The sequence below is a fragment of the Vulpes lagopus genome, chromosome 7 (assembly GCF_018345385.1).
Source record: "Vulpes lagopus strain Blue_001 chromosome 7, ASM1834538v1, whole genome shotgun sequence".
NCBI lineage: Eukaryota > Metazoa > Chordata > Mammalia > Carnivora > Canidae > Vulpes > Vulpes lagopus.
This window is the reverse complement of record NC_054830.1, coordinates 13,240,666-13,376,659: the sequence shown is the minus strand read 5'-3', so window position 1 is coordinate 13,376,659 and position 135,994 is coordinate 13,240,666. Positions and strand designations below refer to the sequence as shown.

Sequence of the window (135,994 nt, the reverse complement as noted above, 5' to 3'; positions counted from 1 at the left end):
TCGCCTTTAGGACTGTGGCTCAGAGTCAATACCCACTTTTGCCAGGCCCATATGGGGATCCCAAGGGACCTTGGGCCCAGTTCTGCTCTAAGGATGGCCCATCCTCAGAGCCAGATACAGATACCCACCTGGCCTTTTAGGATGTGAACCAGAGTATAAGAGCTGTGCCTCCTTTGCTCTAGACCCTCTCGGGGCTCCCCGGAGCCTTCCTGATAAAACCCAAACTCTCATACTCCTGAGGTCCTCCCAATTCAGTATTCTACCTCCTGGCCCTCTTCTCCTGCCTCCAACCACCTCAGCCCCCGTGTTCCCTAATCATGCCCATCCTGTTCCCACCTTGGGCCATGTGGTGCCCTTCCCCCAGCTCTCCTAAGATTACTCCTTCGCCTCCTGCACCTCCTGCGGGACTCAGCCCATCCACCCCCTTTGATTCCTTCCTAGGAGTTTCACACCCCCAAATTATTTGAGCTGTGTCGCTAGGCAAAGTTAGGTGTTCCTCAGAGGCACCTGGAGGGCTCACTTGGTGGAGCATGTGACTGGATCTCGGGGTTGTTTGGTGTAGAGATTACTTAAAATATATTTTTTAAAGATTTTATTTATTCATGAGAGACAGAGACAGAGAGAGAGAGGGAGGAGACGGAGGCAGAGGCAGAGGCAGAGGCAGAGGGGGAGAGGCAGGCTCTCTGTGGAGCAGGGAGCCTGATGGGGAACTTGATCCAGGACCCTGGGATCATGACCTGAGCTGAAAGCAGATGCTGAATCGACTGAGCCACCCAGGTGCCCTTAAAAATAAAATCTTAAAAACAAAAACAAAATGTTAGGTGTTCAACAAATGCCCAAGGTATGTGAGACTGAATTTGCCTTGAGACACATGTAGGGGAAGAATTTGAGGCCCCCTCTACTCAGAGCCCTAGTTTTCTATTCAGGACAGGCAGGTAGTATGTAGCAACCACCAAGACCCTTAGTCTGATCTAGGGCTTGCCCCCAACACTGGGTCTGCCTTCTATTTTTTTTTTTTTTAAGATTTTATTTATTTATCCATGAGAGACACAGAGAGAGGCAGAGACATAGGCAGAGGGAGAAGCAGGCTTCCTGCAGGGAGACTGATGGGGGACTGAATCCCAGGACCCCGGGATCATGACCTAAGCCGAAGGCAGACGCTCAACCACTGAGCCACCCAGGCATCCCTGGGTTAGCCTTCTAGAACTCTCTTCCCCCAGGAGCTGGTGGGGATTGGCTAGAACTTGGCCGTGAGTCACAAAGCCATTGTGGCACCAGGGCCCCAAGGCTGGCCATTCGGGCTGGTGGGTTCAGCTTCAGGGGCAGGTGAGTGGGGCTGGTGGAGGGTTTGGTGGGGGGTTACACGGAGGCTGGGTTGTTCTCCCCTGGCCCCCAGCATCCTCAGAGTCCCCTTGGGCCCTCCAGGCCACTTTAAAAAGTGGTTCAGCTTCTCAGCCCCTCAAAACAGGGGCACTTGGGACCCCCGTAAAAACTGATGGTGGGTTTGTCTGCCTGAGGTCCTAGCCTGGAGAGCCTACCATGTTTCCCTGGGAGGCTGGGAAAGTGGTTTTAGCTTGTATAAGGAAACTGAGACTCAGAGGGGTTTACTCAAAATCGCCAAGCCAGCCATTCGGCTTACATGTCTGGGGGCCCCTAATCCTTTTTCCTGTCCCCTATAATCACATTCCTCTCACTTTGTTGTCTATTTGTTCACTCATTCTGGTTGAGTTCACTGAAAGGACTAAACCATGTGGCTGGTGAACCCGCAGACTCTAGGATAGGTCAGTTCAGATCCTAAAGCTGTTCTCCCTAAATTCTTCAGAACTTAGCTTGAGTGGTTCTCATCCATCCATCCATCCATCCATCCATCCATCCATCCATCCATCCTTTCAACCATCCATCTATCCATCTATCCATCCATGTATCTATCCATAAACATATCGAGCACCTCTTGTGTACACTGTTCTAGGCATTGGGGATTCAACAGCAAATAAGAGACAGACATCCCTACCCATGGGCAGCTCATAGTTCAATGGGGGAGGCAAATCAGAAATAACATAAAGAAGTATGAAATATAGTACATTGGCTTCCCTGGGCCTCAAGGCTCCTCCTCTGTGAAGTGGAGACGATGACTGTGCCCGCCTCCTGGAGAACCAGTCTCAGGCCCATTACACTGATGCTTGTTCTGAATGGGCCCAGCCCATTTGCGGCTGGGATGAAGACTGGGAAGGGGCAGGGCACTCAGGCCATCAAATAAGTGAAGCTAGAATGTTCACCATGAAAGGAGGCAGCACAGGGGTCTTTGAAAACAAATCTATTTTGATCATCTTTGTCTTGAAGTTTTTAATCTATTATCATGTCAATTACTAATATGGTTGAATTTAAGTCTTCTGTTGATGGGCATTTTTAGATGGTTTCTGGTTTGGGGTGAGTATGAACACTTGTACCTCTTAAATGTAAATGTTAGGGTGGAATTGACAAGTTACCTTCAAGACTGACAGTTTCCCCATTTGGTCATGATGTGTCCACCCTTTCAATTTTAGCCATTTTTGTGGATCTTGACACCATTTCTAATGGCCGGATAGCATACAACTGTATGAATGTCCTGTTTAATTTAAGCCACCTCCTAAGTTATTTTTAGTTTTTACTCTTCATAAATAATACAGTGATGAACATCCTTGAACACTCTCCTTTATGCACTTGTAACTGACTCTCTAGCAATCACCTTTTTGGTTATTTCTAGTTGATCTGCTTTTACATATAAAAGAACACTAGTGTAAAATTCCTTTTGCATTCATATTTGTGGACTTAAAAGTTTTTGGCTTTTGTTTTGAAATGTTAGGGTTTTTTATTTTTGTTTTTCTTTTAATATCTCTCCTCACATTGGGCTTGAAAACAGAGCCAGCCCAGGGCAGTGTTGCTGTACGTTGCATGGGATGAAAGGCTGAATGAAGGCTGCTTCCTCTTACAAGCTGGCTTCTGAGATTGCACCTTCTTCTCCTGTTCCTCCTCCAACTCTATGGCCTTCCAAGGTATGAAGATGGCTGGGAAAGGGGAATCGGCTGTTTCAGCCAAAAGTTGGGGGTGGGTTTCTGCCCAACAAACATGTTATGCTCCAGGTGACATATCAAGGATGCTTGGCAGTATCCATCCCAATTCCCTCTGAGCTAAGGTGCTTTTGGAAGCCATAGTGATCCCCTCATTCTTCTACCCACCCATCTGCCAGTGATCTACCCATTACCTGTTAATCATTCACCATCTATGCACTGATCCATCCAGCCATTCATCAGTTCACCTCTTATTCATTGATCTCTTCACCAATTCCTTCAGCTCTCTCCATCCACACACTCGTTTATCTACTCAGGTCTTGTCCATCCTCTACTCACTCGTCTGTCCATCCATCCATTCCACCCTTCTTTCCCCTCATGCTTATTCATCCATCCACTCGTTCATCCATTTAACCACTCATCCATCCATCCATCCATCCATCCATCCATCCATCCACCTACCCATCTGTCCATCCATCCATGTGTCCATTTCCTTATTTATTGACCTATTCATCAATTCATTCATCTACTTCATTTACCTATTTATTCTTCCACACAACCCTTTATCCATCTTTCTAACCCATCCACCATTCATTTATCCAGATATATCCATTCAGTATCTATCTACCCAACTTCCAATCCCCTCCATCTTTCATTTATGAATATAGCCACCCACCCAACACTCACCTGTCCACAGCCTGGAACCCAGGCCCTTTGACTGAGATGAGGACACAGAAATGACTCAGACCTGGTTCCTACCCTCTATGAATTCACAGTAAACAGGGAGAGGCAAATAACACACACACACACACACACACACACACACACACACACAGGAAATTTCCCAAATAGTCTGATCAGAGCTATATTCACAGTATGTTCCAGATATAAAGGAAGTTCAAAAAGCAAGAAGGTGATTGGGCTTTCAGCTGAGAATGTGCATTGTTGCCAGCACTGAAGTAGCCACAGGATGATGAGGGAGATGTAGATATCAAAGGCCACCTGGGCAGGTAGCTGGGAGAGAGGGGGGCCTACAGAGGAGAGGAGAAAGATTGCAAGGTGTCAGAAACAAGAAGATGTAGGTACTGGAGCGCTTGCTCCAGCCAGGAGACCTCTCATCTCTATGGTCCCACTCTCTGACCACCTCTCTGGCCCCCTCCACAGGCACAGCTGACCCACCCAGGAACCAAGACAATGCAGGAAGCAACACAGCTACAGTTGTCACCTGATGGGCAGAGCTTCTACCAGCCCCAGTCTGTCTCTAATATCCAAGACAGAGCAAGGACACTGAGTCCACAGCCTCAGCACGAGCCACTTGTGTCCAGGGAGACCCTTCTGCAACAGCATGACAAGGACAAGATGGTGTCTCGTCACATCCCACACCTACGGGCTGTGGTTGAGAGCCAGGCCTTCAAGAACGTCCTGGTGGATGAGATGGACATGATGCTCTCCCGTGCAGCCACCCTCATCCAAGCCAACTGGAGAGGCTACCAGCTCCGGCAAAAGCTGATCTCCCAGATGATGGCAGCAAAGGCCATCCAGGAGGCCTGGCGACGCTTCAACACTAGGCGTCTCCTCCGGTCTGGGAAGTTGGTGGAAAAAAAAGTGAGCATGGAAGAGGGGGACATCCCTTACCATGCCCCCCAGCAGGTGCGGTTCCAGCATCCTGGAGAGGGCAAGCCCCCTCTGACCCAGCCTGTCATGGTGAGCAAAGAGACCCAGTTCCCTTCTTCTGACAGCCTGGCTGCCTACACCCACCAGCTGGCCCTGCTCCAGAGCCAGAGTACTCTACAGCCTGGCATGCAGGCTCCTTGTGCCACTGGGGGCCCCAGCGTCACCTTCCTGCCACACCAGACCGTTGCCATCAGACTTCCATGTCCAGTGAGTCTAGACACAAAGTGCCACCCATGCCTGCTGACCAGACCTGTCAGAAATTCCTGCCTTGTCCATGTAGAAGGGGACACGGTGAAGGCCAAGCAAGTAACTGCCAGAGTCAACAAGGCAGGAGCCCCAGGGCCTCCACCATGTGGAAGGTATGCTCAGGCCATTCATGGATCACTCAAGACCCAGACTCAGGCCCACATGGAAGCAGAGGTCCTCAAAGCCCCACCCCAAACAGGCCCAGCACCTGTGATGAACAAGACCCCACCTCAGATGTATCCGGTGGCCGCAGTGACCAAGACCCCACCCCAGCCATGTCCAGTGCCCACGGTAACAATAGCCAAGACCCCACCCCAGATATACCCAGTGTCCCGGATAACCAAGACCCCAACCCAGATGTACCCAGCAGCTGCAATGACCAAGACCCCACTCCAGTCATGCCTGGCAGCCATGATGAACAAGACTCCACCCCAGCCGTGCTCAGTGCCCCTGGTAACAATAACCAAGGCCCCACCCCAGACGTACCCCGTAGCCCCAGTGGCCAAGATCCCACCCCAGACATGCCCAGTGGCTACAATGGCCAAGACCTCACCTCAGGCATCCCAGCCAGTCACAATGATCAAGAGCCCACTTCAGTCATGCCTGGCGGCCATGGTGAACAAGATCCCACCCCAGCCATGCCCAGCAGCCCCAATGTCCAAGACCCCAATCCAGATGCGACCAACAGCCTCAACAACTAACACTGCACCCCAGACACGACCGGCAGCCATGATGGCCAAGATCTCACCACAGATATGCCTGTTGGCCTCTATGATCAAGCCCACAACACAGGCAAGGCCTGTGGCCGCGACGACCAAGACTCCTCCCCAGACGTGCCCAGTGCCTGCTGTGGCCAGGACTCCAACTCAGGTGCGCCCAGCAGCCCCAATGACCAAGACCCCACTGCAGACGTGTCCAGGAGCTGGTGTGGCCAAGACTCCATCTCAGACACTCCCAGGGGCCACAGTGACCAAGACCCCTCCTCAGACGCGTCTGGCAGCCATGGTCACCAAAACCCCAGCCCAATTTCGCTCAATGGCTGCCATCCTCAGGACCCTCTGCCTGCCACCTGCAGCAGCTGGAAATCTGAAGTCTTCGCCTCCAGCAGTGGCAGCAGCTGGAATTCCCAACACCTCATCCCACACGTATCTAAATGGACCAAAGGCCAAGGCTGTGGTGAGCACAAAGCAGACAGCAGGCATGGTCAAGATCTCTTCTCACTCATACCTGGCTAATGGAAAGGTCAAATACTTTTCCTCACATCTGGGAGCTGGGGCCCCCAAGGCTCCAGCCAGACCACCTTTGGAAGCTGAAAAACTCAAGGCCGTCTCCCAGAAGCAGGTGAAAACAGGAACAATGTCTAATACCACCATAGCCATTGAAATGCCCCGGGATTCACCCTGGGCAAAAGTGGCTGAGGACAGGAGCAAGTCCTCATTACAGACACACCTGAGGACGGATGTCGTGAAGGTTCAGTCGCAGGTGTATATGCCCATAGAGACAGCCGTGGTCCTGCCCCAGGCACAGTTGGCCACATGTCCAGTCAAGGCCCTGCCCCAGGCACATCTGGATACATGTCTGGCCAAAGCTCTGCCCCAGGAACGGCTGGCCACCTGTTCAACCGCAGCCTCGTCCCAGGGACAGCTGCTTGCGGAACTGACTGCGGCCTTGCCTCAGGCACATCTGGGCACCTGTCTGGCCAAGACCCTGTCCCAGGCACATCCATCGGCCAAGCTGGCCAAGGCCCTGTCCCAGGGACATCCACCTGCTGAGCTGACCACATCTCAGGCTCAGGCACACCTGGGCTCCTGTCTGTCCAAGGCCCTGTCCCAGGCACATTCGCCCGCCAAGCTGACCAAGGCTCCGTCCTTCGCACATCTAGGCACGTGTCTGACCAAGGCACAGTCTCAGGCTCATCTGGCTACAGGAGTGATGAAGGTCCAATCTCAGGCACATCTGCCCACTGGGCTGACCAAGGTGCAATCCCAGGCCCAGCTGGTCACAGAAACAGCCAAGTGCCTCTACGCAGCCCACCAACCTGCTGAGCTCAGCAACAAGACCCAGTCGCAGCCGTTCCTGGCTGGGTTCAAGGCCTCCACCCAGCCCTGCCAGCACGTTGGTGCTCTTGGCCCTCTGCCCCGACCCACACCAGAGGACAGACTGACCCAGATCCAGCCCCATGACTGTGCGCAAGGCAAAGCCACACAGGGCCCACGCCAGGGGGTCTCTGAGGCCCAGAGCATGCTAGTGCCTCTGCTGGCGTCTGCCGGACACCCCGCATGTAACGTGGAATCCTGGGGCGATAGCGGGGCTACCCGGACCCAGTCATCGATGGCCAGCCCTGCCACACCCTGCCAGGAAGACCTGGCGACCTCCCAGCTGGCCTCCCTGTGCGCGGAGCTGGCTGCCGAGCTGGGCTCCCAGGAGGACCTCCGTGCCCTCTTGGCAAAAGCCCTTTCCCAGGGGCAAGTGAGGGCAGCCCTGAACCAGGCTCTGTCCAAGAAAGTTCTGGGCGCCACGATGGCCAAGGCCCTGCCCCAGGGCATGCTGGGCGCAGCGCTGATGAAAGTGCTGTCCTGGGGCGAGCTGGGCCTAGCCCTGTCGCGCACCCTGTCCCCCTGGCGAGCTGCGGGCAGAACTCACTAAAGCCAAGCAGGGTAAACTGGCGGACGTGCTCAGCAAGGCCCTGACAGAGGAAGAGTGGGCTGCTCTGAGCCAAGCCCTATGTCAGGGGGAGCTGGGCGCTGTCCTGAGCCAGTCTCTGTCTCAGGCAGCCCTGAGGACTGGAGTCTTCCCCAAGGCCGCCTCGAAAACAGCAGGAAGCAGGATGACTATGGTCCCCACCCCGGTGGAGGTGGACTACAGGGGGAGCCCATCGGCTGCGTGGGTGCCCAACCTAGGCCTCGTGAGACCACAGCCCAGCAAGGTCAGGGTTCCCCAGGACGGGGCCTGGGAGGGCTTCGTCACAGGCTGGCCTGCCGGGTTCTTGGAAGAGATGGGGGATGGGGCCATGCTCGGGAGGTCACCCTGCTCATCGGTGGTCTTTATGGGTGCCTCCCTGGCTAGTAGAGTGATCACCACGATTCATCAGTATCCCCTGATTGCTGCCCTGGACCCCACTCTGTTATGGGAGGTGGAGCCCAGCAGGGCCTCCCCAAACCTTTATTTGAGCCCTGAGGTCAGTAGGGAAAATGCGTGCCTGGCCCCAGGCACCAGTGAATTGGCATCAGATCTCAACCCCATGGAGAGTGACTTGGGCCCTAATTTGCCCAAACCACCCCACCTGCAGCTGCCCCCCAGTCTGTGGCAGCTGCTCATTGCCAATGGCGTGGGCCCAAGCACCAGCCAGCCATCGGTGGCTGGTGGCACAGCCCCAAGCGCCCATAAGCCACACATGGTCAGCAGGGTGGCCTCACGTCGGTGGGCGTCGACCGGGGAGGGCAAGGGGGCCTCAGGTACACTTCCCTGCGCCGCGGGTGGTGGGAGGGCTGCCCATTCCCAGCAGTGTACCGTTACCTACGGGAGATCTGTTTGCTGGGGTCAGTCCTCCGGGATCAACAGGGTGCCCCCCGGTGTGTATCGATCCTCAGCTGCCAAGGTGTCACAACAGCCCTCTGTGGCCCGTGAGGAGACCACACAGAAAACCCCGTCCCCAAATCACAAACGGGCCTCCGCAGCTACCAGGGAGAGAACTAACAAGTCGACCCCAGGTCCACTGAGGGCTGCCAGTATGAGCAAAATGTCTCTGACTCAACCACAGATCCCCAAGGCCTGTGACATCACCCTGGGTCTCTTGCCTGGCTCCACGGTTCCTGGTCATCGCTGGGCCTTCAAGACTCAGGCTGATCCCAGTGTGTTCCCAGCACCCCCAGGCAATAAGTTGGCACATACTCTTTCCCGTTCGGCCGTCCCTAGGCAGGAGAGGAATCGAACCCAGGGCACCGTTGCCAGTACGTACTGCCCACAGGAGCGAGTGACTGGCCATATACTCACTGAACTGGTGGCCAGTTTGCCCCAGGGTCCAGACAATGACCTGCCTGGAAGGCTCTCTCAAGGCTCCACAGACTATGGCCTGAATGTGAGTAATTCCCAGAGCTCCCTGCCTAGCTGCAGCTCGCTCAGCCTCTCTAGCATGTCTGTGGCCAGTCTGACTGCTGTCGACCTGGTAGAGGAGGAGTCCTGGGAGGCCAACTTGGATGGGGAAATTAATCTAGATACCCTCCTCTCTGGAGAGGCTGTGGGGAGGCTCCAGAAGCCTAGAGATAGGGAAGAAACTAAGAAAGTGGACCGGGGCCACACAACCCCACGCCTCTACCACCAGCCCTCTGCAGGCTCAAAGCTGATCCCCATTCTGCACCAGAGCTCAGTGTCCGGTCGCGTGACCCTGAGTGTCCACTGGGGCTCAGATGATCAGGATGATGGGGATGTGTCCTCAGGTCAAAGCTCCATGGGTCTGAAGGAAAGCTTATCTCAGAAATCCTACAGGACAGGACTGACCAGAAGTCTGTCTTTGGATAATGTCCCTACCACACATGAGCAGACATCCATGGCCACTCGGTTGACCTCAAGCCTGTCCCAGCCATCGGTAGTCAGTAAGGTGGCTCCAAACCCAGGCCAGCCACTTACGGTCAGTGGGGTTGCCCCCAGCCCATCTGAATTACCTGTGTCTGGTAAGGTCACCCCTAGTCTAACTGAGCCATCTATGGCTAGTAAGGTGACCCTCAGCCTAGGCCAAACATCTATGACCGGTGGGGTGGTCCCCAGCCTAGCCCGGCCATCTGTGACCAGTGGGATCGCCCCTAGCTTAACCCAGCCATCTATATCTGGTGGGGTGGTCCCTAGCTTAGCTCAGGCATCTGTGACTGGAAGGGTGGCCCCCAATCTATCTCAGGCATCTGTGACTGGAAGGGTGGCCCCCAGGCTATCTCAGGCATCTGTGACTGGAAGGGTGGCCCCCAACCTCACCTGGCCATCTGTGACCCGTGCGGTGGCCCCTAGCCTCGCCTGGCCATCTGTGACCCGTGGGGTGGCTCCCAGCCTCACCCAGGCATCTGTGACCAAGGGGGTATCCCCCAGCCTAGCCCGGCCATCTGTGACCGGTGGGGTGGCCCCCAGCCTAGCTCAGGGATCTATGACTGGTGGGGTGACCCCCAGGCTCGCCCAGCCATCTATGACTGGTGGGGTGACCCCCAGCCTTGCCCGGCCATCTGTGACCAGTGGGGTGGCTCCCAGCCTTGCCCAGGCATTTATGACTGGTGGGGTGGCCCCCAGCCTTGCCCAGGCATCTATGACTGGTGGGGTGACCCCGAGCCTTGCCCAGGCATCTATGACTGGTGGGGTGACCCCCAGCCTCACCCAGCTATCTGTGACCAGTGGGGTGACCCCCAGCCTTGCCCAAGCATCTATGACTGGTGGGGTGGCCCCCAGCCTTGCCCAGGCATCTATGACTGGTGGGGTGACCCCCAGCCTCGCCCAGGCATCTGTGACTGGTGGGGTGACCCCCAGCCTCACCCAGCTATCTGTGACCAGTGGGGTGACCCCCAGCCTTGCCCAAGCATCTATGACTGGTGGGGTGACCCCCAGCCTTGCCCGGCCATCTGTGACCAGTGGGGTGGCTCCCAGTCTTGCCCAGGCATCTGTGACCAGTGGGGTTGTTCCCAGCCTAGTCCAGGCATCTGTGACCAGTGGGGTGGCCCCCAGCCCAGCTCAGGCATCTATGGCCAGTGGGGTTACTCCTAGCCTCGCCCAGCCATCTGTGACCAGTGGGGTGGCCCCCAGCCTTGCCCAGGCATCTATGACTGGTGGGGTGGCCCCCAGCCTAGTCCAGGCATCTGTGACTGGTGGGGTGGCCCCCAGCCCAGCTCAGGCATCTACGACCGGTGGGGTGACCCTCAGCCCGGCACAGCCATCTGTGAGTGGCGGGGTGGCCCCCAGCCTAGTCCAGGCATCTGTGACTGGTGGGGTGGCCCCCAGCCTAGTCCAGGCATCTGTGACTGGTGGGGTGGCCCCCAGCCTATCTCAGGCATCTGTGACCAGTGGGTTGGCCCCCAGCCAGGCTAAGTCATCTGTAACTAAGCTGTCTATGACAAGTGGTGTAACTAGCCTAGCTAAACCATCTATAACTAAGCCATCTGTGACCAGTGGGGTAACCCCCAGTCTGGTTAAGCCATCTATGACTGATGGGGTGGCCCCCACCGTAGCCCAGCCACCAGTGACTGGTGCAGTGGCTCCCAGCCCAGCTCAGGCATCCATGGCCTGTGTGGTGGCCTCCAGCCTAAGCCAGCCAGCAGTGACCAGTGGAGTGGCTCCCAGCCTAGCACAGCCATCTATGATTGGTGGGATAGCCCCCAGCCTAGGCCAGCCAGCAATGGCCTGTGTGGTGGCCCCCAGCCTAGGCCAGCCATCAGTGGCCTGTGTGGTGGTCTCCACCCTAGCCCAGCCATTTGTGGCCAATAGGGGGCCCCTCAGCCTATTCCAGCCATCTGTAATTGGTGGTGCTGGTTGCACTGTTGGCCAGTCAAATTGGATGCCTAAGGTGGGTTCAAATGTACCATCAAGGGTGGATGCAGTGGCCTCTAGCCTGCATCATCCATCATTTGTGACTGAAATCCCTGCGGGTACATCATATCCCCCTACAACTAGCAGCATGGGCCAAGATCTGAACCAGTCATCTGTGGCCACTGAGATGGCCCTATGTCAAGAGCCTGTAATGGTTGATGGGGTGGCCTCAAACCCCCAGGCCCCTGAGTTCAAGGAGGTGCCCCTGGCATTTCATCAGCCACTAAGTGTCAGTGGGGGGCACCCAAACATAACCGAACATTCTGCTGTCACTCTCTCCGCCCCAAATATCTACCAGACATCCGGGGCTAGTGGAGAGGACTCTTGTCTAGACCGAGTTACCAGTATATCTCCGGGGGCTCTGTTCAGGGGCATGGCTGCAAGCATCTCCCCCGGCACTATGGCTGCTAGCATGTTCCCAAATATGTCTAGGGGGACCCTGGCTGCTGGTATGTTCCTCAGTATGTCTCCAGGACCTATGTCTCCGGGCATGACAGGGAGTGTGTGCCAGGGGAGTGTGGCGACTGGTATGGGCCAATTTCAAGTAGTCAGCGGCATGGCTCCCATTGCATTCCCAGCCTCCGTGGCAGGGGCCCCTTTGATTCATGAACAAGCCACAGAGGTGGGTCCTGGTTTCTCTCAGGCTTCAGTGCCCAACAGACTGGGTATGAGGCCATTCAGGTTTTCTCAAGCCAATGCAGACCCCACCATGTCTCAGGTCAATGTTGATCTACCAGTATCTTTGAACAACCAGCATCCTCCTGTGTCCACAGTTGTGGCATCTGGTTACCAACAAGCTGATGCTTTCAGCCAGGAGCCCCTGATGGGCACAGCTAGTGGCCTGGTGCCAGGTTCTGTAGCCACCAGGATGCCCGCAGCCCTGGCCCCGGGTACTGCGGCCAGTGGTGTGGCCCCCAGCCTTCCCCCAGAGTCTGTGATCAGGGGCGTGGGCCAGAGCCTGCCTCCAGGGCCGGTGATCAGTGGTGTGCCTCCCCACCTTCCACCCAGTTACGTGATCAGTGGTGTGGCTCCAACCTTTCCCGTAGGGTCTGTGATCTGTAGTATCAGCCACAGCCTTCCCCCCGGATCTGTGATTAGCGGCATGGGCCAGGGTCTTCCTCCAGAACCCATGGCCAGTGCTGTGGCCCCGAGCTTTCCTCCAGGTTCTGTGGCTAGTAGGGAGTCCCCTAGTCTGACGGCAGCATCTGGGGGTGGTGGGAAGAGACAAACCCTCTCCATGAGACCCTCAGTTAGTTTTACTGCTCCAAGCCTAATCCCAGGTTCAGTGTCAAACGAGACAGACACAAATGTCTCTCCTGAGTCTGTGGCTTCTAGTGTGTTTCCAACATCTGTGGCTGGAGAACTGAATCAGGGACTGGTTCTGGGGTCCACAGCTAATGCAGCCGGTGTGCCCTCCACAGTCGGAAATGTGGCCCAGAGCCTTCCCCAGGGGTCCATGCTGGTTGGGATCACTCCCCGTCCTTACCATGGAGCCCTGGCTGGAGAAGGGTCTATAGCCCCCTTCCAGGCATCCCATACCACTAGCCTGGCTCAGCTTCATCCCCAGGGCTTGGAAGCTAGTGACACAACCAGGAGAGGACACCAAGTGCCCACAGTTCTACAAAGAGCCTCACAGTTGAACCACACCCTTGAGATGATGCCATTTGAGGCCACAGATGACCAGGCCGTGATGAAGCCAGAGGGCCTGGACAAGGGTCTGTCCCAGGTGTCCATATCCAGTGGGGACTCCATGGTCCTTGATGCAACCCCATGGATGTTCCATAGTCCCCTGTCAGGTGACATTAACGACAGCCACGAATTCCTTCCCGACAGTCAAAGACCACTGTTGGAGAAGGTAGCTCCCAACCAGACTGAATCTCTGACCAGTGGCATGGCTCCTGTCCCTCCCCAGCCCCTGAATGTTGCCAACCACTCCATGGCTGGTAGTGCCACCCCAACTCTGCAGCAGAGGTCAGCAACCAGTTGGCGGCCCCCCAGCTCCCACTTTGTGACTGCTAGCAGGGTCCCCAGTGTGCTCATGGAGTCTGTCAGGGCTCCTGGGGCCCTCTTGGCTCAACAGGCATCGATGGCTCACATCATACCCCAGAGCCCCTCAGTGGCTCACATCATACCCCAGAGCCCCTCAGTGGCTCACATCATACCCCAGAGTCCCTCGGTGGCTCACATCATACCTCAGAGCCCCTCGGTGGCTCACATCATACCCCAGAGCCCCTCAGTGGTTCATATCATACCCCAGAGCCCCCCGGCGCCTCACATCATACCCCAGAGCCCCTCGGTGGCTCACATCATACCCCAGAGCCCCACAGTGACTCACATCATGTCCCAGGACCCCCCAGTGACTCAGGTGCCCCAGAGCCCTGCCTATAATATGGGGGCTTCTACTAGAGTTTCAGGGTCACCCAAGCTGGCCCATAGCAGTCCTACGGCATTCAGCTTGCACCCAGGATCTATAACTGGGATGGGGACCCCAAGCACTTCCCAGAGGTCAGCAACCACCCACAAGGCCTCCCATGTGTCGCTTTGTCCATCCAGCACTAGTGGGATGGCATCTGATGGGTTCCAGGTAGCAGCTGTCCCCAGGGCACACCAGAAGCCAGTGTCTGGGGACCTGGCTCAGAACAACCACAAGTTTCTTGGCTCTAGAAAATCCTATAGGTCCATACATGGTTATTCCGTCCCAGACATGCTAGACAGTAACATAGCCAAGGTTGTGCCCTTGCATGAAGTGCAGGAGCACACCTACAGGTCCTCACAGGAAAGTCCCAAACACTCCAAGAGTGCGCCACCCGTCATAACACCAATCATCCGCACCACTGAGGTGGCACACAACACGGCCACCTCTAGGCTGCACCCAGGGCTTCGGAGGGTGTCTCTGGGCTATGAGTCCTCACCTGACGGCTCCCGGAGGCCCCTTTTAGCCCAGGAGTCGATGGAGGGGTCTCTGGATTTCCGTAGCGCCGGGGCTCCTGTAGACAGTGACAGGGCATCCCTGACTCCCACTGTACTCCAGGGCCCCGTGGATGCTGGCATAGCTGGTGGCCAAGCATGGAACTCTGCCGTCCCCAGTGTAGCGGTCGGGCCCATGAGCAGCGCAGTGGCCCCTGGTGGCGCGTGGGATCTGGCCAGGGCTTCTGTGCCATGGGACACCGTGGGCAGAGAGGCAGCGGCGGATCCCAGACAGTCGGGGAAGCTGGTGGCATCGATGCAGGCTGTGGAGAAGATAATCATCCATGCTGTGGTCACTATCCAGGCATGCGCACGTGGCTACCTGGTGCGCCGTACCGTCAAGGTGTGGCACCAGTGGGCCATCATCATCCAGGCTGCCTGGCGCGGCTACCGTGTGCGGCGGGACTTGGCCCGGCTCTCTCGAGCCGCCACCACCATCCAGGCTGTGTGGCGAGGCTTCCTCACTCGCCGGCCCGAGACTCAGCAAACCATGCTCCCGGCCATGTGGTGCAAAATGGGCAGCAGGACCAGGTCAGCATCCGACCACCGCTGCTTCCAGTCGTGCCAGCCACACATCTGCGCCCTCTGCCAGTCACTGAGTCCCAGGCTGGGGAGCCCGCCCAGCGTGGTGATGCTCGTGGGTTCCAGCCCCCGCACGTGCCACATGTGTGGCCACACGCTGCCCACTCGGGTGGTGCATGGCATGGGCCGGGGCTCCATAGTCCAGGCTGGCTTGCCGTGGGGCTGCGCCACCCAGATGAATTCCCGGAGCCCCCGGCTGTCCCGTCGCCGGATTAAGGCGGCCACGGCCATCCAGTCGGCCTGGAGAGGCTTCAGTGTACGCCGCCGTCTGAAGCAGCAGCAGATGGCAGCCAAGATGCTTCAAGCCACCTGGCGCGGCCATCGCACCCGGGCCTCCCTCACTACGGACGCGCTCTTGGGGCCGGCAGCGTGGGACAGCTCGCAGCACATGCAGTGGCCAGGTGTCTAGAACATCGGCTGACTAGTGGGGGGGGACACCAGGGGAGGGACAGTGTGGCTCTCTGGGTCTAATGAATAAAGCCCTCCACAGCCTGGGTCTTGGTCCACCTGTGTTCATGAAGGTGTCTTGGGCATGGTTGGCGGGATGGGGGGTAGGAGAATTGGGAGGGTCTGGAGCATCCTGGATGGATGAGGCCCTAAATTTTCCCTCCAGCCATGCAGTTAGTACATGGGGTCTGTGGCTGGGATCGGAACCCTCAGCCTCTTCCAGAGCTCAGAGCCAACCATGTGGCCCCACATATATTACTGTGTCTATTGGGGCCTAATGGGGTGGAGTCCAGTCAGTTACAGATGAAAGCTGTCCCCAGTACATTCCAGAAGCCAGTGTTGGGAAAGCTGGCCTAAAATGGCTGCCATGAGATTGTTGGCCCTAGAAAAATCCTACAGGTGCATGAGTGGGTGCCTCGTTCAAGAAATGCTAGGCGGGGGATCCCTGGGTGGCGCAGCGGTTTGGTGCCTGCCTTTGGCCCAGGGCGCAATCCTGGAGACCCGGGATCGAATCCCACGTCGGGCTCCCGGTGCATGGAGCCTGCTTCTCCCTCTGCCTGTGTCTCTGCCTCTCTCTCTCTCTCTCTGTGACTATCATAAATAAATAAAAATTAAAAAAAAAAAAAAAAGAAATGCTAGGCGGATCCAGCCACTTCCTGATTCGGGACACACATATAACGGGGCACAGAGAGAGGGAGGGGGCGACTCCAGAGGGGGCAGCCTGGGCGGAGGAGGGGCAGAGGAGGGTGGTGGCATGGATTTGGGGCAGCTGCGGAGGGAGCCACAGAGTGAAGGGGCAGGGGAGCAGGTGGGGCAGGAGGGTCTTGAGGGGATAGGGAGAGTTTGAGGGCTTCAGGGTGGACTGTGGTCCCGGAGCGGTTTCTAGGAGAGGTAGGGGGTCCAGGTGGAGAGCTGGCGGGGAGTGGCATCCCATGCAACAGTAGCAGCACCCAGAGGCCCCACATCCCCAGGCCCCACATGTGCACAGCCCCACATGCCGCGAGCAGCGTGCGTGTGCACCTGCAGCTGTAAAGAGCACCTGGCCCCACACCTGCGAAGAACCCGCCTTTTGTCCTTCCCACACAGGAATGGCAGGCTCCCAGCTGCCCCGCCACTTCTGCTGCTGGCTCTGGTGCTGCTGCTGGGGAATTTCTCTTCACAGACACCTCCAGAGGTAAGAACAGGGAAGGAGGTGGCCTGGCTTCCAGGAAGCTGGAGCAGACTTGGGGCCCAGCTGCACACCTGGCTTCTGGAGCCCTCCTTCAGGCCACACTGGGCAGCCTGCCCCGCCCCCCCACATCCCCCCAAAACTTGAAGGGCCGGATTTCAAAAGTCCGTTTCTTTTAGCCAGACCCCCCCTCCCAGAGAAAGGAGTGAGGACCCCAGGGCAATGGTGGGGGGGTGGACACGAGAGCTCACTTCCCGGCCGCAAAGCATTTATGGCTCCCAGGAGACTTTCTTGGCACCTGACTTAATTTCCATCTGCTGCTCCCTAAGATGGTTCCCAGAGTGCAGGATGGTTTAGCTCAGATCCTCCTCCCCCCGCCCTCCATCTCCCACCAGGCCATTGCTCTCTCTGACCCCATGCCCCAGCCCCAAATCTGGAATATCCAGTGGACACCACCACGCATGGCACTCTTCCTGCAGGCAAGGGCTTTGCTCAGAAGGCACATTTACCCTCATTGCGGAGCCCAGGAAACCGAGGCGGAGGCAAGCCGAGTCTCCCAGCTGTGCCAGGCCCAGGTTAGAACCAGATGACTTGGCTCTTGCCAGCCTCTGGGTCTAGGACTCTCTGGGCAAAGCAAACTCCTGGTACAGTGCGTGGGAAGAGCCCCCCTTCACCTTCCGGTCAGGTCTCCCGCAGCTCATGTGCACCTGCCAGCTCTGTGCTAGGTGCTCAGCAGAGCTTGTGTCCTCCTCCGCCTCCTCTTTCAAGTCCCACTGCTATTCTCCCGTTCACGTGAAAAGTTTGGCTCTCTAGGGTCCTGGCATGGCTGGGGGTTCACTGTGGCCCTGAGTAATCTTCTGATTTCAGCAGAAATTCCTCAGTGATGGGAAGCAGTCTGGGGAAGCTGGCCTCTTGGTCCTTGACTCCTTGGAGGTCATTAAGGGGCCCTCTTACCATCTTCCCAGTCACCTGAGGCCAGACTCGTACCATTCTGAGCCTCTGTTCCCCATGTGTGAAATGGGAATGCCATCAGGCCAGTGCATGGTGCCTCTTCTAGATTTCTCTGTCATTCCCCACAGAGCTTGGGAGACTGGACAGAGAACTGGCGGCGGCGGTGGTGGTGGTGGTGAGGTGTCTGTGTGTAGACCCAGCTCCCTCCTGGGGCCAGCACTGGATGTTACTTCTGCATTTTTGATGCCTGGGGTGAGGCAAAAGAGGAAGCATACAGACTCACCCAGGGCAGAGTGGATGGGGTGGGGCAGGGAGCCGTTGATGGATGAACTGGCAAGCTGCTAAAATGCCTAGGAGCCCAGAACTGGGAAGTAAAACATTTACCCACCCTCAGTCTAGCTCCTGGGCTCAGTGCCTGGGATGGGGTAGGAGCCAGGGAGTGGCTGGAACAAAGCAGGGTAGATTTCCAGAGACCCAATCCTCTGATTCTTCCCAGAGCCCAGACTTCTAAGCCAGGCCCTCATTAAGGACTCTGAGTTTAGCCTTGGGGACCTTCCAGGTATCTGGTGAAGAAGATTAGGGCTGATTCCTACCCCCACCCCACCCCTGAGAGCTCGGAGGTGGATCCGTGCAGATGAGCACCACTGAATACCTACTAGGTGCCAAACCTATGTGAGCATTCAGAGGCTCTGCCTCATGATGATATCCATTCGACAGACAAAGAAACTGAGTCCCAGAAAGTTTAAGAGAGTTCCCCAGGGGGACCTGGCTGGCTCAGTTGGTGGAGTGTGCAACTCCTAATCTCAGCGTCATGCGTTCAAGCCCCACATTGGGAGGGTGGGGTTTACTTAAAGAAAGAGTTCCCCAGCAGGCTGCCTGGGTTCAGAGGACCTCTAGAGCCCTGAAACAAGAATAGGGGCTGGGAGGGCCTGACCTGGCCTGGAACCCTGGCTGTGGGACTTCGGACAAGGGTGCTTTGTTTTCCACTGAGCACTTGCATGGTGCACTAAATCCCTCAGGTCTTGCTGAGAGGCAGGTGTTTGCTATCTGGGATAATAAGGAAGTTGACATCCAGAGAAGGGCTGGGGCCAGGGCTGGGGCTGGAGCTGGGGCTGCACACCCTCATTCCCGACCATCTCCTCCTCACACCCTCCATGGTGGTTTCCTTCCCTGGGTTATTTTTGCTGGTGCTCTTGGAGAGCGGGGTGGAGAAGCCAACTTCCAAGCTCCTCCAGTTCAGTGGAAACCTCCACCAACCACTTCAGCACCCCCGAGTTCAGAGATAGGCTCGACCATCCATCCCAGAACCCCAAGTTTGGAGACAGGCTTGTTAAAACAGAAAATTCAATGGAGTAAAATGTGAAGATCTAAATGACTGTACTGATGATTCATGAATTGGGTAGCATCCCATCTTAGCAGATACAAAGGAGTTCTGAGGAGCTGTACAGAATAGAAGCCTCTTATAGACTCTTATAGGAAGAGAAGGGAAGTTTCTAGCAAAGGCAATTTTACCTTCCTTTGGGGGAAAGCAGAGGAGAGGCATCTGTTGGGCAGATTATCTCCCACGGGCTGACCAGATCAATCCAGATCGATGGGGCAAAGGTCATACTTTGGTGGGAGGTGTGGAAACCCCAATTCGATCAGGTATTAAGTCTTGGTTTGCTGATGTGGAGCTTAGCACAAGTGACTCCATTTTGGACCTGTTTCTTTTTTAGCAGACTCAATGGAGCGGCGCCCCTAGTTCAGGGGAAGACTCCATGATCTCCCATAGGTCTTCAAGTTCAGAGGCAAACCCCACCATCCAGCCCAGCTCCAGCTCCACAAGTCCAGGGTTGGCGCTCACCTTCCCACAACCAGAAACAGTCACCCCCTCCCAGTTCTGGCTCCCCCGGTTCAGAGCTCACCGCTACCTCCCACTCCCCAAATTCCACCACCCTGACCCTGCATTGGAGCTCCTCTTCTCCCAGCCCCAGAACAGAGCCCCCCTCCATGACGTCCAACACCACTGATGGGACCTCTGTGGCCACTGGCCCTGGTGAGTGCTGAGAGGTTTGGGGGTTGGGGGAGTGGTTGGGGGTACCAGGCTGCAGTTCTGCGATCGGCCACCAGGGAGAGACACAGACCTGCGAATATGTGGAAGAAGGGCTTCTCCCCACCCTCCGCCAGGTGTCACCTAAAGCCCTCAGGCCTTCATGCTATGCACATTTATTGAGCACCTAGTGTGTATCAGATCCTGGAGACACAGCTTTGTTGGGAGACAGATTATGAGTAAATTATAGACTTATTTCTAGGGGATCCCTGGGTGGCTCAGCGGTTTAGTGCCTGCCTTTGGCCCAGGGCCTGATCCTGGAGTCCTGGGATGGAGTCCCACGTCGGGCTCCCTGCATGGAGCCTGCTTCTCCCTCTGCCTGTGTCTCTGCCTCTGTGTGTGTGTGTGTGTGTCTCACGAATAAATAAATAAAATCTTTAAAAAAAATCTTTTTAAAAATGGGGGGGAAAACCATTCAATCAGCTTGTATTTGCATTCTGATTCCTTATCCTGTTTATTTTGTTCTTTTAGAAACAAGTCTATAATTTAAAGATATATATATATATATATATATATATATATATATATATATATATAGAGAGAGAGAGAGAGAGAGAGAGAGAGGCAGAGACACAGGCAGAGGGAGAAGCAGGCTCCATGCAGGGAGCCTGATGTGGGACTCGATCCCGGGTCTCCAGGATCAGACCCTGGGCTGAAGGCAGGGCTAAACCGCTGAGCCACCCGGGCTGCCCTAAAAAGATTTTTTTTTAAGATTTTATTTATTTATTCATGATAGTCACAGAGAGTGGAGGGGGGCAGAGACATAGGCAGAGGGAGAAGCAGGCTCCATGCAGGGAGCTCGACGTGGGATTCGATCCCGGGTCTCCAGGATCACGCCCTGGGCCAAAGGCAGGCGCTAAACCATTGCGCCACCCAGGGATCCCTAAAAAGATTTTTTAAAAAAATATTTTATTCGTTTATTCATGAGAAACCGAGACATAGGCTGAGGAAGAAGCAGGTACCCCATAGGGAGCCCAATGCAGCAGGACTTGATCCCAAGACCCCAAGATCACCCCCTGAGCCGGAGGCAGCCGACACTCAACCTCTGAGCCACCCAGGTGTCCCTAAAAACTTCTATTTATTAAGTAGCCTCTACCCACACATAGGGCTCGGACTCACAACCCCGAGATCAAGAGTTGCATGCTAGGATTGAAAGTTTTAAAGAGCGGTCAACAAATGTCTCAGTTTGAAGGAGGTGAAGGAGGGAGTCACATAGACATCTAAAGGGAGAGCAGCCCACGTAGGAGGCACAGCCTGCAGCAAGGTCCAGAGGTTACACTGTGCCTGGTCCATCTGAGAATGAGGTGAGTGGGGCGACTGAGTGGGGTACTGGTGCGGGGCAACGAGGGCAGGGTATTGCAGAGTGAGACCACACAGGGCCCCGGGGATTCAGCGGAAGCCAAGCACTGCTAAGGAGTTTAGGAAAATTTGTTATTCAAAATAATATGTTGTCTCCTTTTTTAAAAAAATATTTTATTTATTCATGAGAGACAGAGAGAGAGAGAGGCAGAGACACAGGCAGAGGGAGAAGAAGCAGGCTCCATGACAGGAGCCCGATGTGGGACTCGATCCCGGGTCTCCAGGATCACACCCTGGGCCGAAGGCAGGGCTAAATCACTGAGCCACCCGGGCTGCCCCATATGTTGTCTTCTAAATGTCCAAAGGGTGATGACATGCTTGAGGTCGCAGAGTATGAACCATCTTCAGAAAAGCATTGACTTTTGCATGTGTCCTCAGCTTGTTTGCTGCATTTGGGTACAGAATTCTAGACTAGATTTTTCTCACTTTGCAAGAACACCTGAGAGTGGCCAACGAGGGCAGCAAAAACACAGAGAATGGAACGAATGCCTTATTGGCAAATAATACTCAAAATGAAAAGGACAAAAATGTGCTTTAAAAAAGTGACAGCTGCAACAGGAGAGGGAAATGAGCACGGCTTCCTGGGAAGGAGGCTCTGAAAAACTCTGGGCCCTGGTGGGTGTTTTGGCCTTGGGAGGACTGGGGACTGGGGCTGATTCGCCTCCTCCCTCAGCTCCAGGTGACACCGGGGCCCCTGAATTGCACAGGAACCCAGGCGTGGTGGTGGCTGTGTGTCTGCTGGTGTCTGTTTTGCTCCTTGGGGCTGTGCTAATGGCTGTGAGGTGCCACCACTGGGGTGTGTCTAAGTCCTAGAAGCGGCATGAGATAGCGTGGTGAGGTGGGGCTGGGCTACAGGGATGGCCCTCCCAAGGCCCTGAATGTCCTCGTGTGTGCATTCCTCCTCCAGGGAGCTGGGAGCCAAAGGTCATATTTTGCCCATCACCCACCAGAGTGATCTCCATGGGGCTGAGAAGGAGGGGGGCTTGGATGGGGCAAGAGTACCTGGGAGGGGCTAGCCTTGCCAGAGTAAAGCCCTTACTGTTCCTCTGTGGCCTCCTGAGTCATGGACTCCTGTGACAAACATTTCTGGGTGCCTACTATGTGCTGGGGTCAGAGTGGGGACCATTTCTCTACCCTCATGGGGCCCATAGTCTCAAAGGTGGGAACAGACGATAGCCAGGGGCTCAAATGACATCATTTCAAATGGCACAGAGGGTCATGGAGTCACAGATTGGGGCTGTGGCCGCATCCCAAGGGCCTATGTGTGCAGGTTTTTTGAGAGGGTGGAGAGGGCTTGATATTTCAACCAAGACCTGAGAGGTGGGAAGAACCCTCCTTGGAGAAAGCTGAGAGAACAGGCGTCCAGGAAGCAGGCACAGCAAGCGCAAAGGCCCTGTGGTAGGAAGAACTTGAAATATTTGGGAAACGACAAAGAAGTGAGTGGAGTCAAAGTAGGGTGAGAGAGGGGTGAGTGGGGCGCTGCACTGGCTAGGGGTTTTGGCCCAAACATCACCAGCCAGTAAGTTCCACAATCTGGTAAGTCTTCCTTCAAGTCTTTGGGAGGGCAGATCGGCAGGGGGAGAAGGCTTTCCTGGGGCAGGAACAACCTGTGCAAAGGCTTGGAGGCAGGAAAGCACCAGAAGCAGGCTGAGAACGGGGAGTCCAAATGGCTCCCCCACCTGATTGTCTCAGTTCTGTTTCCTTGGGTCTGAGCCCGGGGCCCCCACTTTCTCCCCTCCCATTGCATAGGAGGGAAAATAGTGCAAGGAGGGGCAGGCCTGGGCCTAGGGACTTTTGGTGGGTTAGTGGGTTCCTCCTGCTTCCCACCGACCCTGTCCCCAGGACCTTCCAGGCTTCTCTACCAGAGTGGGGACGAGGAGGCTCCAGGTTGTGCCTTGGCTGGGACTCTGGCAGGAGCTGCCCCCCCCCTCAAGGCTGGGCTTATCCTTCTATGAAATGGGTGGTGACAGAGGTGGGGGGTCAAGGTCACACAGCACATGGGGATGAAGCCTCCCATGGGGAGGGTCATGCTTTAATGATTTTTGGGGGCAGACGGACCACGGGGCCTTCCGGGCAGGCAGCCATTCTGGTGAAACATTAACTTGTTGTAGCTCAGGAGGTGGCTATGCCACACAAGGCCCTTTCCTTGGGCCACAGCATCCACCCCCCGCCAGCCCCTCCTGGGGACTCTGGTTCCACTATGGTTCCAGTCCCTGCTGTTTGTGAAGAGTGCATTGGCCAGAGAGGGTCATCTATCTGCCTGGGGTGGCACAGCATGTTGATCAACTTTCCTGGAGCCTCCAGGGACCCCAGAAGGCCACCCCTAAACTCCTGAGGCCACACCTCATGGGCTGTCCTATGAAGCACCGTGTCCCAGCCCCGGAACTGGCAAAATCTTTCCATTTTTACCTTAAATCTGCACTTGCCTCTGTCTCTGTCTCTCTGTCCCCTTATCTCTCTCCTTTTGTCTCTGAGTCTCTCCATTTCTTTCTTTTTTCTCTCTTTGGCTCTTCATTTTTCCATCTCTCTCCCTCTTTTACAAGCACAGGAACAATTAGACTTAACACCCGCCCACCCTGAGCCTACCTCCCCCTTCACACACACACATACACTTGGTCACACTCCTGGCCACTCTCACACCCATGTTGGGGACACTCTCACACATTTCCCCATCAGTCACTTGGCCTGCCACCTCCTGGCTCCATCCCAAGGGTGGTATGTGGGTGTGTCCTGTCTGAACCTGGCACTCAGATAGTTAAGGGGCTCCACGGATGGGGGGAAGGGGGGGACCCTGGGCCGCCCATTTGGGCAGGTCCAGTCCTCCCCACCTCTGCTCCTCAGCGAGGTCATGAGGTCATGGGACTCAGACAGGACTCAGCGGTGGCAGTGAGTACCAGGTCTGCCTGAGCCTAGCGGAGCTTGTGTGAGTTTGGGGTGGGCAGGGCGGTTCTCAGAGAGTGGACTTGGGTCCCAGAACCCATCAGGACTGGGCTAGGAGCTGAATGGATCCCCCGTGGGGCCTGGGGCCACAGGATTTCTTCCTGAAGGTCCTGATGCTCCAAGGCTGCTGACCCTGACGCAGCGCGGCAGGAGGCTTGGGGAGTGTGTGAAGGCACCAGGGTGCCCCTGCAAGGTTCTGGGTGGGCGTCCCACACTGGTGTCTGCGGTACAGCCCAGGCTACCCTGACTGAGCAGCTGCAGCTCTAGGAAGGGCGCAGGGTGTGGGATGAGCTCCCCGTCGAGGGGGAATCTTATTGGGGTATCGCTGGGCTCTTAGGGCCTCAGGGGTCTCACATCTATCTCCCGGGGCTCAGAGATGCCTGCAGCATGAGGCGCAGCGGAACAGCGCTCTCCTTCCTGCTGAGTGAGGTGAGTGGGGGTGTGGGGGGAGGGCGGGCTGGGCTGTCCAGGCCATCGGGAGGGGCTCACAGTACCACCCTTAATGGAAACACCCAGAGCTGCCTGGGGACCTACTTACAGATAGGGAAACTGAGGCACAGAGCAGTTACCAGGAGTCTGGGGCTCAACCCTGCTGTCCAGCTCCGGGGCTGCAGCCACTGCTTTCGGGATCACGCGAGCAGCAGAGGAGGGAGCAGCAGGGTCCCTTTGGGTCTGGGTGTAAGGTTTTGACTGCCCAAGGAGAGGGGGCTTGGGTGCCTTCTCCAGGGAGGGCATGACGTCACACCTTTGGGGCAGGGCCAGTGACCTCATTCCAGGAAACTGAGGTAGTAAGCAGAGAGAAGCCAGCAGGAGCTGACTTTGAATCCCAGGCTGACTGACTGATCCTGTTTGCTTGTATAAAGAAAAGGGCTAATGTCGTGCGGTTTGAGGGAGGGCAGGATGAGCTGGTCCCCTGCAGCCGGCAGGGTCCCACATGTGCGTGGACTCATTTATCCACACCCCAGCTCTGAGAGTGCCGGATCCTTACCCAAGGCCTGTGGGTGGAGAATAAGGATGAGGGTAGTCCCAGTTTACAGGTGAGGAAACTGAAGCACAGAGAGGCTAGTCCTCCCTCAAAGTGAGTGGCCAACTGAGGTTTGAACCTGGGCCTCCAGGACCCTTGTCTGTGCTCTGAACCCCACTGCTGAGTCCCCCATACCACTGCAGCCACCCAAGATCCTCCTTTTTAACATGATGTGCTAGGAGGCCTGGGTCAGCGGCCCCAATGAACCCCCGCAGCCATCTCCCTCTCTGAGCCTCACCTCTGTAAAATGAGGATCCCCTAGAGCTCCCCCTAAACACTCGATTTACAGCATCAGTCATTCTACTTGTACATGGAACGCCTATTGCATTTGGGGCCTGACTTTGGAAATGGGGGACATAGAGGCTCACGGGTTCAGAAGACTGATGTTCAACTAAGAAAAAAGATAAAATTTGGGGAGGGGTGAGTAGGAATGAGACTGCCCACAGTTTGGCAGGAAGGACTTCTCTGAGGGGGTGACATTTAAGCTGAAGAGTAGATGAAAACAAGCAGCCAGTGATGGAGGAGGGCTGGGGGAAGGGCTTTCCCCACCAGAGGACACAGCTCATGCAAAGGCCCTGAGGCAGGTTGGGGGGGGGGGCTGAGGCAGGTTGAGATAAGGGAGAGAGATGGAGGAAGGTGAGAGGTGAGAGGCAGCTGTGGGGAGGGCCTAGGGGCATGTAGGGTCTCAGCAGCTGCTATGAGGGATGTGGATTTTGTTCTAGGGATGCTGGGAACCACGGGACAGGTAGGAGCAGGCAAGGGACCCATTTAGGGTTTGTCTTAGAGGCAGGAATTGCCGTAGCAGCCAGGGCTAGCACATCTTGAGATCTTGGGGACAGGCGAGATGGACAAATCAGAAAGCAGCTTCTCAGCCTCCCTCCAAGCCCTTCCCCCTCCTCCCCGCCTGCCCCCCTTCTTCCCCTCCTACTCTCCCAGGGCTTTCTGTCCCCACTCCAGCCTCTCAACAGGGAAAGCAATTAGTCTGGAGTGGCAGATTGATTAATGCTGCAGCTGAGAGGCGGAGAGGACCCTCCCCTCTCCCGAGGGCAGCTCTGAGAGTGTCGGATCCTTACCCAAGGCCTGGTCCAGATTGGGGGGGCAACCACCCCCCAAAAACTGTCTTGTCTGTTTCACCCTAAAATCTGCCTGCCTCGGCACAAGCCGAGACCCAAACATCCAGCTGCCTCCACTGGCGCCCGTTGGGGGTCGGGTGATGTTTAAACTTAGCCCTATTTATCTTGGTGCTTCCCCCCAAATCCTCCTCACCCAGGTGGCCTCACCCACCCAGGTAACTACATGGCTACTGGTTATCTGGTGAACAACTAATCACTCATCATAACCGTGGCTTATCCTTGAATCCCCTTGAACATCCATGGCCATGGCCCATCTGTCAGCCCCCAAAACACTTCCCAAATCGACCCGTGGGGCCCCACCACAATCTATGACCTACCCAGATGCTGCCCCTCCCCCCAAACAGCCCCTCTGCTGAGACAGATGCAGGAGGCTTCCTAAAACTATAAAACAAATCACATCTCTCAAAAGATCTCAGTCCATTCCCGTAATCAACTCCTAGCTCCTTATTGAACCCCCGAAGCCCTGCATCAACTCCCCACCCACTCGTCTCCCACACTCCACTCCAGCCCCTCTGCTATTTCTCAAACCCACCTACTCAGTCCCACGTCGGGGCCTTTGCACATGCTGTTCCCTCTGCCTAGTATGCTCTTTTTCTAGCTCTCTCCTGGCTAGCTCCTTCGCTTTCAGGTCTCAGTCCCAAGTTACCTCTTCAGAAAGGGTCCTATCTAGGCCTGGACAACATTAGCAGGGTGACCTCTCGACCCCCACTCCCATCACCCTCCATGCTCCTACATGGTTTAATTTTTCTTTATCGCACTATGTGCTGGAACTATCTTTTTGTATTTGTGGAATGAATAAACGAGTGAGTATGAATGTGGGCAAGTGGTTTCTCCATCTGGAACTCAGCTTCCCCAAGAAGACAGTGGGCAGGTGACATCTCAGTGGGCCTCCTGTTCTGGGAGGGGCCCACTGCACCCACACACCCCACTCTCTGCTTTCCCTGCACATCCTCCCAGCCACCAGGAACCCTCCCAGGGGATGCCTAGTGTTGAACACTTAGATTTCTACATTAGAACTCAGGCACTCTTGGGAGGTTAGGGGCGGGAGTGGGAGTGAGGACCGGTTAAGTATCCTGGGTCCTAGAAGGATCAGATCTGTGCACAGAGCTAAGTGGGGATGGGGGACACCGAGCAGCCCCCTCGCTGTGTGACTCTCAGCCAGTCATTTCCTCTTCTTCTGTGAAGAAATGGCCTGTAGAGGCTCAAATGATGTGTGTTTCTCATACCTTCTTCCCTGCACCCCCTTGCCCTAGGTCTGGCCCTAATTAGCCATATTTTCTTAGACCTCGGTTTTCCCATCTGACTGTTTTGTCTGTTTGCTGAGATAGATTAATTTGTGAGGCTCAGTGGCATAGCAGGAGAAGGGTGGGCTGCCCCTCTGAGATCCACCTTTTCCACATCCCATTTGCTCCTTTGACCTCCCCCCAGCACCCCTCCCCCCACAATGCCATGAATTCTAAGTCCTGGGGTTAGTACCACTGACAGCTCTCAGCCTGTGACCAGAAAATGTGGGTCTGTCCTTTTATGATTAGTAAGTAATTGGTACCATTTTCATCCCATTTCACAGATAGAAAGACTGAGGCATGCTTTTCCTACACCCCATGGCATGGAGTAAACCCAGTTCTGTTGAGCTGGAAAGACTCAAGTTCTGTTGAGTTGCTGACTCATCAACTCATCCTGATTCTGTCTGATTTTCAAACATCTCAAGTGCTTACTCCGTGCATGATTGCCAACACCATCTCATTTAATTTCTCCTGTTTAGTGCTTCCTTCAAGAAATGAGGCAGCAGGGGAGTGCCTGAGTGACTCAGTCAGTTAAGCATCTGCCTTGGGCTCAGGTCATGATCCCAGGGTCCTGAAATCAAGCCCGGAGTCTATCCCATTCAGCAGGGGAGTCTGCTTCTCCCTCTACCTCTGCCCCTGCTTGTGTTCTCTCTCTTGCTCATTCTCTCTCTCAAATAAATAAATAAAATCTTTATTTAAAAAATGAGATCCGGGACTCCTGGGTGGCTCAGCGGTTTAGTGCCTGCTTTCGTCCCAGGGCATGATCCGGAGTCCCAGGATTGAGTCCCGCATCGGGCTCCCTGCATGGAGCCTGCTTCTCCCTCTGCCTGTGTCTCTGCCTCTCTCTCTCTGTCTGTCTCTCATGAATAAATAAATGAAATCTTTTAAATTAAAAAAAAATGAGATCCCAAAGCTCAGAATTCAGGATGTATTTACCAATAGCAAACTTGGGCAATATCCTAGCCTCTGAATCTCAGTTTTCTCGTTTCTTTTTTTTTTTTTAATTTTATTTATTTATGATAGTCACAGAGAGAGAGAGAGAGAGAGAGGCAGAGACACAGGCAGAGGGAGAAGCAGGCTCCATGCACCGGGAGCCCGACGTGGGATTCGATCCCGGCTCTCCAGGATCGTGCCCTGGGCCAAAGGCAGGCGCCAAACCGCTGCGCCACCCAGGGATCCAGTTTTCTTGTTTATAAAATGAGAACAATGGTGGGTGTCTTGCTGGTTCAGTTGGTAGATTATGTGACTCTTGACCTTGGGGTTGTGAGTTCGAGCTCCACTTTGGGTATAGAGATTACTTTTAAAAATAAAATATCAAAAAAAAATTTTAATAAAATGAAGATAGTGGTATAAAATAGCCTTGTGGTTGGGATGCCTGGGTGGCTCGGCGGTTGAGCGTCTGCCTTCAGCTCAAGGCATGATCCTGGAGTCCCAGGATCAAGTCCCACTTCAGGCTCCCTGCATGGAGCTTGCTTCTCCCTCTGCCTGTGTCTCTGCCTCTCTCTTTCTCTGTGTCTCTCATGAATAAATAAAATCTTTTAAAAAAATAGCCTTATTGTGCCCTTGTGAGCTAATCTATGAGGGATTCTTAGGAGAGCCCATACATGGATTGAGTGTACAAGAAAGGGGAGCTATTGGTGCTGTTGTTATTAATCATTTGTTTACTTACTGAATGTTTCATTTTTATACATTAATAAAAATATAATATGATAGAATACCTTTAGAGGGCATATTATTGCAATAAATAGCAGTATACATTATACAACATTATACATAATAAGTATACTATGTATTAATTGATTAATAAATATTTCTGCAATGCCTACTGTGGACCAGGCACTATTCATATCCTGCAAGTTTGAGATCCATATACCCATTTCGTAGATAAGGAAGCTGAGACTCAGAGAGGTAAATCCATTCAGGGAGAAAGCAGGACTCACAGGTGCCTAAGTGGATCAGTCGGTTAAGCATCTGCCTTTGGCTCAGGTCATGATCTCAAGGGTCCTGGGATCAAGCCCTACGTTGGCTCCTTGCTCAGCCAAGAGACTGCTTCTGCCCCACCCCTCCACTGCTTGCACTCTCTCTCTCAAATAAACAAAATTTTAAAAGAAAAGAAAGAAAGAAAAAGAAAGAGAGAGAGAGAGAGAGAGAGAGAGAGAGAGAGAGAGAGAAAGAAAGAAAGAAAGAAAGAAAGAAAGAAAGAAAGAAAGAAAAAGACAGACTCAGTTACAGCTCTCTGGTCCAGACCAGGAATATGGGTGAGGGCATCTCAGAGCCTCCTCAAGGTTCCCTGTGTCCCAGGGAGGCTCCCCGCCTGGGAACTTGCTTATGTATCACCACTGTCTCCCCAGAGAGTCCGGGAGTCAGTGGATTCTGGTGTGGTCCCCATGAGCCCACTTGGCAGTGGTGTCATCCGGAGAAGGTTCTCAGGGACCCCACTGCTGCCACCGCTGTCAAGCCGCCTTGGAACCCCTGGAGAGGTTGAGCCCAGTGCCTGCGTCGTGTTCACCATCGAGGCTCGAGGGACAGAGCCAAGCCACCATCCAGCCCCAGGAAGGTGAGGAGGCAGATGGGGAACAAGGGGGCCAGTCTCAGGAGACAGAGAGTGCCTCATCTAGATGAACCTTTCTCTAACTTGTTCAGAAAACATTTATTAAGCACCTACTGTGTGCTAGGACTTGCACTAGGAACATAGCCATGGGCAAGCAGGTGTTCAATGGCTGATGATGGAGAGAGACTTATACCAGGTGGAGAGATCAGGGTGCCATGGGAATCCAGAGGAGGCTTCTGACCCAGCATTGGGGGTTACAAACAAGGTGAGGAAAGGACTACTTGGAAGAGGTGGCATCTAAGGTTAGCATGAAGGATGAAAAGGAGTCAGCCACAGAAGCACAGAGAAACATATGCCAATTAGAAGGAAGAGATTGTACAAAGCCTTGGACTCAAGAAGATCAGGTGTATGAGGAACTGAACACAGACTGGAGGGGAGCCTGAGGATGTGGGCAGGGGCTGGACCACACAAGACCTTATGGGGAGCATGGGTGGGGGCATGGGTGGGTTTTCAAGAGAGTGGGTTGATCAGATTGGCATTTAAAAAAATTCTCTGGGACTAGTGTGAGTAGAATTGTCAGGTCTTGGGTAGTTCTGGGCAGGAGATGGTGGTAGCTGGACCAAGGTGGAACCATGGGCTGGAGAAAAGTAGGTAGATTCAGAAGTTATGAGGTAGACACACCAGGCATTGGTAAACACCAGCAGGAAGTAAAAGAGAGGGGCCACTTGTGTGGACAGCTCCTGGCCTTTGACCTTTCACATGTGACATCCCTTTTCATCTTTCCAACAATGCCAAGATGTGGGGACACCATCGTTATTTCCATTTTTCAGAATAGAAAACAGGCTTGGAAAGAAGGAGTGACAGCCAGCCAGTGGCACAAATCATGTCCCTCACCAGTGGACCAAGTTGTCTTCCCCTGTCATTTTTGGAGGGGAGGGATCTAAGAGGAAGCGCAGTGACTGAGCAGCAAAAAGAAAGGAGAGAGAAGAGTCATTTGTTTTCCACTATCCATCAAGACAGCAGTACTGGGCCTTGAGCTCAGTCTGTCTGACCCAAACGTTTCCAATTTTTCCAACCTGGGGACACAACTAAGGTAAAGGGTGGATAGTCTCCATGATAATTAGCCTTGAAATATCCTTCTGAGATCATGGCTCTTCCTACCCCCAAACCTACTGCACCAAGTGGCCCCAAATGCCTCCCTGCCCCAACCCAGAGCCCACATCCACCCACCCAGCCCTGCTCCTGTGTATGTCTACTTCTGTTAACCATAATAGAAAATGTTCTCATCCTCCCTTTGCCACTTACCAGGAAATTACCCCTGAGATTAGGATGCCTGGTGGGCAGGGCCTTGAGTTTCTAGAACTGGGAAAAGGAGGGGCAGGCCTGGGATTTGAGGGCAGGAATCTTGGCTGTGAGGTGGGGCCCAAGGCAGAGCGGGACGAATGAGATCCCATCATTTCTGTTGAGGGTCTGGGCGTTGGCGTGGCTATAAAAGGGTGCCCCTCTTTACCCACCCCCACTGTTGGCAGCCCCGACTAGACGCAGCTTCTGTGTCCCCATCCTAGGGATGGGAAGGCCCTGCTACAACGCTCCCCTCCAGGATCCTTGCCCTTTGTGAGTGGGGGTTTCAGGACTCCAAAGAGACCCCATCTGAGGCTGAACCGCTAAGCCTACTTTCCTGAGCTTGGCAGAGAAACACCATCGGTGCCTACCTCTGAAGACCAGAGCCCTTGGCTCTGCTTCCAGACTCCTTGCTACGGTCATTGGGGAGGGTTGAGGACCCGCCGCTGCTCAGCTTTCAGCACCTCCTGGGTGGACGACGCCCTGGTGTGGAGGTGCTTCTGAACCCCAGTCTCTCTGCGCTTCCTGCAGCTAGCTCCTAGCGTTTCATCCACCCGGAGCCCCTGAATCTACTACCTTCTTCCCTTTCAGCGCCAAGAGAAGGAACAGAGCCTTAGCGCTGGCGGGTGGGGGAGTGGGGGGGGGTCCTCCAGAGCCCCTGTCTCCCTGTTCTCCCTTCGGCAGCGAAAGGGAGGACAATTTCTGTCTTCTCCAGTCCGAGCTCACGGCTTGACCCTCTTTCATTCAGCACTAGAGGGGACAGCAAACCATTCTCTGCTCTGGGGGTGTCCCCAATCCCTGTTCCAACCCCCTCCCCAAGTTCTTCCTCGCTGTCCTTCAGCACCACCGGGCACGGACAGCTCCTCGGCGTCAGCCCCACCTTGAGCCCCTGCTTCTACCTTCTCCCGCCTCAGCACCTCCAGCGCGGACAGCTCCTCGCTGTCGCCTCCACCCCCGGCCCTGGCCCGACCCGGCGCAGACACTCCTCGTTCCCAGGGACGGCTCCCGCGCCTTGCTCTCTCTGCTCCCCGCTCTCCCCGCTCCCTTCTTCTGGCGCATGGAGACCCCAGGGGTCCAAGAAGGCGCGGAGGCATCCAGCGAGCTGAGTCGCGCTCGCAGCCGCCAAGGCGTAGCCAGACCCCCGAAGCACTTGTGGCGTCAGCCCCGGCGCCCCATCCGCATCCAGCAACGCTTCTACTCGGACCCGGACAAGTCCGTGGGCCGCAGCGAGACAGACCGCAGCCCGCGGCCGGGGCTCGAGAAGTCGCGGCGCTCCTGGCCCACCTCCTACAGGCGGTAGGTGGGCGGGGGCAGGGCACTTCCCGAGGCGTGGGGGAGGGGCGCGCGGGGCCTGGCGGGAGTGGGGGAGGGTCCTGGCTTCTCCAGGGGCGGGGGTCTCTGCTGCTTGGCTTGAGGCCAGTTGTTTGGAGGGAAAAGCTGTTTTTATGTGGGGTAGAGCTGGAGGGTGGTAGTGTCATGATTGCTTGTGGGGCTCTGATGGGTGTGCTAAGGTGCGATCGCATCTGAGTGTGTGTATGAGTCTGAGCAGCTGCGACCCGTGTGTGAGTGTCCACAGTCGTGTCTCTGTGGGGGACTGGATATGTTTGGGTGTGTGTACACCAGTTGTGTACGTGCCTATGTGTTTCCCCTTGTGGTGCCCATGGGTGTGTGACTGGGCATGACTTCACTCTGACCCAGCTGGGTGTCTGAGGGTCCTCCAGATCTTGGAATGTCCTGGGATGTTTGTGGGGTTTGTGGCCACCGTGAGTATCTGAGGGCAGCTTGGGGAGGATGTATAAGAGCAGCAGGACGGGCTGTCCACAGCACTGGGGAAGCAGCCTTCTCTGTGGTCTGTCCAGCCTGCTGTAACCCGGGAAGGAGTGGAAGCCTCTCGGGGAGCCTGAGCACAGGATGTTTTTTCCACACCAGAAGAGATGGAATGGAGAAGTGGGGAGTAAAGCCGGGATGGCTACTCCTCCTTTTTCGTATAAACCAAGGGGAGGACTGGCAGGGGAATAGGACAGAGACAGAAAAGAAACACAGAGAGGAAACAGGGGCCTTAGAGGGACCAGAGGTGGCGGTCTCAGGGCTGGAAGGCTGAGGAGCTAGAGGACTGAGGAGCAAGATGTAGGAGCCCCAGGCCCTCCTGGATAGGAGGGGGGGCCACCTGACTCTAGGCCAGATCTAGAGGCTGGGGTTTGCGGCTCGGCTGTGTGGCGTCTGGTGAGTTGCTTTCCTCTCTGGATCTTGGTTTTCATTTTCTCCCACTTTGGGCCATGGACCTCCTGGGGCCACTGACTTCTTACTTAATCAACAAGCCAGGCCTAACGTTCTCAGCCTGGTCCTCCAGCAGCTCTGGGATATATCTGTGGCAGATGGGCCCCATGGCCCAGAGGGTTTGGAGCCATTCCCAGGTGACCCAGCAGGCCCCTTGCCCCCACCAACATCCACATCCCTCAGCTCCTCCTTCCCCCACTCCCAGTGACTCATGATTTTCCATCTTCAAGAAAGAACAAACAGACGGGTTTGCGCCTGTCTTAGGGGGGAGACCCCAAGTGGCTCTGGAAGGCAGGAGATTGTGTTCCTGTGAGTGTGCATACATGTGCGTGTGTGGGGAGGGACTCAGCCCTTGGGGAAGCTGGGTTTAAGGACAACCTACTGTGTGGTCCCGAAAAAGTGGCAGTGCTTCTCTGACCTCAGTGTTGACAGAGATGCAAACATGAATCCGTACTTTCTACATTTTTGTCTTAAACTTTCTGTTTAGGAGCCTGGTTCCCAGATCTGGCTGTCCTCCCCACTGCCCCACGCAGATCATGTGGTCTGGGAGGATCCTAGAATCTTGTTCTGCAAGTATTTATTAAGCACCTACTGTGTGCTGTACAGGTCCTGTACTGGAGACACAGCAATGGGCAAGCAGGTGTGGACAGGCTGATAGTGCAGACAGTTACACCAGATGGAGATAGTACAGGGTGATCTGTGTTGTGATGGGGAGAGGTTGGGGTGCCAGGGGAGCCCAGAGGAGGCTTTCTGAGAAAGAATAGCTTGAAAGATGTGGCATCTAAGCTTAAATTGGAGGTTGAAGAAAATTTAGCCAGAGAGACTGAAAGGAAGGACGTGCCAAGCAGAATGAACAGAATGTGCAGAGCCTCAGACTCAGGAGGATCAGGTATATGAAGAGCTGAACACAGATTACTGTGGCTGAAGGGTGGAAGGAGGAGACTTTCTCTTTATTTCCAAGCATTTATTGAGCACCTACTGAGTGCCAGACACTGAGGGCACAGCTGTGAGCAAAGGGAGGTACTGCCTTTGAGGGCCTAGTGGGCAAGGCAGATCCAGATCAAGTAATCATGACAAGGAAATGTGAAATTGTACCCATGAGAGAAGGGAGGGCTAGTCAGGGAGGGCTTCCTGGAGAGGTCATGCTCCAGCTGTGACCTGCAGCATGAAAAGTCAGCAGAAGAAGAGCATCTGGGCAAGGGCATGGGGTGGGAGTGAATCTGGCTGGTTCAAGGAAAAGTAAGGAGGGGGATGAGGCTGGAGCAGAGTGAGCCAAGAGGAGGGGGGTAGAGAGGCTCAGACCTCAAAAGGGTCAGACCACACAAGGCCTTCAGAGAGGTATAGCTTAAGTTGGAAAGGCAATAGGGAGCCATGGGAGGGTCTGGAGCAGAGGATGGTGAGATCTGACCCATGTGAGCATCTATACACTTGACTTAGCCCCTACTCTCCTCTCTTTGTCTAGATTCTCCATAGAGACTTGGGCAAGTCATAGCTCCTCTCCAGACCTCAGTTTACTTGTCTGTAAAATGGGCATAACAGCACCTGCCTCCCATCCCACTGGTGCCACCTGGTGGTAGAGGAGAAAAGTGTCTGTCAAGGAAAGAATAGCTTCAATGGGGGAATTCAAGACAGTTATATACTAAGGGCACTGGAGTTCTGGGCACTTCCTCAGGTTATGCAGGACACAGGACAAAGTCAGAACAGGGGTCCTCATGTCCACCCTTCTTTCATCCTTAGTTCCTTACCCAGCTAGGTTGGGACCTCCCAGAGTCAAACAGACCAGGCTTCAAATGCTGAGTCTTGGCTCTGTGGCTCATTTTCCCCATCCAAAAAGCTATTAATAGAGCATTGCTGTTAAAACTGTTAATAAAATATTTAAAGTTGAATCTATTAATGTTTCAAACCACTAAACTATTAAAACTCTTGATAAAAATTAATGTCAGAGTAGCCTCTGGGACTTCAGAGGGGATGGAGTCAGTTAAGCATTAAGTGGGAGAGGGCACAGGCTAGGGAGCCCTGCAGCCTAGGGCCGAATGACCCTGGCTCTGCCGCTCAGGGCTGTGTGACCCTGAGCAAGTGAATACCACCTCCCTGTGCCTCAATTTCCCCATCCACAAAATGAGCCTGATAGTCCTCACTTTGCAGAGTTGCTCTGAAAATCAAATGACTTTTACATGTGCCACCCTTGGCCCAGCTCCAGGCAAGTAGGAAGCAGTTTGTATTGATGCACTCTAAGCTTTCCATTGCATGTCTGTGACTTCTGGGGAGGGACTGAATCCTTCCGTGCCTCAGTTTCTCCTTGGGGACCTAGGACTCTTACAGACCCCTCCCATGGGGCTGAGGTAGTATCAGGGCTCTCTGACCCTGTCCCCAGTGTCTCCACCCAGCTGATCCTGGCAGCCTCTACCCCCTGGGGACTGGCTATAATTAGGTCCAGCCACAGCAACTACAGATGGTATTTTTGACTTTGGGACAACAAGTCTGGTTCCCACCAGGTGTCCGGTTGCAGGGCCACGAGGGCAGGAGGGAGTTCCCAGCCAGGTCCTTGAGACTCTGCACTCCTGGGCCCCAGAGTGCCCCTTCTCTGAGCCTCCGTTTTCTCATCTGTACAATGGGGACAATAAGATGGTTGGGAGTCAGAAGAGAGTCAGAGTCTCCTCCCTGTGGCACCTGAGGTTCCCCCATGGAAGCTCTAATCGCCCCCTTTGTACATCAGATTCCCCTAGGAGTGTCAGAAATGTAGATGTCATTTGCCTAGGGACCCCCAAAATGCACGAAGTCTCCTGGGACAAAGACAGGGGAGGGGGTGTCACCCCACAGCAGGGACACAGTGTGATTTAGAGCTTCTGTGTGGCCTCAGCTGCCTCTGCCTCTCCCATGGGTACTCAAGGTCCTGCCTCCAAGTCTGTCACCCTGAGACTTGGTTTCCTTTTCTGTGGAACAGGGCACAGCCATCCTAGCACCAGCATTCAGAGGATAGTGCACCTGCTACATACCCCTGACAACCCCCAGAATCTCCCTTTCCAGGCCCCTGGTCCTTTCTGGGGCAGGGGAGAGGCAGCTGATGCTTCACAGACGGAAGACCTGGCGGGAGTGGAGTGCGGATGTTTGTCCAGTAGAGACAACAAGAGAGGGGAAAGGATCCAGAGACAGGGCCTGGGGAATGTCAGAGCAGGTGGGGGTCATGTGGGGACTTTGTGGAGGGGGACTAGGAGAGGGGGAGCTGGGTTCGAACCCCACTGGCTTGCAGCAAAGCCATGCACCCGTTACTACGTTTCTCCAAGCCTCAGTCTACCCACCCGGCAAAGGGTGAAGGGTTTGTAGTTTCTGGGCAGCCACTGATGGCTTCAGGCCTCATTTTCTCCATATGGAAAATGGGCAGAGGGGTATTGGAAACACTGTGTGGGATCTGGGCAGCCCCTCAGCAAACTCCATGCCTTGGTGACCCGGACACTTCCCTTTCTGGCTTCCGCATTTCACTCTTTTTCAGCCAAGTTGTCAACCCAAAGCTGCCCTAATTGGGGACATGTTGACATGTTGACAAAGGGAAATGGCTGAGGTCAGGGTTCTGGGGCCCAAGGGGCCACCCCCAAAGGGAGGGAGCAGAGAGTCGCGGTCAGCTCAGTGCCTCAGTTTCCCCATTTGTCGCGTCGGGGCATCAAGGAGAGGTCGAGCGGCGAGGCGGAGCCCTGGAGCCCTCTGCCCCCTCCCCGCCGGGCCCCGCCCCCGCGGCTGTCCAGAAAAGGTCCCGCGCAGCCCGCGCTGGGTTCAGCCTCCCTGCGGTCTTGGCGATGCAGGGACCCCCCGCGCCCGCCCCGGCCCCTGGGCCCAGCTCCCCTCGGGGCTCCCCGCGCGGCTCCCCCGGGCTCTTCAGGAAACTCCTGGTGAACCAGAGCATCCGCCTGCAGCGGCGCTTCACTGTGGCCCATCCGCTGTGGTGAGGCGAGGCCGAGGGCCTGGCGGGGGTCACCAGAACCGCTAGGCTGGAGGTGGGACGGGCAAAGTCAGGGATAGGGGGAGCCGGGTGGGGGATCAGGGTAGGGACGCTCTGCTCCTCCCTCTCTTTCTCGGTATCTCTCTCCCCCTGCCCTCTCTACTTGGAGGCTCCGTCCTTCTCCATCTCTGTCTCCCTTCACCCGCTGCCTGTGTAAAGCCCGGGGGACCAGCGTCTGTCCTTTTGCAGCCGTGTGGCCCAGAGCAGGACGGGCTGAGGCTCACGTCTCCTCCTGACCCTAGCCTGTCGGGGGCAGGCGGGCCGAACGCCCTGGGAGTGAGGGGAGGAGGAAGTGACTCCTCCCCTTGATCTCGCTCCCCCAGTCAGTCCCGGAGCCAGCAATGAGATGGCTGGGGGGGCGGGGAGGGGAGCAAACACTAAGCCTTCGGTGTGTACAGAGGAAGACCCGATTTGACGTGGGCCTTCGAGGCAGGGTGTTCGCAGAGTAAGGGGGCGAGTTGTGTGTCCCACGGAGAAAGCGGACCCACGTTGGCCGAGCGCCGGTTCCTCGCAGTCGCACTCGGTTGCGTCCTACAAAGAGTCCATCCAGCGATCTGAGTTCGAATTCCGACCCCTCAGGAAGCTGTGATCTCGTGGGGCTCGGGGACGGCGAATGTGTTTGGCACCTTGCGCTAGATTGCTGCCACATTAGCGCTCACTTGATAATTTGGCACCTGCCGGCTCAGGGACTGAAGGTCCCTTCATCAAGGTCACACAGCCAGTGACAGCTGGCAGGGTGGAGGCAGTCGTGACTGTGGTCCTTGGTGGCACCCTTTCAGTCCGGGAGGGGCGGGGTGTCCCAGGTGCGGGAGAGCGCCGCCAGGGCACCAGACCCCTGCGCAGAGGGGTCCCTGCGGAGGGTTCCGGAGAGAGCTCAGGGGCGTGGAGGGAGAGCCCTCGGTCCCAGAAGGTGGGGCTGGAGGAGGGTGGGTGGGTACCTCTGAGGCCCCCTTGCCTCAGTTTACTTATCTAAACGATGGACAGACGCACGGTTCTCACAGTCCAGGCGACCTCGCCCCGCGCCTCTCGCGTCATGGAACCACAGTCTGACCCCACCGCTCCTGGCTAAGTTTAGAGCAGAAAGAAAAACAGCTTTTCTGCGCGGCGCGAAAATCCCCGCCCAGCCCTTAACCCTCTGCACCCATTATTTAGATTCGAATCCAGCACCTTGTTGCCTCTTCTGGCCTCAATTTCCTTGTGATCCATACGCTTGCTCTTCCAGAACCTTTGGGGAGGGGTAAAGGGGGCAGGGGGTCGCCACGCCCAGGGCTCCCCCTCCGAGGGCAGGTTTGGGTCTCCGCGGCCGCTAGCTCTCCTAAGCGTCTCTTTGCCTGCCTCGGAGCCCCGGCCAGGGCAGGGTAGGGTTAAGAAGCCCCGCCCCTCGTGGTGACGTCACGAAGCCGGAGCTTGGACACCCCAGCTGTCTGGGGATTCTCTTAGAACCGCCGAATTCGAAAAGGCCGAGGGCGGCCGGACGTAGCCGAATATGTCCGAATTTACCCGAGTGAGGCCGGACTGGGCCGAATTTGCCCGACTCGGGCCGAGGGCCACTGGGACTTGCTCGGAAACGTAGCGCTGCTGGATTTAGGCGAACGTGCTCGTGCGCATCCTACCCTGCCTGAAAGCGGTCGGCGGTAGCCGGATCTTAGCCAGTTCACGCGACTGAACTTACCTGGGGCAGGCCCAAACCTGTGCGATCAGACCCAATTCAAGTCAAACCTGGCTGTACCTGACCGAGCCGGACCGAATCCAGCTGAACTGGACAGAATGTTGTTGAACCCCCACCCTCACCGCAGTCTAAGCCGAAACCCCTGCTCAGAGTCTTCTGGCAGGTGCTGATCCTGGCCCGTGGGCTGGGCTGGGGTCACTTGGCAGGAGACCAGGTGGACCCTGGCCCTTGGCCAGGAGCCCTGTGTCTTGGATGTCCCCCCCCGCACCCCCCCCCCCCCGTGTCGTCCTGGCTTCTCCTCTCCTATCCCCTTCTCAAAAGCCCATGACTCCCCTCTCCCAAGTTGCTAACTCCTCTCTCTCTAACTCCTCTCCAGAACTTGTATTTCCTCCACCCCTCCCACTTTTTCTCTCATCAGTAATCCCAAGGGATAGGGGTATAGTCCCCCTTATCCAGGCCGGGTGTGGCCTGAGGAGGTATTGGGGATTATCGGAACAAGGGACACTGGGGGGAGGATGGTGCTGTGGGCAGAGGGCACAGCCTGTGCAAAGACCCGGAGGTGGAAGAGAACAGGCAAAGCGTTTGGGCCTAAAATGAAACAGAAGAGGGGAAACTGAGGACAAGGCCAAATGAGCTGGGAACATGGTCGACAAGATTGGGGCAGGGCCATATAGAATGAACATCGAGCCTGGGAGCTGGGGAAGAGGACAGGTGATTCAGACCATGACCAAAGCTGACTGGGGGAGACTTGGAACACATCTAAGCTGGACCCAGGCCCCCTCTAGAAAGGAAAGCCCAGGAAGTCATTTCTAGTGCCAGTGAACTCACCATGCAACACAGACCTTAGTTTACTCCTTAGTAGTACGGGCACACAGCAGCAGTCCGCACATGCGCTGTTGTAACTCCCTAAAAGTCAGGGAAGGCATATACCACACGCATGTTAGAGAACAGGTGGATGATATCCAGAGAAAGGCCGAAACCTACCCATGGTCACACAGCCACTTGGGGACAGATCTGAAACTCATGTCCTAGAGTCCAGACTGATCCCAGTGGGAAGGGCTCTGGCGTATGAATGTGGAGACAGAGGGATGAGGAGCATGGGGTCCCAGAGTAGGGGTGCGACTATGGGGCATGTGGACAAACTGGAACCTACTTCTGCCCAACCCACTGAGGCCCCTGGGAGAATGTGACACAACAGGTGTGGCCCACAGCCAGGCATCACACGCCAGGACCCTCGTCTCTGACCAAGCCCAATCTACCTTCAGCTTTGACCTGGAAAATGGACTCTCATGCGGAAGGAGCACCCTGGACCCTCAGGCTGGGCCTGGCCTTGGCCGGGTCATCCAGGCTTCTGCTCAGCACAGCCAGAGGCGAGAATCTTTCCTGTACCGCTCTGACAGCGACTACGAACTCTCGCCCAAGGCCATGTCTCGGAACTCCTCTGTGGCTAGCGATCTGTGAGTCCAAGGCTGGTGGGATGACACCTCCCTGTTCCTCCCCCCTTCCTTAATTCCTCCAGTCCGCACACCTCCTTCAAGTGGTCATTTGAGCTGGGCTTTGAGGTTTAAGTAGGTGTTTGCCAGGCAGCTTACTTATGGGGTGGAGCATGCTGAGAATGATATCCGGTAATTCTCTGTACTTTAGTCTGGGATTGGGTGGCAATCGGGAAACATTAAGTGCGATTAGCAGCAACCGCACAAACACCTAGAGTTAGGATAGCCCTGGTAGCCACAATGAAAAGAGAAATAAAGTAATTTCCACCCTGCCTCTGTTAAGACTTCTGCCACCCCTGGTATCCGATTTATGAGATGGGGATCGATCAGAGGAGCTGTGGTGGCTTTCAGAGAAGAGTCAGGTGAGGGGAGCTCAGGGATCAGGGCACCCAAAGGAGGAGTCATGGGGGGAGGACGCGCTCAGCTGAGGACATCGAATGGGTAAAAGCTGGAAGATGGGAACCAGCGTGAGGGCTTCTCCTGGCCGCCCTTCCTGATGTTCATCTCCCGGCAGACACGGAGAAGACATGATTGTGACGCCCTTCGCCCAGGTGGGTGCCCATCCTTTGTCCCTCCTCCCGTGAGCCCAGCAGGCGGAGCCGAGCTCCGCTTTCCAACGCCGATCACGCCCCTTCCCACAGGTCCTAGCCAGTTTGAGGACCGTTCGGAGCAATGTCGCAGCCCTGGCGCACCTGCAAGGCCGCGGGGCAGCCAAGTACGCGGAGGGCGGGGCGGGGGCGGGGCCTGGCGGAGAGAGGCGGGGCCGACAAGCGCAGGCATGGGGCGGGGCCTGCGGGAGAGGGCAGGACTGGCGGGGGCGGGACCAGGCCTGGGGGCGGGGCCTGACAAGGCGGGCGAGGCTGAGGCAGGGCTGGACAGGAGAGAATGTGGCCAGCAACCTGCGGACAAGGGGTGGGGGCGCTGGATGGAGGCGGGGCCTGGAAGACTTGGTGGGGCGGTATGAGTGAGGGAGGCCATCTGCACCGCAGGCAGGCATCGGTGGAGAACCCCCTATTTGGCAGTCAGCCCCCTCCACCTACAGGTAATATGCCTGCTCCTACTCCCTCCTCCCACTGCTGGACAGCTGTGAACTTCCTCTCCATGGTGACCTACTCTGCCCACGAGTCCTTAGGCTTTGCTAACTGTAATCCCCAAAACACCCTTGGGGATGGAGTCTTCCACGCCCATATCACAGATAGGGAGGCCGAGGCCCAGGGAGGGCAGAGACCTGCTCATGGTCACACAGCTACCTGGGGACAGATCTATCACTCAGATCCTGGGGTCCTTAATGGCCTTATTGGGAAGGGCTCCAGGGCCCAGATGCAGAGATAGAGGCACGAGGGGCACAGGGTCCCCCAGGGGGGTTGAGGCAGGCCCCTGACCAGCTCGGCCCCCAGAGGACACTGGGCAGAAGCTGGCTTTGGAGACACTGGACGAGCTGGACTGGTGTCTGGATCAGCTGGAGACACTGCAGACACGGCACTCAGTGGGGGAAATGGCCTCTAACAAGGTGAGGAGGACCAGATAGCCGAGATCATTTGCCTCTGCCCACAGTGCCCGCATCATCACTGCCCTCACCTTCCCTTGCAGTTCAAGCGGATGCTGAACCGGGAGTTAACTCACCTGTCTGAAACCAGCCGGTCTGGGAACCAGGTGTCTGAGTACATCTCCCAAACCTTCCTGGGTGAGCTGTGGTGGGTCACTGCTTGGGCAACATCATAGAGGTAGGAAGAAGGAAGAAAAAGAGAGATTTGTATTACAGACCTCAATCTGGGGAAGACAGCCAGACACAGATACCTCTGACCTGATGGGTCAGAGCTGGACCACGGGGAAGAACAGAAGGAACTTTGCAGGGGAGAAGGACGTTAAAGCTAGGGTTTTGAAGGATGAGTGGAAGTTTTCCAAGGGATACATGGAGTGAACATGGAGACAGCTAGGTCTCCAGCTTGGGACATGGAAAGGACATTTGGCTGTTTGGGGAAAATTACTGAACCCCAGGTACCCAAAGGCAATGTCAAAAAGAAGGGGTCACTAAGATCAGCCATGAACAGAGAAGAAGGGTAGCTACAGGCCAGATAGGGACTTTACTCCAAGCTTACTTTGATCCAGGTAAAAAGGAAATAGGTTGATCCTGAGGCTTGGCAAGGTCCAGGACCTGAAGCTAGGCAGGATGACCCCAACAGGTCTGAATCGGTTTGCCTGAGCCCCACCCTGCTCCGTCTACAGACCAGCAGACTGAGATGGAGTTGCCCAGGGTGACCCCCATGGAGACCCCAAGGCCCATGTCCCAGATCAGCGGCCTGCGTGGGCTCCCCCACAGTGCCAGCCTTTCTGCAGCCACCGTCCCACGCTTTGGGGTCCAGACTGACCAGGAGGGGCAGCTGGCCAAGGTGGGTCCCCAGCTGGAATCCTGAGACTTGAGTCTGAGTCCTGGCTCTGTTTGGATGCCCTGTCTTGGACCTCGGTCTGCCCACTTGTATACTGGGCAGGTGGGGCTTAGTGTAGGACCTGGGGCCTGGTTGGGGGTGTCAAGGATCCAGGGTCTGAGGAAGTTGAGCTGGAGTTAAGCCCTAGTTCTTCATATTCTAGGAACTGGAAGATACCAACAAGTGGGGCCTTGATGTGTTCAAGGTGGCAGAGCTAAGTGGGAACCGGCCCCTCACAACCATCATATTCAGCATCTTTCAGGTACCTCCCTACCTTTGGTTTCTGATACCACTGGGGTTTCTTTCCTTCACATCTTCCAACCCCAAGACCTCAGGGGACATTCATTTTCAAATCCTCCCTGATACCCCTGAATGGCATACTTTGAGCTGCATATGGAAGGATGAATGGGAGTTCACTGGGTTAAAAAATTCATTGCCAACAAGCCTCAGCCCTGAGCCCGGCCCTGAAAAGACCCAGTCTTGGAAGGAACAGCTGGAGGAAGATACCCCCTGCTTTGGGACGTCAGGGATAGACCAGAGGGGAAGGACAATGACCAAGGGAGTTTAGAGGGACAGAAGAATGGGAACAGTGTGTGCTGCTGGCCAGAGCCAAGGCCTTGACTGGAGGCCTGTGATGGACCAGGAACGGGACCTGCTCAAGACATTTCAGATCCCAGCAGACACACTTGCCACCTACCTTCTGATGTTGGAGAGTCACTATCATGCGGATGTGGCCTACCACAACAGCCTACACGCCGCTGATGTGGCTCAGTCCACGCATGTGCTGCTGGCCACACCTGCCCTCGAGGTACTACCCTGAGGCTAGGGGCAGCCCCGGGAAGGGGGGGGTGCAAGGTGCAGAGAACCCACCCCTGACCTCCTACACCTCCTGCCTGCTCAGGCCGTTTTCACAGACCTGGAAGTCCTGGCTGCCGTCTTTGCAAGTGCCATCCATGATGTGGACCATCCTGGGGTCTCCAACCAGTTTCTCATCAACACCAGTGAGTCGGAGACAGGGCCGACCTCCACCTGTCAGTCATGTAACCTCAGGCCCACCCATTCCTGCTCTGAGCCTAGCTTCCCTGTTTGTGAAATGACTGGGACAATCCCTCCCTTAGGTGCTCAGAGCAGTTCCAGGTACACAGTAGGTGCTCAATAGATGAGAAAATAACACATGTGGCAGAACTGACCTGGAGCCACAAAGATTTTAAAGTTCAGGGTCCTCTGAGGTTTCTGAAGAGCTCAGTCAAATAGTTATGCGGTGCCTCTTGTGTACATCCTTGGAGAGCTGGAGATAAGAGTGGAGCCTTCTTCCTCAATGATCCCAAAGTCTAATAAAATGACGACTCAGTTGTTCAGTCAACCAACTCTGAGTAGTCTCCTGTCATGCCAAGTCCTCGAGGAGTCCCCAAGTCTCAAGGAGGCAGAGCCAAACACAGATGCCCCCAGCCGTGCAGTCAGGGCAGGACTAAGGGAAAAGAGAGAATTCTAGAAGGCTTCCTGGAGTAGGAGGCATTAGAGTCGGGGCCTCCACGGATGAGTAGGATTTTGCCAAGGGCTTGCGAAACCTGCTTTTGGGTGAAGTGGGCCGGGGGACAGGACTTGGGGCTCTCTGCCTCCCCTGCAGACTCAGAGCTTGCACTAATGTACAATGATGCCTCTGTGCTGGAGAACCACCACCTGGCCGTGGGCTTCAAGCTGCTGCAGGCAGAGAACTGCGACATCTTCCAGAACCTCAGTGCCAAGCAGCGGCAGAGTCTGCGCAGGATGGTCATCGACATGGTGAGGCCACAGCTAGGAATGGGATGGGGTGATCTTGGCCTGGCTGGGGCTTCAGTTGGACCTGGCCATGTCTCCACTCTGAACCTGAGCTTCCTCCTCTTAAAATGGGGCAATGACCATCCAAGCCCTGGTCGGGCGAATTAGGTGCTGGCTGCACATCACACACTGAGTTTCTGAGGTTTCAGGTACAGTTTTTTTCTGAGCCATAAGTCTGTCTATTTGATATTTTTCAGACTGGAAGACAACAGTAAGTCTCGTGCCTCAATTCATTAATCTATTATTATTTATTAATTTATCATATCATTCTCATTAATTTTTTTTTAATTTTTTTTTATTTATGATAGTCACATAGAGAGAGAGAGAGAGAGAGAGGCAGAGATACAGGCAGAGGGAGAAGCAGGCTCCATGCACCGGGAGCCTGATGTGGGATTCGATCCCGGGTCTCCAGGATCGCGCCCTGGGCCAAGCAGGCGCCAAACCGCTGCGCCACCCAGGGATCCCTTCATTAATTTATTATCATCTTAATTAAGTAGGCTCCATGCCCAGCGTGGGGCTTGAACTCATGACCTTGAGATCAAGAGTCACGTGTTCTGCCAACTGAACCAGCCAGGTGCCCCTTATTCATTAATTTAACAAGCATTTATTGGACACCTATTGTGTGCTTGCCCTGTGCCAATGACCAATAGAGTTCTGGCCTTTATCAGACTCACAGTCTGTGAGGCAGATGGACCCATAGGTGGAGCCACGTTGGGAGACCTGGAGAGAGAACTGTGGGATGAGGTGGGATACTCAAGGTTGAGGAGGGCTTCCCCCGGAGGGAACACTAAAGCTGGTGGGGCTTGCAGGGTGTGGAGGGCCAGGAGCAGGGGAGGAGTGTTCTCAGCAGAGGGAACAGCATGTGAGGACAGCTCAGAGAAACCAAGGCTCTGACTGAAGAGGTATTAAAAGTTTGATGGGGTGGAGCTGGGGCCTTGGGCAACAGGTACCCCCAGTGGGCGGATCATTTCAGGCAGATGGAAAATTTGGGGAGAGTTTTTGAGATTTTTATCTGATTCTCAGAGAAGCCCATGCATTACATATGGATCACCCCTGGGTTAGCTGGGTCCAGTTAAGTTGATGGGTTTTTTTTTTTCAGTTAACTTTTAAACAGCTGTGCTCAGAGTTGAACCTCCTTCTAAATGGCTGAAAAGAGCCCTTTTGGCCACATGGTGGCCACAGGAGGGTGGTCGGGAGCATCAAGGCGGGTCCTTCCTGGTTTGAGATCCCCTGCAGCTCCCATGGCTCTCTGGATAAATTCCCCATTCTTCCCCGAGACCCACTGCACTCCCCACCCTCCATTGCTACTGCACTCACTTGCTCCTCTATGTTCCTCAGCTCATCCAGTCCCAGGGCCTTTGCACAGGCCATGCCCTCTGCTGGGCCTCACCACTGCCCTCAGGCACAGCTCACCTCAGCCCCAAGTTTAATCTCCCTCCCCCTTGCCCTGTCCCATATGTGAGATGCTCCTTGTAAACCTAACAACCTTGGAGAAGGGACCATTGACTCAGCTCCTCTTGTGAACTGGGTTTGCAGTGAATCTTGTTACATCCCGCCGTTTTATACATGAGGAATCTGAGGCTCAAGGGCTGGGAGTCAGAGTGGGTGTGGGAGTTGGGGAATGAGGGGTGGAGCAGGTGCAGTCCTTCATACTTGTCATCCTCCCTTGTCTGCCCCCAGGTACTGGCCACAGACATGTCCAAACACATGAACCTCCTGGCCGACCTCAAAACCATGGTGGAGACCAAGAAGGTGACTAGCCTTGGAGTCCTGCTGTTGGACAACTACTCTGACCGCATCCAGGTGTGTGGCTGGGTGGGCCCTGGGGCCCTGGTGTCCACGGCTCTCATTTAGCTTTATTTATGAAGCATTGACTGTGCACCAAACTTGAAGAAATGGAGGCACCAGAGTCACAACACACCTATGCCTTAGCCAGTCTTTCCCAGCCTCAGTTTCCCCACCTATAAGATGGGTGTGTTCATGGCACCAGCCTCTTATGGGGGGATACCAGGCCTGAGGGTGGCCGGGCCAGAGCCCTCCTGAGCCTTCGTCTCCCCAGGTCTTGCAGAACCTGGTGCACTGTGCAGACCTCAGCAACCCCACCAAGCCGCTGGAGCTGTACCGCCGGTGGACGGACCGCATCATGGCCGAGTTCTTCCAGCAGGGTGACCGGGAGCGTGAATCAGGCTTGGATATCAGCCCCATGTGCGATAAGCACACCGCCTCGGTAGAGAAGTCCCAGGTCTGAGGGCCCCTGGGCTGAGCCACCAGCAGACACTGAGGGGAGGGAGGGGAAACAGTGGGTGAGCTGAGCCCAGGAGTCCTGGCTTGACCACAGTGGGCCAGTGACGGGGAGGGGCCTACGGGTGAGGTCTGCACTGGGTTGTGTGGAGTCAGGCCTGGGACGCGTTCTCTCTGGGCTGCAGAGAAAGGGATCTGCACTCGTGGAGTTTGGAAATGTCTGTTTTGGGTGACATGGGGCACCCTGGAGGGGCTCCCAGTCTGGGGGACACATACATCCAGCCCTGAGGGGTCAAGGCTGGAGTAGAGGGAAAGACTTAGTGGTTGCAGGACTCCAGAAGGGACAGGGGAGGTTCCCTAGAGAAAGGGTTGTTTGAAAAGGGTTTTGAAGGTTGAGTAGGAGTCGGGAAATGGCATTCCAGACAGAGGGAGAAAGCTGGGCAAAGGCCTGGAGGCTGGACTAGGTCTAGGTTCCATGGTGACTCATTGCGTAGCTACATCCCCCACCCCCACCCCCATATCAACCCACAGGTGGGTTTCATTGACTACATTGCACACCCACTGTGGGAGACGTGGGCTGATCTGGTGCACCCAGATGCCCAGGACCTGCTGGACACACTGGAGGACAACCGTGAGTGGTACCAGAGCAAGATTCCCCGTAGTCCTGTGGATCTCACCAGTCCCCAGCAGGACAGCCCTGACAGGTTCCACTTTGAGCTGACCTTGGAGGAGGCGGAAGAAGAGGAGGAGGAAGAAGGAGCTTTGGACACAGAGGTCTCGGAGTCACCTGACACTGAGCTCTTGGCCCCTGAAGCCAGCCCAGATCCTGGGGCCCCACTCCTGGACAACCAGAGGACTGGGGGCAAGCCCTGTGTGGACCATGAGGCCAATGTGATGGCTGAGCCCTTTGGCACCTAATGGCTTTCAGTGGGTGGGTGGGTCTTCCAGAAGGAGGTTCTGGTGGCCTTTGCCTTGCCTCCCCCCACCCCCTTCCTCCTCATTGAGGGAGACAAACAAGCTTTTAGTTATAGGCAGACCGTGGGGTCAAATTGGAGGCACTTGGCCAGGGTCCAGTCTGACCCTGGGCTTTTCCAAGAAAGCTCTCCAAGGGGCTGGGCTGGGGGTAGCCTCGTCCAGCGCCCTTGGGATCTCCCTCCTGGGTTTCCACCCCTGGTGTGGAAAGAGGATGTCTCCCAGACCCCTTGCCCGCCTTCTCCAGTGCTCATCCTGGAGGCACATCCATCACTTTATTTTTATTCTTTCACTCTTGATCACATATTTATTGGGCACCCACTATGTGCCAGGCTCGTACCTGCTGTGTGCTTCTAGGGTAGCCCCACGCAAGGGGGTGGCGAGTCAGCCCCCAGGAGACATGCCCCCTGCAGGTGCCTCTCTTTCATCTGCCAGGCAGCTCCATGCAAGAGAAGGGAAACTCTAATGGGAGAATTTTTAGCATCAAAACTTCCAGACCCAATTCTGGCTCAGGAGCTGCAGTGAGGAGCAATAAGACACAGGAAAGACACTGTGTCGGCACCTGTTTCTGAAGACTGACTTAGCTTCTGGCCTCCTGTGCACTTGCTGCTTTAAGTCACTGTAGTTTCAGTCTTGGGGTCTCTGGGTTCTCTTCTCCTTAGCCCCAGGACCCCCCTGCTGGGTCCCACCCCCCACTTTCTCCCTCTTACAGACCAGCAACAGAAGCACAGCATTCTTGCCTCTCCCCTCATCTGTTTCTAAGGCTCCAAATAGGGGGAAGGAGGCTCTGAGGCTTTCTTTCCAGTTCTAGCCCCTTCTGGGCCTCAGTGTCTCCTCTACGGCCTGATCCTAGTACTTGGGTCAACTTTGGTTGGAGGGTGACCTTTCTGAAATATCTTAGAAATGTGAGGGCATTGAACATGTCTCTGGGGTTAAATAAACCCTATTACCGAAATTAATACCATCCCCACCTCAGGGATGGGGAAACTGAGATGCAAATAGGTCCTGTTGCCTGCTCCAGGCTATGCCCCTGGGAGCAGGAGGTTAGCCAGCGGCGCCCCCTGGCGGAGAGAGGCGGACTGAACCCGAGGATTCTCCTTGACTTCCCGACTGTTTCTCAGGCTCCTGGCCTGGTGGAGCTCTTGCTGAAGGGGCCTGTCTCCATGGCAGCAAAAGAGGCGTCTCTGCTTAAGTATTAGGTTTTATTCCAGTCTCCAGAAGCCTCAGTCTCCCGCGCCCCCGCCTCTGAAGAATTATAACAGGACACAAGTCATCCAGAGGCCTCTGGCTTCAAGAACAGCTGGCTTCATTCCTGAATAATTCCATTGATAATTCCATTCCACTGATAATTCATGATCATCACAAGTAACAATCAAATTCCACAGAAGGAGAATTAAAATTCGTCTGGGTCACAAACTTGGTGCCTTTCCTTCCAGACGTTTAAAAGGCAGAGATTTACGGGCGCCTGGGTGGCTCCATGGGCTAAGCATCTACTCTTGATTTTGGTTCAGGTCATGATCTCAGGGTCCTGGGATCAAGCCCCCAGTTGGGCTCAGCCTCAGTGTGGAGTCTGCTTGAGATTCTTTTTCTCCTTGTCCCTTTGCCCCTCCTCCCCCTCCTCTCTCTCAAAACAAACAAACAAAAAATCTTAAAAAATAAATAAATGAAAAGCAGAGATTTAGGGGATTTTTATGTATATTTTTTCTCCTTCCCCCTTTACTTACAAGTAATATGTGTTTTATGTGGAGAATTTGGAAATACTGCAAAGTGATACAAAAGGGAATAAAATTTTGCTATAACCTCCCTGTAGATCATCTGCCTTTAGCATTTCCCTTCTCTGTTTTTTTTCTCCACCTCCCCTTCAGTTTGGGCCAGAGACATCTCTCCATTTCCCTCTTAGTGAGTGCGCTCCACTACTCATCTGGCTTTCCATACTCCAAGCTATGTCCCCACCTCAGGGCCATTGCACACACTGTGCCCACCACCTGGATTGCTCCTCCTCCATCCTCATCCTCACCCATTGTGTCTCAGCTCAGCATCTCTTTCCCCTGCAAAGTCTTCCCTGACTCCCACACCCCCAGGCTGGCACTGGTGGAAGTTCTTGGGCATTCTGATACATGTCCGCCACCCTCTCTACACCCCAAACCCTGTAAGTCTGGGCCAGGTCCACGACACTATCCTTATTATCCCCTAGAGATGGATATTGACTACTTCATGTCTCTTAACCTCTCCGAGGTTTTATTGTTTCATGGGTAAAATGGGCTATTTATGAGGATCACATAATTGCAACAGGTAACATTTGAGAAGAGTGTGTCCTGAGCCAGGAACTGAGCTGCCTGCTTGAAGTGCATGTTAACTTTGCCTTTCTCCTCTCATTCCACAGATGTAGAAACTGAGGCCCAGAGAGGGGCAAGTGAAGTCACTTGTATGTTCCAGGTCCCCCACTTTCTCCTGTTTAGGGTCCTTACTAAGGGGCACAGTTTTCGCCTTTGTGGCCCACTCTACACCTGCCGAGGAGGATTGGAGAAGGTCTTCAGGGTCCCTTGGAACTTTCAGCCCTTGCAAACTCCTAGGGTGACACTTGGGGCCTCATTCTGCCCTTTCTGTTAAGGAAACAAAAGTTGTCGGGCCTATCTCATTCACAGAGCTGGAAAGAGGCTGTCCTTTGAGTTTGTTTAGTGAATTCCAGCCTCAGGGCCTTTGCACTCATTGTCCCTCCTTTCTGGAGCATTGTTCCCTCACCTCTCAATCTGGCCAGCTCTTTCTCCTTCAGGTTCCTGCTCAAATGCCACTTCTCCAGGGAAGTCTTCCCTAACCTCTCTGGCCAAAGTCACCCTCTCTTCAATCATTCATTCATACATGTCATCCCATCACAGGGCACTTACTGTGTTCACAGGTCTAGGTGCTGGGGATACTAATCTGTGTCTCTAAGTGTAGAGCCCAATGCAAGGCTTAAACTCACGACCCTGAGATCAAGACCTAAGCTGAGATCAAGAGTCGGATGCTTAACTGACTCAGCCACTCAGGCACCCCTCAAATAATTATTTCTGATAGCGGATGTGGCAGGAGGGAGAAATATGGTGATGTGATAAGGAGGTGACATGAAATTGGAACCTCTGAAAGGAGGCGGGTGCCCATCAGAGATCTGAAGAGAATGAGAGAGCCAGGCTTAGAAGGAAGTTGGGGAACAGTACTCCAGGCAGAGGGAACAGTGGGCACAAAGGCCTTGAGGCAGGATTGCACCTGGAGCCAGAAGGAGCACCTGACCACCTGACCTGAGGAGAAAGATGAGATGAGGAAGTAGCTGGTGGGTGGTGGGTGGCTAGAGGGCCTGGGCTGTGAGGTGGAGTCTGGACTTGACTCTGAGTGGGGTGGGACTTGGAAGGGTTTAAGGCCTCTTTCTCACTAGCTCTGGTGTCCCAGGCTGTGCAGCAGTTCCCCATCCAACCACCTCTAATTCCAGAGTGGAATGCTGATTCTCTCTCTCTCTCTCTTTTTAAAAAAGATTTTATTTATTTATCCATGAGAGACACAGAAAGAGAGGCAGAGACATAGGCAGTGGGAGAAGCACCCTGCAAGGAGCCGACTGGGGACTCCATCCCGGACCCTGGAATAACGCCTTGAGCCAAAGTGATGCTCAACGGCTCAGCCACCCAGGCCTCCCTATTTTTACTTTGAAATACAAATTCCTCTGTGCAGTAGCTGATGCCCATTGTTGGGGGGGGGGGGCTTCCCTCCTTTGGAAAAACAAAACACTAAAAATGACAACAGGTATTTCTCAGTGCCATCCATGTCCAAAGCCCAAAGCATGCTTTTGGGAAGCTTTACAGGTCCTCACCTCCACCGGGGTGTGTGTGGGCCGGTTGGGGGGGGGGGCACCGACTGCCAGCCTCCCTGCAGGGGGAGGTTGGAGATGAATTTATTTTTATTTATTTATTTTTTTATGTTTTTCTCAATCTTCCAATTCTCCGCAGTAGGTTCGTAATACTCTTATAGTCCGAGTGGAGGAGAGGAACAAAAATGCTACCCTTAATAAAAATAGATTTCTCAACGCAAGGGACGTCCGGCTCTTCCAGGGGGCGGGGGGCGGGGGGCGGGCTCCAGGCGCTAAGTTATTCTGGTCTCTAGGCGCCTCCGCAGCTGGCGAGCTTTTTATAAACAGGACGCACCCCTCCGCCCCCCACCCCCGCCGCCCTGCGCCTGGGGAGGGAGCAAGATCAGAATTCTCTTGGGGCCACGCTCCTCCTGCCGGGTCTGGGGAGCGGAGTTGAGGGGCAGGGATCCCAATGGGACATAGGGGCTCATTCTCCCGCACGACCCCCCAATTCTGACATTTCCCCCTCAAGATTTGGGAGAGTAAACGACTGAGCACCGCAGCCCCCAGAGTCTGCACTCGCAGAGTCTTGTTTCCCCAGGATGGAGGGGATCGGTCCCCTGCCTAAGTCAGGAACCAGGGTACCAGGGTCGGTAAAGCATCTCCCAGCCTCGTCTAGGTTGTTGGGTCTTTGAACCTCGCTGAGACCCTCCCTGTTCCCCGTTGTTGTTGTTTCCTGCAGGTTTGTGGGGGGACTTAGGGGGGCAAGCCATTTCTCTGCCCCACTTCAGCATTATCTTCGAATTTTTCTCCGGAAAGTGGGGGGCGCAGGGAGAGGAGGGGTTCTTGTGTCAGCCCCTTCCTTCTTTTCTAGAAAATAGTTCTCTCGATCCCCAGATCCTCTTTCTTCTTTTTCATCTCAGCAAACAGGACCGGGCATCTACCCATCCGGTCCTCTTTGGGGATCTTACACCTTCCAGAAATTGGGAGGGGTCTCCCTTCACCCCTATTTTGGCTTTTTCTTCATTTGTACTTATTTTGAACCCGTGATTAGGGGGCACTGAGCGTCTCTCAGATGTCTGTTTCTCTTTCCTAAAATTGGGAATAGTGTTTTTAACCAGAGGTCGGGACACCCAAGACCCGGCGGGGGCCGCGAAAATCTCAGACCAAAGGTGGGAGGGGGCGGGGAAGGGGAACGCCCCCTGAAGACCCAGGCTCTGCGAAGGCCTCAACCTCCCAGCCCTGCAACCACCTGGGAGCCACCATTGGACAAGAGGAGAAGAGTGATAGGCTCTGATTGGCTGACCAGTCCGTCGCTCGGGGGCCCTCAGCCAGTGAGAGGGCGCCATTCAGTCCCGCCTCCTTGACGCAGGCAGGAGGCGGAGCAAGTAGCCACCTCCCCCGCGTGCTACTGGGTGAGCACACTGATTCCCGCCCCACTCGTGCGTCAATCTGCGCGGGGGCCCCGCCCCTCCTGGCTCTGCGTGCGTCAGTGGGCTGTTGCTCCAGGCGCGGCTCCGCCCCAGGATGGCGTCACGGCTTCATCTGCATGTGAGGCCCCGCCTCACTCTTTGCAGGACGTCACCGCGGACTGCAGGGGCCTGAGCCGCTGCTGCTGCCGCCGCTGCCCCTGTCGCGCAGCCCCACATCAACGCAGGGGGCCCCGTCACCACCGCCGCCAAAAAGTCGCCGCCGCTAGGGTCACCACCGCATCGGTGCAGGGCAAGGTGAGTTCCCGGGCGGCCTGGTTCGCCACCTCTCCGGATACCTACATAACCTTCATTTGACTGATGGGATTGCCGGGGTAGGGGAGAGATTGGCTGCGCTGAATGGGGGGGAAGGATGCGGCGGTCACAGCCCTTGTCGGGGTAGGGCCCTGGCTCCCCCTACCTGCCGGGTCCTCACCCTCACCCCCACCCCCCACCCCCCACCCCCGGCCTCTGCGGCGGAGGGGGAGGGGAGGCGAGTGCCTTGCGGGAAGCTGTGCGCGCGGGAGGCTCTGTGCGTGCGTGCGCGTGCGTGCGTGCGGTGTGAACACGCGTGTGCGCGCCCGCCGGTGCCAGCGGGTCTGTGTGCAAACCCTTTTGCTTATGTACCGGGGTATGCTCGGGTGACCCTGCGGGTGTCCCGGCCCCGGTGAGTGCGTGCTGCACGCATGTGAAAGGAGACGCATGGACTGTGCGTGTGCCTGCACGTCGTGTGCATACGTGCACGGGACTGCGTGTCCGCGTGGGTGACGTGTACACGCCTGCATGGGTGGAGGACACCCTGCGCACGGGTGGGTTGGCATGTGTGTAAATGTGTGTTGGTCTGCGTCTCGTTTCCAGTGCACCGAATGTATTCGACTCTCGTGTGCACACGCGTGTACGGGTGTGTTCCCTGCTGCGTGCACGTGAGCAGGTGCACGCCCCGCCCTTATCACATGACCAGCTGTCTCAGCTGGATCCCTCCTAGCTTGGGAGCCTGGGGGAAGGGGGTGCTGCGACGCACATCCCCGCGGGATCGTACACGCGTGTGCACGTGCGCCCGCGCGGCACCCTTCTGAGACACATGAATGATTGATGGGGGGCGGGGCCGGCTGCAGTCACCCCTGCCCGCTCAGCTTAGGGTTTAGGATTACAGCCCGACCTAGGGCGGCGGCGAAGGCATGTTGGAGGGGGCCCAACGGGTGTCCCCATGTCCATCTTTCTGAGCTGCTCCCTTGACACTTTTGGCCTTTCAAGGTCACAGCCCGCCCTTTGCCGTGGCCCTACAGTTAGTACAGGGGCTCCTGATGAGATAAGAGTAATCTATAAACACTAGTCCTTCTCAAGAGCTCTGGAATTCTCTGTATCCTCTGCCTGGAGCCTGGGCAGTTGGGTGCGAAAGGGGATTCTTCAGGCTCACCTACACCCTGCACACCCAGATGGCGTCGGCCACAGACTCGCGCTATGGGCAGAAGGAGTCCTCGGACCAGAACTTCGACTACATGTTCAAGATCCTCATCATTGGCAACAGCAGCGTGGGCAAGACCTCTTTCCTATTCCGCTATGCAGACGATTCCTTCACGCCTGCTTTTGTCAGCACTGTGGGCATCGACTTCAAGGTCAAGACCATCTACCGCAACGACAAGAGGATCAAGCTGCAGATCTGGGTGGGTCCAGCTGGGGAGCTTCTGTCCCTATCACTTTGCCTTCCCAGAAAAGCAGCCCCAGCTTTGCCTCTTTCCTGTTTGGATTCACTCACACACTGGGTGTTTATCAGGTGCCTACTGTGTATTAGGGGCTAGAGGCCCAGAGTCCTCCCATGGGTGCCTCATCACTGCTCTCTGGGAGTGGGGAAGGAGCAAATGCTGGGTACTTCTATGGGTGCCTCATCACTGCTCTCTGGAAGTGGGGAAGGAGCAAATGCTGGGTCCTCTCCTCTGTGTATTACTGAGAGCATCACTGGGATTGGTGCCTCAGTTTCCCTATCTTTCAGTTCTTTCATGTGAGTCTGTATGATGTTTCAGCCGGATTTTGCCCCCCCCCCCCCCCGCCTCATTCCCTGGGACAGGAACAGGCAACCTCCTCAGGGTCTACTGGCTACCTCCCTTAGCCCCACGGGGGCCCAAAGGAACCTGTTTAATCCCAAGCCAGAGCTGTCCCCTCTCTGTTCATTGCATTCCCATGGGCCACCTGGCCCGGGAGACCTCGCCTGCTTTGTCTCCCACCTCCACTGCCTCACTGTTCCTCTGATGTATCAGGCACACTGATAGAGACCCACTTCAGGGCCCCTGCTCCAGGCTCTGTCCTTTGCCCAGATTGTCCTTCCCCCCAGTCCCCGTATGGTTCCCTCCTCACCTCATCCAGCTCTCAAAACCATACCCTCACCCACATTGACTTTATCTTCCCTCTCAGTTTTCATCACCAACATAGGATACATTTTCTTCTTTTGTGTTTATTGTCCGTTTCCTATAGAATGGGGTGATCAGTAGGCAGTGATTTTTGTCCATTTTGTTAACATCTGTGTCCCTGGTGCTCAGCCCAGGGTGTGGCACACACAGGTCAATGCCCAGGTACGTTGAATGAGTGAGGAAATGATTCTCTAGGTACCTGCCTCTGGAGGACAATTGAGCACAATGTTCTCTGTGTAGGTGGGCAGCTTGCTCCCCTGGCCCATTTTGCCTTTGGGCAAGCCCCCTGCTCCTTCTGGTCCTCAAGCAGGCTGGACTGGACAATCTTGGAGCTCATTTCCACTGAGGAGCTTATGTACAGGGCCTGACTCTTGTCTTTTTAAATTTTTTAAAAAGATTTTATTTATTTATGAGGGGCTGGGACAGAGACAGCAGAGGGAGAAACAGGCTCCCACAAGGAGCCCAATGCAGGACTTGATCCTGGACCATAGGATCAAGCCCTGAGCCAAAGGCAGACGCTTAACCACTGAGCCACCCAGTGGTGGCTGACCCCTGACCCCTGTCTTTTCTTCCCCAGGACACAGCAGGGCAAGAGCGGTACCGGACCATCACCACAGCCTACTACCGGGGTGCCATGGGCTTTATCCTCATGTATGACATTACCAATGAAGAATCCTTCAACGCTGTGCAGGACTGGTGAGCACACCTCCCCTTCGGCTCTCAGACCATCTTCAGAGCTGGCTTTGATGCAAAGCCCCAGCTCCCCTGGCAGAAATGTAAATCACAATATTGGACTCTCAGACCTGCTCTCGGGTCTGTAATAACTGAAACGTGGTGGCACTTGCTCAACCAGGGGGAAAGAGGGTTTCATCTCAGGTGGAAAAATGAAATTGTCATTTATAGGCAAAAAAAAAAAAATAAGGGAGGGGGCAGAAAATATAAGAATGGTTTTTTTTTTTTTTTTTTTAAGAATGGTTTGCATAGGATGAAGGATCTATATGAACACATTTCTGCCCAAAGTAGTGATAAACTTTAAGGACATTTCTGAATTGGCAGAGGAGGGAGAAATTCTTGCCTCTGGGGGATGGGGATCCGGGAAGGGTGGGAAAAGCCTACAGGAAAGGGATTTCCAAGATCAGGGAGTCGTGGGTCTGTGTTCCTGGCAAGACAAAGGCCAGGAGGAGGGACCGAGCTGGCCAAATCCAAGCAATAATCTGCAGGTGGGGGGCTAGAGTGTGGTGAGCAAGGGGGAAGATTAGAGGATAATGGAGCTAGGTTACTCCCAGCCCTAGCCCACCCCACCCCTGTCACTGCCTCCTCCAGGTCAACCCAGATCAAGACCTACTCATGGGACAATGCCCAGGTGCTGCTGGTGGGCAACAAGTGTGACATGGAGGATGAACGGGTGGTGTCGTCGGAACGTGGCCGGCAGTTGGCTGACCACCTTGGTGAGTGCCCAGTGGGGCTGCACACTTATAGCCTAAGAAAGGGACACTGGGGCCCTGAAAGGGGAGGGGACACACCCAAGATCTCACAGCAAAACCAGGACAGGGTCTAGATTTGAATCCAGACAATTCACAGTTTGCAAATGGCCTTGAGCCAGGAGCCAGATCTTGACGGATGCCTAGGAACTCGTGGTGCAGTTACTGATTTGTTCAGATATCTTCACTGCTAGCCTCATGTTGGGCTGCTGAGCCCAAGAAACCTCATTTTCTGGGGTAGAGAGGGAGATCTGGGCTGGGGGAGTGTATGGGGGGCAAGCTCTGCCTGGTGTAGGTAAGACCTGGAGGACAGCACTGGATCTGGTGCTGAAGCAACGGGTGGTCTTTCAGGCAGACCAAACAACTTTAGGCAAAGGACAGAGGTAGGTAAGATCCTGAGTGTTCTGGCAAATTAATTTTATATGGCTGGAACGTGGGGTTCACCTGGGGGAAATGCACACCCTGAACCACATGCCGACGATCTGGGATTCCTGCAAGGGCAACAGGGAGCCAGAGGGTGTGTAAGCAAGGGAGGTCACAGGGGGATGTGCCAGATACTGCCAGGGCCAGTGCGTGGGTTAGGCTGGATGTTGGGAGTGGGGAAAGGTCTTGCTGGGGACCTGGAGACGAGATGGGAACAGTTTTAGGGGGAAGGAAGGAGTACAAGCAACCTAGGGCTGACCTAGTCCAGTGTCGTTTCCCTGCAGGACTCTGGTGCCATTAACGTGGTTGGCACTGGGAATCTCCAGATGTTCTCTGCCCTCAGAGAAGCATCCCCAGGAGGGTGGGGGGGGGACCAGAGTCCTCATCCCTTCCTTCCCCAACCACAGGCTTTGAGTTCTTTGAGGCAAGCGCCAAGGACAACATTAATGTCAAGCAGACCTTTGAGCGCCTGGTGGATGTCATCTGTGAGAAGATGTCCGAGTCATTGGACACGGCCGACCCTGCAGTCACGGGTGCCAAGCAGGGCCCACAGCTCACGGACCAGCAGGCGCCTCCACACCAGGACTGCGCCTGCTGAGAGCTGCCCTGCCCCGCCCCTGCCCACCCCTGCCCACCCCCTGGGCCTGATCCAGTCCCTACTGGCCCAGGGCGTGAGACCCCTGCCCCATCTTAGCCCCTCACCCTTATTTATTATCGTAGTTATTTATTTATTTATTGGAGATGTCCCCCAGGGGCTCGGGCTCCCCAACTACCCCGTGTCCCACCCTGTACATATGGCCCTGTCCCCACTCTGCTGTGGCGTGTCGTGGCCCTGTGAACTCACTGCTCACCCTCCTCTCAAGACCCCACCTTTTTTAAAAGTCACCCCCATCAACAGTTACCGGTTTTGAAGAGGGGGCCCGATGACACCCCAGGGCAAGCTGTTGGGTGGTGGGAGGTAGTCGGGTCTGCCAGCCTCTTGGCTGGGCCGTGGTGGGCCAAGGCCACTGGGGGGTGGGGGGTGGGGGGTGTCTCAGCATGGACCCTGGGGTAGATCAGAGCCAGGTAATGGCCTGCCTGGCTCCTCACCCCCAAAGTTTTACCCTTTTTTGGAGGTGAGGGCTGCTGTGGGTACTCGCCACCCTGGGACACCCCCAACACCAGACCTGTTCTGACGTCATGAGTGTCAAACATGCCCCCCAGATCCCCAGGAGATGTCATGACAACACTACACACACCCAATAAAGCGAATGGATGACGCTGTGTCCCTATGAGTGCCAGCCTGCTAGCGGTGGCCTTGGTCATCCACAGGATATTCAATGTCAAGAGAATTTAATAGAATTTCCACAATCTGCAACCTGAATATGAGACTGGAGGCCACCTGGCCCTGCCTAAGCCTCCAGATTCAGGGGGCCAATCCCAGGCTGGGCCCTACTTCAAGGGAATGGAGTGTGTCCCTGACCTTGGGCCCAGGGCCCAGCCCACAGTGGTGTTGAGGAGTTGGGGGATTGGGACTGGGTGGCTCGGGCTGGGTGCTGCAGATGGGGCCATCTTTCACTGGTTCATGGAGGCCTGCTGTGACGGGGCTCCTGGATGACCATCTTTATGGCTGTGTTCCAGATGAGGAAACAGGTCTTGTACTGGGCTTGGAAGGGGCAGCCCAGCCAGATGCCTAGGGTTTGGGGAGGGGCCAGGGCCAGGCCTGGCCTGCTGAGAGTCAGTCTTGCCCTGTCTAGCATCCACTCAGGAGGGCTGGGGCAGCTCCGTCTGCCTGGTGCCCAGGGCCACACAGCTTAGGGGTGGACGGGCCCAGGATCTGTCCGTGCAAGAGGGGTCTGGTCACACACCCCATTCACCCCTCTGAACTCTTCACCAAAGCAGGTCCTCACCCACCTGTCTGGTGGTTGAACTCAGTCTTGGGGGACAGATGCAGCAGGGACCTGGCCGATGTCACATCAAACAGCAGAGAGGGGCTGGGTCTTCACGCTGCCGATGACCAGCTCCCCACCCACCTGCTGTGGTCTGCAGATTGTCATAGGCCCAGGAGGACCTCACCCTAGAGTGGAGCTGCACCATTTGGGGTTTACACACGTGGCCCCTGAGGAGTCCCCTGGGTGCCTGGTCCGCCCACTGTGCTCACCCGGTACTTCAGGTAGGAGAGGTACGTGTCCCAGCCCAGGGTTAGGCCGTTGATATAGGTGACTCGGAATTGGGTGGGCACAAAGAGAAAGTTCACCAGCTGCGCAGCTGGCCAAACGCACCAGTCGGCCTGCGGGGAGGGGTGGAGTGTGGTGAGGGGAGGAGCCCTTGTGGGAGGGGAGCAGCTGTGAGAGGCAGGGCAGGGAGTCAGGGGGTGGGCCGCCCACCTTGTAGAATTCCCAGAACTTGTCTCGCAGCTCCTGGCAGCTCTCATCCAGGGTTTGGCCCTCCAGGCAGCCAATGCCTGGAAAGGAGACAAAGAAATTAGAGTATCAGAGGCTGGGGAGTACTGGTGACGAGCAGATAGGGCAGGAACCCTGAGGGTCAGGGTCCCAGGCAGATAGCCCAAGATGTTTAAAAGCCTTGCGGTGGGAAGGGCCACACAGCAGAGTGGCTGGTGTGGAGAAACAAGGCAGAACAAGTTGGTTCCAGTGAGGGAGAGGTCCTAAGTAACCACACATCCCCTTAGGGGCACCTGGGTGGTTTAGCAGGTTAAGTGTTAAGTGACTCTTGGTTTCAGCTCAGGTCATGATCTCAGGGTCCTGTGATTGAGCCTGAATTGGGCTCCTCGCTGGTTGTGGAGCCTTCCTAGTATTTTCTCTCCCTCTTCCCTCTCTCTAAAAACAGGCACCCCAAAGGATGAAGATGCACTCTTCCTGAGGCTGTTTTATTTCCTGTCTTTCACAAAGGAGGAAACTGAGCCTGGGGCGGGGGCAACAGTCTTCCCAGAGCCACGGGCTGGATGACTGCACCCTGTCACCCCCAACCTCAGCAACTCTTCCTTCAGCCGCAGGGCCTTTGCATAGGCAGTTTTTTATGCCTGCTGGCTCCTTCTTCAAGTCTCAGCTGAGTGTCCTCTCCTCTGGGCAGCCCTCCCAATCACTGCCCACAGCCCCACCTGTACTGCTTCATCCCTCCTACCCTAAAGCACCATTGTCTGATTCTGCTGTTCATGCCTGTCCCCAGTGGGTCTGTCCTGTCACCACTGTGACCCAGCACCCAGTCCAGAGCCACACAGAGGAGGCACATCAGAAATGCATTTCAGCCTCCTTCTTAAAACAAAGCTGGCTCTGCCCCTCCTGATGTATGGAGAGGCAAAGCCCAAGCTCACAAGGCTCCTTACCCAAGAAATACCAGATGCCTAGCAAGGGAGAGGCCACGAGCTGGTCGATGAGGACCTTCCTGAGGACGTTCCGGAGGCCAGAGAGGCCAGATGCTGGGAGCAGGTGGTCCAGCCAGAGGTACCAATAGTGCAGGAAGGGACCCATGCTGCAGCCCACTGCAAACATGCTTGCTGAAAGCAGTGCAAGAGTCAGGGGGAGGCAAGCAACTGCCCCCAACCCATTCCTTCCCTGGTTAACTTCCCTCCCTGGTGAACTTGAAGCTGCCCCAGAGCCCGCCTGTATGTTCTTCCATCACAGGCCCCATTGCCAGGCACTGGTCCTCTCTCGTGCTCTGTCCTCATCCCCTTCACCACCCTGTGAGCGGGTTCTACCATTGCCCTGCTTTCTGGAGGAGGAAACAGGTACAGCAGGTTGGGAAATGTGGGGCCAGAGCGCAGTCCCAGGGTGGCTGGGTCCAGACGCAGAGCTCTTGATGTCCTTGGTGCGGCTTCCCGTGCCCAGGGCTTGGGCTCGGTGCACGCGGGAGGGGAGCGGACGAGGGCGTGGGCGGGGACGAGACCGGTGGGTGGGAGTGGGTCCGGAGGAGACAGGGACCAGGAAGGAGGAGGCAACCGAGACCTCGGGTGGGGCGAGGGCGGAGACCCCGGGATGGAGAGAAGGGACGGAGACCTAAGCATGGGCTCTGGGGGGTCTTGGATGCACGCAAGGTCAGGGGTCCTGCCGGGAACTGAGGCCACAGGTCATGGGTCTCCGAATCTGAAGCTGGGGTCAAAGGTCACCCGGGATCCAGGGCTCCTCACCTGAGCGCCGGGGATCGAACTTCTGGCCAGGCCGGGCGCGGAGCTCCCAGGACTGGCGCACGCCGTCCCCCGCCGCCATGAGAGTACCACAGCCCAGCGTGTTGGTGACGAGCAGCGCACGGCCTTGGAACAGGGGCTGCCCCACGGCCCGGAGGCCGCGCAGCCAGCGCCAGCCGCCGGAAGCCATAGCCCGCCGCGACTCGGGCCCCGGCGCCAGGGTCGCCCTTCCCGGGCGGGCCAATCGCTCGCGGTCCTCGTGATCGGCACGCCCGCCCCAGTCCTCACCAGTCAATCGCGGACCGCTCGGCGTCCCCCTTCGCCGGCTGGAGACGTATTAACCAGTAAAAGACCGGGCATCCCATCCCCGGGCCAATCGCGGAATGAAGCCAAGCCCTGCCTTCCGCACCTTACGGGCCAATCGCTAACAGGCGTCTCCCCGCCCCCGCAGAGCTATCGCGGCCTCTCCACCATCGTTTCCCCGCCCCTTTCTGCGCCGGCCTATGGACAGCCGTCGCCACACTCCATCCGATCCGCCCAATACCGCACTGGCCAATCGCAGCCTAGCCTTACGCCGGCCTCGCCGCCGGCTGTCCCGCCTCCCGTGTGGAGCTGGCCAATCACGCTCCTTCGCCTAGGTGCCCTCTAGGCGCTCAGCTTCTCCCGGAATTCCAGAGGAGGGAGCCGAGCGGGGGCTCCCGCGGCTCCCGCAGCGGAAGTCTGATCCCGCAAAGCCTCACGGAAGTTGGGGGCGGGCCGAGTGCCCCGGTAGGATCCTGACCCAGGTGTCGACTTTGCTCCTCACTTTAGCTTGGTACCTGACTTCCGATCCAGAATAATAATGGGTAAAACGTTAGGTTCTGGGCAGCCCGGCTGGCTCAGCGGTTTGTCGCCGCGTTCAGCCCGGGGCTTGATCCTGGAGACCCGGGATCGAGTCCCACGTCGGGCTCCCTGCTTGGAGCCTGCTTCTCCCTCTGCCTGTGTGTCTGCCTCTCTCTCTGTGTCTCTCATGAATAAATAAATAAAAATCTTTAAAAAAAAGTTAGGTTCTGGGGACGCCTGGGTGGCTCAACGGTTAAAGCATCTGCCTTCAGCCCAGGGCGTGTGATCCCGGAGACTTGGGATTGAGTCCCACATCGGGCTCCCTGCATGGAGCCTGCTTCTCCCTCTATGTCTCTGTCTCTCATGAATAAATAAATTCTTAAAACACACAGACACACATACACAAAACGTTAGGTTCTGTTCTGGGCACACTACGTGCAGTAACTTACTTCACAGCAGCTCTACAAACAACTGTATCTCTGTTTTACCTCCTGTGTTTGGGGGGGGTACGAGTTTCCATGGAAACGTATGCGTGACTTACACGTGACTTACAAAGGAGCCGGGTGTCGCAAACTGCGGCCCGAGGTCCAAATCCCCGTAAAATCCTCGTTTTGTTTTTGCGAGGCTCACGAGGTGAAAGTGTTTCTTATATTTCTTTCTTTCTTTTTCTTTTTTTAATGATTTTATTTATTCGTGAGAGACACACAAAGAGAGAAAGGCAGAGACACAGGCAGAGGAAGAAGCAGGCTCCATGCAGGGAGCCCGATGTGGGAATCGATCCCGGGATTCCAGGATCACACCTTGGGTCAAAGGCAGCCGCTCAACCGCTGAGCCACCCAGGGACCCCCTCTTATATTTCTTTAAATGTGTGAAGGAGTATCACGTTTCTGGACGTGACAGAATCCGTTTGGAAGCTCCGTTTTCCTTTCCAACGGATGAACTCTTGAACTGGGGCCAGAGGCACCCAGCGTTTTACAAGCAGTTGCTCCATAAAATTTCAACAAAGCACTTGGCATTCAGATCATATGGAGAAAGTAAAGTTAATAAATACCAGGGAGAGCAGCCCGGGTGGCCCAGCGGTTTAGCGCCACCTTCGACCCAGGGCGTGATCCTGGAGACCAGGGATCGAGTCCCGCATCGGGCTCCCTGCATGGAGCCTGCTTCTCCCTCTGCCTGTGTCTCTGCCTCTCTCTCTCTCTCTCTCTGTGTGTCTCTCATGAATAACTAAATAAAATCTTTAAAAAAAATATCAGGGAGACAGTTTCATTTGATAGCACCAATAAAATAATAATCAGAAGTGACTCAACTAGTCAATGATGTGAGAAACAGAGGCAAAAGAAACATTTAATTTCCTTACTACCTACAGCCCACTGACAAGTCCTTGAAACAGGCAGGGTGACATTCCTCTAGGAACTCAGCTGCCTCGATGATAATACTTTGCTGAGGGCGAAAGGCGACTGTAGCCCGGCCTCCCCTCCCCCCCAGGATCCTGTAAGTCTACTTTAACATAAAAATTCCTTCAGGAACTTCCATTATCTCTACCCCTCAAGATACATGTTGGCGATCATTCCCCAAGCATGTGACCCACCCATATACATCTGAAGGATCTCATGACTAAGGTTTATTTATTTATTTATTTATTTATTTATTTATTTATTTATGACTAAGGTTTAATTAGTAATAAATGGCCTTTTCCTAACAATAGCTAGCCCCCTCAAGGTCCTGGAAACCCTACTTTCAAATTCTTTAGAGATTTAAGCTAGTCCTTAACCCCCTCCCAACTTGGAAGTATATAACTGGCCACTCCTCACTACCCCAGTGTAGCTGTTTCATCCCATGGATTCTGTCCCCATGCTTTAATAAAATCACATTTTTGCACCAAAAAGTCTCAAGAATTCTTTCTTGGCCATCAGCTTCAAACCCTAATATCTTTCCTACATTAGTACCAAATTAGCAGGTTTTATTTTTTTTCTTTATCTAAGTCATGTAATTACCTCTTCCTTCTTTCTCATAAAACCCCCTTATTTTCCCTACACAAGGGAGACACTTTTCTGGTTACTCTGGAATTTGTGCTCCCAAACTGTAATTCTGAGACCCCAAATGAAATATTTTTTTCCTTTTCAGTCTTTACGTCCTTTTGTCAGTTGACAAAAGGTTGGGGGGAAAATCAGAATACTATTCTGTGACATGAAAATTATATGAAAATAAAATTTCTGAATCCATAAATAAAGCTAAATTGGAACAGAGCTTTACCCATTTGTTTCTGTAGGGTGTACTCTCACTACAATGAGTAGTTGCAACAAAGACTGTATGGTCTGCAACAGTTAAAACTATTTACTATATGCCTCTGTACAACAAAAAAGGTTATCAGGGAACTGGCTGGCTCAGTCTGTGGAGCAGGTGGCTCTTGATCTTGGGGTTGTGAGTTCAAGCCCCATGTTGGGTATGGAGATTACTTAAGAGTAAAATTTTAGGGGCTCCTGAGTGGCTCAGTTAAGCATCTGCCTTCGACTCAGGTCAAGATCCTGGGGTCCTGGGATCCAATCCTGCATCTGACTCCCTGCTTTCCCCCAACACCTGCGGCCTGCTTACACACACACACACACACACACACCCCTTGTGCTGGCTCTCTCTCTTTGTGTCAAATAAATAAATAAAATATTTTTTTAAAATCCTAAGAATAAGATCTTTTTTTTTAAAAAAGATTTTATTTATTTATTCATGAGAGACACAGAGCATGAGAGAGAGAGACAGAGACACAGGCAGAGGGAGAAGCAGGCTCCCTGCGGGGAGCCCGACATGGGACTCAATCCCAGGTCTCCAGGATCACAACCTGGGCTGAAGGTGGCACTAAACCGCTGAGCCACCCGGGATTCCCCAGAATAAAGTCTTTTTAAAATTTTTAAAATAAAGTTTATTTATTTACTCATGAGAGACACAGAGAGAGAAGCAGACATAGGCAGAGGGAGAAGCAGGCTCCCTGTGGGGAGCCCAATGCAGGACTCTGGACTCAATCCCAGGAGCCCAGGATCAGTCTTGAGCTGAAGGCAGACCGTTAACCACTGAGCTACCCAGGCATCCCACAAATAAAATTTTTTTAAAAAAGGTTACAATTTATTTTACCCTGCCTTTGAGGACACCCTTCAGGGATTTCTGATTTTGATTTAACAGGAGCTATTTTATAAACTCTGTAGTTATAAATGATTATGGTGAAGAATAATTTTTGTTTATAGACATGCAAATAAACCCTGCCAGGTGGAGAGACACTTCCTCCCCAATTTCCTTTCCCATTAATTTGCTTGTTTATTTTACTATCCCTGATTTGAGTCCTGCCTGGCTGGATCTTCTTAGAAATGTTTTTCTTTTCTTTTTTTTAGAAATGGTTTTAACGCCTGACTACTTCTGCTTATTAATAATGAGATAACAATAATTTTTAACATGTGCTCATTTTTATATCTATAGGAGAGTCACAATTTTTTTTTTTTTTTTAGAAAATTATCCTTTGGCACTTCCATTTCTGTCAGGTACCTCAGCCTGGTATTCCAGTCACTAGATTCCCCTGCATCTTGGTGGAAAACCACCTCCAAAGTGGCTGAAAGGTGGGGAAAACATCACATCATTCACAGAACAGAGTCAAGTAGACTTTCGATAGAGAAGTGCATTTCATGGAGGTTAACATTGTGGTGACCAAAGGGGTGAGTAAGGTCATTTTGTTTGTTCTCTGTTTATTCATTTTGTTTTCCTCTATATACATTGGTGCTTTGGCTTTGATGCCTTTGTGATGGATAATGTCATCTGCATCAGTGGTGTCAGAGATTGGGAATTTGGCTTTATGGTTTGACCATTCGGTGATTTTGATCTGTAGCTTTCTAGTTGTTGGCTGAGAGACCATGGAGGATCATTCGATAATTTCTTTTTTTTTCTTTTTTAAATTAGGAGTCCATCAGGAAGAAGAGCTTTTGCCCTCTGGATCTGTGATATGCAGTATTTCTGTGGAAGGAAGTCAGGATATGCCACTGAAAAATGTACCACTCTGGCAGACTGATTTTTTGAAAGATAGCAAGATGCATAAAGGGCATACTGAGCTTCTTTTTTTCTTCCTGAAAGCAGGAGATAAAATTCCCAAGTTGAAGGTGCCCTCCCTGTACCAGTAGGAAGAAACACCATGATCACCAGAGAGAGGGAGTTGGGGTGGAGGGAATCCGTACGAACAGACCTTGTTAAAATAATTTATCTTTCTGTAGTCTCTACATATACTTTGGTTGCTTTTCCATCACTGTCCCCCTCTGTTGAGTCTAATAAATAAACACGGAGGTCTAATTACTTCTTGGGTCTTCCTTTTCTTACAAGGGCTCCCATGCGTGTGTAAAGAAAATCCATATCCTTTTCTCCTGTTAACCTAGCTGGTGTTAGTTTCAGCTGGAAACCCTCCTGTTTGGTAATGAGGATGAGTTCACATTGGCTGGAGCTGTTGGCTCTGGGATCTGCAGCTGAGAGGTCCTGGGGCCCCATGAAGCCAGCAGATAAGGTAAGAATTCTCAGTCTGTTGGGAGAGGATGGTAAAAATTTCTTTGTCCCTTCCCTTCTGGGTTCAGACTGGCAGGAGAAAAAGCATTTGTAAGGATTAATTTTTTTTTTTTTGACTTTTACAGGACAGTCCTTATTTTATTTTAAAGATTTTTAAATATTTTTTATTTATTCATGATAGACAGAGAGAGAGAGAGAGAGAGAGAGAGAGAGGCAGAGACACAGGCAGAGGGAGAAGCAGGTTCCACGCAGGGAGCCCGACGCAGGACTTGATCCAGGACTCCAGGATCGCACCCTGGGCCAAAGGCAGGCGCCAAACCGCTGAGCCACTCAGGGATCCCCAGGATTAATTCTTTAGATCCTTTGTGACGCTTGTATATTTGTTTTTGGGTACCCATTTGTAGATTCCTCCCTCCTAGAGACAGCTGTTGCTTTGCTGGATGTCTTCTTTTGTGTGCTGAGAGCTTGGTTTGGCTTGCTGCGCCTGTCTTATCAGGCCTGCACGCTGCAAGGGACCAGCCATCAGGTTAGGAGCCCTGAGAATATGTAGGTGATCAAGCAGAAATATGGGTTGCACCCCATTTGTGCTAGGGTCATTGTCAGGCCTCAGGAGAATTGTCTTTCTTTTGGCTGTCTTTGGGAGTGGCTCTGGATCTTGGGAAGATCTATTTAGATCATAAAAGGCTTTGGTTTGGGTTTGGGTTCTGAATCACTTGGAATAGGTATACTTGGTTAAAAAAAAGAAAGTTCATTAGTGCCAGAAAAATCTACTGTTTGAGCTTAAACCTGATGGGATATTCGAAGGGACTTTTTGAATTCTTTTTTTAAAAAAGTATTTCATTCATTTATTTGAGAGAGAGAGAGAGAGAGAGAGAGAGAGCTGGGGGAGGGGCAGAGGAAGAGGAACAAGCAGACTCCCTGCTGAAAAGGGGGCCCCAATATGGGGCCCAACATGGGGCTCAATCCTAGGACCCTGGATCATGACCTGAGCCAAAGGCAGATGCTTAACTGACTGAGCCACCCAGGTGTCCCAGGACTTTTTTTTTTTATCCTTTAAAGGAACTCTATGGATAGGAATTGGCCTAATTGGAGGCTGATATTCCCAGGCTGATGGGAACTATTTCCAAAGCCTTCTCTCCAAAGCTAACACGGAACTGCCTACTCAGAGGGTTATTTGGGAACAAACCAGCACGTGAAATCTCTTAAAAGTTCTCTTTCCAAATATTAGTAACTTGTTCCATCTGCCAGAAAAGTAGTTTGGATTCAACTATTTTTTTTAATTTTTTAAATTTATTTTTTAAAAAATTTTAAGGCTTTTTTTTTTTTTAAGTATTCTTTCACCCAATGTGAGACTCCAGCTTACAAACCCAGAGATCAAGAGTCCCACATGCCACCAATGGAGCCACAGAGGTGCCCCCTCAACTATTTTTTTAAAGATTAAAAAATAATAATTAAAAAATTTTTTGAAGTAATCTCTACACCCAACATGGGGCCTGAACTCACGACCCCAAAATCAAGAATCACATGGTCTTCCCACTGAGCCAGCTGGGTGCCCCTCAACTATATATTTTTAAACTTGTGAGTTTTGTGTTCTTGTCCCTGTATCATGGCCTAAAATTTAAAAATACAAGCTGAGTCAAACAAACTTATTATATCTGTGTTCAAGATTACAAAAGTATAAATTCAATCCTTAGAACAAAACCTATAATAAAAGTGAAGGGCAGCCTGGGTGGCTCAGAGGTTTAGCGCTGCCTTCAGTCCAGGGTGTGAATCTGGGGACTCAGGATCGAGTCCCGGGGTGGGGCTCCCTGCGTGGAGCCTGCTTTTCCCTCTGCCTATGTCTCTCTCTCTCTCTCTGTCTCTGTCTCTCATGAATAAATAAAATCCTAAAAAAAAAAAAAAAAAAAAGAAGTCTACTATTAAAAAAACAAAAAATAATAACTTAAGGGACGTCTGGGTGGGGCTCAGCGGTTGAACGTCTGCCTTTGGCTCAGGTCATGATCCTGGGATCCAGGGATCGAGTTCCACATCGGGCTCCCAACAGGAAGTCTGTTTCTCCCTCTGCCTATGTCTCTGTCTTTCTCTCTGTGTCTCTCATGAATAAATAAAAATAAAATCTTAAAAAAAAGAAAGAAAATAACTTAAGATGATGGTTAGCTGTCTCCTGACTCAGGAAACATTTATGAGTCATCTAAGCATAATTGTTAAAAATGAATTAAGTACATATAAATGGGATAAAAATTTACACATAAACTTTTTTGAACAGAATTGTGTTTTATAAAAAGTCGGCTCAAAAGTAGTTTCCCAAATCTTTTGGGAAACTTGGAATCTTGAAGTTTTGCTAAGTTAGATGATGGATATTTGTTGAATACTTAGATCCTTTCCAAATAAAATACTGAAACATTACTTACTAAACATGAATTAAAATTTGTCTCAATCTTTATTTTTAAGATTTTATTTTTTTTTTCAAGATTTATTTATTTATTTATTCATGATAGACATAGAGAGAGAGAGAGGCAGAGACACAGGCAGAGGGAGAAGCAGGCTCCATGCCGGGAGCCCGAGGAGGGACTAAATCCTGTGACTCCAGAATCGCGCCTGGGGCCAAAGCAGGCGCCAAACCGCTGAGCCACCCAGGGATCCCCCGTATTTTTATTTTTATAGAGGGACTAAAGATATTTGTGTTAGTTTGTGAGCATGTCTTTTGCCACACTGAAATATGTTTTGTTTTGTTTTGTTTTTTAAGATTTATTTATTTATTTGAGAGAGAGCACAGGTGGGGTGGGGTGGGAGGGAGAGGGAGAAGCCGACTCCCCATTGAGCAGGGAGCCAAAACGAGGGGCTCTATCCCAGGACTCTGGGATCATGACCTGAGCCAAAGGCAGACGCTTAACTCACTGAACCACCCACTGAAATATTGTATTGTAAGAAAGCATATGCCTCCAGGAACGACAAAACGGTGGACTCACAGATTTGCTGATGAAGGGAGAATGTTGCCATGCCTGTGGTTTACAATCGCTGGCTTCTGGTTTTACTGGAAATTAGTGTTATAAATAATAATCAATATAAGAAAATGAAACTATTATTAATAGGGTACAGGAAAAGCCCTTCTATAAAATATGCAAAGAAAACAGGATGTATTTTGGCAGGAAATGTATGAGGTTGAAAGGTAAAGGAGGGTAATTTTGTCCTAGCTTAAGGGTATTTAAAGATTGGCTCAAAATAAGAATAAGGAGGGCAGCCCGGGTGGCTCAGCAGTTTAGCGCTGCCTTCAGCCCAGAGCGTGACCCTGGAGACCCAGGATTGAGTCCCAGGTCCTGCTCCCTGCGTGGAGCCTGCTTCTCCCTCTGCCTATGTCTCTGCCTCTCTCTCTCTCTGTGTCTCTCATGAATAAATAAATAAAATCTTAAAAAAAAAAAAGAATGTGAATATGGTATTATGTTATATTCCAGAAGGGATTTTGCAGGCATTACTATCCTAACCAGTTCATCTGAAGGGAGACTGGTTAATGTCCTCATTGTCTGTGATACATTTCTATTTGCTAGATTCCTGGAGGTTCATTGGCTGATGTGAGGCAAGAATAGTAGCTTAGTCATAATTCCAGTTATTCCTTGCAGTGTTAATTTGACCAGGATCCCACTAAATTAGTTTCTTCTGGTCATTGACACTTTCTCCATTTTCCCTGGTTGTTCATGACCTCGGCACTTTTGAAGAGTTCTGATAAGGTGCCTTGTAGAACATCCCTCAATCTGGGTTTGGGTGGTGTTTCCTCATGGTTAGACTGGGGTTCTGTGTCTTTGGGAGGAATCCAACAGAGATGGAGCTTCTTGATTGCATCATCTCCCCAGGCATGTGATATATACATGATTTAACACGAGTGATGCTAACCCGGGTCACACGGTTAAGGTGATACCTGCCAGGTTTCTTTACTGTCAAGTTACTCTTTTTTTCCCTTTCTCTACTCTTTGGAATCAAGTTACAAAATCCAGTCCACTCTCAGGGTGGAGGGGGGTGGTGTAGAATTAGGCTTCTCCAGAACCTGAGAGAGGATTATCTACTTACATGATTTGACCAGCCAATTTCAAGAAACTAAGTTTGACTTTTGGGAGCCAATGCTTACAAAATCCTCACAGGAAAACTGGCTTGTACCCAGCTGGCAGGGTCAGCCTTACAGGTTGGTCCTAGTCAGTTAAGATCCTTGTGCTGTTTAAGAGATGTCCAGAATAGAGGATTTTTCCAGAAGGAATAGATACTGCAGGTGAAACCTGGTGGGGTTTCTTTTTTTTAATTTAATTTAATTTAATTTAATTTAATTTAATTTAATTTAATTATTTATTTAATTTATTATTTATTTATTTATTTATTTATTTATTTATTTGCTGGTGGGGTTTCTTGGCTGGAGTTAATGAATGATAGAAGTCTTTGGAAGTCCCAGCTTGAGATTGCTTGCAGAAAGTTCCAGAAAAGCAAACTGAATGTCTGTTGCCCTTGCATAAAAAATCAGGACAAATCCGGTGAGACATGCTAGAGAAGGTCTTCCTTTGAGATTACTTTTAACAAAAGGGTCAACTTGGGCAGCCTGAGGGGTTCAGGGGTTTAGCACCTCCTTCAGCCCAGGGCGTGATCCTGGAGACCAGGAATCAGGCTCCCTGAATGGCGCCTGCTTCTCCCTCTGTCTGTGTCTCTGCCTCTCTCATGAATAAATAAATAAAATCTTTAAAGAAACCCAAAAGGGTCAACTCAAATATTATTCAGCCATTAAAAAAAAAGAAGGGGGGCACCTGGGTGGCTCAGTGGTTGATCATCTGTCAATGGCTCAGGTCATGATCTTAGGGTCCTTACATCAAGCTTCCTGCATGGAGCCTGCTTTTCTCTCTGCCTATGTCTCTTGCTTCCCTCTGTGTTTCTCATGAATAAATGAAATCAAAAAAAAAAAAAAAAGGGGGATCCCTGGGTGGCTCAGCGGTTTAGCGTCTGCCTTTGGCCCAGGGCACGATCCTGGAGTACCGGGATCGAGTCCCACGTCAGACTCCTGGCATGGAGCCTGCTTCTCCTTCCTCCTGTGTCTCTGCCTCTCTCTCTCTCTGTCTATCATAAATAAATAAATAAATAAATAAATAAATAAATAAATCTTTAAAAAAAAAAAAAAAGAAGGAAATCCAGGTATTTATGACAACACGGATGAACCTGGAGGGATTATGCTAAATGGAATAAGCTACACAAAGACAAATGCTGTGTGATCTCACTTATATGTGGAATCTAAAAAGTCAAATTCATAGAAACAGAACAGTGGCTGCCAGGGCCTGGGGAAGTGAGGGAAATGGGTTGGTTAAAGGATACAAGCTTTTATTACAAGATGAGTATTTTCTGAGGGTTTAACGTACAGTGTGGGGACTCTAGGTAACAGTACCATATTGTATACTTGAAAGTTGCTAAGCAAGTAGATCTGCTCTCATCACAAAGACAAAAATATAACTATGTGAGGTGATTAGAGGTATTGACTTGATTGTGGTAATTGTTTCAGGATATATACACATACGAAATAATCACATTGTACACCTTGAATATATACAACTTTCTCAATTCTACCTGAATAAACCTGGGGATACCCCCCTTCTTTTGTCTTTAAAATACGATGGTATTTAGAGTGGTGGTGTTGGTTTAGGGGTGTCTGGCTGGCTCAGTCATGGAGCATGCGACTCTTGATCTCTAGACGGTGAATTTGAGCCCCATGTTGAGTGTAGATTACTTGAAACTAAAAATAAAGGGGTTCCTGGGGGGCTATTTGTTAAGCATCTGCCTTCGGCTCAGGTCCTGGGATCTCGGGGTCCTGGGATTGAGCCCCAGGTTGGGCTCCCTGTTCAGCGGGGAGTCTGCTTCTTTCTCTCCCTCTGCCCCTTCCCCTTAGTTGTGTGTGTGTGTGTGTGCACACGCGCACGTGCTCTCTCTCAAATATATAAATAAAATGTAAAGAAAGGTTTAAAAAAAACTTTAAAAAGTGGTGGCTTAGTCCACTTTGGGGAGTTTTACTCCATTTTAGTGGGTACTTCCCATATATTCATGAGATATGCATGTTATTCAATTTGTCTTTTATTGCAGGGCGTCTCAACTGCAGAGACTAGGATAGGGGACATGATTTCTCCTGTCCTACACCTGTCATCAATAACCCACATGGTTAGTGAGCACTTGCAGTGTAGCTAATCTGAGTTGAGAGAGGCTGTAAAATACACATCAGTTAAGACTTAATATGACTCGATGGTGTGAGCACTGGGTGTTATACTATATGTTGGCAAATGGAACTCCAATAAAAAAATATACAAAAAAAAAAAAGACAGTATGAAAAGAAAAAAAGGATAGAGAGGATCTCATTAGCATTTCTCACATCAAGCCTCCACGTTGAAACTATAATGTATCAGATATATATAAGGTTAAATAAAATCTATATTTTTTTGGGGGGGGTAAAGATTTATTTATTTGAGAGAGGGACAGTGGTGAGGAGGGACAGTGGGAGGAGGGAGAAAGAATCCCAAGCGGATTCTCCATTAAACGTGGAGCCCAATACAGGGCTCAGTCTCACGATTCTAAGATTGCAACCTGAGCCAAAACCGAGATGGACACTGAGCTGACTGCACCACCCCGATAATAAAATCTATTATTAAAATTTGAAAAAAAAAAAAAAAAGGCTGGTGGTGAAAAAAGTGCCACCTACCCTTGCCCCCACTGTTTTGTGAAAAAGGTCAGTTTTGCTTCTATTTGCACCGCTTCAAGATTTCCCGTTTATCAATGTGCCTGTTCTTCAATCCTTCTTTGAACACTTGATCAATTTCCCTCATTAACCATGAATTAAATAACATCTTTGGCAGGTGATCATTTATCAGTATAAGAATCATGACTTGTTTTTTTTTTTAAAAGTATCCTAGAACACGCCCTGGTGTTCTCAGTTGTCTCGATTAAATCGAGTTAGCTCGATTTTGTTGCTGGCTTGTCTTTTGCACTGTTCACCTTTCCTGGAACACCGTGGTGTTCCCACCACCAGTGAACACATTTTCTTGAAACTCCCTAGACAAGATCCCCGCTCCATCTTATGGCTCAATTTCTTTCACCCAGTGTGGGGACTGCAAAAGGGAGTAGTTAGGGTTGTTTGTGGAATTACTGAATACAGCTTCCGCCTAATGAACTCCTAGTCACCCTTCAAAACCCCAGCCCCATGGGATGCCTGTGTGGCTGGTGGGATGCTGGAGTACTGGGATCGAGTCCCACATCGGGCTCCCTGCACGGACCCCGCTTCTCCCTCTGCCTGTGTCTCTGCCTCTCTCTCTCTCTCTCTCTGTGTGTCTCTCATGAATAAATAGATTATGAATAAATCAATAAGTAAATAAATGAATAAATAAATAAATAAATAAATCCATCCCACCCCAAAGGTTCTATTCCCTCTGCAGAGCCTTTATTCCCTCTCTGGGCTCCTCTAGCCCTGGTGCCTCCTTCTGGCCCATTTCTGCTCCCTGTGGGACTAGGAATATCTGTCTGGATCTGCATCCCCTAGAGAGGGGGTCCTAGCATTGTGTAAGTCCAGGGGGATTTGCTAACTTATCAAATGAATCACAAAATCCAGAAGTGTTTATTAAACTAGTTTCAATGTAGCACCAATCTCAGTGGGGCAAAATGCTTAATCTTGGGGCAGGATTCTGAGTCTGGGCTTCATAGAATGTGTAGAAGTTATTGTGATGATGAGCAGCAGTGGCTGAGAGTCAGGGATCAGAAAAAAAATGGGCAGGTGTGCTCTTTATTGCTCTTCCTCCATCAGCTTCCTTCCAGGGCAACAGCTGTCATTTGAAGCAGACTTTCTTTTGGGAGGTGGCTGAGAGTTGGCAGACATCTGGCTTCTCACCCTGGAGGAGATGGCCGTGAGCTGGGGGTCCTGAAAAAAGGCACCACCCACCCCTGCACCCAGTGGATCCCTCTGTTCCCCTTGCAGCTTACCTGGTACAACTGGCAGACGAGGCTTAGGAGCTGACTCAGATCTTTCAGGGGTTTCTGCACAAAGCAAGACAGGAAGTCATACAGTCCCTTGCCCCAACCAACCCATGCCCGGCCCAGCAAGGGCTGCAAATGGCTGCAAGTCTGACCCCTGCCTCCCAGACCAGAAGGCACATCCATCATCCCGGTCCCGGCCTGGTGGCACACTGAAGGCTACAAGAACTCTTACCCCGTTGACGACGACCCAGGGCACATATTCGTGGGGTGGCTGCAGAGCATTTGTAAGCTGGGCATTAATGTGCAAGAGCTGCATGCCACGGTCCCCCATTGCACACTCCATGATGGTGTCTGGGGACATTGTTGGGGCATAGATCTCCAGGCACTGAGGGTGGACAAGGGTTGCTGGTGAGTAGGAGCATTGCCTCAGCTTCCTCCGAGTTATCTCCCTAACGGTCCCTCCTCCAGCCCCCCCAAGCCAAGCTTGTTCCTCACTGGCCACAGGAGACATTTGGGTCCACAGCAATGCAACAATGTCCACAAACAGCACCTACTTAACACTTACCCCACTGCTCCTCCCTCTCATAAGACCAGACCCGCAGCCCCGGACCACTACAGTATCTCATTTTTCTCAGGGCTTCTGTTTGTGCTGTTTCCCCCCACCAGGAACACCCTTCCACTTCCCCAGAATCTTCTGAGTGCTCCCTCCTCTGCACTCCTCTGGCCCCACTATGACTCTGCAGAGCTGGGGGTGTCCCAGGGTGAGCCTTTTGGGTGGTCCAGATGTTTGATGAGTGAATAAACTTATTGGCATCAATGAGTCACTCCATTGGGAGTTGTTTTTCATAATCCTCCAGAGAAGTATGCGGGCCTGTCCTGTCATCCCCATACTCAAGATGAGGATCATCATCTGTGTCTCTGCACATTTTTGTTCATCCAAGCTCAGTTCAGAGGCACCTCCTCCAGGAAGCCCTCCTTGATCTACCCATGCCCCCAAAAGATCTTTGTTCCCTTGTTTTAGAGATTTGAGGTTTCCAGAGGGAAGGCTGTTTTCCTGGGGCTACACAGAGAGTGGTGGTCAGGCCAAGACTTGAACCTGGGTCTGTTTGGAGACAGGGAAGACCAGGGTCTCCCAGCCCGGGGCCAAGTGAGGGGTGTTGCTCACCGGTTTCAGATTTCCCTCCATGTCATCCATTTCCTCTATGCAGACAATGGTCAGGATGGCCAAATTCTTATCTAGCTGGTCCCACAGGCAGGCCTGTGGGATAGGAGGTGGGCAGGTGAGGGATTGAAGTGGGCCCAGAGCACCCCTGGACCACTCTGGGAGTAACACAGTTGTTCACTAATGAAGCGGTGAATGAAGATGTGATTAAAGAGGCAGACAGGCAGAGGATGGAGCTGGTTCCAATCCCTTCTGAGCCTTGCTTTTGCCTTTCTTACAATGGGTGTCTCCCCAGCCTCTGTGCCCCCACCACTCAAATACTCAGGGGTCTGCTCACCTCCACCTTGTTAAGCTTGCATTCCTGCTCACCGTGCTGACATGTGAACTCCCATCTGCCGCTGACATTTTGTTCCTGCAAAGCAGGTAGGTGAGTGCTGGCTGGCCCACCAGGTGCCCCTTCCCTGGCTTAGTGCCTTGGTTCCCCAGTGCCAACATACATGGGCATTTCCATAGGGCACCAGTGTGACATTGAGGATCTCCAGGACCATCAGCCAGGTCGGGAGGAGTTCTCGGACCAGGAAGGCCCGGCACCCAGGGCACAGTGTCTCGTAGTAGACGCTCACATTGACAAGTGGTGCTTCTGACTTCCTGAGGGGCTCCTGCAGGCATAGGTCCCCAACCTGTGCGGGAGGGAGGAAGGGAGGGGTTTGAAGGGAGGATAGCCCTGCTTGGTTCTCTTGCAGCTACAAACAGTAGGTGCTCCATCTTGCAGTCCTTTCAGACATTGCCAGGTGGAATCCTGACTCCAAGGCTTCACTGCATCCCTAAATCTTCCTAAATCTCAGTTTTTCTGCAAAAAAAATGTGACAAAGACTTGCAAACAGTAGGCACTTAATTTATGAACAGCTCTTGCTTTCCCTCAGTTGAGGTGAAACCCTTGGCCCAGGGGAAGTGTATGCAGTAAGGACTCAATGCATGGACATGTCTGGTCGCTGCTGTCAATCCTGCCTTCTCCGACAGGGGTGCATACCCCAGGAGACTAATGTATGCTCATCTGTTGCCACTTCACCCCCAGAGCCTTGGCCCCGGGCTGCGCAAGGCCCTACACTTGGGCTAACCCCTTACTAATCTGCCTCTCAGGGGGCGCAGGTGAACCCCTCCCAGGCTCTCCTGAGGCGGCGCCTAATACGTGCTGACTTCCGGTTTCAGCGGCCCGCGGCAGGCCCGCCAGGGTCTGTGCAGCGGGGAGCGAGTCGCTCGGCTCCCAGACATCTGCTTGCTCCGCACCAGAAATGCGCGAGCTCTCCCCGCGCCGAAGGGCGCCCGGTAAGCAGCACCGGAGTGTGGGTGCCACGCGCCGACTCCTCTGGGCTTCCCTCCGCCGCCCAGGGGTACACAGCAGGAGCTCCGTGCACCCCCGGGCCGGGGCCGGGGCCGGGGCCGGGGCCGGGGACAGACGCGGGATGGGGAAGTGAAAGCCCTCCGAGCGCCGCGGCAGCGCGGGGGGGGCTCGGAACCGACCGGGGCAGCGCCCCCCTCCCCGGGCCCCGAACCCCAGGCTTTCCCGCAGAGTCCGGGGAGCCTGGAGCAGCGTCCCGCCCGCAGCCCGCAGCCCGCAGCCCGCAGCCCGGACACGCCGGTCCCCGCTGGCCCTCCCGCCGCGAGGCCGTCCCTACCTTGCAGGCGGCCGCCCCCTCGGAGAGGACTTCCCGCGGGGACCCCCGCGCCGCCGCGGGGACCCCCAGCAGCAGCAGCAGCAGCAGCGGCAGCGGCGGCGGCGGCGGGCACGGCAGGAGCGGAGACAGAGCCATCACCGCGGGGCGAGGACGCGGAGGCGGGAGGAGCGGCGGCCCGGGCGGGAGCCGCCTTTAACCCGGCGCTGGCCCAGCCCCCAGGCCGGACCCGCCTCCCGGTGCCCACGCCCCTGGGGCTGGGGCGGGCGACTCTGGGGGTCCCCCGGCCTGCCTAGGGCCCACGCCCACCTGACCCCATCCCCGCTCGCGCCGGCTGCCGGGCCCGCAGTCACGCGGCCGTGGGGGCGCTTCCCTCCCCCCACCTGCCGGGCCGCCGGGGCCGACCTTGACCCTTCCGGGCCGCCGGGGCCGCCCGGTCATGTGAGGCGGGGTCACGGCACCGGGAGCCGAGACTAGGTGGCGGCTTCAGAGACGGAGAGACGCAGGGAGGCAGAGAGAGACGCGAGGGTCTCCACGCGGCCGCGGACCGCTCTGGGGGGCGGCCGAGGGTCATGCAGCTCCCCCCAAGCCCGGTTCCGAGCCCGGGCACGCCCCCCCCCCCCCCCGCTGCCCTGGGGGGTCAGGACTGCGCAGCCCGGCCGCCTCCCGCCAGCCCGGCGCGGGGTCCGCCCCCCCACTCTCAACGCATAGGCCCTGCCCCCGGTGCCCCCTCCTCCTCTCAGGCTCCCCCCGGTCGCTCCGTCCCACCCAGCCAGCTGAGGGCGGTGCCGCAGCCAGGCCCGAAAGCAGAAGCCGGCGGGGAGGGCCCCTCACTTCTCTCTGTCCTCCCCGCCCTGTCTCGGGTGAGAGTCGGGGTACAAGGAAAGCTGGCGTTCCTTCTTGCCACCATCCAAAGCTTGAGGTGCGGGTGTGGGGCCTCTGGGCCCGCAGGGGACTCGGGGGCAGTAATCACCTTAGGCCCATCCTGTGTACACGGGGTTAGGCTGGGGGCTTGGCAGTGTGGGACTCGAACCTGCTGGAATCACTTAGACCAGGGGCTGGACTTTACCGGGCACCTCAAGTCATGGACCCTCTGCTTCCCCTTCTGTAAAATGGTGAAGTTTGGAAGGCACCTGGGTGGCTCAGTGGTTGAGCATCGGCCTTTGGCTCAGGTCATGATCCCAGGGTCGTGGCATGGAGTCCCACATCAGGCTCCCTCAGGGGGCCCGCCTCTCCTCTGCCTATGTCTCTGCCTCTCTCTGTGTGTCTCTCACAAATAAATACATAACATCTTAGAAAAAAAAAAGTGAAGTTTGGAGAATAAAGCCACAGGGGGAGGTTCAGAGGCAGAGGGAGAGGTTCCCCAGGCTGTGGTGGGGGAGGCACCCCTGGAAAGGTGTTGACACAGGACATTAGCACCGGCAGAGAATAGCCTATAGCCCGCCTCACCTCGTGGTTACTGAGGTCATGAGGGGATAACTCAGATGCTTAGACTTTGCAGGGCCTCAAATACCAGGCATGACACAGGACCTGATCCCATGGGAGGAAACACCCACACCTGGCCCAGATTATAGCCAAAGGCCCCAGCTCCCCAGCTCCCTTGTCTTCCTCCGGTTTGGGGAAGTCCCGGCCTGGTGTCCACAGCAGCAGGCTCCGGGGCCGGGATTTCCCTGAAGTGCCCAACGGCTGGATGATCCTGCCATCTTGTCCCTTTGAACCCTTTGCAAACCCCATTTCCTTTATGATGCCTCTGTTAAGACTAAGCAGCACAACTTTGTAGAACTGGTGTGTACTTGCTCTATGCTGGGCAGGACAGAAGAAGTAATAAAGTGCTACAATTTTTCTAGTGGTTACTAAGCACCAGCCCTATTGGATGGATTCACAAAGGTAACCTCACTCATTTGTTTGTCTGGCCCTCAAGAAACTTCCCCTTGGGGCTTGAGGGAGGCAACTATTGACCCTACCGGGTAACAGGAATCTTGAGGATCAGAGGTGGGGGGTGGCTTTCCCAAGGAGACATAGTATAGACGCCTACTGGAGGCCCTGTGGGCTGTTATCTTCTGTCTGCGGGCCCAACCGGCTGGCGTCATGGATCTAGAAAGTGACCTTTATCTTTTGTCCCCCCATGCAGTGGGTGAAGACTGCAGGGAAGGTGGCATCTGGGCTCGGGTTACTCATGGGGCACCTCCTGACTTGGATACATGGCAGGGACAGTGCTTGGGAAGGCCCCAGGGCTCTGAGGCCAAGGGAGGCAGCTCCTATCCCTCTGAGAGCCTAGTGGAGCTTTGTTCATTTACCCCCCAGCTTCCAGGGGTGCTGTATGGGGAGAAGAGGGCAGAAATGCCTAGTCTTGGGGTGGGGGTGTAGAGGAAGGGAGGGCTGAGATGGGGACCCTGGCAGAGGGGGAGCATGATGAATGGTTCAGGTCAAAGACATCATGAGCCCCCAAGTCAATGTCCCCTGGGACCTGGTGGTCTGCGTGTCAGGGGAAGGTGTAGAAAGGGGTCAGAGGAGAGTCAGCAGGGAGGGGCCACACTGAGGGCATTAAGGACATGGGGTCCCTCCCTGGGTGGCACCGGAGGGGTCATGCTATTGACCCCACCTGGCAGTGATGAAGCTGCACATCAGAGGGGAGGTGATTGCCTGAGGGCCTGGGACTCCAGCTTGGGGGGCGGGAGGGGGCCGGCCTAGGCACTGGTGAGAGGCTGGGCTGGAGTCTGAGCTCAGCGGTTAAGCCTCTCTGCTCTGAGAGCCTGGACAAGTCTCTCCCCTTCTCCAGTTACCAGCAGCTAAACTGGGCGGGGGGGAGAGGGGGTGGGGAAGGGAGGGTTGTCAGCCTTCATTGGCTACTGGAATTACAATCCTCTGGGCAGGATCAGTGTGATCTGTGAATGCCAGGGTCCCCAGCACACAGTGGCCATGGAGAAGCCACAACAGCAACAACAGAACAACAGCATCCACATGTTCCATGTTTTATATCCATATCAATATCAACGTACCATACAAAACCTGCCTGCCAGCCTAGCTGGGCAGGCGGGGGGAGGGGGGGCAGTCCACGGGTCGTGTAGAAAACCAGGGCTCTCGTCCCAAAAGAGGAGAGAAAAAAGGGCTTTACAGTCAAGAAAAAATAAAATCAGAACCCAACATGATCGAGGAGAAGCCTTGAGTCTACATTGAGTAGAAGTGCTGTGGGCAGTGGTGCGTCTCAGCCGCCCCAGCAATGCGGGCAGCCTCTATTTCTGGGAGGCCTGGTGCTGGGTGGGGCCGGCTCGTAAGTTATTTTTAATTATTTTTTTTGAGGGGGGGGTACTTCTTGGCAGTGGCCCCCATGTGGGGATAACCAAGTGTTGGTTTCACTTCAGGGTTTGGAAGGGAAGTTGGGGGTCTGTGGGGCGGGTCCCGCCCGGCCCAGAATGTCCCGGCCAAGGTGGTTCCTGGAAGTGGCCAAGTAAAGTTCCTTCCTGCCGTGACCCCAGGTCTATGGCTTAAAAATTGGGGCACCCAGGCTGGGGCCGCACAGCCCAGGGGCCTCTGTAAACATGGCAGGTACAGCCAGGTGGGTCTTCGGGGACCCTGGGGGGGGGCCTTGGGTGGGCAGGGCACAGGGTCAGGGGTGGGCAGTGCCCACGGGAGAGGGGCGTATGGGGCTGGAGAGGCAGGACCCCCAACCCAGAGACACAGAGGGACAGAGAGGAGGACAGATGATGGGGAGGGAAAGACACAGACTGACAGGCAGAGATGGAGAGATGGAGAGAGAGAGGCTAAGATAGAGAGAAATGGAGAAAGAGAGAGAGACAGGAAGAGACTTGAAAAGGAAAGAGATGGGCAGAAAATCCCAAAGATGGACACCTTGGATGGGGCTGTCACCCCAGCCGCCAGGCCCCGCGGTGGCTCCGCTCCGGGCGGATCCTGGTGCTCGGTGGTCAGCGGGTGGCGGGCGGAGGCCCGGGGCCGGGGGCCCGCACGGGGTGGGCGAGCGTGACCGTGAGCGCGTCGTTGTGTTGCACCAGGGAGGCGTGCTGGTAGTGCAGCACCAGCTCCTTCAGAGACCCGTATAGGTTGTAGGGCTCCGCGAAGCCGAAGCCAGTGGCTGTGCGGTAGATGACGCAGTGCTTGGTGTCGCCGTCCACCCTGCCGGTGCAGGCAAACAGGCACTCAGCGGGGCTCCCATGGGGCTCTCCCAGCTCCAGCTCTGGCCAGCAGGTGACTTCTGCCCAGGACTCGCATTTCCCCATTTCCTGGATCCCAACTCAGTCCAAATGCTGCCACCTCCTGCCTGAACACCACCTCCTGCCTGAACGTTGCCCTAGCTTCCTCCCATGCCCCCAATGATCCCTTCTTCCTGTGGCAGTCATGGCAGGCCGGGTGGGGTGGGGTGGGGTGGGGGCTCCTCCCTGGCCACCTTCCCAAGGTCCAGGCCACGGCAGGTGCTCTATGAGAGCCCTCAGATGGAATGTGTGGATCCCCCCACCCCTCTGCTCACTCTCGGCTCCCCAGCCAGGCACTCACACCACAGAGCAGGCATAGCAGCCCCGCTGGCTGCTCTCACGGATGAGGAAGGTACCATCCCGCTTGCCACTCAGCATTTCCTCAGCCTGTGTCCGGTTGATCTTGCCCACATACCACGTGCGTTCCTCGTGGTGGGGGAGGTCGTCCTCGTCCTCCATCAGCGCATACTGGCTGTGAGGGAAGCAGGGTGGCGAGACCTGGTCATTCACTCTGAAGCCTCTCAAGCTTCCCTGCCTGCCTGGACAGCAGTCCCTCCCTGGTGAACTCCTACCCATCCTGCAAAACCCACTGAAAATGGCCCCTTCGGGTAGGTGTTCACTTACTCCTCAGTCTCATTTTTGATCCCCAACCACTCGTTGATTTTCTTCTGCCGGGCACCTTTCTGGGTAAGCCACCTGGAGGGAGAGGAAACGTGTGTTTGTTCCACTCTGGTGGCAGAGGAACAGAGGCTGTAGCACAGGCTGGCTAGCCCACTGTGAGCCAGTGCAGCCTGGCTGGAGGCAAGGGGGACCTACCAGGGCCGGGACTGGGTGCAATGCCTCCGGTTGCCACAAGAGGTCAGTCTTGGCTTGGTCAAGGAAAGCTTGAACCTGGGGCTCTTCAGGGAACCCCCTACTTATTACTGTTTCCGTTGACTCTTACTGAACCCCAGAACACGCCATTCTAGCAAGGCCTTATCACTACCAGAGGCTTAGGCCTGAGGGCTGCAGGGCCGTGTGCCTTCACACAGGGCAAACTGTCTGTTCTGTACCTCAGTTTCCCTCACTGTTAAGGGATTTACAAAGAACTTTGAGAGGACAGAGTGAGCTCATGTGTCCATGGTACTCACACAGTGCCTGACACACAGCAGGTGCATGTCAGCATCCAAGGCAGAGGTGGGAGGGAGATTCCTGACGAAACCTGCATGGCTCAGCGGGCAGAGGCAGGATTTCAGCCCAGGCTGGGGTGCTAGGTCATAGCATTCGGGGAGTGGATCCTGTTGGAGGCTCCCAGTGACCCAGCCCTGTGGGAGCAGAGCTCCCATTTCACAGAAGCTGCGATTCTGTGCATTGAGGCTGAGGCCAACCCATAGGGAGCCCTGCTGAGGGGGCCCGGAGGGGCCTGAGAGGGTGGGGTCTCAGGGGCAAGGTAGGACCACTCGGTGGAGAAAATAAGAGGGAGACACAGACAGAGACCACCTCACTAGATGTCCCTGAACCAAGGGACCTGCAGGTGAGCACAGAGCCAGGTACTCACACTAGGTATTGGTCTCGGATCTTGCGCAGCTGCATGAGGTCTGGCTTGAGGCTGTTCATGCGCTTGTCAATCTCCCGGTTGTCTGAAGCCTGTGCCCGCAGCTCCTGCTCCAGCTTTGTGCGGCTCTCATGGATCTCAGCGATGCGAGACTTGAGCCGCTCTGAGTTCAGTAGGATCCTGTGGGAGGAGCGGCTCTAAGGCCTCACATGGCCTCCCAGCCTCTAAGCCTTTGCACACGCTGTTTCCCAGATTTCTTTCTTGTGAACTCCTATTCATCCTTCAAAGTCCATTTCAAATGATCCCCACCCCTCCTGGGAGCTCAGCATGCCCCCTCTGCTTCCTTTCTTTCTCCACTTGCCCTGTGCCAGATCAGGGTGGGGTAGGGCAGGGCAGAGGAACCGACTCACCTCTGCATTTCTTTCTCATTGCCCTCACGTCGGAAGCGCTCCAAATACTCCTTGCTACACTTCTCTTGCGTCTGGCCCTGTTCTTCAAAGATCTTGATGGTCTCATTGAAGGCCTCAATTGCTGTGCGCTTCATCTGCAGTTCCTGGAGGAGGGGGTGAATCTTAGTTCCTGCTGGGACTCCTTACAAGTCCCTCATGAGGGGGGAAGGTAGATCCCAACTCTGATATGGACTTCACTCAAGCTGTTCCCTCCATCAGGTGCATCGTTTCTCTAGCTCCAGCTGTACCAAACGAACTCCCACTCCCCAAACCCATTCTTCCTTTAGATCCTCTTTCGGGTACCTTACCAAGACCTGGATCTGTTAGCACTGCTGAGAATTAAAGACAAATCTAGTTGCGACATACAGTTCATGGGGCTCCCTCTCAGGGTGGATGCTTCGCGGAGTACTTTCTATACATCATCTTGTGGAACCTGCCAGTAGCCTCCTACAAAGTCAGAACTATTAACGGGGAAATAGATTCAAGGGCCCTAGATCACTTCCAAGATCCCAATGCTCATAACCAATCCCAGATAGGTGTCCTGTCTGCTCAGAGCCTCAGTTGATCCATTAGTAGTAAAAAGGGAGCAAGAAAGAAATTCCTTGGGGATAATGGGGGAGACTGAGCTATTTCCTGCCTGAGATGGGACGTTCAGTCTGAATATGCTGCGCATCTCAAATTCTGAAAGTAACTTATTAACATGGTCCTTGAATGATAAAACCACCCTCCCCCTTCCCTGTTTTAAAAGAGGCTGTCTTTTCCATGATCTCCTGACTCTGTCTCCAGCACTTCTTGTCAGGTTATTAGCTAGCACTTTGAATAAGATCCAGGTTGAAGGGCAGGGAGAAATAGACCCACAGCCCCAGTTTACGGTTCCAGATGGGGAAAGTGAGGCCCAGAGAGACACAGAGGCTCAAGCAGACATCTCCTAGGTCCTGACTTGGCTGCTCCTGCGGTTGGGAGGGGGCTGGGTCGCTGGTGCTTTCTCATTTGTTCTTTTTTTTTTCTTTGAAAACACATACATTGATTTCTGGTTTTTGGGCAGCCCCGGGTGCTAAGTGGCTGCTCTGTGACCTGGAAGCAGGCGTCTGTCCCCAGGGCCTTGCTACTGTCCCTCAGCGCCTGGGAGGAGCTCCTACTAGGAGCACAAGCTGTGGTACCTGGGAGGTGCGGGTGTACTCCTCATAGAGCTGGTCATACTCGCGGCTTTTGTCCTGGTACTGCTGGTGATAGACTTTGAGCTGGGCACCCACCGCCTCCACGCTGTCCTCCTTGACAATCTGGTCCTGGGGACACCCGGTGTGATCAGAGAAGCTGCCTGGGACATTTAGGCCCGAGGCTGGTGCTGCCCTCCCTGGCTGCCACCCTGGCCACAGACCTGCTGGTACTTGGACACTGGGTAGAGGAGGCGTGTGTCCAGTTTGGCGTTGTACTGGGCCAGCGACTCATGGCGGTAGTGGGTGATGAGGTCCACGACAGAGCAGAAGGTGAGTGGCTCTGAGAAGCCATAGTGCCCGTCTCGGTGGAAGACCTTAATCAGCTTGTTATTCCCGCCTTTCCTAGGGGCGGGTGAGAGGGGTGTCAGCAGCTGGTGGGACCCCCAGCCATCCCGGCTGACACTGCCCACCTCTCACACCCAGTCATCCCTGAAGGGACAGGCTCCCCACCTGAGGGTCAGTGTGTACTCTCCCTGGATCTTGCTAGATGCATCCCGGACCAGAAAGGTGCCATCAGGTGTGTCCCGGAGTTTCTCATTCACTTCCTCCCTGTGGGGACACCCAGTATTGGGGCACCTGCCCAGATACCCTGCCCTTCAGGCCCTGCCCACCACGTGGCCCCCATCCCAGAACCCTACCTAGAGATGTCACCCCAGTACCACTCAGCGTCCTGCAGGGAGGGCGGACTCCCTCCGTTGGCGAGGCCTGCAGGGGCTGGCTTTGCCTTGGGAGGTTTAGGTGGCAGCGCTGGGGGACAGGAAAACAAATGTACATTGAGCACGACTGTATACTGTGGCTGGCTCCTACTGCGACAGAGCCTGTGATACTGGCAGGGCCACAAGTCAGCATTCACACCTCCCCACCATATGAGAGAATATGGGGAAGGATCACCTGGGGGTGTGACCTCCTGCTCCTCCAGGTGTTCGTGGAGCAACTTCTCCACCAGCAGCACAGGGAAGTCAGGGCTGGGCTCAGTCCTAGGGGGAAGAGGAGGGCAGTGGGTAGGACCGTGCTTGGCCGCCTGGGGCAGAGGTACGGGAAGGCACGTGTAGGGCAGGGTCGATGACAGGCAGGTGTGGGAGGCTGACTCCTGCTTCTGTATATGCAGCAGGCACTCAATAAATGTTCACACAACAACGCACCAGGATAGGGGGCAGAAGTGGAGGCCCACGCACCACCCACGCGCTTTCCCCCTGGTCTAGGTCCCATCACTCGGCCTCAGGCCTGCTGGGGTTTTCCTGGGGCCCAGATCCCGCCCTTGCGATCCTTTCCGTCCTGTCCAGCGATCGCCACGGCTCGGCTCCGGCCTCTCGGCCCCAGGGCCAGGGCTCCCGCCCGCCCTCCACTCAAAGCCCCGCCCCCGCCGAGGCCCCGCCCCTCCGGCCGCTCACCCGTCGGGCGCGCCCCCTGGCGGCGGCGAGGGAGGCGGCGCGCGCAGCAGCAGCGGCCCGAAGGTGGCGCCCAGGGCTCGCACGGCGGGGCCCGGAGCGGGGGCGCGGCGGGCCACCCGGCCCAGGTGCTGGAGCAGGAAGCGCAGCGTGAGCGCGCGGTGCAGTGGCAGCGTCGGGGGCTCCAGCGCCGGCCCCACGGGCCCCGCGGCCTCTGCGGACAGACGGCCAGGGCAGGGTGAGCCGGGGCCGGCGCCCGTCCGTCCGCCCGGGGCCCCCTCCCGCCCCGGGCCTCGCGCCAGGCTCACCCCGCAGGGCCCGGCGCGCCTCGGCCGCGGCCTCGGGCGTCACGAGGGGCGCGGGCAGCGCCAGCAGGAAGCTCTTGACGCCGTCCGTCAGGGCCGCGGCGTCCCACTGCTCCACGTCGCTCAGGGACCAGTCTGCGGGTGCAGGGGGACGCGTCGGCAGAGACGTCCGGGGACCAGCTCTCCCCCCACCCCTGCCCATGGAAGCTTCCCCTCACCTGTGCGCGGGGCGGGCAGCTCAGGCCTGTAGAGGGACTCGCTGTCTAGCCCTGGGGGGAGAGGGGAAGGGGTGGGTCACCTCCACCCCGAGGGGCAAGACCGGCTCTCACATGCTTCCTGGACCCCTCCTGGGGGCTGGGAGGGCTACTCAACCTCCTAGACATAATTGGGACGACGGTGCCAGAGGGCACGGCACATGCAATAGCGATCTCGGTGACCACATTCCCATCCACACCCTAGGAGTCACTACTGCCCCAACTCAACAGGGAGGCCCAGAGCATCCAAATTCAGCTTCTTTCCATGCACAGGAGGTCTGGCAGCCCCATGAGGGGATGAATTACCCATCACCAGGGGTAAGCAAGCAGCATACAGGGGTTGTAGGCGGGCTGAGGCTCACCTGTCCGTTCAATGGCCTCCACCAGCTTCACCAGGAGTGGAGGAGCAACATCAGGTGGGGAGAACTGCTCTGGCAGGTCGGGGAGTGTGAGGCCTGGCAGAAGGGGACAGACAGCCTGTTTAGTGGGGTTCCTGGAAGGATCCTGGCCCCTTTCTTTGGCCGTTTGGACCTCAGCTTGGGCAGTTCCAGGTAGGGTCTGGTCTGGCATCAGTACCATAATCTTAGGGAAGCCAAAACCTGGGTGGAGGGGCTGAGTTGGTGGTAAACAATTTTCTGGGTTAAAATACCAGTTTATAGGGATCCCTGGGTGGCTCAGTGGTTTAGTGCCTGCCTTCAGCCCAGGGCGTGATCCTGGAGTCCCGGGATCAAGTCCCACGTCAGGCTCCCTGCATGGAGCCTGCTGCTTCCTCTGCTTGTGTCTCTGCCTCTCTCTCTGTCTCTCATGAATAAATAAATAAATTAAAAAATAAAATAAAATATCAGTTTACGCAGTTTCAGACCAGGTATAGTGGGTTGGTCAGTGTCCCCCAAAATGGTATGTCCACATCTTAATCCCTGATACCTGTGGCTATGCCCTTATTATGCAGATATAATTAAAGTAAGAATTTTGAGACGAGATCTTCTTAGACTTAGGGCTCTCAATCCAATGACTGGTGTTTTTATAAGAGAAGGCTATGTGAAGACAGGGGCAGAGATTGAGATGACGGGGCTGCAAACCGAGGAACACCCGGAGGTATGAGAAGCTGGCAGAAGCAAAGAACCGTCCACTCGTAGAAACTCCAGAGAGGGTACGGCCCCGCTGACACCTTGAATTTGGACTTTGGGCCTGCAGAGCAGCAGGGAACTGTGGCTTGGAAGCCACTGAGTTTGTGGGAGTTCCTTACAGCAGGGTTGGGGCGTGCTGCCACTGCTTACTGTGCAACTTTGGGCACAGGACCCACCCTCTCTGTGCCTCGGTCCTCCTCAGGTAGGAAACTGGCTCCTGGTGGCCTCTCTCCCTCCTTACTCAGAACAACAAACTGGTTGAAAAGGATAAAAGGACGATATCCTGCAGGTCAGAACGCTTCATTCCAAGGACCTTCTTCCATTCTCTAAGTCATCTTGTTTTAAAAAAAGTATTTCCCCTGTTTTAAAAATGCTGAAACCCCTCCCAGCGGGCGCCAGGGGCCTTCCTGGCCCTGCGTGTCTCGCTCCACCGGGCCCTTTGTCCTCAGGCTGCTCTGCCTGCACGGCCACCGTTTGATGCAGCTCCGGCCCTCGGCAGGGACGCCCTGGCATACAGCAGGGGCAAGCCCGGGCCTGCGGGGCCTCCCTGAGTGATGGGCCAGGTGGTGCCTCAAGCTGGAGAAAGGCCCAGCTAAGTAAAAAATGCTGAAGGAAAAAAGAGAGAGAGAGAGCAAGGGGAGAGGAGGTAGGTGATGGGGGTGGAGGGTACAGTTCTGAACTTTGCCTGTGACTAGTTTGCAAAATGGGGAGGGACGTCTCATCAGAACTCGTGTCATTCCCATTTTATGGATCAGGAATTGAGGCTGAGAGAGGCAGCAACCTCCCTCTGGGGGTGCAGGCGACACTGACATTCTGGGCTGGGCTCTCCCTATGGGGCCGAATGGGGGAAATGCAGGTGGCCACAGAATGTTGCTGGGTGGTCCCAGGACCCTGGAGGGGCAGGGCCTGAACAGGCAAAGGACCAAGACTTCTAGTGGCCGGATGAGGAAACTGAGGCCCACGGAGGGCTGGCCCCAGCCACTGTCACGCAGCCCTGGAGGATTTGGAGGGCGGGGCCGGGCAGCCACCCTGAGTGGGTATGTGTGTGGAGGCTGGCCTGAGGCCAGGCAGAGGAGGGAGGAGGCTGTTACCAGGGGGAGAGGCAGATTTTGGCTGGGAGCCCGGATGGGGCCGCCTCCTGCTCCTCCAGGCTGAGGCGGGACGTAGGCCCAGGGCCTGGAGGCACCAGATGCTGCAAACCCTCACCTCGGTGCCTCCCATCCGGCCCCATGCTGTGGGGCTTGGATGTGACCCTCTTGGGGGCCTGGGTGTCCCTCTCGTGCCAAACCAGGCAGGCCAAAGGTCGAGGCCATAGCGCTTCGCAGGCCTTGGCCTTCCCTGGTGGATGGACCCTAAGTGAGTGGTTTGAGCCCTTAGCACCTCGGTCTCCCCATCTGTACACAGGCCCTCCCTGGTTTGCTGTGAAGGTTGGAGCAGACTCCGAGGCACTCAGCACTTATCAGCCTCATCCCCACGGCCTGGGCCTCAGTTTCCCTGGCTGGAACCCACGCACGCACTCTGCCTACAGCATACAACAATCCCCGTATGCCCTCATTCTTCACTGCTGGCACATCTCTTGAAGTGTAGATGGCCAAGGGTCTTTGGGGAGGGATGAATGTGTGCTGCATGGCCTTGCAGGATCATCCCACCCTCTTTTGGCTTTGTGTCTCCCTTCATTTTGGAAACCGGGTAAAATTAGGGTAACAAAAGGGAGTTTCTTGAGGGACCCTATCTGCAAACTGAGGGATGAAACTAAGTTGAATCTCTGAATCCTACTGAACACTCCCCACTGTCATCAAAATCAATCCCACAGAATCCTGAGGCACAGCCCTGGTTGCCCCTCCCTTCCCACCACTCCACCCCACTGGCTGTTCCCTGAACCTGCCGTTACATTCCTACCTCACAGCCTCTGCCTTTGCTGTGCTTGCTGCCCGGAGACCTTCACTCCCGGCTCTTCCCATGTGAGGCTCCTTCCCCGCAGCATTTTCCATTACCTAATCACATTCTTGTCACTTCTCGAACCAGGAGCCCCGCTAGGGCAGGGCCAGGCCTATGTCCACTGCTGTGTTCCCAATGCCACGAATTGACCCTAGCCCTCGACAACAGTGCAGTCAACACCTGTGAACTGCCCAAATGTGCTTATTCCTCCTCCCCTGGAAGAGGTGCCATTGCCTCATTAGAAAGAAGAGGAAACTGAGGGTCTGAGAGGACCCCATCCCTGCCAGGGCCCCTGCCTGCTGCTCACCTGGCTCAGGGGGCCCATCCCGGGGCCTGGCGGGCAGTGGGCGGGGGCCACGTGGACGAGGGCCGGGCCGGGCCAGGGCTACAGGACCCAGGAACTCGACGTAGGTGCCGGGGAAGTCACCTCGTTGCCGCGTGCGTTCATTGAGGCCAGGCATCCAGCCCACGCTCTGTGGGCAGCGCTCGTTGCCCTCAGCCACGCCCAGCACCTGCAGGGCTGCCCGGCTCACCACCAGCACGTCGCCCGGCAGCAGCTCCAGGTCCTCCGGCCGCTCCCGGCGGAATGGGTACAGTGCTCGGTACTGGAAGCCCTCAGCACCGGCCATGGCTGGGCAGGGTGAGGTCTGGACGGTCAAGCTGCTGCTCGGGGCCCCAGTGGCCCCATCAGCTGGGGTGAGGGCCGGGAGGGTCCACTGGGCCGGCTCGGGGCACTGAGACCACTATTTCTACTGAGAAGTTACAGGTGACCGCGGGGGTCACTCATGCCTTGCTTCCCACCATTATTCCATGACCCTGACATGGGTCACTCGTGGCTCGGTCCACCATTCGTCAACTGGTGGGAGGGGGTCGGCAGCGTGGTCTCAGGTCACTCAGCCGCTGCGTCCCCCCTCAATCCGTAGGGCAGGGCCAGGCTGCTCACTCCCTCACATGGGGGGCCATCGGCGCCCGAGGCTGGCGGCTCTTCCGGCTGCGCCAGACGAGGGGGCCGAGGGCACAGGCTGTCACCATGCTTGGCCAGGACGCCGACCTAGGGGGAGATGGGCAGGGCAGCATCAGCCAGGTTGGGCTCCTACCACCCCCACCCCAGAGTTGGGCCCAAATATGGGGTTGCAAACCCATGACTAGCCAGGTAACCTTGGGCCAGCCCCAGCCCCTTTCTCAACTGGTCTCCCCAGCTGTAAAATGGGTGTAACAACAGCCATCCCTGGGGGTCACTGGGAGCAGAACTCCCAAGAACCTGCCCCAGGCATAATGCATGCTCAGTAAACAAGCTCTTCATTGCCCCTTCATTGCCTCTTCGTTAGAGATGGCGAAACTGAGGCTCAGAGCAGGGAGGTCTTTGTTGGACCACTCGGTGGGTGGCGAAGCCAGGACTCCTAAACCCGAGAGATCCACTCAACATCAAGGCCCAGGATGGATTCCAGGAGGCACAGCCACATGGCTGGATAGTTACACCCACAGTGGGTAATGTGTGATGGGGAATGCTCAGGGTACTAGGGAGCTCCAAGGAGGGGCTGGGCCAACTGAGCACAGAAGGACACAGTAAGGAAGCAAAGAGGTAGGAAAGCAGGTCCAGGCAGAGGCAAAGGACTAAGAAGCGAGTCCAAGGTCTCTGTGGGGGAGAAATGCAGTGAAGGGGACAGTGTCCCAGCTTGGCTAAATGAGAGGCATAGAGTAGGATCTCAAAACAGGGGGGTGATGGGAGGTCATGGAGCTAGGAGAGGGTGAAGGGGAGGAAGGTATCACAACTGCTAAGGGGGAGGCTGTTGGATGCAGGGCGATGCTCAAGCCCCAGGAGCCCCAAGCCTTGGGGAAACAGCCCACTACAGACAGCATTCCCAGTCTCAGTCCTGCAGGTTGACTTCTCCAGAGACTCGGTAGTGGGGGAGGGCGTGCTTTTCTAGAGGGCGGGTCTTCATAAGGACAGGAGACAGCACTGGCCGGAGGGGATAGTGCGTGCAAAGGCTTGACAGCGGGAAGTTGCCTGCCAATTCAGGGTGTCTCTACGAATGCCACTAAGCGTCCAGCACGCTGGTAATTGAGTACCAGGCGGACGGTCTGGGCTTTATCGCCCCCCTCCTCGACCACGACAGCCCCAGAAGGTGTTGAATCAGGGAGCAGAGGCTCCACACTCCGGAGCACCCAAACTTACCCGCTTCCTGGCCCCCGTACCCTCCATTCTACAGGAGGGGAAACTGAGGCCCGGCAAGGGGACATCCAGGAAACCGCCTGGATCCGCTTGCCTACCCGCCTCCGCGCTCCAGCATGCACAGGTTTGCACACGCCCCGGTGTGTGCGCCCGGGAACCAGCGCTCCCCGAATCCGAGAGGCGGGGTGGAGGGGCCAGGCCTGGCCAGGGTCTCTGCGGCTGGACGCAGGGCCCGCGCGCTCACGCGTGTTTAAACGCGGACCCGGGCCTGTGTGGACCCAGTAGCCTAGCCCCGGGAACGGAAGTGCAGTCGACCCCGACCCTCCTGCATCCCACTATGTCCCACACAATGCCTGGGTGCCACTCATTACTGCTCGACGCCCCACTCCAGGCAGGGCCTCCTTCCATTTGGGGCCGCGGCCCTAGCCCCTTATCTCGGCCTGGGGGCACCCCGTTCCTCTCCCACCGTCCAGGGCAGGCAGCAGCGCTGCCAGGTCGAGCCTGAGGCCTCCCTCCCGTTCCTCGAGGCCCCCAGTTCCCGCGGGGCGCGATGCAGCTCGGCGCTCGCGTTCTGACTTCCACCTCGGCCCCGCATTCTGCTTAGGCGACCCGCATTTGAGCGCACGCCAGCCCGGCCTGCCACGCCGGCCGGCCTGGACTTACCTGGTCGCGGCCGCCACCGCCGCCGAGGCCGCCGTCACACCGATCCGAGCCCGACCCGTGGCTCCACAGCGGCCGCCGTCGCCGCAGCCGCGGGATCCCCGCCTCCGCCACCGCCGCCGCGGTTCCGAACAGCCGGGCCCGCCCCCGGCGGAAATGGCCGAGCGCACTCGGGCCGGGCGGGTGAAGCGAGGCGGAGGCGGAGCCTCGGGACGGCCGAACATTTCCGGAAAGAGCCGAACGTACTCCCGCGGGACTGGCGGGCGGAGGATGCCACGAGATGGCCGATCATGTCCGGAAACAGCCGAGCGCAATCGGGCCAGCTAAGCCTTTCCCTAGGCTCGGCTGGACTCGGCTCGGGTTCGGCCGGGCTTTGAGATGCCCGAGCGATTCCGGAAAGCACTGTGCGCCTTCCAGCTGAACTGATGGAACAGAGGCTAAGCCTCCAGACTGCGGAGAGTTTTGGAAAGAACCGAGTATGCCTAGACCCAGATAGAGGCCCTGGGAGTTTAGTCCCAGAGACTGACCGCCAACTTCCGGAAATTGCCGAAGAATAGATGATTCCAGAGGGCGGGTGAGGCAGCCCCGAGCTTAGGGAAGAGGAGGCGGTGGGATGGGAAAGGAGCTCGCCAGAGAAAGCTGAGCTTTTCAGGAAAGCCGACTAGGCCAGGTTTGGAAGCGGTTTCCATGGCAACCTAGAGCGTCCGGAAACGCTGAACGGGCTGCAGCCTAACGAGCGCTAGAACACGCCCAACAGGGCCCAGACGCGACGATTATTTCCGGAAATAGCCGAAGACACTCGGAGGCGGGGGGGCGTGGCCAAAGGTTCCTGGTACTACCCAGAGCTCAGGAAGTAACCGCACTGGAGCTGTGCTGGGTTCAGGTGCGGGTTGGGGGGCAGGGGCCGGCGGGTGGGGATAGGGCACAGTCCAAGCAAAAACCTGTGTAGAAAGGACACAAAGATGGTTTATTTATTTTATTGACACGGCTCAGGGCCCCAGATCAGTGTCTGGATGGAGCTTTTAAGGGCGGAGCTTAATGATGGGTAGTCAGGGAGAGGGCAGCAGGAGGCCAGGGACCTGAGAAGGCATCAGGGGGAAATCTCATTGGTGAACTCCTATGCAGACTTCAAAACCCCTTCAAATGAAGCCAATTTTCACCCTGTCCCCACCACACTCTTCCCTTTCCCCTTTCTTTTGCCCCTCACAAATCCAGACATTGGACCTCCTCTTTTTAAGTGTGGGCTTTTATTCACGGTCAGCTCCAGGATGGAAGGAGGGAGCAAGTCATGCACAGCCTTGGTCTAGCTCCAACACAAGCCAGTGCTGGGTGGGGGTCTCTGGGAGGGATGCAGAGTGGGCTACAGTGCCTGCAAAGTGCCCTCACCATGTAGGGCACAGTGATCTTGCCAGGCACCTCCAAATAGGAAATGGAGGCTCTGTCTGTGATACCCAGGGGGTCACACAGCATCCTGGGAAAGAGAGCTGGAGACGGGAGTTAGCTGTATCTGGCCCCAGATTCTCCATTCAAGCTCCCTTGTTGACGAGGCCCACCATAGGACCTGGCTGCATGATTCTTTACTAGGTGAGTGTGGGACAAGTCTCCACCCCTCACCAGGCCTCAGTTACTTGTCTGTAAAATGGGGATGACGACACCACCTGCAGCCTTCTCAAGGCTGGCTGAGGGAGAAGCCACGAGTAAAAGCATTTGGCATAGAGTAGATGCTTAATAAATAGTCATTGTGATTAGTTTTGTAAACACAAGGAAACTGAGGCACAGAGTGGGAAAGCCATTTTGCCAGAGCCACACAGGGAAGCCAAGATTCAAACTTGGGCTCCATTGCCCCCTAGGTGGGTTTTCTCACTTGAATTTCATTCTAGGAAGGCTGTGACACACTGAGGGATCACCATAGGGCATTTCAGACACATCATGGTCAAGGGCTCACCCTGGTCGGCATCAAACACCAAATCTTGTGCAGGGTGGACATTCATTCCCAGTACCCTCGGGAGTCCTGAGTCTCCCTCCCAGGGCATCAGTGTCACCCTATGGAATGGATGACCCCTCTGTCTAGATCTGGTAAATTCCTACGCATCCATCAAAGTCTCCGTTCCCACAACCTCTTCTAGGCTGAAGCCTTCAGGACTAGAAGCAAACTAGCAAGACTGGCCTAGGGATGGAGGCTATGATAGTGAGAAGTAGCTTTCAGAATCCAGTCCGTCTTTGAGATTGCTTTGTTTTGTGGTAGAGGGGAATCATTTATAGACTCTTCAAGTCATATCCAAACTGGGCCCGAACACATAAGCTTGCCTGTATCCCCTCAAATCGGTGGGTCTTGGGCCAGGATGGGATCAAGTAACACAAAAGAAAAACCCTAAAAAATACAGAAAACCTAGAAAACATGAACATACATGACTTCTCCAAAGTGCTTCCTTCTGAGCCCAGGGGGCAGCGTCTGCAAATGGGGTCCCAAGTGCAAGGGGCAGGACCCCGGCAGCCACCTTCACAATGGCAGCTCAGTCTACCTATCGCTTATAAAAAGTAATAAATTAGTCGCAGGGATTTGCTGCTATTTACAATGCCACCCTTGTCCCCCATTCCTGCCCCTACGGCCCCCGATCTGCACCAGAACACAAAGGAGGTGCTGTCTCCGTCTTCCAGTAAGGACCGAGATGGCTTCTTGCCTTCCAGGTGTCATAGTCTGGTGGCTCAGTCTCCATCCAGAAGTCACTTCATGGAAAAAAACATTGCACAAAAAATAGCCCCACTTCTAGGCCAGGGAGAGGCCAGGTGGGAGGGATCAGTCCTTCCCGGCAGGTCCAAGGGCTCCCAGCACAGCCTCAGCGCCCTCCACAGCAATCTGTGGTACGGAGGTGAGCGGCCCGGCGGCCTCCTCTGGAGGCTCATCGAAGCTCACCTCCTGCACCGCCTCCTGCTTCTTGAAGGAGTCTCGGCGTTCGGACAGGTGTAGCCGCCGCATGACCACGAGCTCCGAGTCTGGCCCACGGCCGCGGCGCCCCAGCTCCCCATCCAGCCGTTCACCTGAACCCAGCTTGTCAGCTGACTGGCCCCGGCGCAACCGTGGAGACCGGGTGGGCGCGGGTGGGTGCCCGGGGAGGGGTGAGGGTGAGCGGGGTGGGGGCAGAGGCACAGGCGGGCAGGCCAGCGGGGAGGGCGGGATGCTGCTGGTAGACTTGCGGCGGCCGGCCTTGGGGCGGGGTGGTCCGAGCTTGGCGGCCAGGCCATGCAGGGAGCTAGGCCGGGTGTGGCCAGCGGCGGCAGGGGAGGCAGGGCTGCTGGAGCTCGGGGAGACACTGGGAGGGGATGCAGCGTCTGTGGGTGACAGATGAGGGTCAATGTCTCCAGCCTTGAGGTGGGGCCCTGAGACTGAGCGCACCTGCCAAACCCCATGGCTACCCAGTAGTCCTGCTTTTCTTGCCTCATGTTCTGTGTGCAGGCTGTTCCCTTGGCTTAGATCTGGTGAACTCCTACTCATCCATCAAAGCCCTAGTTCCTATCCACCCACTTCTCATCTACAGACCTATCACCTTAATGCGCCAAAGATACACACCCACATCTACCTCTGCTCACCTCTCTACCTCAAGCCTCAGCCGTAGAGGATGCCTGGTCTGAGGAAAGTAAAGATGGCGGATACGCTCTGCCCCATGAAGTCAGGGTGAGTCAGAGGGATAGCAACTGGGGTGCCCAGGCCTCCGGGAGGCCTTCCCTGCTTCCCCTTTGGGTTGCCCCAGCCTGCTCCTCCCTTCAGCTGGATGCTAACCCAGTGGGGCTCAGGGTGTCTGTGTCTGGCTGGCTGTGACTGAGGGTTCTCAGCAATGGGCCAAGTCACCATCCTTTCCTGCCTCAGAAGATTTTTCTAAAACAGACCCCCCTAAAACATGCCCCCTTCAGCTCACACATCCACCATGGCTCCCACCTGCCCACCAATGCAAGCCCAGCTCCTTGGCCTCACCCATCTCCCAACTTCCTCCCTCCCCGGCCTTCCCCTGCTTTCACAACCCTCCCGTCCAGCTGCCTCTGTTCATGATGCTCACTCTGCTGGGAACCCTCTTCTCTGCTCTCACACCTGTCTCCGACCACCTCCAGGCTGCCCTGGAAGGCCCTTCTGGTCACCTCATTTCCTCTATTATGTCATTCCCTCCTTTAAACCCTGGTGCCTCCCTCAATGGGGCCAGGTCACCCCAGGGTGGCGCTGGGGAGCACACCTACCTGCTGGGGCATCGGGAGCTGGGCTGCGGCAAGGTGTGGTGGGGCTGGGGGAGAGGCTGTGGGTGGGTGACCCTGGGAGGCTCTCGCTGGATGACAGGGAGTGGTGGAGGCCAGAGGAGAAGCTGCGGCTGGTGTGCAGCACAGAGGACTGTTTGGAGATCTTCTTGAAAAGTGATTTCCGCCTGCAAGTGAGAGACTTGATGCTTCAGAACCCACGCCCCCAGCAGCCCATGGAGCTGTGCCACGGGTCCTCCACCAACACTCCAGGGAGGGCCCACCCTGCCTCACCGGTCCTGGGTCTCCCGCCGGCGGCTCCGCTTGCTCCTGCGTGCCATGCGGCCCTTGGCCACATTCTTCCGGGCGGGGCCCACCTTGATGGAGGTGTTCTCCAGGGCTGTGGTCCGCAGGGCGATCTTGTTGCCACTCTATGGGAGAGATGGTGAGGAGTCACCTGGGGGCCTCCCATCTAGTGAGCCACCCATCTACCCACCTCTCTCCTCCTCCTCCATCAAAGCCCCAGATCCTATCCATCCACAAATGACCCATCACCCAGTGGGCCAAAGATACAACATCCACCATCTGTCCATCCGTGCAATGAGCTGCCCACCCACCCACCGGTCCTAGGAGCTGTCCAAATAAGGCCCTGCCTCCTGGCCTGCACCCCCCTCGCAACCCCCAGGCCTCTGCCCCCCGAGGTCCTCTGGTCTGAGGAAGACAAAGATACTATGAATATCCCCGGCCTCCTAAGGTCAGGGTGAGCCAGAGGGAGGGCCAAGAGTCGGCACACCCAGGGGGCAAAGAAGAAGGAATATCCTGGGCATAGGGGAGGTGACATGCAAGGCCTGGAGGTGGGACCAAGTGTGGAAATGTGTGGTTCCACGGGGAGAACCACAGAATTGGGAGCTGCCAGGGGGTCACAGGAGCAAACCAGAGGGTAGGCATCTGGGGGCCCTGAGGTGTGGGGGTTCTGGGAGCCCCAGGAAAGGCAGTGGGGATACTGTACCTTCAACAGCAGCTCAACGACGTCCATGTGCACCAGCCCCAGGACCGACTCCCCGTTGATGTGGGTGATGAGGTCCCCGGCTCGCAGGCCCGCCTCCTGGGCAGGGCTTCCCTCCTCCACACTCTGGCAGTGGGGACAGGGTGGGAGGAGCTGTGAGGTCTGGGACCCCACAGCCGGAGACCCCATGCCATCTGGTTCAGCTGTGGGACCCCAGCAACCAGCTGCCACCCATGCTGTTTCCCTGACCTTAGGGGCTGTTCAGAGAGTGACTGGCAGGGAGGGAAGAGGCTCTGGGCTCGGGGGAGGCGGGACAACACTCCCACTGTGCACCTGTGGGTATGGGATGGGAGCTTCATGCCGGACTGAGGTCTCTACCCCTCTGTCCATCCCTGTGTGTCTCACCCGACCTCCTCCCCATAAGAAAGAGGGGCTGCAAAGACCCAAGTGCCACCAGTTCCCTGCCTTGGACTCTAGAACCTCACAGGCAAGTTTGCACTCCTAAGACTAGAAAGTGAAAGTGCCTTGCCAGGGTGAAGCTGGACTCAAGCCAGGTCCTGCTGTTCCTGCTCACCCAGACAACGTGGTGCACAGTGTAGACATCGCTGTCACCCATGTAGACGCGGATTGCCCGCAGGCTGAAGCCGTACTTCTTGCCTGAGCTATGGATGACAATGGGGGGCCGCAGACTGCCACACACGGGGGACGGGTCTCGGCTTGGAGAGGAGTCTCGGGATGACGGGTTCGAGGACAGAGAGCGTGGGGACAGAGGGCTCATGAGGGGGCCGCCGCTGCCATCATCTGCAGGACCAGGGTTGGGAGGGGGTCACTCCCTTGCAGGGACAAAGGTTGGGCGGGCACCTCTCCCCAACCCTCCCACTGAGCTGACCCCTCTGGCTGTGCTGCTGCTGCTCCAATGCCCCAAGCACGGTCCCCCCACCTCTCCCTGGGTCTAGCTCCTTCTGTCGGATGGTAGGCCCCAACCTGGTGGTTAAAATAGACATGGACAGACAAGCAAAGACAAGGCTGGGTGACACGTGGTACCGGCTGTGATGATGAGTGACAAGGCGGACACTGACGCTGACTTGGGCACGCGGCCCCCGCTGGGGGAGGTCCGAGACTTCTCAGGAGCTGGGTCTCTTGGGCCCCCAAGGCGGCGGCCCCGACCAGCATCCAGGGCCCGTGGTGTTGAGTGTCGGGCACCAGTGCTGTTGCTTCGTAGGCGTGCATGGCTGAGGGCGGCTGTGTCAGCTAGGGGTCAGCAGGGATGGGGTTCAGCCTGGCCAACCTCACCACTCAGGAGGCGAAGCCCCTTCCTCCCCAGTCACTGGGAACACCGTTCAGCCTCCTGGCCTTTCTTCAGGCAGCTCCCTCTCCCCCTACTTCCTTCCTGCGCTGCTCTTCCTGGAAAGCTCCACTCTTCAAGTCCCCTCCTCTTAAGAAACCTTCCCCCACCCATCAGACCCCTACGCCTCTCTTCGAAGTCCCCAGCCTCATCTCCCTCTCCAGTCCCATCTTGATCCAGTGAACTGGGGTTATCACCCCAAGCCTGGGAGTAAAGTTGAGGCCCAAGGCCTCTTGGGAGCCCTGGCCTCTCTAATCTTAAAACCTTTATTAGACAAGTGAATGGTCTCTCTGGAGAGCTCCTACTTCAAAACCCATCTCAAATAGTCCCTCCTCTGGGAAACCTTTTACTATAGTATCCCTCCCACTTGGACCTCACCTACCAGAAAGGCTTGAGGGCTTGGGCATCACTGGGGTGGCTGCTGGAGGTGGATCAGGCTCGCCCAGAATGAAGATGGGCCTCTTGGGGCCCGAAGAGGCTGGGCTGACTCCCTCATCCTCTGACGAGAAGGCAAACTTGGGCATTGTGTCCAGGCTAATAGTATTCAAGAGGGATGGGCTGGGGCCCCGCTCAGGCTGGGAAGAGGACGATTGGCAGGAAGAACCAGAAGATGTCCAGGATCTCAGTCTGTGGCAGGGAAGAGCCAAAGTCACATTCGCCAGGTACCCTCGCCCCGGGACACCCAATCACCCCTAGTGGCCATGTTTTAACTCTCAGCTTAGAAACAGAGGTAATTTGTAAATGCAGACTGAGGTCCCTTCTGTGTGCTGGGTCCTCGGTCTGCCCGGAGAATTCCTATCTGTCTTTTAAAAGCTAGCTTCCAACACTCATCCTTTAGCAGACATGGATTATTTTTCTGTCGAGTCTGGTCTTTGAAGAATGAACAGGAGTTTGTCAGCAAAGGGTACTCTGGCAGAGGGAAGAGTACGAGCAAAAGCCTAGCAGTATGACGGTGCATAGCCGCTCTATGCTCCGTGTGGTTAGGGACGCAAAGCCAGGGGGCCGCGTTGGCAGGGCTCTGACCCGCTGGCCCATGTGTCTGACCCTTTGGGGCACTGGGAAGCTTTCTCCCGTGTTAGATCCTGTGGTTCCATCTCCCAGTAGGCTTGGAAGCTGGATCTGCTCACATTCCCCGGTCCACCTACCGGATCTCCATGCTCATGCGGCGGCCACACTCGCCCTCGCCGCTACGCTCCCAGCCTTCCTCCCGGTCCTCACTGAAGCTCCGTTCAGCGAAGGTGGGTGTTGGCTGGGCGGCCAGGAACTCGGAGCTGCTGTAGACCTGGCAGCAAGAGATGACAGTAAGGACAGGGAGGCAGGCAGCCACACCCCTGGGGAAGAGCCGGCTTCGCTGGGTGCTTCCCTGTGAGTCACTTCCTTCAACCCATACTCACCACATCCCTAAAAACAGCAGGGTCTTTGGCCCACTGTACAGATGGGGACACTAAGGCTCAGAGGGGCCCTGCTACCAAGATAATATTACCTCGGCCATAAAAAGGAACGAGGCTCTGGGACGCCTGGGTGGCTCAGCCATTGAGCATCTGCCTTTGGCTCAGGGCATGATGATGGGGTCTGGGATCAAGTCCCGCATTGGGTTCTTCCCAGGGAGCCTGCTTCTCCCTCTGCCTATGTCTCTGCCTTTCTCTGTGTTTCTCAGGGATAAATAAATAAAGTCTTAAAAAAAAAAAAAAAAGGAGCCAGGCTCTGACACAGGCTACACTGTGGATGAGCCTTTTGAAAGCATCGTGCTGAGTGCTGAGAAGCCAGACACGAAAGGCCAAAGTATGTGTAATTCCACTTAGGTGAAATATCCAGAGCAGACAAATCCAGAGGCAGAAAGCAGACTGGTGGTTGTCAGGGGCCAGGGGAGGTAGGGAAGGGCAGTGACTGCTCAGGTGAACCGGGACTCCCTTTGGGGTGACAGGAAGGTTCTGGAGCTAGACAGAGGTGATGAGCATCTGACATTCTGAATGTATTAAATGCTGCTGAACTGTACAGTTTAAAATGGCTAATATGGTAAATCTTATATGTATTTTTACCATAATAACAACAAAAAGGTAGAAGGCCCCCCGCACAGAACATCTTGCAACATTTCCTAGGTGCTAGGTACGTTTCCTGAGTGCTCAGGGGGTCTAGGGCCCTGGGCCCACCTTGCTGAACCGGTGGGAACAAGACGAGAACTGAGGGATCTCTGTGGATGACTCTTCGTCATTGGTCTCCTCATCCTCAGAGCCCAGGTGGCGGTAACGTTCCGAGCGTGCTGCAGGAGGGAAAGGCACATGTAGACCACCTGAGGCCCAGAGGTGGCTGCAAGGGCTGTGGGCTGGTGTGGGGAGGGTGTCCCAGGAGAGGAGACACTGTCAGGGCAAAGGCATCGAGGTGGGACCCTGTCTGGTGTATTTAGAGACCATAGGAGGCTTGAGTGGCAGAGTGAGTACCTGGCAATAAACTGCAGCTGTGTCCCTACAATGTGTGGGATCTTGGGTGGGATGCTTGTGTCTGCCCTCAGTATCCTCACCCTTGATGGGTCACCTAGAATTAGGTAATACTGTGCATCTCAACAGGATGCTCCCCATTTTTCAGAAGAGGAAACAGACGCTCAGAGAGGACTGCTGACGTGCCCGAGGTCACACAGCAAGTTGTGAAGGAGGTGCTGGAAACCAAGGGCGTTTCATCTGTTTTGCTGGAGCCCCAAGCGGGCAGAGGAAGATCTGTCTGAGCCCCCCCCACAGTATCGGAGGGGCTCCCTCCACCAAGCACAGCAAAGCACCCCACCCTCCTGGGTGATAGACAGAGCTCTGTGCCTCATCAGGGCTGGACTCTCCAGAGGCTGAAACTGCTAGGGATGCCACACGCAGTGCCTCAGTTTCCCTTCCCACAACCTAGGAGGATGCGTGGCCTCCCGAACCCAGATGCACAGGAAACCAGCCAGGGGCACAGCTGCCAGCAGACATGCTCTCATTTCTCAGAGAGTGCAGGAAGTCAGAAGCTCCAGCTCAGGGCGAGGTGCTTGGGTGGGGACCCTGGCAGTCACCCACCCCCCCACCCCCCACCCCCCGTCTCAGGCAATTGTGGGACAGCAGAGCCCGCCTCCTCAGTCCCCACTTACTGTCAAAGTAGCTGGTGTCATCCTCGGCTTCGAGCTGTGGCACAAACTCAGCTTTGTGTCGCAGAAGTCCGGCCCAGTCCAGTGTCCAGAAGAAGGGGTGCTGCTTTACCTCGTGGGTGCCACCTACAGACATGCCCGGCTCAGCCCTGCGTGTCCCTGTCCCCATCGCCCCCTGGGCCAATTATGAGCCAGAACTTGGCCAACACATAACCATAGAGTCGACGAAGGGAGCAGCTGCTGTCTCAGAGTCTGAGACAGGGACAGAGCTGGGGCTGGAACCCAGGCCCTGATCTTTCCTCCAGTGGATTCTGAGATCCCACCACCCAGAGAAACCCCAAAGCCCTAGGAGGGCTTCCTTCCTGGGCCTTTTTCATGCATTTCTACTCCATGCAGTGGAGCTGACAGGTGTGAAGGCATCCTATTTCCCAGCCTCACCTGCCATGGTCCTCTCCAGCAGCTGAGTTTCCTCATGAACATGACCTTAGTGGCTGCGTGAATCTCAAATAATCCCTTAGCCATTAATTAGGTGGCTAGGGAATTCTGAACAATGGGATCCACAGGGCTGGGCCTTTGAGGACCTTAGGACACAGGTCATGGTGACCTAGCAGGCTCCCATATTCAGCTTCAGTGCCCCTTGTCTGCATCAGCCCCAGCTACCTGTTATTTCTTCAAGGTCTTATGCTAGGTACTGGTGAAATTCTATGGATCCTTCAAAACCCTAGCCCCAAGTCCCCAAGATCATGTAGCCTCTCAAGTAGAGCGCTTGTTTACCCCAGCCCCCCTCCCACCCACCTACCCTACTCCCCATGTTCACACACCAGTGCCCAGACGGTCCAGAGGGCTCTGTCGAAGCAGCCTGGTGATGAGGTCCTGGGCATCAGCTGGCAGGGCCTCGTCCCCTTCTGGCCACATGATCTCATCTAAAATGAGGAGAGGGGAAAAAAATTAAATAAACTAAATAAAGGATAATAAAGTAAGCGCTAAAGTAAAATAAAATAGGAGGGAGTGAGAGGGCAAGGATAGCCCTTCGCAGCCCCTCTGACCACCTCCCCTCACTCACTGCACACCAAGCCATCGGCCTCCTCCATTCCTTCAACACACCACGCTCAGTCCCACCCCACAGCCTCTGCTCTGGCTGTACCCCTCTACCAGGCCCCTACCCAGTCTTCCACTTCTGTGGCTCCCTCTTGCTCCTGAAAGGAGACTCCTCTGCGAGGCCTCCATGACCCCCCCCCAATTTAATGAGGCCCCCACCACATCTGGAACCTCCATCCCCTCCCCTCTTCCCGCTTCTCCCTGCCTTGCCTTTTTTTGTCTCTGATGTTCCGTAATTTGCTTATGTATCTCCCTCACTGTCTGTCTCGCCCTTGGCTGTGTCCCCAGCACTCGGTCGGGGCTAGGCACACTGTAGGTGCCCAACCCACACACAGAGCTGCTCCCTTCCCTGGCACAGGTGGGGAAAACTGCCAACCAGAGCCCCAGGGGGGCCTAGACTCCATGGTGGGGGAAACGCACCACTGACCACCTGGCCAAAGAGTTCCTCTGGGGTATCTCCAAAGAAAGGCACACAGCCCACCAGGAATTCATAGAGGACAACACCCATGGCCCACCAGTCCACTGGCTTCCCATAGCCCTGGCGGAAGATGACCTCGGGTGCGATGTACTCAGGCGTCCCGCACACCTGGATTGGGCAGAACAGGAAAAGGAGGATGGCTTCTGACTTGAGAGGCCACCGCCAGGCTGGGAGCAGGGGTGGAGAATTACGGTGGGGAGCGGGGCAGTGCATTTTCTCCTCTGTGCTGCAAAGTCTCCCCGTGTCCTGAGGGTCAGGATCTAGACAGAGGGAGGAGGTCCCGCACCCAGGGCCACCTGCCCACCCACACACCTGCTTGTCCACGAACTCCCGGGTGTCCTTCTCGATGTGGCCCTCATAGAGGTTGGTGGCCATGCTCATGAGCCCAATCTTGGACAGGCCGAAGTCGGTCAGCTTGATGTGGCCAAGTGAGGTGATGAGCAGGCTGTGGGGGATGGGGGGTGCACTCAGAGCTGGGGGGTCACTCATGCCACCCCAGAACTTGGTGCTATCCCAGGCGGGCTGGGGTCCAGCCAGGGCAGCTTAACTCCCAAAAGGGGATCTGAAAGCACTTCCCCAACACGGGCACATTATCACAAGATCCAGTAGGTCTTTCAAATTTGGCAAACATCTTGGTGCATCTACTGGATGCGTCTGCTATTGCTACTGAGCACCTACTGTATGCTCCACTGCTCAAATATAAATTTTCCTGAGAATCACACCATCTCCCCACTATGCGTTAAAACATCTGAGCACCTACTGGGGGGATCTATTATATATTTTTGTACGTGTGTCCTTTCTTTTTTTTTTTTTTTTTAACAAACTAATCGCTTTGCAAACGCTTAGTATTTCATTCCTTGCTGGAAAACGAACATACCTCGAGCAACTGCTACACACAAATATTTCTGTGCACCTCATGAGAAGACCCACTTTCAAAAACCTGTACACCTACCATGTACCCTGCTGTTCAAGTTTTCCCATCAGCTTAAGTATATAAACGTTTGGCTAGGTGATAGAATCACACGCATCATCTTTATAAAGTCACATTTTCGTGCACCTCCTGGTACACCTGCTGCTTAATTCCTAGAGAACTCACTGTCTATATCCAAGATGTTTCATAAACCATTTATCTGGCACATCCTGCATACCTCGACTGTATAAAGAAACAACTCTGTTTACCTACTGTGTGCAGCCACTATTTTTAAAAATAAGGGATATTTCTTGAGCAGCTACTATGTATGGCAGCTGGGGAAAACCATTTTGGTGTACCTGGCAGGTACAGTGAAAACCAAGGGCTTACAGCAGGCCTGGGGCCATCCAGTGTTAAGACAACCAACATTTCTGGAGTTCTTATGGGCATATGCCTGTCTAAAAAACACTCATTTCTTGGACAGTGACTATATGAGCTATTTAAGACCAATTTTTTCCTTCTTATAAATGAAATGATATGATGCCTGGGATATGCTTCAAATTATCCAGCATGGGGGAGAAGAGGGGATCTGGAAGTGGGGAATAAGCAAGACCGGCCAAGTGTTGGAATCAGGATAGATGTGGGGAATGGAGGGGTTGGGTGGAGCGCTGGGGCCTTCTGTTCTGGGTTGTACTGTGTACCCCCAAATTTACATGTTGAAGTCCTAACCCCCAGTAAGTACAAATATGACCTTATTTGGAGACAGGATGGTCATGTAATCAGTTAAGACGAGGACATCCTAGATTACAGTGGCCCCTAATCTGCTATGACTCATGTCCTTCTAAGAAGGGGATATGTAGGGACACCTGGGTGGCTTAGTGGTTGAGCATCTGCCTTCAGCTCAGGGCATGATCCCGGAGTCCCGGGATCGAGGCCCACATTGGGTTTCTGCATGGAGCCTGCTTCTTCCTCTGCCTGTGTCTCTGCCTCTCTTTCTCTGTGCCTCTCATGAATAAATAAATAAAACCTTAAAAAAAAGAATGGGACATGTGGACACAGACATGCAGAGGGCAGACACCATGTGAAGACCAGAGTGATGCTGTCACAAGCCAAGAAATCACCAGAAGCTGAGGGAGAGACCTGGAAGAGATCCCTTCCCTGGTGCTTTCAGAGGGAGCCCTGCTGATACTCTCATCTTGGACTTCTGGCCTCCAGAACTGTGAGAATACTTTTCTGTTGCTTTAGCTCCCTTCTCTGTGCTACTTTGCTCTTATGGCCCTAGCAAATGAATACACTTGGGGTGTATTTGAAATTTTCCAAAGAGTGAAAAAAAATTTTTTTTTTTCTTATTTTCTTAAGCACCTGTCATGTGTGCTTACCTCGCTGAGCCCTCAGGGGCAGGGCGCTCTCCTTTTTGGAGATGAGGGTCCTGAGCCTGGGAGGGGCAAGGGGCAGGTCCTGTCTTGGAGTTGAGAAACTTGGAAGACCCCACCCCACTCTAGGATGATCCACTGAGGTCTGATGGGCACAGAGCATCCTTAGAGTATTGAGCAGCAAGGCCCAGCTATACAGCAGGTGCCAAATACACAGTTTATCTTCTGAGCTACTGGCAAACTACAAGATGCCCTGGAAACAGGCAGGGCTCTTAACACTTCTGTTCCGACCTCCACAGAGCAAGTATCTTCATCTGAGAAATGGACAGTAGGTACTCAATGCTGTCCTCAGAACAAAAACTTTATGAAAAAGGCAGTTGGAGTGTTCTGGGCCTGGCACACAGCCATCGCCTACTAACTGTTCCTCTAACCACCTCTTATGAAGCTGGTGCCCAAAAATATGCACCAGATTATTTACTTATTTATTTATAAAGATTTTACTTTATTAGACACAGAGAGAGACAGAGACATAAGTAGAGGGGGAAGCAGGCTCCCTGTGGGGAGCCCGATGTGGGACTCTATCCCAGGACCCTGGGATCAGGACCAAGCCAAAGGCTTGCTCAACCACTGAACCACCCAGGTGCCCCCGCACCAGATTTTTTTTAAATGTGCTTATAAAAATCAGAAAGGGTCACCAGTGTGTGAGGAGTTAGTCACACTGCCATCTGGGTTTCTGAAAATGAACACACGCCCAGGTATACAGCAGCTGCCAAATAAACATTTGCTTTGTTTTCGAAGCCACTCACAAACTGCCAGATGATTGAAAACATGCTGGCTCCTGACGTTTATGTTCACACCCCCACAAGGCAAGAACCTGAGAAATTCCAGGTTCTTGCCTGGTATCCACAGGGCACCTGATAGAAGAGCAGCCTCTTGCTCTATAAACAGCAGTTGCTCCATTAATGCAGACAAAAGTGCCTTGCAAATTATGCAGGAGTTACATAGCATGAAGGATCATTCACACACGTGTCTTATAGTTACCCATAGGGAACCTGGCATGCAGCAGGTGCTTCTTAGGTGCTAGAGTAAAATAAACATCTTGAGGCTCTCAATAAACATGTTCTCTTCCTTTCTTCCCTGCACGAACATACAACAAGTGCTCAAGACATGCACAGTCCCTTTCTTCATTCATATGTTAGGTCTTGCAAAGGGCCTATCCCAGTTCCTTGTATATACATGGTGCCTCCTAAGTGCACATTCTCTCCCCATGTGGCAGTAGCTCTGTGAGCAATCACTTCCCCTGTATATTTTGGGCATCCTAAAGTGCACATCCTTTCTTTGCCTAGCAGCAGCTCCATACATGTGCTATCCTTCCCTTGCATACAGCAAGTGCCTATTAAGTGCCTGCTCTCCTCTGTACACACCAGGTGCCCAACACTACCATTGTTCTGTGTCTTCCTGTCACCAGGGGCCCCAGGTGCCAAATCCAGACAGGAGGAGCTCTGAAGCCCTGGCTCCACACCCCTAGCCTCTCTGCACCCCCCGCCCCCCACCCAGGCCCCAGGCTGCTCACTTGTCAGGCTTGAGATCCCGGTGCACGATGCCATAGTTGTGCAAGTATTCGAGTGCCAGCACCGTCTCAGCGAAGTACATGCGAGCCATGTCCACGGGCAGCGGGCCCATGTTCTTTAGGAGCGTGGCACAGTCACCGCCTGTGGGGGGCACAGATGCATTCACAGAGGCCCTGGGTTCTATAGCCTTGCCCCTACCCCTCCAACCTCCTCCAAAACGTCCCTGGTCTGTACAGAACCAGGGGGGCCAAGAAGGGTGGGAGAGAGGGCAAACCCTGACTCCTGATTCTTCCTGGCAGGACAGCAGCTCTGTGAGAGCACAATCCCTTACCCTGTATACAGCTGGTGTCTCCTAAATGCTCATTCTCTCTCCTTGCCCAGAAGCACCTTGATCAATGCACGCGCCTGCACTCACCTGTAGGCCCTGCTCATTCTGAAACTGCAAACTTGACCCCACAACTCCTCCTGCCCTCAACCATCCTGGCCCTTCGGTGCCACATCTCCCTCCCTTCCCTGGTCTTACTTCTGGCCTTCAGGCCTCTGCTCACCGGTCCCCCTGCCTAAGATGTTCATCCTTATTCTATACCCCAGGGTCCTACCCTCACACTCCTCTTTGAGCTCCCTCAGCCCCGACCCCTCAGGATGCCCCCCTCCACAAACCAAGGGTCCCCCAAGGCAGGCTGGGACCCCATGGAGGACAAAGCAGACCCCAGCTTGGTCAAAGCACAGACTCTCTTTCAGGTAGATCGTGAGCTCCCCATCACTGGAGGCATACAAGCCCTGGTGACCTCACCTTCCACATACTCCATGACCATACACAAGTGGCGCCGGGTCTCGAAGGAGCAGAACATGCTGACCACAAACGGGTTCTCAGCAAAGGTGAGGATGTCACGCTCCACAAAGACCTGCTGGATCTGGTTGCGCAGAATCAGGTTCTGCTTGTTGATCTTCTTGATGGCAAAGCGCTGCCGTGTATCTCGGTGCCGTACCAGGTAGACAGCCCTGGGGGTGCGCCAAGGCCTGAGACTGAGGCCCCAGTGGGCAATGGGAACTGATCTGGGCCTAGAACCCAACCTCCCAGGCCTTTATCTGTGCTGTACCCTGCATCCAGGATACCCTTCTTCCTTACCTAGCCCCTCTCCGAAAGCAGCCACCCTACGGGTCTAAGCTGCCCTCCCTGGTGTCACATAAAGCCAAAGATCGGGGATCCCTGGGTGGCTCAGTGGTTTGGCGCCTGCCTTTGGCCCAGGGCACATCTGGGAGTCCCGGGATCAAGTCCCACGTCAGGCTCCCTGCATGGAGCCTGCTTCTCCCTCTGCCTGTGTCTCTGCCTCTCTCTCTCTCTATGTCTATCATGAATAAATAAATAAAACCTTTAAAAAAAAAAAAAAAAAAACCAAAAAGCCAAAGATGGCCCTCAGGTTATTTCTTTATGGCGGACTGAGACCTTTTAGCTCAAAAACCCCCTGGCACCTGGCTCAAACTGCTTTACACAGAGCCAAAATGAGCAGATTTTTACCGTTGAGAACTTGGCAGGTTTGCATATCTAGTAAAACTGCCTCGAATTTACTAGCCATCGAGAAGGTAAACCCTGGGTTATAAGGACCCCAAGCCACTACTGCCTGCTGGAGCGTCTGACCCAGACTCCTGGCCACGCTGCTGAAGAACATCACGCAGACACGTGAGCCCCCTCTCCCAGTCCCCCTCAGGACAGCCTTGTCCTGTGAAGGACTCCCCTTCTCACCCCATCTCCACCTGAATCTCTCAAAGTGGCACTAAAATAATGCTCACTGCACGCTACTGCCACTGTGTGGCCACCTTTTTCCTTGCATGGTCCTGAAATACCTAGAACTCCCTCTGCCTGGGGCAGGTACCAGCTTAGACCATGGATGAGCCTATCTGAGGCTCTGGCCTGGCTGTACCGCATCTCTACTTCCTTCTTCAAGCCCCAGTTTCCCCATCTCCACACTCAGGGGCCACCTGGACCTCAGTCACCCCCATGGGCATCTGAGAAATGGGTCTATGGGAGACCTGAGGACTTACCCGTAAGCCCCGTTGCTAATGAGTTTGATGGTCTCGAAGTCATTCTCACATGGCTTCCTCCGTGATGGGCCGACGAGGGCACGGTTCTGGGGGGTGGGAAGGGGTCAGGTCCTGCCCCACCTCAGAGCAGGCCAGGCTCTCCCTGGCCTCAAGTCCTAACCACTGGGCCTGGCATCTGATGCTACTCCCTCCTTCCAAACTTCTCTAGCTCAGCTTCTGAGTTTCTGAGCTTTGGCTCAAGCCACGTCCTCCTTCCAGAAAAGTCTTATACATCCTCCCAAACTTCCCTTTCCAGTGCCTCCTCCAGCCCGGTCCTGCCCAACTGCCATGACAGGGTAGTCTCACTTGCCTCTACCTTCTCCCTAAAGTCACAAGCATTTATTAAGCACCTACTACATGCAAAACCTTGACAAACCCAGCCTCTCCCACACTTGCCTGGTCTACCCTGAAAAGAACAAGACAGGCAGGAGTGCCAAAGCTCTGTGACTTACCTCTGGGGACTCAGGTGCTGGGGGCTGTCCTCCCTCTTCCAGCTGACTCAGAGGCACCATCTCTGTAAGACAAGGGAGGAGCCTCAAATGGGGCCTCCATGCCCTGCCCCTCCATCCCCTAGAGAGTTCCCACGGCTTCCAGGGCTCATTCCGGGCTGGGGACATGGTGCCTCCCAGACCAGCTCCCATGATGCCACCACTGAGCCCCTACTAGGTCCAAGTCTTGGCCAAACCCAGGAGGCCAGACTCAGCAATGACGGAGAAGACTTCTAGAAGGACCAGTGGGAAGCCCAGCCTCAGAACGGCACAGCCATCATCCTGGCTCCAAGCCTTGGGCCTGTTAACACAGGTTGTGACATGGGCCCTCTGGGTCTTGGCTCTTAATATCCTCCTTGGCTTAGGGTGTGGCCCAGGGAGCCCCCACTCCTATTTTCTGGCCCTAGGGCTTGGCAGAGGAGTGGCCCCAACTGAGTGGTTGGTGAACATGAGCTGTGATGATGGCAATGAAGACAGTGTCTCATGGTTGCAGGGCAGGCCTGGGATGGGACAGTGGAGTCTCATGGGTAAGGGAGGCCTGGGTTTGAATACAGCCCCTTTTACTCAATGGATTCCCCCCTGGGGGCACTGGGTACATGATCTGCCCCATGGTCTCAGCCTCCAACAGCCTGGCCACTTTCTGCCTCCTCTGACACTGGAGCCACCCACAGCGCTACCTGCAGTATCTCCCTCGGACGGCCGAGCAGCCGTGGCCACACAGCAAGTCTACGAGCAGTCTGGCCTTGGGCTCCCCTCCGAGGTCTGAATCCCTGCTCAACCTCATCTGCCCAGAGCTTCAGTCTTTCCAGCTTCAAATGGGGACAATGGAAGCCCATTATCACATGGCAATGATGTTAGAAGGACAGTGGCCACTGGTGGCAAAGCCCTGTCAACCCTGTCACCTCCTCCCAGCTACCCTGCTTCCTTCACTCTAGCCACACCCTCCTCCCCGCTCTTCTGCCCACGTACCAGGCACAGCTCCACCTCAGGGCCTTTGCTTTCACCCTTCCCCCTCCTGGTTCACCCCCTCTCTTGTCCAGATCTGTACCTGCTCGCCTCTCCAACCACCAGGACTCAGCTTACACATCACCTTTTCCCAGAGCCTCCCATGACCACATCAGGTCCAAGTTCAATGCCCCCCGGTACCACGTCACAGTTTTCCTGCCTCAGCTTTCTGGGGGCAGTTCTGGATCAGCTTGGTCAAGCCCATGGATTGCCCTGTCTGATTCTGAGTCCACCTCCTGGGCCACCATCAGATGAAATCGGGAAAGCACTTTGTAAGTTTGTAGGATGATGTGAATGCCTTCGCTAATGGTGGCTCCCTCACCCCCTGGCCCACCTTAACTCGGCACCGGAAGACAATGAGGCTCCTGGACCCTGGCAAGCCAGAGGGTCTGATGTGGAGCTGTCAGACCCAGGAACCCTAGGCACTTTCCCACAGTGGGCCCTACAAGTGTCTGAGGGCAGGGCCACAGAGACAAAGGACAGTACAGCACCGTGAGGTCAGTCCCTGGGCCTGAGTTGAATCACAGGTGTGCCCTGACAGACCTTGGTTTTCTCTTTTCACCCGATTCCCTTGTCAGCTCACCCTCGAGGGGGTCCTTAGCCAGACCCAGCTGCCCAATGATGTACTGTGGCAGGTCCGTCTTGATGCCCTGGCCCTCTCGGGCCTGGCCCTCAGCAGCCTCCAGCAGGTGATAAAACTCCTCAGGGTCAAATTCCTGCACGTGCAGAGAGCCTGGTAAGCCGGCGCCTGGTTCCACCTCCAGGCCCTGGCACACGCGGTTCCCTCTGCCTGGGGCAGCCTGAGTGGCAGCTCCAACCCTCCCCTCTGAGTCTTGGCTCCTAACCACACTTCCCCAGGGAAGGTAGCCCACCCCGGCCTGGAGGTACCCTGTGTCCCTCTCCAGACTCTTTCCAGCGGGAACTCTCTCTAGTATCCCGGCACCACCATCAGGGGTCTGGCCTCAACTCTGCTGGGCCCCACACCTGGCCATGTGCAGAGACTCACCAGGCACTCAAGGAGTCTTGCTGGCCTCGAAATGATGATGAGCAGCTTCCGGACAAGCTGGACAATGAAGCCGACCTCCTCGCTGTCGGAACGCTCATGGGCCTGGGGGCAGGTGGGTGATGGTGTCACCTGCAGGCCCTTGGTCCTGCCCTGCTTGGGGACCCCTAAACCCCCGCCCCCCACGCACATCTTGCAGCAGCCGCTCCAGCTTCTCCTGCATCTCCAGGAAGTAGCGGGAGGTGACGAGTGCCTCTCCGGACTTGGCCAGGCAGTCTCGGGCCAGCTCGATGATCTGGTGGTGGATGAAGCCAAGGACGCCATCGGCCAAGGCCAGCCGGGCACCGGGCGCAAAAGCAGCAAGGAACTCCTGCAGACGGCCTTCCATCTGTGCCGTGGCCTGGGCAGGGTGGACAGGGCAACCTGGTCATTGGACGGGGCTGGGGAGCAACACACAGATGGGGCAAGAGAGACAGTTGGGGAGAGAGACGTGGTGATGGGGGTGATGGGGTCAGAAAACTGGTGGGGGAGGCGGAAGGGGGAGAAGCAATATGTCTAGGTTGGAGGGGTGGTTTGAGACAGAGAGACAGGGACACACAGAAATGGACAGATGGGGGACAGAGCCAAGAAGACAGAGTGCCATGGAGGGATAACTACACGGAAGGGAGTTAGGGCCGGTCTGGCCATCGGCACTGCCCACCTTGGGGAACCTCTCTCGGTACACATGATTCATCATGACGATTTCATTGTCGAAGTTCCCTGTTGTGCGTCCCGGGCTGGGGGAGGGGGGGTGGACGGACAGTCAGCTTGTGACATGGGACCAGAGGCCCAGTCCAGGGAAGGGTCAAGGCTCAGTGGCCAAGCTTGGACAGGGGCAGGAGCAGGATGGAGGAGAAGCCACAATGTGGGCCCCAAAGACAGCCCAGGGAGGGGCTGGGGTCAGAGGTCCAGACCCACCTGAGGCTGCGGGAACGGGGGCGGAGGTGGGGTGAGCGGTGGCCGCCCTCCTCATCAGCCACACTCTCTGAGCTGCGGAAATGCTTGGACAGGAAGCATAGTTCATCCGGCGTCGGCTGGAAAGGAAGCTGGTGGAGGCGCTCCCGGGAGGATGAGCTCGACTGGCAGGAGGGGGTATCAGGGCCACGAGTTCACAGTCAGCGCCAAAGCCAGAACCCCAACATTACCCATCAAGGCCCAGGCTGTCTGCTGGTCATTAGGTGGCAATACACGCCTGCCTGGCTCCTATGCATCCTTCAAAACCCCAGCTCTGATGCCCCCTCCTCCAGCAAGCCTCCCTGCCTCCTCCCTAGGCGACCCCAAGATTCACTCTGGCCAGGCACAAACCCCATGGAATGGGGATGTCTATGTCCCCCAGACTAGGGGCTTGGGGGATGGAGGCTGAGTCTTTTCAGGGACCCATGCATTGCCCAGAATGGGGCACAGAGGGGCCAGCCAGAATATATGCTGACTGGACAGCTATCCAAACCTCGATAAAAACCAAAGACGTGTCCCGCCCCACCTCGCACCCGCCTGTCTGCTGGCCAAGGTGGGACTGTGGGTACCGAGACGGTGGAGCTGGGCGTGTTGGTTCCATAGCCAGAAGATGGGAGGGATGCAAGGGACCATCTTCTGCCGTCAGCCCTAGAGAGGAGAAACCAGAATAGTTGGAAGGAAGGCATGGCTGCCGTGGCTCTAAGTCCGTGGGGACTAAGGACAGACACCATGGCTGGCAGACACTGGCCCTGTTGGAGGGAAAGGGCTTCTGAAAAGGCTGAGAACAGAGATTCAAGGTGAACAAGTCCACTGTGTTTTTTCCTCATCCTGCAGACACCTCCTCTGGCAAGTCCTCCTTGACCCAGCTGCCAGCGCATACCCCATCAAAGCTCTGACTTCCCTGAGTTGCAGCTGCTGGGACATCTGCTGGTCACCCCCACCAGCCTGACTGGCAACCCAAGGGCCGAAGTCCAGCCTCGCCTCCTCAGCCCCCAGCAGGGGGTATGGCACAGAGGAAGTGCTGAAAAAATGTACTAAGCGAACAAATGACACTTAAGCGCCTATACCCAATACATCTTTCATCAGCTCTCATCAGGTGAATTAGTGACTTTTGGTGAATTAATAGTTTTTAGATTGGAAAAAAAAAATAGTTTTTAGATTGGAAGGCGTGCCCTCCTCCTCCCCAAGGGCTCCCTGAAATTACCTGTCCACGCGTGGGATGTGGCTGCAGAAGGCCGTGCATGGTTGCCAGGGGCAGAAGCCAGAGGGAGACCACCAGAGGGCAGGGGGTAGGGGAGGGGAAAAACTGAATGAGGAGGCAGGTCCAGCCACCAAGCGCATGCCCCTGCCTGTCCCCTCACCAGCCACACTGCCACCATCCCTCCAAGCCAGTGACCACTCACTCACCTTCGGGCAAAAGGGAAGTTCACAGCAGATGCAGCTGAGAAGTTCCGAGGACTATCCAGGGGGCTGTTGCCTGCTGAGGAGACGGCAGAGGAAACTGAGTCAGGGAGGGCAAAGACAAGACACTGCCCCTGCCTGCTTGTTCCCACACTCACCTGTGGGGACTGAGAGCGGAGACAGGGGCCGGGAAAGGGTTGGTGAGGGTGTTCCTACCACCAGGCTCTTGCGGTTCCCACTGCGGCAGCTGTCGGGAGAGGTGGGGACAAGGTCAGGCGCCGGCCCAGGCCTCAGGGCTCGGAGGACTGTGTGCCCAGGCCAGAGCATACACACGGGCCAGCTTTGGGGCAGGACGGGAAGCTAGGTATGACCACTGCCACTCTGGCCCTAGCTGGACTCCTGAGTGGCCCCTAGCCCAGCCTTTGAGGCCTGGGGTAGTCATTTTTTTTTCTATTTTATTTATTTATTTATTTATTTATTTATTTATTTATTTATTTATGATAGTCACACATAGAGAGAGAGAGAGAGAGAGAGAGGCAGAGACACAGGCAGAGGGAGAAGCAGGCTCCATGCACCGGGATCCCGACGTGGGACTCAATCCCGGGTCTCCAGGATCGCACCCTGGGCCAAAGGCAGGCGCTAAACCTCTGCGCCACCCAGGGATCCCCTGGGGTAGTCATTTTTGACAAATACTACGTATTATGAAAACCACTGTTATTATCAGCGGTGGCATGAAGCCCTTGCAGCCTCCCAGTGGACCCTGCACATGGCCAGGAGCCCCGGCTCACCTTCCCATGCTTCTGTGTTCACCATCCCACCCCCACAACCTCTGCCTTTGCCATGCCCACTGCCGGGAACACCGGCAGATAAGGCAGAGGGTGGCGAGGACCCCCGAGCCCACGAGTGAATTGAGGCAGTTCCCCACTCAAACCCATGTACCCCTTCCTAGGCCCACTGCCCCAATCTCTTGGCAACCCTCTTCCCCCAGTTTCCCCCCAAATGCCAACCTGACCCTTAAATCCCTCAAATTAGCATCTTGCCAGTTAGGTCCTATCCCCCCCTTTTTTCTTTTTAAAAAGATTTTATTTATTTATTCATAAGAGACACACAGAGAGAATCAGAGATGTAGGCAGGGGGTTAGAAGCAGGCTCCCAGGGGGAGCCTGATGCAGGACTTAATCCCAGGACCCCGAGATCACGACCTGAGCCAAAGGTGGACACCCAACCACTGAGCCACCCAGGCATCCCAGGTCCCATCCTTCCTAACTTTTGCCCACACATTTCCCTCCCTCCATCTTAGTTCCCTTCTGACTTCCAGACACCCCCCTTCCTCGCCCCCTGCCCAGGCCACTCCCACCCTTGCCCAGGCTCTCCCATCGGTGCCCTGGCCCCAGCCCCCGCCCTGGTAGAGGGAAATTGAGAGCAACACCGTCTCCCCTCCCTCCCCAGCGCAGTCGCCCAGCAACGGCTCTGCTCCTCGCTCTCTCTCGACAAGTGCATCAGCCCACATACTCTGAGCCGCCAACGCAGCTCAGTGGCTCAGGGAGGGAGAGATGAAACCTCAGGGCCTCACGGGGCCAGGGATGGTGTCCCAGGCAAAAGGCACCGCGCAGGCCAAGGCGTGGGACGGCGTGGTCAGCAACTGGCCAACTGACGCAATAGGACAGGCAGGGAGGAGGGATCCAGGCTGCCCACGGCTCCATGTGCAGCTGCTCTTCTGAGCCTCAGTTTCCTCATCTGTGAGGTGCCGGGAAGGTTTGATGAACTACATACACAGCGTCCAGCTTCGGGCCCGGCACTGGGTAGACTGTGGTGAGCATGTACAGTGCTGTCCCGTACGCATAGCAGGAGGGCAGGCGACGCCTCCCCAGTGAATTCAGCCACCATTTGCCCATCCCAACAACCCTGAAGGTGGGAGAGACCACCTGCACCCACTGCCCAGCCTGGGAAACTGAGGCCAGATGTCAACAGCCACAGGGAGCTGTCCTGTAGGCTGATGTGCAGAAGCAAAAGTGAAACCCACAGGTTCCTGCAAAACTTCCTGCTAACACCCACCCCCCACCCATAGAGCCGCCGGTCTCACATCCTCTCCCAGCCCTCATCTGGGTCCTCAGCCCCACGCTGCACCATTTGTCACCAGCAGCAGCCTTTGGGAAAAACACTTGGCTCACCTCCCTCTTGCGCTCAGGCGGGGCCTTCTTGAAAACACAGGCATATCTGAGGTCTCTAAAGGGGGAACTGGGCATCATTTGTTCACTTCCCGAGCACCTGTCAGGTGTCCACTGGTCAGCCCTCCCTGGAGAAGGCCCAGGACCCCAAGAAGCCACCTAGCCATTTGATAAACACCCATTTGGAACAACACAGAGTGACAATATGCCAGAAAACGCTGGCCTGAGGCCAGTTGCCTGCACCTGATTGCTGGGGTGCCCGTAAGCCCTCTGTTGCTACAGGAGAAGGAGAAGAGGAGTCTAAGCCCATGCCCTGAACCTAGTATTCGGGGTCCTTTAGCAGCTGCCGTGGTGCAGAGCCTTTGCCTACGCTCCCCTATAGGAATGCCCCAACCCAGTGCCAGTGAAACACCCAAGAACAGAGAGGTTAAGGAACTGCCTGAGGTCACACAGCCAGGCAGTGGCTGAGCTGGAGTATGAACCCAAGTCCTGTAAAGTCCACAGCCCTTACTTGGCCTTTGCATTTCAAAAAGGGAAACAGAGAGTCCAAGACAGACCAGGCTTTGCTGTGGCTTAAACCCAGTAAACACACGATTTTTACCCGCTCCTGCCATGCCACCTGCACGCTAGCCTCGTGCAGCAAATATCTGCTTCTGAAACAATATTTCCGCTGAGGGGGCCCCAGGGACAGACAAGCTTCAGTTTTTCCAAGAAGATCCTCCCCAAGGCTGCCCAGGCCTACAGACCCGGGTTCGAATCCTGATTCGGTCCCTACCCCCTGCTGCCCCGTGTCACCACCCTAGCTGCGAACCCGGCGGGCCGACAGCCAACTCCGGGTAACCAGGGGCGAAAGGAGGGGGTCTGGGCCCCCAGCGACTATCCTGATCGCAAAGCGTCCTCCCCCTTCCCCCTGCCGCCGCACACAGCGGCCCTCGCCACGCCGCCGGGATATACTTCTGGCAACTCGTGTTTGCTTGGCCGGCCGCCGCTCCTTTGCCCGCACCGTGCCCCTACCTCTTGGAGCGCTGCAGCAGCGCGCCCTTGGCAAGGCGGCTCCGGTGGCCTGGCGCCGCCACCGCCGTCCAGTAGCTGGGGTCGGACATGCTGCGTCTCTTTGTGCCGCCGCCGCCGCCCGAGACCCGGGAGGCGCGGGGGCGCAGCCGGCGGCGGCGGGGCGCTAACCTCCGCGGCCGGATTGGCCCCGCGAGCCCCGCCGAGCGGGGCAGAGGGTGCGCGCCGCGGGGCTGGGGGTAGGGGGCGAGGAGGAAGCGCGCGCCCCAGAGCGCGGCCGGGAACCCCGCCCAGACGGGCGCGGGGGCGGGGCCTGGCGGGGGCGGGGCCGGCCGGGGCGGGGCGAGCACGCGGAAGCGAAGCCGGCGGGCCCGCGTGCAGGCTAGTGGGCTGGGCGTTGCCAGGGCCGCGGGCGGAGGGGCGGGGCGTTGCCAGGGCTGCGAGCAGCGGGGGCGGGGCGTTGGCGCCTGGCAGGGTTAGACGGTGGAACTAGGCCCCCTTCCCTCAGAATGTAAATCTGCTCGCGCGTCCCCCTTTCCCTCTCTCCCCCCGCGCTGACCCCTTCTGAGTGTGGCACTTGAGAACTACCCAACTGTCTGGCCTGGCTCATGCTACCGCGCCCACGCAGGCTCCACTTCTCGGAATGTCCTTCCTGCCTGGCAAAATCCAGCGTCCCCTCTCCTGGGAAGCCTTCCTTTTCCTGCGTGTCTGGCTCTGTCTTCTCTTGGACTCCTTGGGGGGTCCCAGCATCTCCCAAAATGGACTGGCAGAAAGGGCATGTTTAGCAAACTGAGTCGGGGCATCTGACAGGCTCTGTCTGCCTTTGTGATGGAAAAGGCCATCAGCCTGAGTATAGTCAGGACTCAGGGGACACCTAATTTAACTTCTCAGGCCTGTCTTCTCAATTGTAAAATGGAAGGGAAACTGGGCTGACAGGATGATTGCAGGAATTAGATGTAAGGTGGCACCTACCGTGCCTGATACATGTTTGATAAATGTTAGCATCAGGCTAACTTCCAGGCCTCTGATTCTCCATCTACAAATGTCCCCTCCTGAAAATGGAATAGAATTGGAGGCACAGAAAGTGCTGGGAGTACAGTACTTGTTCACCATGGAAATAGGACTGTCTCGAACAGTCGGCAGTGAATTAATGCTTCTTCCTCTCATGACAGCCCCAGAAGACAGAGATAGTATCACCCTAATGGTAGCCCCCTCACAGGCCACATGACACTTTGGGAACCAATCTAGGCCTGACACTGAAGCCCAGACCCCACATCTGAGAAGAGAAGGCAAAGAGAGTTGCCCCTGCCTGGTATATAATCCTAACTCTCCCCAACCCTCTTGCCACTAATTTTGCTTCTCGGGTATCTCCAGAGACTCCCCATCCTGTCTTCACGGCCAGTGTCACTCTCAGGTATCTACTGGGTGTGTCACCCCAGAATGCTCTCCATTTCCAGTTCCCCCAGGCCTGGGTCTCAAACACCCATTTCTGGTCACTTACTCACTCAACATTTATTGAACAGCTGCTGTGTACCTGACCCTCTGCTGAATTGTGAGGACCCTGCCCTCAGAGGCCCCAAGTCTAGTTGGGGAGGCAGAGAATAAATAGGAAACAATGAAATGATTAGGGTAATTTCGAACACTGAAGTCAAGAAAGGAAAGGGACAGAGGTAACACTGGCAATGGATGACTTTCGCCCAAAGGCCTCTCTGAGGAGGTGACACTATAGCCAGCTGAGACATTGAGAAGGAAGAGGAGCCAGCCATGCAACACAGTGTTTCAGGCAGAGGGCACAGGTTGTGCAAAGGTCCTGAGATAGGGCTGAGGGGAAGATGCCAGCAGGGCTTACCACATACGCCTCATGCATTGCAAGACGACTGCAGTTGTACAGCAGAACCAGTGGGGAGCCATGCAGAATGTGTGAGCAGGGGAGGGGTGTGATCTGAATTGTTTGTCAACAACCTCCCCTCCCCACACACACACCACCACCACGTCTGCCATGGGGAACAAGAGCTGTCAGGGGCAGGGGTGCAGATGGCAGAAGGCTAGTTGAGGCTATGACAAGGTCTGGGAGGGGGCACTGAAGCCTGGACCAGGGTAAGAAAAGTGGGTAGATTCTGAAAACATGTTTGAGGTCAATGGATGGGCCCTGCCAAGGAAGGGGCCAGATGTGGAAGGGAGGATGGAAGTGGTCACTTATGACCTAAGGGTGTTCAGTATGAGTCACATGCCAGGCACAGAGCCTCCTGCATGCGGGGAATGCAAGATCCTCAGGTCTGGGGACCCAAGTAGGGATGGAGTCACGGTCTCGTGTCACTGTATGTTGACATGCTGTGCCCATGAACCCTCCCCACCATGCGTGCCAGGGACACTGCTGCACAATCAGTAAAGGAAGCACCCAGCTCGATCCCAGCTGTGGCTGCACCCTGCACCACCTACATGCCCCGCATTACACCCACTGCTCTGGCATCCCCAGCAGTCACTTCTCCCACGCCCATCTGGCCTCAGTTTTGGTCTCCTCTGCACAACAGGGCTAAAGCTGACAATCCAGAGCGCCTGTGGTCATGGCAAAGGCCTCCCATGAAAGGGTGACTGAGCCACTGATCTCTGGCACCAGCCCACTGCCCACCAGACCACATCCTCCCCGACTCACACACCCTCCACGGTTCCTTGTTGCCTTTACAGTAAAACCACACTTCTGGGTGAATCCCTCTCCTAGGGCTCAGATCCTAACCCTGTCTGTGACTCAGGATCTGCCTCCCTCTGCTTGTGCTAGTGACTGTGTAAATGGCAAAGCACTAGTGAGCATACAGACCCCTACCCCCAACCCTTCCTTGGTCTGACCACCCCAGCCCTTCCCCCCCCCCATACACGGTGCGCACCCCTCCCAGCCCCATATGCTGCTGTGTGGTTCTTAGTGCCCTGGAGATAAAAATGCAAATTCCTCCTGTCCTTGCCATTCAAGGCCCCAGAGGGAACACTTCTGACAATGCTTTTTGTTGCGACCTTGTGGGAGAGGGCCAAATTCACCACATTCTTCCAATTACCTCGCACCCACCACCACCACCACCATCACAGGCAGAGCCCTCCTACCTACTTCGCACAAGCATTAACTGAGCATCTGCTATATACCAGGCCCTGCCCTAGGATAGAGGACAGATCCAGGTGTGGCCCTCAAGGGGCCCCCAAACCTCTGCATGAGAAAAGCAACCCAATAATCACACAAGAAAACATGGAAATCACACTCATGATGCAGTCTCCATGAGGGAAATGGGCAGATGTAATGGATATAATTGGGGCTTGGGAAGCCCTGATAGGGTGGTTCAGAAGAGCTTCCTATCTGAGGGCTTGATAGAGACTTGACAAACGAAGAAAGAAGGAAATGGAGCCCTGGGTGGAGGGGCAGCACATGCAAAGGCCCTGAGGCTGGACCAGCTTATGTTCTGGCAGCCCGGGAAGCCCATGGCTAGAGTTGGGTGAACCAGATGGGGAGACAGACAGGGAGGAGGTGGGGGGTTGCAGGGGCCAGACTCACAGGGCCTTGGAGGAGAAGGGAACAAATCTGGACTTGTTCCTAGGGTGCTTGGGGCAGGGAAGTTAGGGACCCATTTCCTTGCCTGGCCCAAAGTGATGTGGTTCTGCTGCCCTCTGGTGGTGGGTGAGGAGGCTTTTCTGCTCAGAGCCCTAAACTCTCTGCCTCCATTTGCTCCTGGTAAGACTGGCTCAGCGGCTGCCAACAGGTCTCTCCCCTCATCCTGTCCTCACCGGAGGTAGAAGCCAAGGGGTCGGTGTCAGACTTGGCCTGACCGTCTCTCAGGATGCCCCTGGACAACACACTCTGAAGTCCTGAGTTTCTTCCTCCCCTAAATGTGGGGTACAGCAGTCCCTGTCTCCCACTGGACACCCCGGCCTGGTCCAGGCTCTACCAGCCCCTACCCGATGTTGTCCTAGCCACCTCCCTGACTCTGCTACCTCCATTCCTGTCACCTGTCCCCAGCAGAACTTTATTCCCCCAAGGCAGCCACAGAGACTTTAAAAGTCTTGGTCCTGCCTCAGGATCTTTGCACGTGCAATTCCCATTGTCTGGTGACTCTCTCCTAGCTCTGCCTAGGCCTTGACTAAAACACCACGTCCCCCAAGAGGCCACCATCTGAATGCATCCTGTCTGTCCACTCGTTCATTGCCCACCTCCTGAGAGCTGATAGCCCCATGAAGGAGGGGCTATGTTAATCTTGTTCACAGCTATGCCCTTAGCACCTGGCTTGCAGTAGGTGCCTACTTAATGAAGGAACCATCTGTTATCAGCACCCAGTGTGGGCTCCAAATTGTTCTCTCTTTTCCTCATTAAAGGTCTGTGGAAAGAATCTAAGCAGCTCTTTCATACTGAGGTGTAAATGATTGATGGGCCCTCTAATTCTAGGCCTCACTGACTCACACATCTGCCCCGTCCCTGCAGTTTTCCCAAGCTGTGTGAAGAGTCCATGATAACCCTGATATTCCCTCCTGTGTCCGCCCTGTAGGGGACAAGACCTTGAGAGGTGCCAGTCACCGGGGGTGAGGTGGTTCAAACCCTCAACAGACTCTGGCAGGCAAGCTGGCCCTGATGTTTGGTCCCCAGACATACTGAACCAGGAGAACTGGTGTCTCCTCTCTGAGCCTCAGTTTTCCCAGCTGAGAAATGGGGTCAGGAAGGGCACCTCCCTTCCAAGGTTGTGGAGGAAATAAGGTGTTTGGTACAGAGCTGGCCCTCAGTCAAGCTGGTTCATTCTTCTCTACATCACTTTGCCTAGTTCAGGGCACAGGGGTATAACAGTGAACTCTCAGCCATGGGGTGGGTGTGTGTCCATCTGTCTGTATGTTCAGTGGGAGGGGCTTTCTGGCCAGCTGAGGTGGGTGTGGGGAGGGTCCTTGAGGTCCTAACCTGGAATGCCAGGCTGATTCAGTAGGGAGGGCCCAAAGCAGGCTGGGAACCCAGCACCTGTCTCAGGGATGTCCTTGGGCAATAGCTCAAGTTCTGGCCTCACCTTGGCCACCTGTGGGATGGGAGGACCTGTTGGCTATGGCTGAAAATGGAATTTCCCTATCAAGGCCTGAGTCTGGATAGCAGTTTCATTTAACAGAGGGGTAAACTGAGGCCCAGAGAGGTGATGTCACCAGCCCACAGTACCTCGGGGAGGAGGCTGGGTCTAGGCTGCTTCCGAGGCTCTAGGGTGCCAGGGCAATGTCCGAGCCCCGCCCCCATGTGCTGTCACTTACCTCCAGGGGTGCAAGCCCAGAGAGGGGCTGCAGGGGCTGCAGGGGCTGCTGGGACTCAGCAAAGATGGGCTCTGGCTGCTCGGAGACAGACTGCAAAGAAAGAGGCCGGGGACGGTGAACCTGGTGGTGGTGGCTGCTGCGTGTGGCCAAATCCGGAGAGGGACCAGGACTTAGGTTCCCTTAGGGAGAAGGGGCCCCAAGGCCCGGAATTCTGGGTCTCTAGCAGGCCGCGAGGGCGGGGCCTGACAGATGACCCCGGAGGGCTCCCCGGAGGCGGCGCGATGCGACTCTGGGCGACTTAAACAGAGACGTGGGGGAAGGGCGGTCGTCGGTCTCTCTTCCCTCCACCCTGTCTCCCCGCTTCTCCCCCAAGCACTCACTCAAGGGTCAGCGCCGGGATGTGCAGCTTGTCCCTTCGAGACTTCATGCCGAGGCCGGGGCTGCGTCTACGCGGCCGGGTGCCAAAGCCCCCTTGGTGGCCCCCAAGTCCCGACCGTGGCGCGATGGGACAGACCCACAGACGCGGACGTGGGGACAGCACGCCCGGCGGGCGCGACCGACGCGGCGCGGAGGCTGGGCCGCTGGGGGCGCGGGGGGCGGGCTCTCTCCGCCCCGGGGCGGGGCTCGAACCCCGCACCTGCGCGCAGGCCCAGCCCAGCAGGAAAAGTCGGGTCGCGCGAGGCTGGAGCCGCGGGTGTCACCCCCTCCGGGAGGACGACGCCGAGGCTGCCGGGTCTCGAGCCCTCTGGTGCGCGGCCGGAAAGGAAGGGCGGTCACGGCCTCCTCGATGGGCAGTATTGCTCCATCGTCTGGCCCCGCCCCTTCCCGGCTGCGGCCGGGTGTCTGCCCTCGCCCCGCCCCCGGGGGGGTCTCTCGCACCCCGGATCTGAGCGCGTCCTGCCCGGGTTCCCCCACCCCCAGCAGCGCAGCGCAGCGGCCGGGGCCCCTCGCCGCCGTCCCAGCATCCCCGCGCACACCGGAGGCCCGGCCCACGCCTCCAGGCCTTTGCTCTGCCAGGAGCGTCGTCCCCCTCACTCATATCCGAGCTGAGTCCCACGGGCCCCTCTTCCGAGAGCCGTCCCTACGCAACCGCCCATGGCGCCCCCAGCCCTGCTCTCCCTTGTGCCCAGCGCAGATCCCAAGAGTCTGGGTTGTTTGTGTCTGGCTATGGCCCGCTTGGCACCCCACTTGGACCCAGTCACGAACACGGCAGGTAGCAGAGTCTCTGTCCTCGTCCTGCCCCCGTAGCCCAGACTTTGCCCTCCAGATTCTGCCAGATTCCGGTCCACCACCCCGCCCCCAGCCTGGGCAAAGGCCAGGGACAGTGCCCGCCTTCTGGTCAGTGTTGGAGCCCTGCCCCTGCTGGGCCCCTCGCGCTCCTCCCCAGCAGCTGCGCTCTCCCCAGTTCAACAGGAACAGATGGTCTGGGGTTGGGGGCCAGTCTGACCCATCCCCATCATCACATTTCAAACTCTCACCCCAGCCCCAGGACCTGCCCCATCTCCTCTCCCTCCACTTCCCCTGTGTTCTTTTCACTCCAGCTACCCCTGTCTCCATGGTGTTCTTCCAATGCCAAGCTGGTTTGCACCCCAGGACCTTGGCCCATGCTGTTCCCTCTAGCTGGAATGACATTCCCCTTGGACTTTCCCACTTTCCTCTTCCTTTTTTCCCCCCGATCGAGGCTCAAATGTCACCTCCTCCAAGAGGAGCAATGTCTTCAGGGCTAAAGCTGTTTAATTCCCCCCCACCCCCTGCATAATATCACTTTGCCATCACCCTCCCCAAGACAGTGTGAGCTCAGGGGCAGGGTCCAACATTGGATCCTGTCTCTGGGTCTCCTGTGCCTGGAACAGGGCCTGCCACACAGTAGGCACTCAAAAATAAGTTTGTTAAGTGAAACCACTGCAGGTCAAGAGAATTCTCACTCCTCAGGCTGACACAGCCCCCAAAGAGAGAGTGTCTACACTCACACAGTTCCGGGGCATCAGCACAAGGCGCACCCCTTCCTGTCCTGGGCTTTGGTTTCTCATCTGTAAACTGGCAAAGGCATTGACCAAAATGTTCTGTGAGCTTTGGGGATCCAAAAATGACAACCTAAGGCCCCTGGGTGTCTCAGTCGGTTAGGCATCTCACATCGGCTCAGGTTGTGATTCCAGGGTCCTGAGATCGAGTCCTGCATTGGGTTCTCTGCACAGTGGGGAGTCTGTTTCTCCCTCTACCCCTCTCCCCTGCTTGTCCTCCACCCCCTCAAAGAAATAGATAACATCTTTTAAAAAATTGCCAGCCTCCAGAAAAATGCTACAGTGACCCTAAGAGATACACTTTTCTACCTGTGTTCCCTGAGAGTGAGTTCCCCATCATGGCGGGGCATGCAAGCTGGTTCCAAGATACTTGGCTGTAACTCTACAGTTTGGACTTTAGATGCTAGCTGATTTTCCCTTTTCCAGGCCAGATGCCCTTGTGCCAGTGGGGCAACCCAACTGCACTTCTGTCTCAGTTGCAAATTGGCACAGGCCTCCCAGCTCGTGAAAGCCAAGTGAAGCACATCTGAAGCATTTTGCAAACACCACAGGGAAAGGATCAAGGTGAGAAACTTTGTTATAACTATTAAATTTACAATTTGGAAGCTGCTGCTGAAAAATCTGTGTCCAGGACCACAGGGCCCAGCCCAGCCCACTGGCCTTAGATGAACTCACCCACGTCCCCGGCGTGGCAGGCTCAGCTCCTTCTGAAATGAGAGGAAACAGGGGTCATTCCCAAGGAGACAAGCCCTTCACATCCCTGGCCCTCCACTCACGTCACTCCCCAGTTGGCCCCTTGGTCACCAGGTCTGGCCAATGCCTCCTTTCTGCTGCCCCACACACTGGGCCGTGCCCTGCCTCAGAGCCTTTGCACTGGCTCTGTCATCTGCCAGGACGGCCTTCCCTCCCCTCTGGTTAGTTAATTATACATCATCCCCTCAACTCTGGCATCCCTTCCTCCTGGAAGCCCTCTCAGACTCCCAATCACCTCCCTGCCCAGCTCATACCCTACTTGTACCTAAAAATAGCTTCATTATTTTAAATAACAAATTAGTTATATATTTATAAAAGAAGTATGTCAATAGTGGCTACATACTAACAATCTGTTGAGAAAAGAGAGATTCTTGACTCATCCTCACCCTGCCAGATTTGAAAGCAGTCCCCCCTCTCCTTCACCTGGCAAAGCCTATGCAGATTTGCATCTTGGGAACCACTGGGGAGTGGGGGCCCTGATCTGTGACTCCCTACTGAAGACCCTTTTAGAGCTCAACAAGCTGATCTGCACCAACCCTGGGTGTCCTCACCAGGGCAAAAAGCCCAGCACTTGGGGTCCACAGTGACCCCAGAATCCATCCTCAAATGTGGCTCACCCAAGAAGGTCCTTAAATTCCCCAAAGGCCATGTAGTACAAGTTTAGAACCTGGGGATACTCAGACCTGGGTCCAGATCTATTTATTAGCTGTTCCTTCCTGGCTGTGAGACCTCGAGCCAAATAACTTGTACTATCTGTGCTTTGATTTTCCCATCTCTAATGTGGAGGTCACATCAGGAGGGTCCAGGGTAATAAGGAGCAGTCAGTATTACTGTTGCTGTTGTGTGTTGTGGTGTTGTTGTTGAGCTCACCAAGGGCCTGGGCAGACTACCATAATATCTGATAGATTTTACATTTACTGAGCCACCTACAACAGACCAGGAGCAGGAGCCATTTTACAGGCAGGGAAACTGAGGCACAGAGGGAGGCCAGCTGCCCATGTCTCTTGGCAGAGAGAGGGTGGGGAATCCAGGTCTCTGGACATCCCTCCCCCCCCCCCCCAACACACACACACACCAGGGCCTTCCAGTCGAGGACACATGACTATTTTTACCTAGGTGGGCTCTGGGCTGCCCACATCCAGAGCGGGGCGTTCACCATGGCAACGATTGACGTCATCAACCTCCGCAGCCAATTCAAGGGGGCCGGAAGCTGCCCTGCGCAGGACGGGGCTGGGAGAGGTTGGCTGGGTCCCCCCACAGGGGAAAGGGCAGGTCTGGGGGATTGAGGTGTCACTCAGAGGCCTGACCCCAGCTACTCTGAACCCACAAAACAAAACCGAGCTGTTCAAGGTGGGAAGAGGCTGACCTGCCATCTGAGATGTTTCTGTCTCCCTGAATGAATGCTTCTGGGGATCGAAAGCTCCCTATCATTCAGGGCAATTGATCATTATAGTCCCAGGAGCCACCACGACCATTAAGGCCTCCTTCTGCCCCCTCCAATTGTTTTGAGATCATATGCCAGCTTTCCCCTCTCTAACCTGTGAAAACAGTGAGGAGCTGGCATCTGACTCCGGGGCTACTTGCTGCAACCCCTCCTCCCACCCCAGCCATCTCCTTCCAAAGCCCCAGGCAGTCCTGGGTTCCCAGTCAAGGTCCCCCTCATCTGAGCTGTGTGACCCCTGCCAAGCAATCTCGCACCTCTGTGCCTCAGTTTCTTCATCTGGGAAGACTCCCGGTGACACAGGGTCCCAGGAGGAATCAAGTAGCAAGCTAAGGACCTAGCGCCGGCGGAGAGGCTTCAATAAATCAGAGCCAAGACAATGATTTTGTGAAGTTAATAATAACCACCAGTGGAACCACAAATTTTAATTTGCTTCCAAAATACAGAAAGATGTGAAGTGGCAGAGAGAAGCGAGGGAAGGTCGGCAGCTCTCGGCAAAGGCTGGATGGAAAGCTAGGACCGCATGGAACTCTCCCGGCACCGCCCCCGGACCCTCTGCTCCCAGAGCCATCTGCTTCCGCCCTCAGCCCCCTCTTTGCAGGCTGTTCCCCAAGGAGTGACTCCTGCGTAGACTGGGGTAGGTGGGGGCCCGATCCCTTGGAATTGCCCTTTAAAGATAATATTTACGGCATCCTCTTCTGTTCTTGGCTGGGCTGGGCGAGCTGCCTCCCAGCCAGAAGCCTCAGCTCCATCCTGAGGAACCCCCAATCTGGAGAAGACAGAGCAGGGCGTGGACACCTCCATACTGGAGGCATTAGGGGGGACCCAGAGGGAGAGAAGAGGCTGGAGCAGGCAGCAGGGGGTGGGGAACGACAAGAGACTTCCTGCCCCCCCTCCCCCGGCTAGTGAGAATCTATAGGGTGGAAGTGGGACTCAGCCCAGTTGGCACCAAGCCCTGGGGGAAGTTGGCAGCTGCAGTGAAGGGAGAAAAGTCAGCAGGGACCACATAGCACCCGCCTGAGGGCTTTCAGGAGGAGCAGAATAAGTGGAACTGCGCTACAAGGAGGCAGGATGGACCTTCCGGGGAACCTCTTCAGCAGCAGCAGAGACAAAGTTCAGTTACAAGCTCTGGCCACCTCTACTGCCCCTGGATTTGGGGATCTGGTGTTTTAAAATTCTGCCCTTTGTGAAGCAAGGGTCCAGGTGGGAGATGATAAAAATAATGATAAAATAATAAGAATAGGGCAGCCCGGATGGCTCAGTGGTTTAACACCACCTTCAGCCCATGGTATGATCCCGGAGACCTGGGATCAAGTCCTGTGTCAGGCTCCCTGCACGGAGCCTGCTTCTCCCTCTGCCTGTGTCTGTGCCTCTCTCTCTCTGCATCTCTCATGAATAAATAAATAAAATCTTAAAAAATAATAAGAAGAATAGTAGTTGTGGCAATAACAGCTCGCTTTAACTGACACCTGCAAGCGCTGCATGGAAGACTGAGCTTAGGGACGTCTGGGCAGCTCAGTGGTTGAGGGCCTGCCAGGGGCACCTGAGTGGCTCTGCCTATGTCTCTGCCTCTCACTCTGTCCCTCATGAATAAATAAATGAAAAAAAAGACTGAGCTTAACCCAAACCAGTAAGGCCCAGTTGCCAGCTCTTCCCTTGACAGAATGCAGACTGGTGGTGGTAGGGCCAGACCAGGTCCTGTTGACCACCTCCCAGCATCTTACGTTGCCACAAGCAGGTTGGCCAGCATTCCCCCCGGCTATTGCCTGCCCCATCAGTCAGTAACTGACAGGAACCCCCCTCCCTTCACCCCACCTTTCCTCAGGTTTTTATGAATTGACTCTTAGACCTTTCGCAAGTCAGCCTCCAGAGTATCTGATTGGCTCTGACCAGCAGGCTGCCACCTGATTGGCTGAGGGAGGTCCTGGGCCATTAAGGGGACTATATAATTAATGCCTCAAACCAAGGCCCTCCCATCACCAGGTACCCACAGAAGCCAGACTGGCTAGAATTCCAAATCTCTCTTACTCTCCCTCTCTGAGCTTCAGTTTCTCCCTCTGAAAAAGGAGGCTAATAATAGCACTGATCTTGTGCTTTTAGGAAAATTAAATGCATATACAGTGCTTTGCATCTGTAGGTGCCGGTTAACGTCAGCTGTTATTTATACTAATCTTTTTATTTTTAAATATTATTTTCATTGGGACGCCTGGGTGGCTCAGCGGTTGAGCCTCTGCCTTCAACTCAGGGTGTGATCCTGGAGTCCTGGAGTCCCGGGATCAAGTCCCACATCAGGCTCCCTGCATGGAGTCTGCTTCTCTCTCTGTCTATGTCTCTGCCTCTCTGTGTGTGTGTCTCTCATGAATAAATAAACAAAATATTTTATTTTTTAAAAAAGATTTTATTTATTCATGAGACACACACACACACAGACAGAGAGAGAGAGAGAGAGAGAGGCAGAGACACAGGCATAAGGAGAAGCAGGCTCCATGCAGGGAGCCCGACGTGGGACTCGATCTCAGGTCTCCAGGATCAGGCCCTGGGCTGAAGGTGGCGCTAAACCGCTGAACCACCTGGGCTGCCCTCTCATGAATAAATAAACAAAATATTTTTTGAAAATTATTTTCAGGGATCCCTGGGTGGCGCAGCGGTTTAGCGCCTGCCTTTGGCCCAGGGCGCGATCCTGGAGACCCGGGATCGAATCCCACGTCGGGTGCTCCCGGTGCATGGAGCCTGCTTCTCCCTCTGCCTCTCTCTCTCTCTCTCTCTCTGTGTGACTATCATAAATAAATAAAAAAAAGATTAAAAAAAAAGAAAATTATTTTCATTGTCTGGGGCACCTGAGTGGCTTGGTCGGTTGACTGACTTTTTTTTTTTTTTTTTTTTTTCAATTTTTTTAATTCATTCATGATAGAGACACAGGCGGAGGGAGAAGCAGGCTCCATGCACCGGGAGCCCGACGCGGGACTCGACCCCGGGTCTCCAGGATCGCGCCCTGGGCCAAAGGCAGGCGCCAAACCGCTGCGCCACCCAGGGATCCCTGTTGACTGACTCTTAATTTCAGCTCAGGTCACAATCTCAGGGTCCTGGGATGGAGTCCCGTGGGTGGGCTCTGCTCTCCGGTTCGGAGTCTGCTTGTTCCTCTCCCTCTGCTCCACCTCCTGGCATATGCTCTCTCTCTCAAATAAATAAACTATACCTTAGGGACACCTTGGTGCCTCAGTAGTCGAGGGTCTGCCTTTGGCTCAGGTCATGATCTGGGGATCCTGGGATAGAGTCCTGCATCAGACTCCCTCCAGGAGCCTGCTTCTCCCTCTACCTATGTCTCTGCCATTCTCTCTCTCTCTGTGTCTCTCATGAATAAATAAATAAAATATTTAAAAAATATATTTTCATTGTCTCCTACTTGGTAGTTCACTCCAGGCCCCTCCCTCCCTGGCTTCTGGCTCCCTCTTTGCCCCACACGGGCTCCAGAGGAGTCTTTCAAAGCCCTCAGGTCTGGTGTGTCTTCTCTAGCTCCAGGACTTTCCATAGCTCCCCATCACCCTAGGGGGAAAGTCTAACCTCTTTAAAATTTTGGTGCTGGAATGCCTTGAAGCAGACAGTCCCTTCTCGCCCCCAGTTCTAGTGCTGAGAAATAGCTTCTAGCTTCTAGTTGCCCCATACAACACATAGAGTTACATGCTTCTGAGCCTTGGCACAGGCTGTGCCCTCCACCCAGAAATCCCTCACCCATCTGGGCAGTCCCTTGTTCCTCTGTCTCCGTGGAGGAAGACCTGCTAGTGCAGGGCTGGTCTGGAGGGGGAGCCAGACCTGCCTAGGTTCAAATGCTGCCTACCTCACCTACATGCTGTGACACCTGAACAGTGGCTACGTTTCTCTGAGCCTCAGTTTCCCCTTTTGTAGCATGGGACTCGTCATCAGGGTAGGGATACCTCCTCCCCACGGAACAGGCCCCCACTTCCTGACGTCAGCAGCGCCCCCATTCGCCTACCCGATGGCAGTTTCTCTATTTTAAGAGGCCGCGGGCGGGGCTTAAATCTAACTGGGGCTCCAGGCGGGGCCTGTCCCCCCACAACACCCCACTGCTCACCGCCCCCTCCTCTACACCCAGGCCCCTCACTCCTGCCTCTGGCCTCGGACTTCCCCCTCTCGGATCCCCTCCCCCACCACACCTGGAGGGGGTGGGAGTGTTTCTGCCTCGCAGCTCTGCCCCTGCTCTCCCTGACCAACCCCCTCCCGCCGCCCAGTCCAGGTTTTAGCCTCCTTCGGACTCTTCTATTTCCCCATACACCCACCGCCACCTGCGCCGCCACCCGCGGCTGCTTCCTCTGCTCCAAGGCCACCCAGCAACGCTTGGTTCAGGCGCCTTTTCCAAGTATGCCTGAGCGTCCCACACTGCAGCTGACCGCTCCCTGGGGTCACTGATGCTCCCAACACGCTGGGAGATCTGGGGGAGCGGTTTCAGAGGTGAACACCCCGCTACCTCTCCTCTGCCGGGCACACAGCAGGCACTCAATAAATGTTCGTTGTGTAAACGATGAATCTCGGGTTCCCAGATCGGCAACCTGGCAGCTTCTTAAGGGTGTGGTCTAAGCCCCAGAGGGTTTGGTTCGGATCACCTTAATTCCCTTTGCACAGAGGCCCAGAAAGGTCAAAGAAGTGGCCCACCGGAGTCACATGGCCCCCGAGTGGGTTCAAACTCTGACACCTATGTTCTTACCTCCTGGTAACGCAGCCTCCCAAACACAATCCCAGGCCAAAGGGCAGAGAAGGAAAGCCTTTATGGCAAATGGGGAAACTGAGGTCCAGAGAAGCAAAAGTGGCTCCCGCCCTCCCCCTCCACCCCCGCAGGCAGTTGGCAGTGTTCTGTGCAATAGAGAGCTATTTAAGGCCGCTGGATTGAATCCCTGTCGGCCCACCTCGAGTTTGTGACTCTTCCAGACCCCAGCCTCAGTTTCCTCGTTTGACAAACGGGCGCCTGGACAGCCCCGACCTCCCCGGCTCCCCTTAGGGGTGATCTGAGGCTGGGGCGCGGTGGCGCAGCAAAGGCACGAGACTGGCAATAATACACATTAATTAATAGTAATGCATCACTAGTAAAGAGATTAATACAGGGATGAACATATGGTGAGCGCGCAAAGGCTGCTGTTGCTTGTATTATTATTAGAACAGCTGGTGGGAAGGGGGGCAGCCCTCACTCCCTTTCTCCCACCGTAGCGCCTGGTGCCTCAGTTTCCCCATCTGTCAAACGGGGCATGTCCCCTTCCCACCCGGCAAGAAGCACTTTGAGAAGCGGGTGGGCAGAGGGAGCGATCGGAGCGCGCGACCCGCCTTCCGCCTCAGTTTCTCCAGACAGCGAAGCCCCGCCCCCGGCACCCAGGCCAGGTCCACTGCGCTGTGCCCTCCGCCCGCCCACGCAGGGGCCTCACCTGGAGCCCTCGGCGCCGCAGGAGGCTCGGCTCGTCCATGGCCCGCTAGTCCGCACCGCCCGGCCCGCCCCCGGCCCCGCCCCAACCTGCCAAGCCCCGCCACCCCGTGCCATTGGTCAATCCGGTCAGCTGACGTGGCCTAGCCCCGCCCCCCGCGGAGCCCTCCCCGAAGGGCCCCGCCTCCGTCGTTGGATCGCCGGACAGCCCTTCCCAGCCCCACCCTACCCACCCCCCACAGCCTAGATGAAAACATTTTTTTTGTTGTTTTCAATGAATCCACCCAGAAGTAAGGGAACATCATCGTCCCCATTTTGCAGATGAAGAAACTGAGGCCCATAGAAGTTCATTAATGTGCCCAGGGCACACAACAAGGCTGGTTCTAGGGTGAAGTGAATGAGGCACTCCGTTCCCTGCAACATTTAAGAGGACCCACTAATACCGGTAATTAAGATACACAAGATTTTAATACCATAACTTAAAGAATCTAAATTAAGGTGGTGCGCCTGGGTGGTTCCGTTGGTTAAGCGTCTGCCTTCAGCTCAGGTCCTGATCCCAGGGTCTTGGGATGGAGCTCCACCTTGACCTCCCTGCTCAGTGGGGAGCCTGCTTCTCCCTCTCCCTCTGCCTGCCTCTCTGCCTACTTGTGCACTCACTCTCGCGCTCCGTCAAATAAATAAATAAAATCTTTTAAAAAAGATTCTAAGCAAATGCAAAAAAATGTGTGATGAACTAAACATCAAAATTTCAAGTAAAGATAGGATCAGACTCCGCCCCTGCCTGACCCTGCCTCACTTGTTTCACCCTAATCCTAGCCCTGGTCCCAGTAAAACGTTCTTTATAAGAATGGGCAGGGAAGCCCGGGTAGCCCAGCGGTTTAGCACTGCCTTTGGCCCTGGTTTGATCCTGGAGACCTGGGATCAAGTCCCACGTCGGGCTCCTGATGCATGGAGCCTGCTTCTCGCTCTGCCTGTGCCTGTGTATCTGCCCCTCTCTGTGTGTGTCTCTCATAAATAAATAAAACTCTTTAAATAAAATTAAAAATAGAAAGAATGGGCAGCCGCTGTTGCCAGTTTCTGTTTTGAGGATGGCTGCTTTTGCCAAGCCAACTGGGGGGCACCTGGCTAAGTGCTTGGTGAGGACCGCCTTTCACAGGTATCTGGTGATAATTGATCAGCCTCACTTTGCAGATAAAAGCCCCAAATCCCAAGACAGCATCCATGTTCTCTCTTTCCTTGGGACCCCCACTGTCTCTGCAGCTGCAGTTTCCCTTGATTGCCCCACTGCTAGACCTAGATATTACTGTCTCTTCTCAGGTGAGAGGAGACCCCAGGGGGGACCCAATAACCTTTGAGGTTCTCTAGGCTCCTACCAAATTACAGTGGCCAGATTGAGTACATAAAAATAAAGGACGCCCTGACAACACTTGTTTTTCTCATCCACATTTTAAAATTGACATGTAGGGCTCCTGGGGGGCTCAGTCGGTTAAGCAACTGCCTTTGGCTCAGGTTATGATCCCAAGGTCCTGGGATCCAGCTCCACTTCAGGCTCCCTGCTCAGTGGGGAGCCTGCTTCTCTGCCTCCCACTCCTCCTGCTCATGCTTTCCCAATCTCTCTCTCTGTCAAATAAATAAATAAAATCTTTTAAAAAATAAAATAAAATTGACATGTAATTCACACACCATAAAGTATATCTTTTTATATTTATTATTTATTTATTTGTTTATTTAAAATGTATCTTTTTAAAGAGTACCACTCAGTGGTTTCTAGCATATTCTCAGAGTTGTGTAATCACCACCACTATCTAATCCCAAACATTTCATCAACCCTCAAAGAAAACCTTTACTCACGAGCAGTCACTCACGGTCCCCCCCACCTCCAGCTCCTGGCAACAATCAGTCAGCTTTGTGTCTATGGATTTGCCAGTTCTAGACATTTCACGTACATGGAATTATACAACACACGACCTTTCGTGTCTGGCTTCTTGCACTCGGTACAATGTTTTCTAGGTTCTTCCATGTCAGAGTTTGAATCAGTGCTTCATTCCTTTTTTATGGACGAATAATATTCCATTGTGTGGATGGACCACATTTTATTTATCCACTCATCTGTTAATAGATATTTGAGTTTTTCCACTTTTTGGCTCTTGTGAATAGTGCTGCTATGAACATTCATGCACCAGTTATTATGCGGAAATATGCTTTCGATTCTCTTGGATTTACACCTAGGAGTAGAATTCCTGGGTTGTATGGTAACTCTATATTCAGCTTTTTCAAAAACTGCCAGACTGTTAATGAACAGTCCAAAGCAGCCACTGTTACGGGCTGAGTAGTGTTCTTCCAAAACTCGTGTGTTGAAATACTCAGCACCATTACTTCGGAATGTGACTGTATTTGGAGATAGGGCCTTTATGGTTTTTTAAAAAACATTTTATTTATTAATTTGAGAGAGAGAGAGAGAGAGAAC

The 135,994-nt window shown here is 55.0% G+C and overlaps 8 protein-coding genes across 25 annotated transcripts; 4 read left to right on the top strand and 4 right to left on the bottom strand.

Moving 5' to 3' along the window:
• Positions 1-2,948: 2,948 nt before the first annotated feature.
• Positions 2,949-15,483, top strand: IQCN (IQ motif containing N). Its single transcript, XM_041762396.1, is given in 4 exon segments — positions 2,949-3,032; positions 4,212-7,583; positions 7,585-7,893; positions 14,557-15,483. Coding segments are annotated over 4 exon segments (4,692 nt in total).
• Positions 15,484-23,948: 8,465 nt separating this feature from the next.
• Positions 23,949-49,666, top strand: PDE4C (phosphodiesterase 4C). Of its 4 annotated transcripts, none has more exons than XM_041763870.1 (17): positions 23,949-23,985; positions 24,366-24,457; positions 29,820-30,025; positions 40,566-40,757; positions 41,308-41,344; positions 41,435-41,508; positions 41,783-41,835; positions 42,191-42,303; positions 42,384-42,477; positions 43,020-43,183; positions 43,383-43,481; positions 43,863-44,027; positions 44,121-44,220; positions 44,847-45,001; positions 46,718-46,840; positions 47,097-47,279; positions 47,810-49,666. In XM_041763870.1, the coding sequence occupies exons 2-17, from the start codon at positions 24,416-24,418 to the stop codon at positions 48,194-48,196; spliced, it is 2,187 nt and encodes a 728-aa protein (XP_041619804.1). In that variant the 5' UTR covers positions 23,949-23,985; positions 24,366-24,415; the 3' UTR covers positions 48,197-49,666. The 4 variants fall into 4 exon arrangements, with proteins under 4 accessions (XP_041619804.1, XP_041619805.1, XP_041619807.1 ...); XM_041763871.1 differs by lacking the exon at positions 23,949-23,985 and adding an exon at positions 23,987-24,011; XM_041763873.1 differs by lacking the exons at positions 23,949-23,985; positions 24,366-24,457; positions 29,820-30,025 and adding an exon at positions 37,316-37,574.
• On the top strand, positions 31,535-32,939 carry LOC121495845 (cAMP-specific 3',5'-cyclic phosphodiesterase 4C-like). The gene has a single exon (XM_041763874.1). It carries the CDS (start codon positions 32,418-32,420, stop codon positions 32,658-32,660), a length of 243 nt encoding a protein of 80 aa, XP_041619808.1. The 5' UTR covers positions 31,535-32,417; the 3' UTR covers positions 32,661-32,939.
• A 3,967-nt stretch (positions 49,667-53,633) lies between the features above and the next one.
• On the top strand, positions 53,634-59,100 carry RAB3A (RAB3A, member RAS oncogene family). The gene is made up of 5 exons (XM_041764015.1): positions 53,634-53,791; positions 54,970-55,197; positions 56,516-56,634; positions 57,262-57,386; positions 58,250-59,100. The coding sequence occupies exons 2-5, from the start codon at positions 54,970-54,972 to the stop codon at positions 58,438-58,440; spliced, it is 663 nt and encodes a 220-aa protein (XP_041619949.1). The 5' UTR covers positions 53,634-53,791; the 3' UTR covers positions 58,441-59,100.
• On the bottom strand, positions 55,977-62,381 carry MPV17L2 (MPV17 mitochondrial inner membrane protein like 2). 2 transcript variants are annotated; one of them, XM_041764017.1, is made up of 5 exons: positions 61,966-62,381; positions 61,165-61,335; positions 60,209-60,285; positions 59,983-60,111; positions 55,977-56,703 (listed from the first exon to the last, which is right to left on the bottom strand). In XM_041764017.1, the coding sequence occupies exons 1-5, from the start codon at positions 62,150-62,152 to the stop codon at positions 56,659-56,661; spliced, it is 609 nt and encodes a 202-aa protein (XP_041619951.1). In that variant the 5' UTR covers positions 62,153-62,381; the 3' UTR covers positions 55,977-56,658. The 2 variants fall into 2 exon arrangements, with proteins under 2 accessions (XP_041619951.1, XP_041619950.1); XM_041764016.1 differs by lacking the exon at positions 55,977-56,703 and having other exon boundaries at positions 59,158-60,111; positions 61,966-62,378.
• A 12,529-nt stretch (positions 62,382-74,910) lies between these two features.
• On the bottom strand, positions 74,911-78,487 carry IFI30 (IFI30 lysosomal thiol reductase). Its single transcript, XM_041760334.1, has 7 exons — positions 78,124-78,487; positions 76,945-77,127; positions 76,785-76,859; positions 76,451-76,543; positions 75,518-75,670; positions 75,292-75,345; positions 74,911-75,200 (listed from the first exon to the last, which is right to left on the bottom strand). Exons 1-7 carry the CDS (start codon positions 78,256-78,258, stop codon positions 75,138-75,140), a joined length of 756 nt encoding a protein of 251 aa, XP_041616268.1. The 5' UTR covers positions 78,259-78,487; the 3' UTR covers positions 74,911-75,137.
• Positions 78,488-81,078: 2,591 nt separating this feature from the next.
• PIK3R2 (phosphoinositide-3-kinase regulatory subunit 2) lies at positions 81,079-93,530 on the bottom strand. The gene is made up of 16 exons (XM_041761534.1): positions 93,377-93,530; positions 90,848-91,591; positions 87,838-87,930; positions 87,440-87,490; positions 87,225-87,356; positions 86,920-87,130; positions 86,420-86,505; positions 86,167-86,275; positions 85,979-86,077; positions 85,690-85,870; positions 85,472-85,597; positions 84,273-84,415; positions 83,866-84,042; positions 82,953-83,024; positions 82,630-82,800; positions 81,079-82,251 (listed from the first exon to the last, which is right to left on the bottom strand). Exons 2-16 carry the CDS (start codon positions 91,167-91,169, stop codon positions 82,044-82,046), a joined length of 2,181 nt encoding a protein of 726 aa, XP_041617468.1. The 5' UTR covers positions 91,170-91,591; positions 93,377-93,530; the 3' UTR covers positions 81,079-82,043.
• Positions 93,531-94,319: 789 nt separating this feature from the next.
• Positions 94,320-133,587, bottom strand: MAST3 (microtubule associated serine/threonine kinase 3). 14 transcript variants are annotated; one of them, XM_041761533.1, is made up of 30 exons: positions 133,532-133,587; positions 126,584-126,615; positions 123,888-123,977; positions 115,612-115,700; positions 115,460-115,532; positions 115,257-115,277; positions 114,622-114,700; positions 114,017-114,177; positions 113,760-113,835; positions 113,250-113,459; positions 113,063-113,164; positions 112,640-112,772; positions 111,016-111,077; positions 110,525-110,610; positions 109,275-109,483; positions 108,484-108,622; positions 104,940-105,072; positions 104,570-104,735; positions 103,873-103,974; positions 103,055-103,177; positions 102,096-102,205; positions 101,091-101,227; positions 100,328-100,572; positions 99,645-99,851; positions 99,175-99,401; positions 98,604-98,726; positions 97,889-98,025; positions 97,601-97,782; positions 96,288-96,703; positions 94,320-96,100 (listed from the first exon to the last, which is right to left on the bottom strand). In XM_041761533.1, exons 1-30 carry the CDS (start codon positions 133,568-133,570, stop codon positions 96,098-96,100), a joined length of 3,912 nt encoding a protein of 1,303 aa, XP_041617467.1. In that variant the 5' UTR covers positions 133,571-133,587; the 3' UTR covers positions 94,320-96,097. The 14 variants fall into 14 exon arrangements, with proteins under 14 accessions (XP_041617467.1, XP_041617453.1, XP_041617454.1 ...); XM_041761519.1 differs by having other exon boundaries at positions 94,320-96,703; XM_041761520.1 differs by having other exon boundaries at positions 94,320-96,703; positions 115,460-115,529.
• Between the last annotated feature and the right edge of the window lie 2,407 nt (positions 133,588-135,994).

What these genes read in the sequence shown, in the direction of transcription:
- MPV17L2 (XM_041764016.1), bottom strand. Translation starts at nt 62,152, where the DNA reads ATGGCTTCCGGCGGCTGGCGCTGGCTGCGCGGCCTCCGGGCCGTGGGG. An exon ending in AGGCATCTGGTATTTCTTGG is followed by an intron (nt 60,286 to 61,164) that starts GTAAGGAGCCTT and finishes TCTCCTTTCCAG; the next exon opens with GCATTGGCTGCCTGGAGGGC. An exon ending in AGTTCTGGGAATTCTACAAG is followed by an intron (nt 60,112 to 60,208) that starts GTGGGCGGCCCA and finishes CCCTCCCCGCAG; the next exon opens with GCCGACTGGTGCGTTTGGCC.
- LOC121495845 (XM_041763874.1), top strand. Translation starts at nt 32,418, where the DNA reads ATGGAGACCCCAGGGGTCCAAGAAGGCGCGGAGGCATCCAGCGAGCTG.
- PDE4C (XM_041763870.1), top strand. Translation starts at nt 24,416, where the DNA reads ATGAGGCGCAGCGGAACAGCGCTCTCCTTCCTGCTGAGTGAG. An exon ending in CAAGGCCGCGGGGCAGCCAA is followed by an intron (nt 41,509 to 41,782) that starts GTACGCGGAGGG and finishes TCTGCACCGCAG; the next exon opens with GCAGGCATCGGTGGAGAACC. An exon ending in AGGAGGGGCAGCTGGCCAAG is followed by an intron (nt 43,184 to 43,382) that starts GTGGGTCCCCAG and finishes TTCATATTCTAG; the next exon opens with GAACTGGAAGATACCAACAA.
- RAB3A (XM_041764015.1), top strand. Translation starts at nt 54,970, where the DNA reads ATGGCGTCGGCCACAGACTCGCGCTATGGGCAGAAGGAGTCCTCGGAC. An exon ending in GGATCAAGCTGCAGATCTGG is followed by an intron (nt 55,198 to 56,515) that starts GTGGGTCCAGCT and finishes TTTCTTCCCCAG; the next exon opens with GACACAGCAGGGCAAGAGCG. An exon ending in GCAGTTGGCTGACCACCTTG is followed by an intron (nt 57,387 to 58,249) that starts GTGAGTGCCCAG and finishes CCCCAACCACAG; the next exon opens with GCTTTGAGTTCTTTGAGGCA.
- PIK3R2 (XM_041761534.1), bottom strand. Translation starts at nt 91,169, where the DNA reads ATGGCCGGTGCTGAGGGCTTCCAGTACCGAGCACTGTACCCATTCCGC. An exon ending in AGTACACCCGCACCTCCCAG is followed by an intron (nt 84,416 to 85,471) that starts GTACCACAGCTT and finishes CCCCTCCTCCAG; the next exon opens with GAACTGCAGATGAAGCGCAC. An exon ending in ATCCGAGACCAATACCTAGT is followed by an intron (nt 83,025 to 83,865) that starts GTGAGTACCTGG and finishes CTCTCCCTCCAG; the next exon opens with GTGGCTTACCCAGAAAGGTG.
- IFI30 (XM_041760334.1), bottom strand. Translation starts at nt 78,258, where the DNA reads ATGGCTCTGTCTCCGCTCCTGCCGTGCCCGCCGCCGCCGCCGCTGCCG. An exon ending in AGGGGGCGGCCGCCTGCAAG is followed by an intron (nt 77,128 to 78,123) that starts GTAGGGACGGCC and finishes CCTCCCGCACAG; the next exon opens with GTTGGGGACCTATGCCTGCA. An exon ending in TCGTCTGCCAGTTGTACCAG is followed by an intron (nt 75,201 to 75,291) that starts GTAAGCTGCAAG and finishes CATCTCCTCCAG; the next exon opens with GGTGAGAAGCCAGATGTCTG.
- MAST3 (XM_041761519.1), bottom strand. Translation starts at nt 133,570, where the DNA reads ATGGACGAGCCGAGCCTCCTGCGGCGCCGAGGGCTCCAG. An exon ending in TCCGCTCTCAGTCCCCACAG is followed by an intron (nt 115,533 to 115,611) that starts GTGAGTGTGGGA and finishes CCGTCTCCTCAG; the next exon opens with CAGGCAACAGCCCCCTGGAT. An exon ending in CTTTGGCCAGGTGGTCAGTG is followed by an intron (nt 103,975 to 104,569) that starts GTGCGTTTCCCC and finishes TCCTCATTTTAG; the next exon opens with ATGAGATCATGTGGCCAGAA.